Source organism: Photinus pyralis, unplaced genomic scaffold, assembly GCF_008802855.1.
Source record: "Photinus pyralis isolate 1611_PpyrPB1 unplaced genomic scaffold, Ppyr1.3 Ppyr1.4_LG4, whole genome shotgun sequence".
Taxonomy (NCBI): Eukaryota; Metazoa; Arthropoda; class Insecta; order Coleoptera; family Lampyridae; genus Photinus; species Photinus pyralis.
The window spans coordinates 7,663,941-7,789,876 of NW_022170511.1; the positions used below are offsets into that span (position 1 = coordinate 7,663,941).

Here is a 125,936-nt window from a genome sequence, read left to right on the forward strand (position 1 = left end):
CTTACTTGCAGCCTTAATTCACATTTCTGAACAGTTCAAAGCATGTTTGTTACGTAAAATGTTAGTGCAATTGTTATTATCTTTTTAATTTTATATAGATCTGATGTTAATAAAAACAAATTGTTTATATTGAAGGTTAGTATCAATGATAATTTTCTGGAACAAGTTAGCATGTGGTCCAAGGAAACATGAGCTACCGATATCTTGAATTGTAATTAACTTTGTTATATAATTAAGATTATATAGAGATAGTTATTTTTTATATTGAGTATCATTCTTTTACAGGAGTTATATAAAAAAGTTTCAGATTTTGCCTCTGGGAGGCATTTTATGTAAAAGATATAAAGAGGCTGTAAAACTCCCAGTTCGATTCCTGTAATGGATCTGTTACATGTACATTAAAACTAATACCAGGTAATACGTATACCTACTTGATACCATCAAGTGCCAAAATCAGCTTGAGAATTGCAATTTGAACCAATATTGGTTAAATATAGTTTCAAAAACAATCGCAAACAGTAGACATTTTTGGTATATCAAAAAATTAGCAAATAGTCTTGTCTCGTAGCTTATTTGTAACATAACCCACTTGACCACAAACAAAAACATTACAAATTCCTCAACATTTACAAGAGTTGACAAAATATAAAGGATATGGCTACTGTCAGATTAATTGCAAATTTTGTAAGCAGGTTATTCTAAAGCCACCAGCCATTGGCTCATTTTTACAAAGGCTGATAAGTTCCTGTTAATGATCAGCTGCATATTCTCAAAAGCCTATATTACTTAAGTTGTACGTATTTCGATCTCAGTTCCTTTTACGATAAGTTGTACCTACAATATATTGAAATAAAAGCAACACACCATTGGTAGGCAGGTTCTGAACCAGATTAATTGTAAGTGCCAAAAAATGTATTATGTACAAACATTTTATAGTTTATGTAATAATATGTTTAACTCTGTTATGCGAATAATATCTAAGTGAATAAATATATACTTACTTTCTAATAAAATTGGTCCATTCTTTTCTTGGATATTTCCCTCGACTAAGTTGTGTAAGATGTCGTTTACTTCATTGAAGTTGTTGTATTTCAAAATAAACTCTAAAGGTATCTGGAAAAGTAAAAAATGTTGTCATTATTTTCATATCAAAAAGTTCTAATAGGTAATTTTTTAATTTTCTGTTTTTAACTTTTATTTTTACCAGCATTGTTACGAAAAGGTATTGGCTATGTTGATATATGGACAAACTGATAAGTAGCATAGGCATCTAATTGTAGAGTACCTACTCATGTTTTTTAATTCATTGAATTTCTCTGTAAATAACTACATTATGTAGTAAAGAAATATGTTTGTTCGTAATGGCAGTTTGGACACTATCAGACTTTAAAAACTGTCGTCATGGTTTATTCGCTAATAATTAATAAACATCGCGGTTGCGAGACTCCCACCAAGAAAGGGGTCTTTCTAAGTTACGTGGTTAGAAATTTGCGGCAAAAAACATCTTCATGCAGCAAATTTTACAATTTTGCATCTTTTTTCGCACATGACTTATACGCGCATACTACAATTTTTTTCATGTACTACCTTTTGCCGTTTACGTTTATATTTTTAGATCGTTTATAATTTATGTTGCTGTCTGTTCGTGTGAAGCAACTTTTGTATTTGCGGAATCCAATTTTTTTATTTGTTTAAATACCTACTTCAATGAAATTTTGTATGTGCGCACCTCGAATAAAAGTAAAAATGTGCACATGCGCAATCTGATTTTTTAAATTGATATTTAAATAAAATGTACTCGTATGTTGGCACCTCGAATAACGGGCAAACTAATGCCGAATCATAAAGAATTGTTTTGCACATCCCGCGAAACAATAATCCTGAAATTTTAGGGTAGGATTCTTCGTAGTCTTCGCTTATTCACTGAAATTGAATTAGCATGTCAAATATGGATTGCACATGTGCAATGGTACTTTCTTATTTGTGACCGGATTTTTACGAAATTTTAACAGAAGTTACAAATGGGAAATGAATACAAGTGAAAATCCGCTTTTTGTATAAATCTTTTATGATTAGGTATTTTTTTAACTTGTTGAAATGTTCACTTCTGTTATAGCAAAAAGTACCTATATAACGTAATACCTAATCTTTGGTTATAGTTATACCTATCCTCTTGGGGTTAATACTATGGTAACGTAAATTTTACTACGTGGTTTATTTATTTAACAATAAATTTATAACAGCCATAAAATGAATTATTTATAACAGTTAAAATATTATTTATTACTCACATATACTTACACAATTTATAACAGCGCAAACTATTTATTACTTCTGCGTTGAAATCGGAACTGACGGCAACGCAATTCGATTTGCTTATATAGCAAACTTTTTCTCGAAAGTTTTCAGACGCTTCCGCGTATTCTAGAATGTTCTCGAACAAACACGTAATATTTCCCGGAAAGATGGCGTCACATTCGCCTTCGTTCTTTATCGCCGGTCACTAATCTTTCATGGCGCCTCGATGTCTATCGGGATTTCTGGAATATTCGCAACACTATATATAGGTGCATTTACATTTGTTTGTATGTGAAACTGTTTGATTCGGGTGATTTAATTATTTGATACTTTATTTATTACAATAATGAATTGGTATTAATGAGTCACGCGAGACCGCTGTGATTCCAGCATTTTGTTGAAGGGGCGAATAATGTATTACTAACAATGCGCTTTTCTCAGGCATATGGTGATTTACAACTTGTTTTTCAATTATACCCATAAACATCCGTCCAAATTCTTCTTGTTTATTTATTTTCGCTGCATGGTTTGTGCTGCTATTCGTTCTAGTCTCTGAGGGCTGGTAAATGTCAGACTCGGAAATTTCTACAATAGTTGGCTCAGTATTCCCTATTTCACAGAATAGTTGGCTCACGGTTTTAGGCAAGGCAAATTTAATTGATGCGATGTAGATGCATCTTGTTTTTCTTACCGTACGCCAGTGCTTCATTTTTATAGAAGAAGTTCATTATCGCCAAAAATGTATAGGTATTTCTAATTTCTGGTGCCTTAAGTTAATTTGCTGTGGTTAGCACAGATACCATCCGCACATGGGTTCTGCCCAAAAGCTTTTCAACTGTTTACTCCAGTGCAATATCTCCCTTACTAACGTGGGGGTGGAAAAAAGCAGGGATGCGTCTTGTAAGTGACAACTCGCGTTGTGGAATGGAAGTTTGTGGGGGGGGGGGGGGATTGTAGAACAAAATTTATTTTGAAATTGACATTTACCTAACTAATGGAGGCACGACTATAGGCACAGTATAAATTAGTATAGGTACCTACCTCCTGGCGAAATTGTATTTATTTTGAAATTGACATTTACCTAACTAATGGAGGCACGACTATAGGCACAGTATAAATTAGTATAGGTACCTACCTCCTGGCGAAATTGATGTCTAATCTAATTGACCATTAAATGCTTCTGCTCAATTTGTAGTTTGTACTTGTACTTGTCGCATGTGACATTACATCAATTTAATGTTATCTACCATCAAATAGGTATATGCAAACAAATCGCGTAATTTCATAAAAATAACAATTTCACGGTGACACCATAAAACCGCTTTTCGTTATCGAATACAAAAAATCCCAAATAAACAGTGAAATTAATCCCATACCTACCGACGTAATTCTTGTGAACTATGCATCAATTGTAGTCAAATTATAAACATTTATTCCCGACCGATAAACACATCATAAACTATTAATAGAACTTCTAAAACAGCGTGAATTTTTCCTGAAAAACTCAATTTTCTAATCTATTAAAAACGGACATGGTAAGTATATGCGTCATTGGCTCTTGGAAAGTTAAAAAATGGTTAGAGAAAAGAGAACTACTTATTTAGTAGATAGATATAGGTACTCCCCGTGTAATTAGTATGTCGGTTGTACCTAGGTACTAGTTGTAGTCATTAAATATAGTCTGGTAGAATACGTGTAGGTACGAGGATGAGGAGTTATAGCTTTTAGCATTTTAATGTTTATTTAATGTTCATTTACTTATGCATTGCTTAAGGCGGATAGTAGTTGTTAAATGGGTAGTTATATAATCAGTAGAGTAGGTAAGTAGGCACGGTCCTATTCACACCTATAAATGCGTAGGAAAAAAACCAAAATATATTCCTGATCAGTTTGCACTTAATCTTCTACCTCAGAAGTTATTTTAGGTAGGTAACGTTTTGCATTTTAGAATAATTAAGCACGATTCTAAATCTGGGTTTTTGCACGGTGTCAATGAATATATTAGAACCTCAGTACCAGCGTATCTGATGCAGCAGAATTTTTGTAGTTCAACGAACATGGCCACAAATAATTTACTGCGCCAATAGACAATTTTATTAGAGTGTCATAAGTAGAGGCCAGCAAGCAGTCTGCTGTCTGACCGACTTTTTCTGTATAACTGCGTAGGTAGGTACTAATTAAGGCATGGAGATATATGTATCTATGTATAAAAATCAGACTAATATTCAGTATAGGTGGATCGGATATGCAGTTTATTTTACCACGAAAAATGCTGTACCTACTTTCATTTTCTTAGATCTGCATTTTGGGTCATCGCGATGTTTTGTTTTCATCTTGCGAATGCTGTACTTAAACAAGCTTCCTGCTTCTCAATTAAAACTAGTTACTATTATCAAGCAAACCCTTATCTATGGGGAATGTAATATCTTTTATTCGGAAGCGGATTTTTAGCGTATTTTCGCCCCTGTTATTGAGGTTTATTTTCAAATGCTTCAGAAACTAACGCAAAAAAACTATTCCATCCTTTATGGGATACAGCTTATAAAATGCGTGAGTTTTTCCAAACGGTGGCTCAAAGATTCCCCACAGTTTACATAAATTAGCTTCTGTGTACCGATTGTTCTTGAAGAGAATTTTTAAATAGCTTCTGTTCAAAGGCATCAAAAGAATTCGAAACCTAAGTCTTTCCACATTGAAAATGAAAAAAACGTCTTTAGAACAGACAATTGCAAACAGTTTCTAATGAATTTCTTAGAAAGATCTCTAACATGCTTCTTGTCGATTACTAGAAGTACCACACCAATAGGAATAATAGGATTTTGAAGAGAAAATTAAAAAAAAAGGATTTCAAGAATCATTCCGGAAATTCTTAGAAAAACGTACATAGTTCGCAAACATAACAACTATAGGAAATTTCCTAATAAATAACGACCCTTTCTCTGTTTTTATGTGGATGCCTCGGTGGATGCTCTCTATCAGCGAAGAAATTCAGGCAAGTTATCCCTTATTTGCTCGGAAAATATTCAATTTAGTGAAAAATAACGACCCTTTCTCTGTTTTTAGGTGGACGATTTCATGTGGAGATTCAGGAAAGTTTTCCCTTATTTGCTTAAAAAATATATTGAATTTAGGTGAACGTCCTAGTGTTGAAGTCAACGAAGAAATCCAGGCAAGTTTTCCCTTATTTGCGTAAAAAATGTATTCAATTTAGTGTAAAATAACGACCCTTTCTCTGTTTGTAGGTGGATGCCCTCGTGTTGAAGTCAGCGAAGAAATCCAGGCAAGTTTTCCCTTATTTACTTAAAAAATGTATTGAATTTAGTGTAAAATAACGACCCTTTCTCTGTTTTTAGGGGGATGGTCTCGTGTTGAAGTCAGCGAAGAAATTCAGGCAAGTTTTCCCTTATTTGCGTAAAAAATGTATTCAATTTAGTGTAAAATAACGACCCTTTCTCTGTTTGTAGGTGGATGCCCTCGTGTTGAAGTCAGCGAAGAAATCCAGGCAAGTTTTCCCTTATTTACTTAAAAAATGTATTGAATTTAGTGTAAAATAACGACCCTTTCTCTGTTTTTAGGGGGATGGTCTAGTGTTGAAGTCAACGAAGAAATTCGGAAGTTTTCCTTTATTTGCTTAAAAAATGTATTGAATTTAGTGTAAAATAACGACCCTTTCTATGTTTTTAGGGGGATGGTCTCGTGTTGAAGTTAGCGAAGAAATTCAGGCAAGTTTTCCTTTATTTGCATAAAAAATGTATTGAATTTAGTGTAAAATAACGACCCTTTCTCTGTTTGTAGGTGGATGCCCTCGTGTTGAAGTCAGCGAAGAAATCCAGGCAAGTTTTCCCTTATTTTCGACCCTTAAAAAGTCATGGAAGAAATAGGCAAGTTTTCCTTTATTTGCTTAAAAAATGTATTGAATTTAGTGTAAAATAACGACCCTTTCTATGTTTTTAGGGGGATGGTCTCGTGTTGAAGTTAGCGAAGAAATTCAGGCAAGTTTTCCTTTATTTGCATAAAAAATATATTGAATTTAGTGTAAAATATCGACCCTTTCTCTGTTTGTAGGTGGATGCCCTCGTGTTGAAGTTAGTGAAGAAATCCAGGCAAGTTTTCCCTTATTTTCTTAAAAAATGTATTGAATTTAGTGTAAAATAACGACCCTTTCTATGTTTTTAGGGGGATGGTCTCGTGTTGAAGTTAGCGAAGAAATTCAGGCAAGTTTTCCTTTATTTGCATAAAAAGTATATTGAATTTAGTGTAAAATAACGACCCTTTCTCTGTTTGTAGGTGGATGCCCTCGTGTTGAAGTCAACGAGAAATCTCGAAGAAATTCAGGCAAGTTTTCATTTATTTGCGTAAAAAATGTATTGAATTTAGTGTAAAATAACGACCCTTTCTCTGTTTTTAGGGGGATGGTCTCGTGTTGAAGTCAACGCAGAAATGCGGGCAAGTTTTCCTTTATTTGCTTAAAAAGTATTGAATTTAGAATAAAATAATGCCCCTTTCTCTGTTTTTAGGTGGATGATCTACTAGTGTTGAAATCAACGGAGAAATTCAGGCAGGTTTCCCTTATTTTCTTAAAAAATATTCAATTTAGTGTAAAATAACGACCCTTTCTCTGTTTTTAGGTGGACGATTTCGTGTGGAAATCAACAGAGATTCGGGCAAGTTTTGAGTTATTTGCTTAAAAAATATATTGAATTTAGAGGGAAATAATGCCCCATTCTCTGTTTTTACGTGGACGTCCTCGTGTTAAAGTCAACGAAGAAATCCAGGTAAGTTTTCCCTTATTTGCTTAAAAAATATATTGAATTTAGTGTAAAATAACGACCCTTTTTCTGTTTCTAGGTGGATGATCTTATGTCGAAATCAACGGAGAAGTTCGGGCAATGGACGGGAATGTCGGTGACTGGTGAGTACTTTGTTTTCTTATATTTGTTTACAAAACAAAATTGGTATATACTCTTTTGGATTTTAGAGGCCTTAGTATATTTAACACGATTAAATGCACTTAAAGTAAATGTTTTTTATCGGTGTTCAAAAGCTTTTAGAACTCGTAAAGGCCACTAGATGCCATGGATAGAGCCCATTGAAAGCTCTTGGAAGGAAATTATTTCGTAATGTATGAAAGCTCCTAAGTTAACTGGAGACCATATGTATAATATTAAAGATATCATTCAAAATATAGTGTTTTTCCTCAAGAAAAATTCCTATTCATTATAGAGATTTGCAAATGTACCAGTTTTACAGAACGCATGCATTGCTTTAGTTTAGTTAATGCGATTTTTCTTTCCCAATTCAGTTCCTATTTCACTACTTAAAAATGTATGAGATTATAACTTTCACACAGAGATAATTCGTTTGCTTCTTCAATCATATTTTTTACGAATATGTAAATTTTAGATGGTTAATTCTCGGTAGTATCTATCTATATATTTACGCGGCCTTCACTTATTAATTTATGTAACCAGATTTTTATATTATTTGCCAAAACAAGTGGAATCATCTGCGTATCAACTCTATAAACATACTGATCACGTTCTTGCAATAATTTTTTGGAGGCAAAATACCATTTGCATTGCTAATGTGTCTTCTTGAATCTTGGGTATGCTTCCCTAAGTCATGACCCATTTGTGTACCAAATTTGAACATGCATTTTTGAGTTATCGTACGAACGGCCGGACAGACGTTTAGACTTTTGGACATTATTCATAAAGTTGCGTTCGTATAATCCTTGCGTTACTTTATAATTGTTCGGTATGCTTGTTAACGTCCTTTTAGGTCATTTAGGCCACAGACGCTAAAAAGCCCATGATGGTGTAGCTATAGGAAGTCTACTACAAGTTTTTTTTCATAATTTATCCATTACTAGCAAACTCCCCCGAATTTCGTACCGCCTTTGGACAATCTCGTTTTCTTGGATGAATTATTTAAGTACCTACCTATCCCTCTGAGCTGACTCGAGAAAGTATGTCAACGTGACATTGATTATTTAAAACTCTCTTTCCTAGTCTAACATTTAAAACGTGCAAAGTGACATGAGATCTGAATTTACAGTACATGTAAATAACCTTGGAGTTTACGCAATAAATAAATATTTAGTGTCACATTCTCTTCGAGAAGTTGGCCATTGGACAGACAGACGGGCGTACGGATATTATTTTTTTGGAATATGTGGTCGATGGTTAATTAAGGCCTTTTATCACAAGTTTGTAGGTATGTTAACTGTAGTTTGCACGTAGCTAAATCTCCTTAGCCTTGAATTTGGATTGATGTAATTGCTGTATCTACAGCTATGCAATGCCGTAAGTAGATATATGAAATTGATCACGAATCAGCGCTATCAGTGTAGACAATTATTTGATTGATCTATGATTAACACAACAATGACAAGATATAGGTTCAAGAAAAAGATATTGCGGTTGCATTTTCAACAATTATCGCGTTACCTTGAGGTGAAAGGATTTCCGGATTCGCCGATGAAAAAAAGCATTTAATTTTGATGAGAGTCATGTTTGTTCTTAAAATATCACAAATTTATGAACTAAAAAATATTACAGGTAGTTCCCCAGAGTAAGCTGATCAAAATGCGCAGCGTCGTTTGTTATTATGAAGTACCTACTAATCTCTCGGTCTGTCCAAATGATAAAAACCGGAAAATTAATCACGTCCAAAAGAAATGTGTCATAAATAGACAGTGACAAATAACGCGGCAATATAGACGGAAACGGTTGTATTACCCTCAGTCGAATTTGGTGTCTGCAAACAATCTGTGCACAGGTACATAGTTAAAATACTTCGGGGTAATTAGCGGTAATGTCCACCTAAGATTTGGAGAAAGCCGGTTCTCTTGACCTGCTGAACAGTAGCCCACTACTGGTAATGGTGACAAAATGTAATATAGGTAGGATAATAGCGTAAACTCACCGAAGATAAGTTAGAGGTGCTCACTTTTTCTTCGGGGGGAAAATTATGGGAATGATGGTGGTGGTGATTGTTATGATGGTAATGATAACTGTGCCCAGGATATGGTAAATTGGGGTGATTACGATGAAATTCGGGACTATGTTGAAATGTGGACTCGTGGGGATGATGATAACGGTTGCTATGTCTGAAATCGTCCTCGGGATACATAATAAAATCGTCATCGTCACCATTTGCGCACCTACACATTAAAACGACATTTAACAATAACAATAACATGATCACGTTTACGTCGATAAAGTACATAATATCACTACGGTCAAAACTTGTTTAACGTTAATCGCTCGTGACCGTTCAAGACAGACTGACCAGGAAAAGGAAAACAGTAAATGGTCAATTCGCAGGTGGGTTTTACTTACCACGCATATCATGATGGTAACGTTTTGCCTCTTCCCTATACATATTGCAATTCGTTAATTGTCTTCAATTTTCATCAATTTATATTCATCAAAATTTATGACAGAAGTATAAGTATGTAGAAATCATTTGGGTGATGCTGAATATATTTCAATGGCTGGACCTTGATCTAAAATTATAATTTGCACTTTGTGTACGTATACCTATACCTACCGGAAGTTTTTTTTTTAACATTTGCCATCTCCACTTTGCTTCAACACGACTGTTGGACTCAAGAAACAATTTGCAATGATAAATAATTAACCTTTAGGCTATAATAAAGAAATCTAACTTTTCCATTCCCTATAGGTAAGTCACCTACAAGAAAAAGTAACTTACCTTTTTTATTAATATTTTCCATGGAATTTATTTAATCAAATAAATTATGCTGGAATTTATTGTTAATCTGTTATAGATCTCTAGAAAGTAAATATTTAATATAATTAGGTTTGTAGGTACAAAAAACTCATAAATTATAAACTTATAATCTTCGTCATTTATTGAAAATTTCACTAATGTGAAATTTGACGCTCTTTATGAATTACTTATTACATTAACTAACCCTAAATTTGTAAAAAAAGAAATCAGTCTTTATCATTAGTTAAAATTTAAAAAAGTGTTGGGCTAAGGGAAGTAATTAGTCAATTACTGGCACAATAATTAGGAAGAATGGGTGTGTGGGCATATTTCGCAAAAAGAGTGCCTGACATAATTCCTCCTCCCTTTAGGAAAGAACATCTTTGTGCGTCAAAAATTTTTTTAAACTTCTTCAAGAGAAATGGATTGTTTATGGTGTCTACGGTCTGAATTCAAAATTTGTATAACACCTTAGGTATGTCTAAATACAAGCATTAGTTAACACAAAATAAGGGTAGGTTTTTCAGGTATTGGCGAACTATAATTTCGTGGCGTCTTCAAATTGAAAGGAGTGGGTGATCTGTTTTGGGACGATTGTCTTGCGAATCAGGTCTGGTAGGTGACTAGGTGAACATTTGTCTAGTCAAAGAACGGACTAAATAATTAATTATTATTAAATTAACTATATGGTTTTACTAAGCCGGCTTTATAAGTATTTAACCATTTTTTTTACAAAGGTATAAGATTCTGGTTGGTATTGCTTTAAATCGGATGAAATTTCATTGATATCAATGTGTTCTAATAATTAATCGTTCTAATTCATTCGTCATATTCGTGGTAAGTCTCGTGATTTAATTGAAAGCAATAACTAAGTCGTTTTCTAATATGGTTTCGTTTCCACCTATCACCGAAGCGGTTTTATTTATTTATTTTATAGCATTTATGTTAAATTGCAGACATTTTAATAGGTTTGAATGAGTAGGCTATAAACCGTTCTTTAACCGTAAGAGTAGATAAAGCGATCGCGACGAAAGAACCTAAGCTTTTCACGTCTCTGTATTCAGAATTGTCAGAAGCTTTACAATAATTTATTTGACCTTTGCTATAAAATAAAGTTTTGTATTATACACATGTTGCGAATGCAGATTTTTGACATCTGCGGATGCGGAGTTTTGAGAGCTCACATCCGCGGATGCGAATGCGGATCTTAATTAAAAAAACCTCATATGGTTGCGGAAATAATCGTCAGCATCCGCATTAACAACTTCGAATGCGGATGCGAATGCCAATATCGATGCGAAAGTTCCGCAATTGCGGATGCGGATCCGAATATCCCCAACATCACACGACGATAAAGGGAAACTAACCATCTCGTGAAAGTTAAAGAAGAAGAATGAGTTAAAAAAATTGTATTAAGTTATTGGAGAGACCTTATTTTTTGTGTACAAAAATTATGCCAGGTTTTATTAAAAAACTGAGAAAAAAAATTTCGAAATTAAAAAACAAAAAATTTAAAAAAAGGGAGGTATGGGTCAGGTAATGGGGTTAAATGGGTCACTTACTATTTGTGATGTTTTAGGTGTAAAAGGGCTTATATTTTTACAGTAAAACTATTTTTATTGGATATATTGCATACAAAGTTAAAGTAAACAAAGAAATAAGAACACAACAAATTCAAATTCTGAAAACAAAAAAAAAAATATCATGTGGCCATGAATCGTTAACACATCTAGTTCAGGTTCTTAAAACTACTTAGGTCAATATCAAAGTTGCAAAATTTTTGCGTTCTGTTGGTACCAGCTATGTTATTTGGAGGACTCAAACGCAGAACTATATCGCTAAAATCAACTTCTGAAATATCCGTTTCCTCTGGGTAATAAAATGTGTTTGAATTTGTTTTCCTTCGTAAAAAATTTATAACATAAAATCCTTGTTCGTTTACGTTTTGTATATTTCCAACATAATGCAGACATGTTCGTTTTGTGGTAAATTTAACAACTACATAATCGCCAACTCTAGAACAACTTGCAGAGTGATCAAAATCTTCAGACACACGGTCATTTTCTGGATCGTATTCGGAAAGGTCCGAGTCCGGTAGTTCTTCACTAGCTGATATGTTATTTTGAAGAACAAGTTGCACAGCTTGTGATATTTGCTCAGGAGTTTTTCTTTCTCTGTCAGTTTTCTGTTTATAAGTTAGAGGCATTTTGAATCTGTAAAGAAAATTAAATAAGACGTTTCACTAAAAGAAAGTGGGGAGGTTTGGGTCGACTCAAATCTCCCGCGCGCTACTGACCCATACCTCCCTCTCTTCAATATTCACAAATGTGCACCTCTCTTATTTATGCAATATGTTTTAGGTTATAATTTGTCGTTTATATTTGTAACTTAAATGTTACTTAAATCACAGAAAAAATCACAAGCACATCGTGGTACATGCAAGCTCAAAACAATGATCTACTTATATCAGTAATTTAAGTGAAACTTACCTGGAAATTGACTTATTTTCCCAATAAACTAAACACACGCGTAGACAAACATGAGGCTCTGTTTACAATGTCACCTATTAGTACCGCAACCAGTAATGCACCTATGAGCGGGATACATGTACCATACATGAAAATAAACCCAGTGACCCAATCCTCCCACGACCCAAACCTCCCCACCTTCCCCTACTGATAACTATATATTTTTCTAATTAGAGAAAATAAGGAATTTATAAAGCAAAAACTGTTTATTGCATTTTTGGACTTTTGCGTTTTTGCACCGTTCGCGCAAGTCATAATCTCAAAATTGACATCGTCGATCTAGGTAGCTTGGAAAAGTAACTCCGAGAATAGCAAACCGCATCACTCTATCTCTTTTAGTTCTCTTCATTTCAACTTCATTGGTATATGGGAACATTTTAACTTGCTCATCAATCAGTGAATAACATTTTATTCACCATTCTTCGCCCAGTCGCACACAAAATTTATTTATTTACTTATTGTCCCTCTCTTATTCAGGGTCCTCAACAGGCTTGCATCCAATTACAGAATGCATAATGCTTTTTATAGGTGCCCCTGCAAAAGGTCTTAAGTTGTTCTATACTACTCCGGTACCTATTTACCTTACGACCTAATTCGAAGTAACCGGTCGAATGCTCGAAACTGTTATAAGGAAATTTCCAGCTCTGCCACAGATGAAAAATTCTTACCTCAGCCTAGGTTCGAACACCCGACCTTCCGGCTATCTAGCCCAAAGCTACCTACCTATCTCTTACAGTTTCCATGGTGGCCCTCAAATTTGAATCAGCCTACAACGTTTGAAAACAACTACGCAGTTCGATAAAAATCTTAACTTTAATGCATAATTATCTACAGTTACTGTACAGAGGCAGTTGCAAGATCACATAAATGTAGAATTTGGGCTGTGTTCACCTTCCATTCTATTAACCTACTAAATTCGTCGTGCTCCCTGGCAAAGAACATCTTCCCAACTGCGTTTTGATGGCCGCAATGAGCGGAACGGCTGGATCAGACGGCGACAAAGCGCCCTCGGTTAACACACGGTCGACATCGACTCGCGGTGGAGGAGGTCTTCTCTGAAGGGGACCGGCACTAAGTGGTCTCGACAAAGGCGACGGTGCGTTTGTCGCCCACGCACCTCTAGGTGGTTTACTTGCAGCCAGAGCTCGTCTGGGTTCCGTGGTTTTGGGTCTACGCTGTGTATCCGCTTGAACATCGTCTGGAGGTCTACAATTTTTTTCTGTAATCGGAAAGACTGTTCCAATTCAACATACCTAGTCATATTGGCTGAATGGCTCTTAACTTCAAAAGCAATTGGACGCCCCTCCTCCACCGGGCTGTCACGTCGGCTGCCAAACAAACTAAATGTCTCGTCGAGCAAATCGTGAAATCTCTTTCTCATTTTAGAAGAGTTGCCCTTCAACTTGCCATCGTCCATACCTTGATCCATACTTACACCTACAATACACAACCAGGTGAAATAATTCCAGACAGTGACACGCTAACCTCGCTGTAGTCTTTTACAATGCTCACTCCAAACGATAGGACCTATAACGCCCGGATCTTCCACAACGCTCAAACTACCATAGCGCGTCAGCAGACCATCCAACCTTCGATCGGAGTCGAGTGCATCAAGCCCTTCGTCGTCTATATCTAAATGTAGAACACTGATTGGTTCCAACACCTTATTCAGAGGCTCCGGGTTGTTTCCTCTGCAAAAACCATAATAGCAAACGATATTTGAGCTTAAACTCACCTAGGGAACGACTTTACGGACGGCATTGAAAGATAAGATTTCGGACTGATGACACCAGGGTCAACATTTTTATATTTAATCGCGATCTTTGAGTCTCCTCGTGACGCTTCGCTTCCGCTATCACTATCGATACTCGCCTGTGCAGGTACCGTTTTATTCAATGCCGCTTTTGGTCGGGCAGCGTTTAGAGCCTTGGGTGGGGTGGATTGCTTTTTTAAACTCATTAGAGGAGAGATGTCTAAGCTTGCGCCACTCAGAGAGCTTGAACTAGTTGAACTGGGTCTGCTTACGATTACCCCACTTCTTAAAGTCGCGTTTGACGAATGCGTTCTAAAGTTAATGTACGTAGGGGACTGTTCCAATCTTTTAGAGGTGTCGGTGTCATTTTGAATGAACGCTTCGTTCGTCTGTCCAATGGCTACGTTCTGTTGGAACATGTCGCTTTTGTTTGGCATTTGCGCCGGATTTCTTTTGTTCATCGCCAAAGTTAGGAAAGCAACCAATAGAAGAAGGACGAGAAGTATCGATAAAGCGACCCCGATGAAAATCCAAGTGTGATTCGTGCTTGACAAATACTCGGGGTCGTTTACTTTTAGATACGCTGAAAAATCGGGGAAGTGACATGAATGGTACGAATTAGTAGTGATGGGTACTTACGTTCGGCTTTTATTATGAATGGATAACCCAGTTCGTTGACCACTTCCTGGTCTGATACCAGGTGCATGTCTGCAGCTGCGGTCGTCGCTGCAACAGGTTGACCGGAAACGGACACGTGGTACAGTACTTCCATCTTTTCGTCTCCATTAATTGGGGATTTCGAAATTTTGATTATGTAGACACTCACCGGTTTGTCGGGGTTGGAAACTGCCCTTTTCAAACGAGCGTTTATACCTAAGTGGCGTTCTTGTTGCCTGTAATGTATTAAGAAAATAAACGCAGTAATGGGGAAACTAAGTTCATTCCGTCACCGTCTTTTGGTCAGACGGTATTTCCAGCCCGACATAAGCCAGGAACTTACCTCTGGAAGGCGGTTTTATAAAGATTCGCTAAACCATTTTTCAAATCGTTTACGGTCGGATTATTTCCATCTGTTTTTAGCACGGTCAGTAGCCAAAATTGTCTGTCTGCGTCCGGTACATAGTCTGTAGTCGAATCTTCATATGAGTCAAAGGTTGGCGTTGGGGAGATTTCACCATCCGGCGTCATCGTTGTATCGCAATATGGACAGTTTGTGGTGGTGTCAGAATAGGTCTGAAACAAACGCAAAGAGTTTGAAGAGTTGCAAATAGAAAGAAATCCGTAGAGACTTACTGGGTTGTAGTAAGTTGTAGTTGTTGGCACGTACATGGTAGAAAGGACGGTTTTAGTTTTATAGATAGTAGTAGGGCGTGCAGTATCTCCGCTATCTCTATTGTCATCAATGCTACCATCGCCCGAACCGGTCCAAAAGAAGTCTTCCAAACGATATGCTTTTTGTTCATTATAGCCGCTCTCGATTAATACCAACTCTGAAATTAACTATAATTAATGTGGAATGTTTTAAGTCTGCAGATCCAGTGGTACTAATTTGGAGTGTTGGTCCTTTACTTGTTATAGACGATATGGTCTATTGGCTATTGGGAACGAAACGAAAACTCCTATCAGATCCTATCTGTTGTGGCTTTGCCGCCGCCGCCGTGACGGTCAAGTTTAAAAGGAGTGGTCAAAACGAATTCCAGTAGCCAAACGTTTTGAACCACCTCTTTTCGTACAGATACCCATTGTGTGAAATAAAACCTTATGGTGAAAGATTGTTAATGTTGGAGCAACTCTGGAGGAATTTTGTCTATGATTAATGAAAGTTAGTCATATCCTGAAGCGTGGCGCATCAAAGAAATTGCGTTTAAAACTAATTTGTCTAACCACAAATAGCTATCATTATTTGCACCATATTCATCGGTAACAATGCCGAGGCAGTCAAGCATAAAACGAGGTCAACATTTTTAGGCAGAATCCGTATTAGTCAAACAAAGATAATCGAGTTTTAAAATAAACAACTTAAAACGCTATGGAATATAATATCATGCAAGCTTCCCCAATCCTATACACTTATAAGGTGCGTGAACCCAAGCAATAAATCTAATATTGGTACCTGGCACCAAAACTCTGAAGCTAAATCGTTGCGGATGAACTAATAAAGATGAATTAAATATTTTTATAGTAGCGATTCATATCAAAATATGTTCAAAAGAGATTAATTGTGCAAAGTTTTCTGTGGAGAATGTGCGAAATTGAGAAATTGCAAACGTACCAGTTCCACGTTCCAATTTTGATAACTTGGAGACATCTAAGGTTTCAAAGTTTTCTTTGGTAGCAATGAATGGAAAGCGTATTATAAGAACACCAGTTACCACTAACGTAAACGAGGGTGAATTAAATACTCCTAGCATTCCTGACCCCTTAACGTATGGGGTGGTAAATTAGACTTCCGTTGATTGGATACAAATAGCGATCTGTCGTTCGTGTAACTGTTCATTATGTTTGCTACAGCTTGCATGCTTCAACTACTACAACATGCCGAGCTTCGCATTGATCAAACATATCATTTATATGCGCAAGCGTGTGTTTACATGGTATTTTTTGTAAAGATGCTTTGTAACAAATGGATGTAACACAACTTATTGCGACCTTTGGTCTTGTAGACCTAAGGGCCCAAAAATTTGCTGAATAATTCACGAAAACCGCAGATAAATGATATTAATCAACAAATGATGGCAAAATAAGTATTTGTAGACTAATTTTACTGGGAAAAAGACTAAGGTTCACGGATCCATGCTCAAGCCAAGATTTGCATCTAGTTCCCTAAATTATTTTAGAACGAAAATGTATTCAGGTTTTTTGTAGGAAAAAATTTTTTACGTCAATCAACCGTATTAGTTTTCAATTTTTTGCATAATAAAGACGGAAAATTAGAAAAATAAACCCCCATCTTTTTCAATAATCTGTGATGCCATGGAATTTTATAATACAAAAACTACGCCAATATCCATCATGCCATGGAATGTCTGCTATAAAACAAATCAAATTCTATCAAAAAATATTATTTTTAGAACAGCGAATTCAACATAAAGAAGGACCAAATTACTAAAAACGGTTTCCTAATATAACAATTTACAAATAAATGTTCGAATAAGTCACCACTAACTGCAATACAGTAACCAAGTCGATCATAAAATCCATTTCGAACTGCTGCTAATTGATAACTGGATATATTTTTGTTTTAGAAAACTCCATGGCATCGCAGATTATTGAAAAAGATGCAGGTTTTATTTTTCCAATTTTCCCTATTTATATGCGAAAAATTGAAAAGTAATACGGTTGATTTGGCGTAAAAAAAATTTTTCTACCAAAAACTTTAATACATTTTTGCTCTAAAATAATTTTGGGAGCCAATTATCGCATGTTATGAATTTTACATTGAATCCCTATGTAGCGTTACGCAAGTCACCACCCGGTATATACGATCAGGTGAATGTTCGAAAATTATTTCAGGTGGCTATTTGCGTATTAATGTCTGTTTGAGTTTTCTACGCTGTTCACAAAAAAAAATTGCGCGCAATTGGGGTTTAAACATTGCAAAGTTCTTCTTTGCGTTTCCATTCCGAGCCCTCGATACAGGCTCTGTTCAGATATAGGCCGCATTTGGACCATTTGTCACTAGATAATAATTTCTCGATTAGTTTAGAGGTCAAAGGAAGCATTCGGATAAGGATACAGGCTATTAAAATTATTTTTGTTTGATGGGAAATTAGTGAAGCTTATTAGATTCGGTTCCAAGCAGTTATTAGGTACACTACCTACGAATTTTGTTAGAGATTCAATAATGCCTTTACAAGTCGTTTGCATCTTTCCTCTAATTCTCTCGTTGTCTCACGGTAATAAATCGGCAATCATGGTGATGAGTCCTGAAATATCTGTTGCGTATGCTTCGACGATTGTAACTGGTGTTTCACTGTTTTTGGCATTTATCGTGAAATGTTTAAAATTTTCATGGATTAGGCCACAGTTTTTGTAAAGTTACTTCTTGAGTGGCATTCCTTCTTGTTTTCTTTAGAGATCTCTTTTCCATGTAAGACGACGGTAGTATATATGCCCCTCGATCGTGATAGGCAAGGGCTGAGCACTTTTGTAAGTGAAGCTGACATGTATCGATTTTGCTTTATTCTCCACTTTTTTGTAAATGCATGGCTAACAATGTTTAAACTTCTTTTGATCTTGGCGATGGCTTATCTAATACGCGATCTCTCCCTGCGGTGTCGAAATCAAATTTCTCATCCTCTCATGGCCAATTGCACCGTCAAATCAAGTCTCGCCATTGAATAAGCATAAGGTGCTTAATCAATGATATCGCTAACTTAAATGCCATAGCAACGATTGTCTTAACAATCGTTGCCATAGATTAAGGTCGACTTATTAACTTTAAGCAAGGCTTAATTTTGTTGGTGCAACTGGGCATCAGTCACCTGAATTGAGCCCAAGGTTGAAATTAAACTATTTTGGTACAATTGGCCCTAATAACTTTACTCTACCCCTTTCGTTATCCCTTTATCAGTAAAATACGAGGTAAAATAGGTTCTAAAAATTTGAGAAAAAGAAAAATTTCAAGGATTCTAAGTAAATTCTACACGAATTCTAAAAATGCAATAAGATGATGTTAAGGTAATTCTGAAACCAGGTTTTTATCGGGGGTAAATAATACACAAGAGGTTGATTTTTAATCGGATAATTTTATTTTTACACGAAAGTTTTGTTGAAGCGGAAAAAACTAGAGATCAAAAGTGTGATAAAAACGCGACAGCTTTAGCTGGACCAATTTTATCATGTGCTTTTGATCGAGAGTTTTTTCCAGGAAGCAACAAAATTTGAGTGAATTAAAAATAAAATTATTCTGATTTAAAACCAAGATCGAGTGTATTTTAGCGAGATTAATAAAAGACAGTAAATTTTACAACCACTATATATTTTACGCATTCCTACAGGCATTTTTATCGATGATAAAAAGCTACCTAGCGTTTAATCGCTTAAAAAATCATCGGATTGGTAAGAATTTGAAACAATCACCAAACTGATTGGTCGAATTTAATGAAATTAATGAAGAAGTTAATTCATAATAATTCTTTGGAGAAAATTGCACTCAGTTGAAGCCTAAATTTGTCGTTCATAAATCCTAGTGGGTTGCATATATTGTACCACACACATTTTTTGGATATTTCTTAAGACTAATTTCCTTCTAGCTGTATTTCACACACATTCATAATATCAAATAAAAAATTGCAATTAATTGCATGTTTATGTTACACATGTGATACAGACAAAACGGTTCACCACAAACAAACAAGTTTTCGAATGAAATCTTTTTAGCGCTTCATCGCGTCGCGTCGTTGAGCTGAGTGCAGCGCAAGTGAGAATCGACCTTATTCCGCATAAGTTTTTGCATTTATATGCAAAATAAAGCGTTAATTATTTTAGTGCGTACAATTAGCATCTTGGTACAATAGGGCCTAATCAAATTCCTCCCTTCCCCTCTTAGCAAACTTGCATCTATTCACCACCAAATTAATACAGTTATTTTCTTAATGATCCTGATCTGATCCCGACCAACCATTTCACTTGTAGAGTATTTTCGCACAGACAGACAGTAAATGACATACAAACCTAATACAACAATAAATATGAAATACTTTCTGCTACTTAAACAATGCTTTTCTCAACAAACACATCACGACGGTTACTTTATTAGGAATAACTTTTTTTTATTATTTCAGAAAGATGCGGTCGCCAGTCTAAAAAGACGCAGTTTCCGTTTTCACTTTTCGCGTTCTACGTTCTCTGTTTCATACAAAGTAATGTGTGAAATTGTTTAATTAACACTTTAGAGAAAAGGAGTGAAAAACTGTAAAAAAATATTGTTATATCGCACCATAGTGTAATCTACACTATGACCTCCCTTAGTCTATCGTTATTGATTTTGCGTCACCCTGTAATTAAAAATCATTCTAAGTAGGTACGTGAGACACCGCTACGGTAAATATACATCTAACCTCAATTTTACGAAATTCATCAGTTACAGAAAATATCAAAACAATTAGAAAAATATTCCATTTTGAAATGTCGTCAGGATTTTCATTTGGTCAAAAGTAATGCCACCACCTTTCTTCTCCATTCGTTGAAATAATATTTTTCAGGCCTAACGAAACGCCACAGTTTGGTCAAACATCATTCGGATCATCATCATTTCAACTGGGTGCACCCGGATCCAATACTGTTGCTTCTCCACAGTTTTCATCGACGTTTGGTGGTAAACCAAGCGGATCGCTTCAATTCAGTACACCAACTTCAACCCCAGCGTTCGGAACAAGTTTCAATTTTAATTCGCCGTCATCTCAAGCAACCGTTACCACTGCTGCTGCACCGTCTTTTGGGTTTAGCACACCAGCACCTGCCTACAGTTTTGGAGGACCAACACCTGGATTATTTTCTCAACCAACAACGCAGAGTAGTTTGTTTCAAACACCAACAACTGCTACACCAAGTTTTGGTTTGGGCGCTGCTAAGTCACCATTTACTTCAGCACCCACAAGTGGTATGTTTACTATTCCTTCAGCGTCAGTTACATCTTCTGGTAGGTAGGAGATTTTCTGTGATGAGTATTTAGGAGTATGTTTAGGAGCTCAACCTGCAACTTTAAATTTCGGGGCCCCTACACCACCTGCTGCTTCAACATTTGGTATTTCACAACCGACAGTACCAAAAATGCCATTTGGAACTTCAACTGGATTAACCTTTGGTGCCACTCCTATTACAACTGCTGGTTTGTCTTTTGGTTTAACATCCACAGCCGCAACTCCTAAGTTGTCATTTGGGCCATCTGTCGCATCAACACCTTTGAATTTTGGAGGAAGTCCACAAATCTCAACCGCCTCGACAGCTTTAAATTTTTCCACACCTAAATCAGCACCACAAACGGGATTAAGTTTTGCACCATCTGCTTCAGCAAGTTTAACTTTTGCAACACCTACAACATCGCAGGGTGTTGGTTTGGGTTTTTCAGCTGTTCCCACGACTAGTTTATCTTTCCCGCTACCCACTGCAACAACGACATCCGCAGGACTTAACTTTGGAACGTCCACTGCGGCACCTTCAGGTTTTTCCATTCAGCCCACATCTACTGCACCACCTTCACTGGGTACAGCGTTTGCAATGCCCATCTCCACTGCTGCAACAACTAGCGCACCTCAGGCTTCTGCAACGCTTACATTTGGAACAACATCTCTACCAGCTACTACAATTGCTGTGGCGCCTACACTCTCATTTCCTTTGAGTGCACCTTCAACAACTTCATCCACATTTTCGTCCACTACACCTACAACCACAGCTTCATTGAGTTTTGGGACTCCCGTTGTGGCTTCTTCTATGCCTGCATCCACTGGTCTATCGTTCGGTTAGTATTGTGGGGTCGAGGGGTTATCCACACCCTTAAAATGTGTCTAGCTATTGTGGTACTGCTTGTTAGGAAAATGTATTCGTCGAGTACTACCTGATAGTGCACCGAATGCTGTAGTGGATAACCCTTCATTTGGGAATTTTTTACCAGTTACCAGCTTTAGTAAGTTCTAAGTTTTGTAGGTCTTGGTGGGATATCTATAGCGAAGTCAACTGCAGCAAGTGTGCCTTCAACCTTTGGAATTGGAGCACAACCTCCACAGCCACCTCCTCCTGCGCGTACAGTCGGCTTGGGGGGAATCAGCTCTACCCCACCAAAACTCACAACACCAACAACAAGCACACAGGCTCAAATTCCACCAAAAGAACAGCCTCTACCTCAGGAAATACTACAAACAGTTGAGCAGTTTAAAAAATTTGTGCAAGAACAGAAAAATTTTTCGTCCGAGATCGCCCGGTCGTCCATCAAAGAATTGAGGAAGGTGGAGGCCGACGTTGATTTAATCAACAATTGCATGAACGAGGTGGAAAACGAAATGCGAAAGAATAAGGCGATTGCGGAAAAGATTAAGCTTGACACGGCCAAAGGCTTACAAAATGCGGAAATGGCACAGAGAACTTTTCATACGCCCGCCGGCTTGCAGTACGAAAATACTGCTCCCTTCGAGTACTTCATAGAATTATCGGATAGCTTCGAAAAGGAAATGACCGAGCTAAAGTTACGAATTGAAAGTGTCAGTAAGCATGTAAAGAATACGATGAATCCATCTAAACTTACCCCTCAAGGTGAGACATATGAACAATTTTCTTAAAACTTTCCTGCTATTTCCAAAATACTCATGAAGTAGTATGTGCTATTGTATGCTATGAATTTGTTTCAGATTTGGCGCTGGGTATGCGCAGACTTCACGAAGCATTCGTATCATTGGCTGGGCAGTTACAGTCTGTGCATAACCAAGTCGAAATGCAGAAAGAGCAATATCTGAACATGCGTAAGACGTTGTTTAACGATTATTCAAACGTGTTCGAGACACGGCCTAAGCAGTCGAAAGAATGGGAAACAATTCTGGGCGATTTAACCAAACAGCAAATGCACAACAATTCGAGTCCGACGCCTTTTAATTTACTCGGAAGCTCTCAAGTTCAGACACTGGCGCAAAATTTTTCCTCGAGTCTTCCCACGACGACAACTTTAGGTAAGAGGGGGAGTGAGTTGATACGCAAATGATCTTTCAATAAGACCTACACTTGTCAAGCAATAAAGAGATATGTACAGAACAAATTATGCTCATCAATTTATTTGTTTTAGTTTCTTCCATCTGTTTTGGCTGCTTTCAGTCTTGTTTTTTGCTTTAAACTCTTATTGTAGATGTTGCTGTGTTTTCTACTTACTGACGATTTTGGACCACAGAAGTAAATATTGGCAGGCATTCTGATTTGAAGCCAAATTTTTGTATATTATGTTATTTATTATTGTTGCAACGAAACATTTAAACTCTACCTTGTCTTCTACTGAACTACTACATATTAGCCCTAGCTATACAGGGTGTCTTAAATTGAATAGGATAGCATGGCTATCTTTGGTATTTTTATACTTACAGATTCGGTTAAATTCTCCATTTTTAAGAAGTTCAAATATTTTAGTAACAAAGAAATAAAAGTTGCAAGATTCGATGGGATAAATTCAATGAGCAAAGAAAAAAATTTTTTAAAATGGAGGTTTCCGAGATATTGACATCAACTTTCTTATTTTAAATGGACGCTATATTGGAATTTTACGTCGCTCGATAAAGAATAAAATTACAAAACTAGTGATACTAAATACTTAGTATTTCATTTGGGAATCAACAGTACATTTTTGCCTCGAAGTTTACAATGTATATCTTATGGAAATAATTCCATGGCTGATTATAATTCAAACCAAATTTGTTCGTTTATTGTCTCGCATAGTCACTATCAACATGGCCCGTAATTACTCCCAACCATTTACAGAAAATAAACAAAATCATAATCTTTAACCTCGCTGTTTTATTACATATTCTTCTTGGCATTGATTGCGTCTCCTAATCAGTGACCTTTTTTAAATCACGTACGAATCATTAACTAGCCCAAACAGAGAGTCCACACCCAATAACTCATCTAAAATTTCAAGATATTTAAAACGTAATTACACCGGAAAAAAAATGTTTAAAAACTTTACTGGACACTTCAAACTCGGCAGAAATCTGAATCGACTAAAATCTTTCCATACGCACTTCTAGCCAAATATAATTTGAAATCTACAAAAACTTAAAAAATTTTACAAGCATCCGTTACATGGGTTGTCTAAAAAAATTAAGTCAAGACCACCCTTAATTAAAATTAATGTAATTAATATTTCTGTCAGCTTCTATCACATAAATTTTATTTTTTAATTAAGAGTAGTCTTTGAACTGGCCAGTCCTGACAAACGAAAAAATACTTACAAGGAATAGTGTAATGCACGCTGCGAGTTGGCATTTGCTCATTCTGTGAAATTCAAGTTAAGGTAAAGTTGTGAGACTGGAAATTGTCACACACTCAATGCACTTCTGGCTATTTGAATTCACGAAGAGCAATTTTTTCTAACAAGAATATTTCGGCTTTTTTCTTATATTTGATATTCAAAGGTATTTTTAAACTACACTCGGCATTATGTGTGATGGCTCTCAAAAAATTGTGCTTCCACTATTTATGTGCTTGGAGTAAAACAGAATTTTGTTTTTAGGGGCACCCATAACAACTGGATTTAATATAGGAACAGCACCAACCATGCCACTTTTTGGTAGCACCCTACCTACCTCGTCATCATTATTTAACACCTCTTCTTCCAATGCTTTCCAACTACAGAAACCACCGGTCGGCAATAAACGAGGGAAGCCATAGTGCCGGTTGCGAAAACTATATAGAGTGTAAAAGTGCAACTTGGTAGCATCGTTTTATTAACTTTTATAAACTAATAATATACAAAATCAATAATTTAACATGTAGTAAAAAAACTTAAATTGCTCCAACTTGAAGAACTGGAATCAACAACTGAAAAGCGTTCTTCAGATAGGACGTGCTGTTGGCCGACTGAAATTGAAATATTAAATTTAACGTTAAATAAACGACATCCTTTTACCTCGAAGTATACGTTTGTGATCAGTGTGTTTATATGATCTTTGTGTGTGGAATCTGATAACTTCTCGCTTAACTTGTTTGAAAATTTAGTTGCCATGTTGCCGATTAATGCTGTTAAAATCGTGGTCACTCTGCAAATGAAAATACGGAAATCAGTGTTGATAATAATTGAAATCCTATTTTTTTAATTTAAATAGTATCAGTGAACATTTTATTATATTAAATAACATATCTTCTTAAAGTGAGTGTTTAAATTCATTAAACAAATATTGCAAGTTTGCTTTATTATCAATTATTATGAAAATGATTACCTTTACTTGCCAATGTGACTTTTTAGTTGTTTTATAGTTTTTTATTATGCAACTTTTAAAATAGTATATTATATACCACGGGACTGAAGTAGTACTTTTAATCCCGAAGGTAAAGTTTATGGCCCGACCGAAGGGAGAGTGAGAGATTAAGACCACTACTTCAGTCGCAAGGTATATACGATATTTTTCGTACTTCCGAAACTGAAACACTTAATATGTATGGAGTTAGAGAACGCGTTCTTTCAAAAAATCGCTGCCCAACAAGTTACCATAGGAACTGTCATTGCTAGTGTCATAATTTTGGTGGTGGGTGACAAACGTGTATTTGATATTGATAAAAAGCAACCAAAGTAGGTAAAGAATTGATACCACCGAAATCCAAAAACTATATGAACAGCAGTACGATGCGTTTAAGAAGTAGTGCCGCATACAAAATGTGGAACAACCTACTGAAATTGCTTTGTTAGTAATTTCATCCTTCCGGGATTTTCGTAAAATTTAATCCCGGCGAGACAAAAAGTGACACTTCAGTACTTGTCATAATGGAGTAAAGTTGTCACTTTAGTCTCGGAAGTACGAAAAATATGTTATTTGTTCAGTCAGCTTTTAAATTCGGATTTAAATCATCTTAACCCTGACCCGAGCTGTGACAGTATACTCACTGAACAAGGCTATCAGCTTCATCTGCAGTGCTTCTGTGCTCTTTAATCAATAATAGCTCGCCGATTTTGTGATAACGTTCTACTGCCAGTGCTGTTAATTGTGCCAACGTATCAATAGCTTGCTCATGTAACTCCAATTCCGAACACACCCCTAAATGTAAATTATCCAACCACTGCTCTGCCTCTTTCCTTGTCGTTAACACTTTGTCATATGAAATATTGATCACCATCTCAGACACCGCAGTGTCTAATTTTTCTTTAATTTCGGATGCATCTTCAAGCTCGTCATCATCATCAACCAATTCGCACAACTCCACTATTTGATTCATCGTCTCTTGTAGCTCTACCAGCTCCCTTCCCGATTGAGATTCGATTAATCGTTCTAATTTAATTGAACACTGCTTCGAGAGCATCTCTAAGGCTTCTAAGTGTACTAAACCCTGATGGTCATCGAATAGGCTTTCATAGTTGGCCTTCCGCGCAAAGTGCTGCTCTTCAAGCAACCTTATTAGAAAAGACAGAATTAATTGTGGTTGCTGTCAATAACGAAAAATAAGACAAACCTGTTCTCTAATTCGGCTTTCTCCTTTGCCTCCCGCAGGATGTGGGACAACACCGGTTTCTCCCCCTCAATTTTTAGAAGTGCTCTTTTCTTTTTCAAACCGGGATCGCCTTCTTGCAAAACTTGCATAGTCTTCTTGCCAATAGTTTCTAATGTGTCTAAACCACCCAATATCACTTTATTACCCGTAGTCTCCACCAGTTTTGTAATTTGTGTAACGCCCGATACTAAATTACCGAACCCGAAGAGATTTGTGGACGAGTTGGTGGAGGGTTCTGTAATTTCGGCATCATGTGTATGTTCTTCTTGCGTTGTACGTCTGGCAAGTTCAGCTGGATCTGGTGCACCTATCCCGGTTTCAAGTACGTTTGATAGTCCTTGAGAGACTTGAGTAGTAACAGCGGTCACACCGACTGTCGCTGCATTTAGCATGGCAGAAAGATCCCAACCCCATATCCTATTTATGGTAAGTGGTGGTGATTCACTGGGTTTTATCTCTGTTTTTGTTTCTACAGGTTCCCAATCTTCATCTTCATCCCACATATTGACTTCATCCTCCTCTTGAATGTTGCTTGTGTTATTGTCGGTAATTACCTCGGGCTCATTTGTGTTACTTAATCCTATTTTTGTAGGCTTATCTTCATCGACCTGCAAATTACTGTCTAAAATATTGGTCCGTTCATTTTTGGTTTCTTCAGTTTTTAAATATGAGATGTGTTCAGTTTCACATGGAATTTCCTTCGAGGGTGGTGAACCCGCTACCTTCTTGGATTTTTTATTTTCATTTTCGGCGTAAATTTCTTCATCTGCACTTTCGAAACATTCGCTGTCGGACGTTTCCATTTTGAAAGAATAAAGAAGATAAAGAGGTATAGTACATTAAAATTCTGACGTGTCAAATTCCATTTTAAACAGCTGTTTACGTTTTTTTTGGTTAAGCTACATGTCAAAATTGAGTGAAGCCAACATAACGCGAAAAAAGACCTAATGAAATTTAGTGGTACACAGAGTGGGATTAGGGTAAGGTGTACTCGGGGGCCAGAGTCGTACTAATTATACGAAACATACAACTGTGTGCGGTGAGACTGCCAATTAATATATAATTAATATACTATACTAATTTACTAATGAACCGTGCAGCAAACCACCTATCAGTAGGATCACTACATTTATGAATAATTTAAATTTTCGAGACTCTACTGGATGATGTCTCTTTTAAGCCCGCGAGTTTTTACGTTATTTGGAACCCATTTTTTTGGTCAAAATCGTGATTATTTTAGACAATTTTGGTAAAATGGGATTTGTAATTGTTACCTTCTTTGGGCGAACATACCTATAGTGTCGGAAGAAGATTCTCACAAAGAAAAAGTTGAAATTCTGGATATCGGATACTCCGAGCAGTAGGTCTGAACAAAAACAAATGGCAAGACGTATCTAGGCGGTGGGAACTTCAATATTAATGTTTAGAGACGAAACGTCGAAGAGCCTACCATGGAAAAAATGGTCTCAACAAGTCATGATCATGTATTTATTGTTTAGAAAATATAATATAAAAATTATGCATGTAGTTTTTATTATTGTTTTTTCATTAGTTTAAAAATTATTATGTTTTGATTACGTAGGATTGTTTATCGGAATTCGTTCGTTCATACTAAGTAGAATGGTTTGAGTGGTATGCTATTGCAACTCTCTTATGCATTTATAGGGTTGTTATTTAAATTTTCGAAAGTACAAATAATGTGTAACTCATCTTGCAACATGCTCTCTAAAAGTAATATCCTTCTCGTTTTAAGCTTACCTTTTTTTAAGGAAATTTCCCCATAAATACAACAATCTAATCGATTGCGGGGCTATAACGTTTATGGTACATTAAATTACTTTTTTTCTGCAAGCAACCTTCGAATAATTAAATCTCATCATGTTTCCAAATTACATTTTTTAGATTTTGTTTTACCTCTTTTGCAAAAGTAAAACAAAAGTACCTATCCTGATTTCTTTCGCTTCTGTCAGCTTTTCAGGCAATAATAATACTTCATCATTATTCATTTCACAGAGAACATAATGGGATTGAGCGGGCGAAGATGGTTAGGTAGGGAATTATTAATTATTCGGATTGATTAGGTATAAATTTACGCGTGCCTTGTGCCTATCGTAAAGCTAAATCGATTATTGGACGTGGTACTTGTTTTTTTCATGAAATTGCGGAACTGTATTATATCAGATTTAAATATAATTTTAAATCTGTGATTATATTATAATCTTTGTCAATCCGTATCTTGTTCCCGAAAATAGATTAAATAGCCGTTTTGATCCCGTATACACTGAATGGCAATGCACCGCCGCATAAGTGGTTGCCTACAGCACACAAGCGCATTTTTTGTACGGATTATCGCAAAAATTGTCATGTAAATTTATCAACGTCTTGCAAATTTTCCCAAATTATCTCACCGACCACAGACTGATAAATCGCGATATAAAAATTTCCTTTGTTTATTGACAAATATAAAATGAGGTTGGGCGCTATTATTTGTTTTGGGAAAGGATGATAAATAAATCGGGGTGGAAGGTAAAGTAAATATTTAGAATTCGCATAGACTGACAGATGTGAGTAATCTGATAACGGGAACAACGGGTGAAAATTGAGCGATCGGTCTTCCCTCTCGCTAGAAATATGCGAACTAGCAGGCGTTGTTAAACTTTGTGGAATGTGGGATGTGGGATGGACCTTGAAGCATTCCACAGTCACATAGCAATGCTTGTGTTTGATGCGACACAGTTACATCTGCTATGTTTCGTAGTTGACTTTTTTTCCCCCTTTGTAGTAGTATTCGAATGTAAGTATAGGAATTCCGCCCCGATCCGTACGATTAGTTTCGACAGCTGGGCCACAGTCGGTATTACTATTATCACATGCTGCTGTATGTGCGTTGCATAGGCCAAGATAGGACAAGAATATAAAACGAGTTCCAAGTTATATACTTCATCGTTCGGTTATGTTAGTACTCCTAGTCGCATTCCTTTCCCGAGGTTACGTGTTACGATTGGCCGAGGCCGCCTGACGTCAACTCGCAACCGCTCATGATAATGTGGTATGCAATGCAACATGGCCGAGTAGTTCGTGGTGTGTGTGAGTGTTAGTTGCTGTGAATTTTGGATAATTAACTAGTGAAATATGCCAAGAAAAAGAAATGGGGAGATACCATTGCCTGACGGATGGGATTTTGCACGAGATTACGATGGTAAAGTGTACTTTATCGACCACAATTCAAAGAAAACTACGTGGATCGACCCGCGCGACAGGTAGGTTCAACTTTGCATTCCACAATCTATTATAAATCGACAAATAACATTCGCGAATATTTACCACCCGTGTCCGATAAATTACCCACGTCCTCAGATTACGCGCAGACCCGCTGTCTCGCCCATTTTTGCGATCATTGCAAATTCCGCGGTGACTTTTTCCGATCGCAATTGAGAAATTGATTTGTCTAATTAAGCATCAGCTAAAAGGAATTTTATGTTTAAAAAACATCGGTGAATGTGCTGCCATCCTTAGGAAAGTATGCGAGAGAACGCATAAATATTAGATTGTTGTGTCTAAAAATATTTACAACTTTTCCGTGAATGTCTCCTTCATCACTGATTAAAATTGCTGGAGAAAATCTCCTCTATAAATAAGAACGGTCTCCTGTTGGAAAACCTCGAGGAATGTCGCCAATTTAAATCGTTTTTTCTTAAAATAGGACGGGATTGATTTCGAAATTATGTAGATCACAATAAAATGTGTTGCGGTTTAGTTTCCGAGAGACGGCTTGGCGTCGGCAGCGTCGACTCGTGTAATTTAATTTATTTTTAATTTTAAATGTATCGGGGTTATTGCTACATAATATCTAGACAGATGTGAATATTCGACAAACACCATCGTGTATGTTGGCATTTAAAATCGGAACACACGCCGCATGTGGTGGGGTAAATTAACCTAGTCATTTAAAAACAATTGAAAGTTTTTTTTTTCATTTAAGTTTAGCTGGCCTACTACGCTTTCATTAATGATTCCTTAATGGTTGAGAAATTGACAGGTATTCTCCCCGTACAGGATGTTCCACCGGTTATTGCGACTACGAGAAAAACGCGCGCGAAGTCTGCACCTTTTCATTTAAAATTTGTGAAAATAAATTCGCCGTTCTAAAATTAGCCAAAAACGCAGAAGTGCGATTCCTGCAATTGATCTGTGCAGTGGAAGTTAAATTTAATGACTCTCCCTGCATTTTTCCACTGCCAACATACTGTTCTGTACTTAGTTGTGACGAATTTGTTGAGGTGTGGAGTTTCTTTAGTATCTTGGTTTCTTTTCAATTCAGAAAATTGTTTGTTTGCTAGGGTCGTATACAATCATTATACTGTGGGAAATGAGTCTTGATTCCATCACGAATCACAACCCATTTAAAAATAAAGATGTATACGCATTTTCCAACAACGCTATCGTACTTTTTTTCTGATCACCTTCGTACACTTCCACAGCTTCAGAACCTTTCAGAAGTTTCGATTTAGATCTGTGAAAACTGTTAGAGCATCGACTAGAACCGTCTAAAATGTTTTAGAGTCTTTAAAAGTATCTACGAGCCTTTAGAAGAACTTTCTAGATTCTTTTAAAGACGTTTATTAAAGATTTGACAAGCTCTTCAAACGGTTGTCTCCGTTTATGTACAAACGGAAAGTGTTAGTCTTGTTTGTATACAAGGTGTCCCAACGAAAATATGTACCTCCCTAAAACTGGACAAAAGAGTGCTTTGACCTCGGTTTTGACAAAAACCAAAAATCGGTCGATTATATGAGCCAATATTTATGCAAAAATAAGTGTTGCAACTGTGTGAACCTCTCACAAATTTTTAAATGTGGCGAGGAGTCAAATGATCCATAATTTGGAAGGGGTTTTCCGAGGGGTTTTCACTATTTACCTTTATTACACAACCGATAATCGAGCTTTAAAGTTTCAAAACTTAAAGCTTCAGTACTCGCTCCAGTAAGAGCTCTATTTCCAAAGTTTTGGGATCATAACGTAAAAGTTCACAACTTCACATATCGCGTCTGGGGGTTTATAAGACTTGAGACTTTTTTTTAGAGCGTTCAAGGAGAGTTCTACGTTCTAGATTCTTTAATACTCAAAAGAAGATAGAAAAGTTGCGTGAACCATTTGAGAGGTTTTTTTTTATTGATCTTTAAAGGTATTTCCGAGAGTATTTCAGACTTTTATGAGCCACTAAATGTTTTGTTTACATGAATTTTCAGCCCGGATTTCCGTGATTTCCAGAGCTAGCCTTTTAAAGGCTGTTGGAGCCTTTAATAAGCATCTTCTTTAAAATCATGCAATAATTTTAAGGGCATTTAATATCCGAACGATGAATGTAGGGGTCGGTCAATGTTTTGGAGAGTCGCTAACTGGTTTTTCGAGCTTCCAAAGAATTTCAAAATTATTCTTGATACGCTAAGGTCTTTAAACACCTTTAACAACCTGTAAAAATCGTAACGCTTTGACAGTATATCATAGACGCACCCTGAAAAGCGTTTGCGAGCCTTAAAGTCTTTAAGACGTAGAATTGGTTTTTAAAAGTCTCTTCAAACGCTTTCAAGAGCCTTTCTCGAATTCTTGAGACCCTTGAGGGTCTTCAAATGTTTTCTCTGTTTTCAATGATATCCTCAGCTTTTTGTTAGCTTTTGGAGCCTGCTATGCCTTTAAGCGCGTCTATATAAGTTTAAAAGCATTTAAGGGTACGTAAGTATTTAATATTCAAATCATTTAAACTCGCATTTAAAAGTCGTCAACAGCCCCCATGAGATTCCAAAGAGTCTTCTAAAGTGTTCGAGAAAGTGTTTGAACGTAACGATCGCAAACAGACCTTCCAAGAGTCCTTACAGAAGCTTTCCGAATCTTTCAAATTATCCTTCCACTTTTTTTTTCTAGATTAACCAACGTTGTATTTTCTTTTCGAAATGGGGTAGTAATTCAACCTTACTATCTCCTCTGTTTGATGGGCGAGCGTTCAAGAGCTTTTGCGACATTTGGAGAGCGTCAAAAGTCCTGAAGGGTGTTACGAAGAGTTTTTAATCATCTTCAAGAATCTTGATAGGTTGAGCATTTAAAGGTTTTAGTCTTTAAGAGTCTCTAAAGCTTTTCTTTCTGGAAGAGATCTTTAAGGCTTCCACCAGCATTTAAGAGCTCTTTAAGATCTAGATAGTGCCGTCAATTTCATTCTTCTAAGTGGGCGTTGCAAAAAATAAAGACGAATCGTAAACGTTGTAAATTTTAGGAGCGAGTTTATTTTGGATCATTGTTTGTAAAGCAATATTGCACCCGATGTTACACCTTATATAAATCTTTTAACGGCCAAATAGCAGGATAGATATAAGAATAACTTATTTTTGTTAATATTTCATCTCTGCTGTTCGGCTGCATTCTTTTACGTGACTTGATAATGTTAGTAACAATTAAATTTAATAGGATCATTTGAAGCGGGCTTGCAAAACTTTCGCCGGTATCCCACCTGTCACTTCCGGTCCTGCAGACACTTTCTTTGTAGTCCGTTTATCAGAGGCTTATACAGTTTTGGAAATATTCTTTCGTTTTTTTTTCATTCGATGTTTAATAGCTCTAAGACTTGAACCAATAAAATCTTGGGGGGTGCTTGAAGAATTTTGTTACTATTTGATGAAATAGGTTGAAATCATTTATTTTTCACCATTTCCGTTGAGATAAAGTCCAAACGCATCATATGAGAATTGTGTGCGTTTTTGATGACCTTGTGTCATTCATCATCATTATTTATGATTCGGAAAATTTCCCTACAACCATCATGACACCATTCGTATCCTCATAAATAAACTCTGCATGATGCGCATCCCCCGAGGCTTCGTTCGATGGCGTCTTAAAGAAAACTGTAATGAGAGTAGTGAGGCAGACGGTTTTGGGGGAGAATGTAACACCGGGGGGGCTGGGAGAATGGAATAGCTCCCAGCAAAAGAACATTCAATTACCCTCTCCCTATGCCCTATCTATAATCATCATCACCATGAATCTGTGTTCGGGCATGGATTTTGTAAATGTATAGTGGGTTGCGGTGGTAGAGCAGCCCCCCGCCCTTCTAAAAATAAAGGGCCAAGAATAATAATATAAGTCCTGAAATCATTAGTAATACTTTAATAATAATCTGTTGAGGGCCCAGAACAAGAGAGGGATAATAAATAAATAATAAATAATAATAATAATATGTTTATGCTTACAGGAAAAAAATTGCTTGCATTCGTCAAATTACAATGGAAATATTACATACAAAAAAACTTCCATACTAACCGAGACTTTAACAAAGCACTATCAAATGTTTGGATTTTTTGGTAGAAACATACCACCAGGGGTGGAAGGGGGATTCTTGAAATTTTTTAGATCCCGGTTAGGGATATTTTCTTGGTTCCCAATGAACAACTTCCCTTAAATACTGTTTGATCTCCTTGAATCATCTTGAATCCTCATGGCCAAGTCACGTGATGAAGTTCTTACGAGTCATCAATAAGTTCTAAAAGGCTAAATATAATGGTCTTCTGTGTTTTTTGGGTGTTAGTCAACCTTTAAGAATTTTCAAAAGTGTAAGCGTTTTATTAGGTAGATCCTTAAGAGCGGTTAAGGGCGTTTAAGAGTCGCCTACAGTCTCGAACAGTTCACAGGCCCTTATAAATGATTTTTATGAGGTTTTTAGGCTTTAGAGTTGGATCCTTAAAAGGTTTAATCTCGGGTTTAACAATCTGCAAGGGTCCCTAAGAGTCTCAATGAGTTTCCGACTGCCGTTGAAAGTGTCCAGGAATCTTTCAAATTGTATGAGAATCTTTAAGTTTCATTAGTCTTTAACGACTTAAACTTAAAACTTAAAATTTTTTGTGATATTATTGAGAATGAAGACGAAACTCAAATTTGGGGAATTTTGGGCACGTAGTGCTCTCATATGAAACGTTTATTTGGAATTATGAACAGTAGAAACCAAAAGCGAAGCGTTAGACTCTCACTATTACAATAGCGATTATAATGTTTTCGTAATACACTTTGTTCGAGATAAGGAAGGCCTCTGTGGGCATTCTAGAAACGGCAAGGGATACAAATTTGGTAAAATAGTTGGGCAATCAAGGTCTAAGAAAATAGCGTTTAGAAATCCCTGAAAAAAATGTTGGAATATATTTTGAAAAAATCGGATTTTTCGATTTTATAATCGATTTTTTTAAGGTAATGTTTCTCCAAATTAACTTTTAGTGCTCTTTAAGGTGGCGTTGTAAATGTTATAATCTGACGTTTCGTCTTTGCAGGACCATCATTACCTTCATTTTTTTAAATACTGACCGGATATTTTGATATATTGTTAAAGCCCTTTTTATTCTGAATTCAATTATACAGGGTGGTGACTTGCGTCACGCATCATAGGGATTTCAATGTAAAATTCATAACATGCCATTATTGGCTCCCCAAATTCCTTTAGAGCAAAAATGTATTAAGGTTTTTTGTAGAAAAAATTTTTACGTCAATCAACTGTATCAGTTTTCAATTTTTTGCATAATAAAGACTGAAAATTGGAAAAATAAGACCCCATCTTTTTCAATAATCTGTGATGCCATGGAATTTTATAATACAAAAACTACGCCAATATCCGTCATGCCATGGAATGTCTGCTATAAAACAAATCAAATTCTATCAAAAAGTATTATATTTAGAACAGCGAATTCAACAGAAAGAAGACCAAATTACTAAAAACGGTTTCCTAATATAACAATTTACAATAAATGTTCGAATAAGTCACCATTAACTGCAATACAGTAACCAAGTCGATCATAAAATCCATTTCGAACTGCTGCTAATTGATAAGTGGATATCTTTTTGTTTTAGAAAATTCCATGGCATCGCAGATTATTGAAAAAGATGCGGGTTTTATTTTCCAATTTTCCGTCTTTATTATGCAAAAAATTGAAAACTAATACGGTTGATTGACGTAAAAAATTTTTACTGCAAAAAACCTTAATACATTTTTGCTCTAAAATAATTTGGGGAGCCAATAATCGCATGTTATGAATTTTACATTGAAATCCCTATGATGCGTTACGCAAGTCACCACCCTGTATAGCACTTTATGGTTTAATTGCGCTTTAGCTTATTTTCGGGCTTAATTAAAAGAAAGTTGTATTTTGGACCTGTACAAAGATTTTCTTAAAATAAAGTTGCTGTGGGGAAGTGTAATTGGTTTTACCCTGCGACAAATACTAACGCCAGAAATTTCCAAATACTTTCTTATAGACCTTTGATTGCGCAACTTTTCTCTCATTTAATAAAATTTCTAGAATGTCCTCAGTGGCCCTTCTTATCGCGGACACAGTGTATATCTCCATTATAGCACTGACTGTGTGTTCCCTCATAAGATATCAATATTTATGAATCGATTTTGATGGGGGAATTCCTCGGGAAATTCATTTTTTCGATTTTAAAAATATGATGCTTAGTTTGAAAACAAAAGTGCTGAATAGTTTTTGCGTATGCTTTTTTTAAAAATCGCGTTAAAAATCTCTTACACCGACCTCGAGTGGTTATGCATTCTCAACTTCATTCCCGTCCCCTAGGTGTGCGTCATCTTGGAGTAGGTTACCTTTTGCGATAGTTCCTGGAAGTTAAAGGATAGATTAAGGAATTGTAATTGGTCTATGCATATTTAGAGTGCGATCAGCTATTGCTCGCATTATTGCTAACTTGGCGCATCTCGACTCGATCATATTACAGTTTTTGTGAGTGAAACTCAATTAGTACACGTGCATTTTATTGTCCAAAAATTTCGGATTAGAAAAATCACCGCCCTGATTTGTCACCACTCTAACGTGCTTAAAAAAGGGGCACGACAAAGTATTGCGATTAATAAACATTTCAAAAGTGAAACTTTTGTTTATAAACAAAACAATTTGATGGTTATGAATAAATAATTTCACTTTTCTTTGGATTGCCCGTTACATATTTCATAACCGCGCGCGACTTTTTGACATCACTTGACCGCAATGCGATAAATATTTCGCAGTTACGAAACGTTGTCGCAACGTGAAGCATTCATTACTCATTAAATTCCAAAATTCTTCGCAGTTACGCAATCCACAAATTCGGAAACGACAGCCGATCTCTAATGTCCACCTTGTACAATCACACCAAAAGTATTTTACTTTTAAATTTTAACCGTGAACGGAAGTTCTTGACGTTCCGTAGAGGTGACTTAGCTTCATTACTCATTCATCGCACTAAGTTCCTAAATATTTCTAAATGAAACCTCTTATAATAATATTGTTTAAAGTAACTGCTGAATTTACATTCTCTTTCTTCAGTCTGGGAATATCTGACATTCCTTAAATGCCTGCAACTAAGTACTCTGAATTGTTTCCGATTATGATTATACATCCATTATTCATTCGCGTGGAATTTTTTTATGTTTAAAAGCAAGGAAGATCGTGATAACCAACTTTGCTCTTTGTGCGGTTATTACCAACGTAATTATTTAGAATTAATTCAATAATTATTAACTGTTCCGGTAGAAGAGATTTTATTTATTATATCTGTAAATGAGCTTCCCACACTTACTTTCTGAAACTTCGTATTACAATCCTGCATCACATGTACCATTGCGGTTCTGGAATTCTTCGGACATTGTGCACGATTTTTTTCGTATGATAAGAGGCTCTCCGGTAGATCTTTAAATTAGGGATATGCAATGTAGCAGGTCAAATGTGATGTGCTTTCACAAAATCTGTACTAGGTCTATTATCTACTGATGCCTTCCCCTGCTTAATTCATGGAGCTCTGCTTTTCGTTATAAAGTCAACCCGTTTTTGGAGTAGATTCAAAAATGTCTTCGGAAATTCGTGTACAGAGTGTAACCAAAGCATGTCCAAAAAGGGGAGATGATATAGAAATGAAGAAAAAGATGAACTTTAGGTAAAAATTATTTCGAAGGTGACGTCTAGGTGTTCAAAGGATTAGGAGGCCTTACCGTCTTAGGTATAAGATAAGATCGCAGTCAAGATCTAGGTAGCTGAATCAGAGACTGATGAATGTGGTGAAAGTTTAGGAGACGAGTGCGTTAGATTCAAAAGTTTTCTTAACGAAATAATTTTTCACTTCCTTTGTTCTGGTAGTGATAGGTACTAATTTTATTATTAAGTACCTACATCAGTTTTAAGTCCGGTAAGCCTGTTGAATCAAACTGTTCGTAAGTATGTTCTCATGATAAATTTATCGTTCTGCATTTTCTAGGGAACTACTATATCGGGAGCGAATTCCCCTTGAGCGAGAATTTTCTTGAAGGAGAATTTGCTTGCAGCACGTCGATTATCTATTTGGGGAGGACTCTTTCATTTTGCCTGTAGAGAAAAATCTTCTTAAGGGAGTTTCCTTCTTGTACGTAAGCCAATTTTTTTGTTGCTGAAGACTCGGATCAACATCAACGAGACGAGACGAGGGGATCAATCCTGACGTGAGAATTCACCTAGATATCTAGGAACATGTTCTACCAGCCGAGTAGGCATGAGCGAATTTACCGCTGAATTTCCTCGAGAGTAATTTTTCAGAAGCCATTTAAAATTTTTCTCGAGTTTTTTTTTAGGCGTACGGAATTTAGTGGTCAGAAGTTTTTGTGTGACATTTTTTTCACATTTCAAAATTAGTTGAGGGGAATATCTTCTATGAGGGCCGTCTAGCTTCATTAAGAATTTTTGTATAAGTTTGCATTTCAAAAAAAGTTAAAAAACTAATTTTAAACAGAGTTTTAAACATACAAATAACGTATGCCCAACGTCACCGCAATTACTCTCTGTAGCCCCTCGTGGGGATGTTACAGCCTGTTTGTGAGTCACACGAATTAATTAAAAAAGTCGGATTTTCTTGACTTTTTTTAAAATAAAATTCACGACTTATTCCACCTCTGTCCGTAAGCGAATTTTTCACTCTGAATTCGACATCGGCGACGAATTTTCCTTGATTCTCTGCGCATTCAGTTTTGTTATGATTTTATTTGGTTGGGGGGGGGGGGGCTTTTTTTTAATACAACTACTAGACGAATAGAACTAGGTACTTCAAGGGCGGCGAAGACGTGAATCTATCTGGGGATTATAATATTTCGCTAAATTAACCACTTTGGGGGAAAATTTTCTTTGAGAGAATCTTGTCAATGTACGAATTCATCTGGGGCGAATTTTTTTCGAGATTTTTTTATTAGCATACGAGTACATACAAAAGAATTTTCCGCTCAGAATGTTTTTTTGGTTACAACTACTTCAAAGGTGAATTTCCTTTTGAAACTTGAAACTTTGACATATGCCTGGCGTCGCCGCCTCTCCCAGGATTTAGTCAACTGTCGTGAGGATGCGTCCCTGGTAGACTATCAGGGACGTTTCTCCACTACTTTGTTGCCATCGCACTGGGCCGCGACATATGCCAAACAATGTGGTGGATTTTGTGGATTGGGGGGGTTGTGGGGGGGCGGCTATAACTGGGTGTTATCCGACCCGAACGGGTACGGTCACAGCTTCGCCACTGGTATTCAAAGGTGAATTTCCTTTTCTAGAAATATTTCTTGAGGATGGATCTACTTAGAGACTAGTTAATAGCAACCACTTTGGGGATAAATTTAAGGTACGAATTAATTTAGGGTGAGTATGGGCATATCCAGAATTTTCTTGGGAAATATAGGCGTTATGCGGTCTTTTTGGGGCAAATTTAGAATGGTAAAATTTGTTAAAAATATTTTTAGAATAATGATAAACCTGCAGGGGAGAATTCATTAGAATTGAAGGGGAGTGGCGACCCCTCGGCCCCGAGCTAGCAAGATGTATAAGACTGGTATACTTGTTATAATTGTATGTGTCCCTAGTATGGAAGAACACCTCCCTGTACGAATTCATCTTGCCAAAACCGCAAGATGCTCACGAACCTGGCAAGTTCGCAGACTTTAGTCACCCACCCTTAGGGTTAGCTCCGAGGTTAGCTCCCCTACTATTGTGAACGTGATTGCTCCTAAATCTATAAGGATTAATTTGGCGCGGGGGGGTTGCGAGCTGACCCTACTGGGACACGTCATGAAGTTCAGTCCGATTTGGAGACTTGGCAATGGAAGTTTTAACATGTAACTGACAATTCGCTTATTACACAACTCGAAATAAATTGACAAATCCTTCTGACAATTGTACTTGACGCTGAATTTTTTAAATCGCTTTTCACGCGAGAAGGACTTAACCTAAGAATTGTGGGACCTGGCCGAGTCTGTTTCTTTGCTTTCGTAGCACCATCCCAGCTCTTGAAAACAATCGCTCCCCAGGATTAGAAGTTGTTATAGGTAAAAAGCCTTTAACTATTAAATTGAGCACAAGAAATTTTTCTTCGCGATATTTATACTTATATCATTTCAAAATATCAGAAAAAGGTTTATTACAAAAGTGTAATGATTGTTGAATAATCTGCTGCTTGTACCAAATTGAGTACCAAATAAGTGTAAAAAAAGATTTGGGACCTAACTTCTTTTTTTCAAATGGAATGTTTTAAAAAATATAACACTAATTGTAATATTGATCCAAAAAAGTTAACTACAGATTTAGAAAAAAAATTCAAAAATCTTTCTTGAAATTTTGTTGTATTTTTTTTTAATCATTTCAATCTTTTTTATCATCTCTTACGTGTTATTTTTCAAAAAAGAATTTAATGTTTAATCTTTTTATATTAAATATGCAGCATGTTCCATTGGAAAAATGAGATTGGGGCCGATATTTTTTTACCTGGCCCCGTACACTTATTTTGAAATTAGCGATTGCGCTATTTGATATACGGAAGTATGCTGGAATTACGGAGATACTCTAATCCCGAAAATAGGACACCCTGTATTCGTACTGTAAAAAAAATTGGGCTGTATACACGGTGTCCATTTTTCGAGTGCCTCTATGGGGATCTCACTTATCTTAAGAGATAGAAAGTTGGTTAAATGGGGGCAAAGTTGCCAATTTTCGTGCTGAATAAGAATCTGAAGATAAATTTTTAATAGTTTTGAAGTTATCGCAAAAGAACGAAAATATCTGATTATCGTTTTCAATTTTTTTATGATAAACTAATCGTAGTACCCATTTCTAATTAACACATTATTCGGACACTTTTTAATGGAGATTTCAAATACGGCATCCTGTTTTTAATAACTTTCAAGATGACGGAAAAACACGTGGCAACTTTAGTGTTTCAATGTGCGCCATTTTGAATTTTCACATTTTGAGATTACGTCTTTTTATCTCTTTACAACGATATATCACACATGGTGGTCCAGTGTCACATTTTTCCTAAAAATACAATTTTTCATTTTTTGAGAAGAGTGCTTTGGAAAAACAAAACGTTTGTGTCAAAAGGTTGTCTTATTTCATGTAGTGTCATTTAGGTTTATGCTAGTTGTATTGCGAAAATGCCTTTTTCAAATGCAGATCAAAGAGATATGATGCAAATTTACTACACTTCTCATCGAAATGCCCACATATGGCTGCTGCAACATACTTGCAGCGTTATCCAGAGCGGCAACAACCTAGTTTGAGGTATTTTTCTTTGCTGCATAAAAGCTTGGGCGAATATGGTTCTTTTAAAAGATGTAGACAGCAATATGGTGATAGACCCAATGAATATGAGTTGGCAATTTTGCAAGCAGTAAAAATTTTACATGATTACAACTACTGATCTATTCATCATTTAATAATTGTTAATTAGGTGCAATAAAACAATCCATCTGTCTCCTCAAAAGAAGTTGCAGCCCAGCTGAATTTACAAAACATTGCCAGCCGCACAAGATTAGAAGAAAGGATGTGTCAAGAGCCATAGCAAATCTTAGGAAGAGAGTGGCACTGTGCTCAGAATTAGGAGGTGGGCAATTTGAACACATGTTGTGATGTATTTTGTTCTAATTTGAATTATAATTTTCGTGCAAAACGAAGGTTCAATTCTGTTCAGATGAAAATCGAATTTCTACTTTTCTGACAACGCTGCAACCAGACAGATGGATCAAACTGTCAAACTTTTGTTTTACAACAAAAGAACGTTTTGTTTTTCCAAAGCACTCTTCTCAAAAAATTAAAAATTGTATTTTTACGAAAAATGTGATATATCGTTGTAAAGAGAAAAAAAGACGTTATCCCAAAATGTCAAAATTCAATATGGCGCCCATAAGAAAAACTAAAGTTGCCACGTGTTTTTCCGTCATCTTGAAAGTTATTAAAAACAGAATGCCATATTTGAAATCTCCATTAAAAAGTGTCCGAATAATGTGTTAATTAGAAATGTGTACTACGATTAGTTTATCACAAAAAAATTAAAAACAAAAATCAGAAATGTTCGTTTTTTGCGATATCTTCAAAACTATTGAAGATATTTCAAATTTCTTTTCAGATTCTTATTCAGCACGAAAATTTGCAACTTTGCCCCCATTTATCCAACTTTCTATCTCTTAAGATAAGTGAGATCCCCATAGTGGCACTCGAAAAATGGACACCGTGTATGCCCAAACTTCGCAGTATACGTTTTAAAAAAAATTGTCCTAAGCGTCCCTAATCTGCTCGGAAACGGAACGTGATATCATGCGGGCGCTGTCAAATATGTCCCCCTCGATGATAATACGTTTATTGAAAACCGCATGACGATATCACATTATTTTGTTTTCACGTTATTAAGGGTGGATCGCTTTAGATACCTACGTTACTCTGTATGGAAAGGTTCGTCAAAAAACTTCTTCCAAACTGTGAATTATCCAAGAATCCAGGGCATTCCTTTGAAATCCCCCGCATTTCCTGAAATCTCACAATTTCTACAAAAACCCTTATTTTTGCGATCTTTTCTCGGTTAACATTTTTACTTGAGATTCTGGGTATGCTCGATTTTGTAAAAATTATTCTAAAATACCCCATCCAAACGCACCCTGAACTGAGGCGACTGTACTTGCACTAAACTTGCCAATTTAGTGCCAGGCATATGTCCAAAGTATCAAGGTCGGAACGTTTGGATTGCACCGATCTGACAGTAAGTAGAGAATCTGCTTCGTTCACCCCCTGAAAGGAAAAGTAACCGTACGTGGTTAGCAAGAGGAAAGAGTATGAAATAGCCGGACGCATAAACATTCCGGAAAAATGTAAAACTAAATAATTTCGGCTACTTATGGTACAGAAAAGTTGTTAATCGTAATCAGAATTAACAAGTTTCGTATAAATTTGGGAAATCCTACATGAAAATGCGGAACTGCAGCGTGACATGGAACTGGGCAAGTTCAAGCGCAAAAAAATTAAAAAAAGAAATGCAATTTTAGGCACTTTTTAAGGGTAGCGTCAAAACGAGACATCATCAATGAATCTTATATTTTGTTGGCTACTTAAATTCAGTAATAGAACTTGACCAGCTGCTGTTAGGTTAACATTTTGATGATTTCCTGTATACTGGTTCAGATTACACCTGCCCAATGAACATTTTTAAATAATTGATGAGCACGTTTGGGAGCTTGCATTTCACAACGGGGGTGATACAGTCAGGAAGGCTTCGGTTGTAAATCTCGCAAGCCGCGCGGCAAAAAAAATTAACCACAAACTTGAATTATTATTACGCGGTTTGAAGCTGCTACCTACTCCTGCATTGTACAGTTGAAATTAATACATTTTATTAAGATGCATCGTACTGGAACAGAATTTATGCTACAGCGAAATGTCAAAAGATATTCTTTTGTTTTCTTATTTTTGTCTCCTTGCGCGACCTTTCTTTTGTTATTGTAATCCAGGAAAGTCGAATGCGGTTATAATAACAAAATGGTCTGTGAAGGAATTTGAGGAACGTAAAATGGTGCGAACCTCTCACAAAGAGCTCCATTTGCATGAAAATGGGCCGATGGAATGTAATCTTAATTAGCTCTTTATACGCACCATGTCATGAAAACTCGAAAATAGAACACATGTTCTCGAATAAAACACGTGTCCTTCTCATATTGCAGCTGTTCTCATTGTTGTATTTCATTTGGCTTAAATATCGCTTCACTTTCAGTCGGTGGCGGATGGCACCGAGAGTAATGGAGTGGCGCGCACACCCCCTTCGAGCGAGCGGTGCGTGCACTTTTTAAAATCCGCATTAAATAATGTGGCATTGACTTTACGAATTGTCATAAATCTTGCAAGGACAAAAAACCGGCTCGATGAGCGTAGATAAAAATAAACTGGAATTCCACTATTTTATGATAATTGCCTTAAAGAAAATCTCGAATAAGGAATTTTAATTATGTTTAGACATTTAAACGCACAATATCATAACATGCAATCGTAGACCAAACGGGTAGGTAACCGGTTAGTGGCGGCAAAAAAAATTACACTTTTTAAGTGTAATTGACTGCGGTCGCTCTGTGACGCAATAAACGTGGTGTGTTGCGCTCGAAATACTTGAAAACTGCACCCCAATTCTCTGACTCGATGATTTAAGGCGATTTAAAAAATGTAACAGATGTGAGACCTGTCCCATTCCTGGCATGTTTTGAGAGATATCTTTAGAACCAAAGTTTCAAATTTCACAAACATAATTAAACGTGCCGCAGGAATGCCAGCCATTGTCTTTTTTCGGGCGAAGCTGACAGCCGGATGCAGGCGTTAACCACCCCTTCTGAATACGTAATTTCGACCACTATATTGAAAATGTAAAAAATCATTCTAATGAGAATAACTGGCGAAATAGTTTGGCATAAGTTCAACAATGTTCATGAGGCGCACAACGTTTCAGTTTCAGCTTGTAAATTAATAGTTTTTTTACCTGGCTTTCGGAGGAAATTTTCGATTTGAGGACTTTCACTACGCCTACCTACCATTTGGCAAAAACTGTCGGAATCTTAAAAATCCACATCCTGTAATACGAGGAAAAAATGTAAATATTCTAATTGCGTATCCGGTTGATAAATTTATTTATTTTTACGTAACAGCCACTATCCGAAACCCTCGGTTGATGTTTGTAAATTATAAAAATAATTTATTTTTTAATAACTATTTTTATAGCCTTGCTTTCCCATTGAAATGATATGGAAAGTGGGTGTGTTAATAGGAATTTTGTCTCGCGTTTGAAATTAATAGATGTCCATACGTTGTCGGAGGATTTCTTCACATTTTAGGTAAAAATCGACAGCCTCTGAAGGCGAGGCGGTTGAAAGTGTGCCCAAATAGTACAACTACACGTGTTCCATGTGCGAGAATTATTTACGCGATGAACTTTACTATATTTCTTCATTACGCAAAAGCAGAAACTTTGGGACAGATTTAATTATGCATAGGTAGGTAAATAGGTTTTTGGGTATTCATTAATTATGTTCTTAAGTTAAATAATGTCCGACGAAGTAGGTACTTAATACATTCCATAAACGCGAAATGTAATAAGATTAATTTATTGTAGTATTTTAAATTAAAACGACTCTATCTGAAATTTTGCAGGATTTTTAAATAAATTATATGAACATTTTTCGCTGGCATATGTAAGTATCTTTTTATAAAACCAGGTGCCAAATTGTTACGTTCACTTTGAGAAAACGTAACAAAATTACCACGAGATAAAGCACACGGTCAGTTGAGGCAAAGTACAGGTGCGTTTATATTATGGAGTCATCGAAAATAAATGATTACCTTTGAACTCTGGTTGTAACGGCTTTTTGAGCTCAGAAGGGCGTTTCTCTATCTTATCTGTAACAGAACGCTAAAAGAAAAAAGAGGGACAGTGAATATCGCGGCAAATAAATATTGCAGTACAGTAGCAATGTCTAAAGTCTGACACCAGGGTAAATCATATACTAAAACCGTAATTAATACAATAAGAATCAATAATTCCAATGATTTCACGCTAGCAAATTTTGATTGACAACGAATTGTCCGTACAAATCGGTATATAAAAGCATGAACGTGACGTTAACTTCAAGAAAACTACTTTACGATGCACAAATAACTAAATTTCTATAAAACAAATGTAATCAAATTGATTCAAAATTTCAATAACCTAGCACTAACTGGTTTCTGGTTGTTTTGGGGGATTCAAGAACGGATATGCCTAGAGCTCTACATGGGTCGATTTCCTCTTATCAGCAAGCCTAATACTAACAGGACTAATGTTTCAATGTTGGCCAAATAAGAAACTTGATTTTGTGAATGTGAAACTACCAACCATGGACGAACGAACAGAAAGGGTCGAATTATATGCCAACTGTATATTATCAATGGATTGATTATAAGTGGGAGAACAAGCAGTCTAGGAAGCTAAGATTAAAATTTCGAAGACACGTGGACTGAGTGGTTCGAGTACTTTTTTTTAAAAAAACTACATTAGATAAAGCCGAATTTTTTAAATACCTTTACTGATAGTCAAGTTCGATCTCTTATCGTAAAAGTAATCTCATGCGCATGAGGTAACGTTTATAATTTTTGATCGCCGAAAAATGAAACCTTAATTTTTAAGCACAGGAGTAAGTGGATGACAAAAAAACGTAAGACATTAATTGGAATCACGCTCTAAAATATGCACGTTTTTCCTCAAATTCCCAGCATAGTTCCACGTAAACGAGCAAGAATTTCATAAACACTTTCACAAAATCGACGCATTTCACTTCCATTTGAGATTCTATTAAATGATTTGATGAACTTGTTAATCTCCCAATTAATAGTTTGCATTCTGCGTTCTTTTTTCGATTGCTTTTTTTTACAGAAAACTAAAAAAATTAGGATGTTGCACTTTTTGCATCGCTTCTGACTTTCGACGATTTCTTCAACAGCATTTGAGCATCGGGAGTTGCTCGGGGTGCGGATCTTGGACCTCAATTATTACGTTTAGTTAATTAGCTTGCTGTGCAAAGCGTATAAAGGCATATTATATTCTCTACAGCAAACTTAAAGACGAAACAATGCACATTAATATTGCATGAATCAGTTGGTAATGTACTTAAATAACGTGTCGCTTGCTGGATGTTATTCTACCATAATTATCAATAGCAAAGTACACACTGCAAATGGCAAGGCATGCCAAAATGAAGTTAATTGCCATCCAAATCGATTAAATTAATTGAAAATGGCAAAACAAACGTCTGTAATCGCATAATGCCCCGATTTAATTAGTTTTAGCGCGCGCCGTGGGCATAAAACGTCATTACGTGGGGTAATCTCGATTAAAAAAAGCAACCGATGGCGCCATTATTAAACGCGCCCACAAGAAAATCGATCGCGATTACTTTACTAAAATTCGTAATGACGTTACCGACAGTACCGCGATAAAAAGTCGCCCGATTTTGGTTCATTGTACGATTACGGATTAGGAAATGTTGACCGATACTTCCGGACGGGAGACGGACGAAAACAATGGAAATCCTGTAAGTCAGCGCAATGGAACTTCGGCCCCAAAAGACCAGATCGCCTACATCATGATGACGAACTAGAAAATAATTTCACCTCTACGCTTACCATTTCAGGTAAACGTATTAATACCTTTCATGCATTTTATTTGGTGAATCACTGTATAGATTAAGGTGGTTCTGGCAGTAAAAAGTTGCTCGAAGATGGACGAAAACTATATCAGAAAGTCGCACTATAATTTAGTTTAAAAATCTGTTGTGTTTAGTTTTACTGGTCCGAGAAAGTTCAGAATGATTCCTTCCGCAAGGAAGCTGACAATTTTCTTTTGATTCTCTTGAATGGTGATTGTGTTATTCACTCAAAAGAGGCAGTGTGTAACTGTATTCAGAATAAAAATCTATAACGTTATGCTAAATCAATAGAACTTATAATTAAACTGTACAGTTCTGGATTTTTATTCTGAATAGGGGCATTGATAAACCATCGGCGAGGAAAGTAAAATACGGTGGTTTGAAACATTAAAGCTCTTCATAAACTACATTTGGCAATTCAAGTTTCTCTATCAAATTAAATATTTTATTAACAATAAATCTATAAGCTGCGCCCCCTCACCTGTGATCCATACGTGATAATGATAACTTAACATTAAACTACTCTCATTTGACTAGGTGGTATTCCATACATTCAAACCGCCCTCTTCTGGGAATGGAATACCCCCAGCCAGAAGAGGGTGGTTTGAAACACAACTAAATTTAGAAAAGATATCAGTTTCATGGGATGGATTTATTGGTGTGTAACTGCACCTGCATAAACGAGACAACTTCGGGGGTAGTCGAGGGTGTAGCGGTAATTTCTTTTGTGAGTTGCGACTACGTTCCTTAATCATATATTTGAATGTCACTTAATTAATGTATATACACATTTATCGTGAGGCAGTCGATTATTGCGGAAACTAGCGAGGATATAAAAAAATGATTTATATTATGCTCGCCCGGAGAGAATGCCGCTCACGATTGTGTACCGGTACTAGGTGTTCTGTGGCCGGCATTCTCTCCTGGCGAGCATAATATATAATCCTCTTCATATGGAGGGGCCATTTAATCATGCTACGTACATTTTCACATAACTATCCTTTAAGGGCATTTAATTTTTAGCGTAACACAACGAAGTTGAGGTAATGCTCGATTTTCCGTCGTCTGTCTGTCTGTATGTCTTTTGATTCAGTATCATAACTTGCATATTATCTCGCAACTTAAACAAAATTGAAATGTCCAAGATCTTAATTTTTTTTTAAATGGCCGATATGCCGATATTTTAACGGTATCGGCCTTCAGGCATAGCAATATCGGCCGATATCTGTATCGACCAAAAACGCCGGATCGGTGGATGATTGACATTCAATTTACGGTTGACGTAAAAATCCAATATGGCGTCCATCAGAAATCAGAAAATTGATGTGATTAATTCGATACTCATTTTAGCACCACCAGAAAGCTAAGGAAAAAATCACTAGGGTTCTGTTAAAATTATTTTTTGACATTTTTGAAAATAAAATAACCCCAGCGCATTGTCCAAAATGACTCGGTTTTTTCGCAATAACTTAACTGTTTGTAGGGTATATAAAAGCCGTTGAACGAGAAATGTAATCTTCTGCATAACATTGCGTTATTAAATTTCCACTTATCATCCCTTAAATAACGCCAATAAAATTCATTAAAAAATTTTTTTTTTTATTTAGCCGTTTTTCTGAAATGAAGGTAATGCAGCAGGCAAGTTCAATTTGGGGATGTTCGTACTCTAATTATATGAACATTTATGTTTGTTGTTAGTAGTAACAACTTTAATTGATTTAGATATTACCTTCGGTTTTTTAGCTTAAAAATTGTGGTCACTTTTTTTAGCGCAGAAGCTGTTTCTGTCAGACATGACGTTGCTCTGTAATAACAATCGGGAGAATCGTCGTACCGTGCTGCAAATGTCAGTCTGGCAAGAGTGGTTGATAGCGATGGCTTACATTCAAAACGAAAATGAACGCTACGGTTTAGAAGTATGCTCTTTGTACGGTCGTTGACAAAAGTAATGATTGCCTAATAGTTACTTTGCAGCGTAAGCAACCAACATGCCTATCACAACACAACGGGTTCCGTCGGTTTCTTTACGGAGAAGATACCTTAATTTGTTGGTTCGCATTTCCAAGTTGCACAATAGATTCAAATGTTGGTTGCATATGTTGCAGTATTTACATATTCGGCGATCATTACCTTTGTCAGAGTCTGTACATTCCGTGCATTTAAGATTTTTTTTCACTGATGGATCTATTGCTAGACCATGGGATAACTTGGGGATGCATGGAATTTTTTACTTGGTGACTCCTGTTACTTATTTATTTGTTTTTTTAAATTGCCGATGTTTAGGTTTAGATACGAATATCTGCCAGTTAATAGAAAAATGTGAAATTATCTCCTGCAATCATTCCAAAGGTGGAGTGATATCTTGCTTGCGTTCCCTCTCGTAATATACACAATTATAAACAAGATAATTATATTTGTGCACATCATACGTCCTTGCAGGTCACATACCACAATTTATCTTTACGATACCGCCTTATCACCGCTTTATGGAATTTAATTTTAGCACAGGAGAGTTTAAGTGCCTGGAACCTCCATTGCGCGCTCTACGTCGGCGACGGACACGACACAGTTCGGCCCTCTCGCTCTCTCTCCCGTTTATATTTGTTCGAAAACGAGTTTTTTTTAAATAAATGGTTACGTTTTTACTCGACCACTTTATTGATTCGCATAAACTGAAAACATTCGAAAAAAGTTCCGTTACATTCTATAAATAAAATGACAAGAGGTTAACAACATCCGAAAAAGGCGCACAATTCTATTCGTGGTTATTTAAATTCAATTTCTTCTCCGCTCCCGTCAATGCAAATGCAAATAATAATTTTGCAATTAGCTTTTTGATTTAGACTGTAACTGTATTCGCGAATTAGTCTACTTATTGAAAAATTATAGGAATGAAGGAAATGATTATCTAGCTCAAGCCCAAGTACCTAGTCGATAGATAGATCATTATAGATAATTACCGATAAATATCCACTTTAGTCTTATAACTGTTAATAACAAAGTGTTATCAACTTTTTGGATTAAATGGCTTTAAAAGCATACTCTTGTTACGAAACCAGTTTTGAGATCTTTAATTGCTTTTTCAGATTTACGAAACCACAGACATTCGCCGATTGCGTCGGCAACGAACTACCCATCGGATGGGAAGAAGCATATGATGGACAAATAGGGCCCTACTTCATAAATCACATGGGTCGTAAGTATTTTGAATTTTTTTCTCTTTTTTCATCCCGCGTCGTCGTCTGGCGAAGAGGTTCGTTCAACTTTCAATTGTGTTTAAAGAGTTAAAGCGCTCCCGTGTCTCCGGTCCTTACGGTTTCGAAATAATTCTCTTAATCGCCACTGTAAAAGTGATAATTTAAAAATAGTTTAAAGTTATTACTTTTATATGGTCCGTAATTGAGACGTCATTACTCTTAAACATCTGGCGTTTATTGATCGCGTGATAGTAGGAAGATTTTTCTTCGGACTCTCTTGAATACATTATTTTTGTTTGTAATTTTTATTGTTATCGCGAAATAATAGCAGTTTTGCACGAGGGGCGAGACCATAAAGTACCTACAGTCAAAATAATAATTAGTAAAGTTCAGTTGAGAGAGTTTGCACCCTGTAACATTTTAAAGTTTCTAAAATTGTCATTTTCTGGTAACCAGTTCTGCTTCATCCTATTTACGGAACCATAACAAAACCTTATATTAGCTTTAGGAGACCAACATTCTTTTAAATGAATTTTAATTTTTTGTCTTACTATGCATTTGTGGCGGAGACCATATCTGCAGCGTGTCCGGTCTTCGAATGCCACTATTGGGATCTGGCTTATCTTAAGAGATAGAAAGTTGGTTAAATGAGAGCAAAGTTGCGAATTTTCTTACTGAATTGTAATCTGAAAAGAAATTTAAAATATCTTCAATAGTTTTAAAAATACCGCAAAAAAACGAAAATTGAATTTTTTTCATGATTAGTTAATAGTAGGAAGTATACAAGACATTTCTAACCAAAACATTATTCAGACAATTTTTGTTTTTGGAGAATTCGAATATGGCATTAATAATTTATGACGACGAAACACGTGGCAATTTTGTTTTTTCTTATGGACGCCATTTTGGTTTTTAGCAGTTTGAGAATATGTTCTTTTTAGCGCATTTTCCAACTTGGAAGGCGGTATATGGACACTATCCGTCCGTCGTTTCATTTTGCATTTGGTAGCTCTGCCCCCTCAACCAAGAAAAATCTTTACGTTTGATGTGCTCATGCGCATACTGCGCAATGTCAACTTTCTTAAGCTAGTTTAACATCAACAATTTCTTCATCAATTACTTCATGAAGTTACGAGGGTTGTCCAGAAAGTAGCAGACGTTTTGAAATAAAAAATTTTAAACTTGTAGGTAAAGAAAATTTATTATTAATTATTATATACATTCGGGGCCTACACTCTTGGGCTATTTATCAACACAAGCGCCATTCAAATTGAGACACTTTACAAAATCTTCACAAACGACCCTCTCAAACCAATCAGAAAATATTTCTGCTGCACGACAGTGCAACTGTGCATATGACTTCCCAAAATCAAGCCAATTCTGCAATAATGCGACCCTCCTGTCTACAGTTCGGATTTGGCGCCATCTGATTTTTAACTTTTTCGGAGCTGCCGTTTTGACTCGGTTGATTGCTTACAAGTTGCTGTTGACGACTTTTTTAGCAGATAAGGCAGTAATTTTTTTTCCACCGTTATTTGTTAGTTAAAAGACAAATGGCTTAAGTACATCGATGTTAGGGGAGACTACGAGTACTTTGAAAAATAAAATAATCAGGCGGCTACGCCAGGCATATCCCAAAGTATCAAGTATCAACATCGTATGTCTTTTGTTTTATGCCGAGGTGTGTCAAGTACTTTTCTAGTGTCCCGCGTAATTTTAGTTTCAAATGAGCCTTGTAACTTTTTTTCTTTATAAAATCGGCAATAACCATTTTTATTTTTAGATGCACCGTGAAAGGATTTTGCAAATTTGGTTTTGTTTACCCCTTAAACATTGACAAGAAATAGAATCTTTTGCAATTAATGCCATTTTTTGTGGCATAATTGACCCGGGCGATAGGTGTGGCACTTGATGTATTAAATTACGATGCAAATTTTTGTCTCTTCCGCCTGATCTTCAACTTCGCTTATGGGCCTGCGTAACTTTCATTACTTTTGCGGAAATACATTTTTTCCCATTTCTTTTATTTTTTTGGCGGAAGAATTTCCCGTCACCCTTCCCAATTCCGATTTATTTTAGAAAATAATTACCAGTCAAAATCGTCAAAAGGTCAACGAAAGCGCCTATTTTGTGAACGCAAAAAAGAACCTAAAGATGTGGATATTCAAATTTTCCATGCAAATTGGGAAAAGTGTGTCAAACTAACAAATCTCCAGCAAACTTCCCGTACGACCGGAAACGTCTGCAGCAGTTTTGTTATTAATAACCCCAATTCGCAACAATGATGCAAATTCGTCGTGCACTTCCTTTCGTCGAGGGGGAAGATCAAAAATGCCGCTAGCCTGATTAGACTGAAACTCGATCGTTACGCGCTAATTGATTTTAAATACTTTGGATCACATTTTACGAGGCAAAAAAATGTCCCACTACAGTTTACTTAATTATGTCATTACTAGTCAGTCATATGCATTAACGTATCCTTAATTAACTGAACTGAGTAATAATTATATTCAGTTATTTCTTTATTTAAAAAAGTACGTATTACGCTTTTGGTTCAGAAAAAAAACCATGTAAATTATATACGTCAAGACAGAATATTTTTTGTAGTTTTTTTTTACCGCTACAGGCGAATTGACCTGTTCTGATTACATGTAACTAGACAGCAGTCGGAGGCAGGACAACTACCATTAGAGCTATAGCATTCCATCTTAGAATGTTTGTACTCCAATTTTCCCAGCGGTGTTCAACCACAGATTTTAATTTTCTTTAGGAAAATTGAAAATTAGTATTGTACTGAAATGTGGTGACCGAAATATTTGAAATTTAAAAAAAAATGTTGTTTTACATAATATTTGATTCGCCCTTTATGACACCGTCGAGAATTAATACACGAGTTCCGATGACCTCGTAATACAAGATCAAGTGATCATGAACCCTTGAGATCACGATACCTTGGAATGTGGAAACTTGCAAGCCTTTGCAACGAAAATAATTAAAAGTGCAGCATATGACTCTTTTTATTAACGAGCTCCTAGCGAGTTTATAATTTTGCGGTGTCTGTCCGTCCGTCCGTCCGTTAGCACGATATCTCAATAACGAATGGACCGATTACGATGAAATTTTCTAGGTGGATTCTTTATAAAATTTGTGGATCGGAGTTCGTGAATTGGCAATGTAGGTCAAAAAATAAGGAAGACCCTTTTGACATCTCTGAATTGCATGAAATTGAATACTGGCATAGCTATATAGCCTATATAATACGCAATTCCAAAAGTTAGGTCTAATCGATTCAACATTCAGTAACTTTTTTGCATTTCGACCATTATGGACTGGAATAATTTTATCTATTATGTTTTCTAATGAAGAAAAGCTTCACATGACTGAAACCCTTCTACAATAGGAATTTTCTTAATTAAATCCAGAAAACGAGCTACCGCAATTAAATGATACATCATTAAATTAGGAATAAAAAGGGCTTTAATAATATGATTTCGGGTTATCAGGGACGTGTATAAAATAATGAAGTTAATGATGATTCCGCAGACGAAACGTGGAATTAAAACATTAACAGCTCCACCATAAATAGCATTAAAAGTTGCTGCGGAGAAATGTCGAATTGGTTTTGCTCTAGGTGAAATTAATGCCAGAAAAAAATTGTTCGTAAAATCGAAAGATTTTTTCTAAATATTTCAAATAACAAGGGATTTTGCTAAACGCTATTTTCTTAGACCTTTAGGTAATTGCTCAATTTTTCTCCCATTTAGCCCAGCTTGTATCTCTTCCCATAGTGTCCCCTTATCGCGGACATAGGAACTACAAAGTGCACATCGAAACATAAGATGGTCTTCCTTGTTTTTACGGTCCCTCATTTTAGGGTTAGGAGTAAAAGATCAGTGAGGGAGAACAAAAAATTAACGTGATTCCGAGTACGTTTAGAATATTGTAAGTTTATGGAAAAAAACTGAATCCAGAGCGTGTTCCATCATCGTTGACATACTGAAAATGAAAAGGAACTCCCATTTTCACTTTAACATACCGGAAACCACTAAAATGCCATAATTATTCGCGAAATTTACGACGGTCAATTATTACGTAAACCGCAATTACTGCATAAGCAAACATTTACGAAGAATTTTGGTTTCAGAATCGACGCAATTAGAAGATCCGAGGCAAGAGTGGCGGACCGAACAGGAGGCTATGCTTAGGGAATATTTACAAACTGCACAAGATTTATTAGAGGTAAGTTAACTTTCTAATGCGCGTATTATATCTACTTATCAAAAAATTTCATAAACTGGTTTTCGAATGTGTGTGTGTGTGTAATTTATATTCGTCGGGAGGTTCTGACAGCCGCATTCCGCTGTGGTTAGATTTACTTGAAATAATAAATATTTGTTATTTAATGTTACGTTAACAAGCTGTAATCTTGATTTGCGTCAGAAATTGCGCAAAAGGGCGCATTCCACGCGACTATCTAGTCTGGTTCATCAGTTATGTAGGTATCGTACGATAAAGTATGAATTGCTCACTCGTTAATCCAAATAGGTCATGCAGCTCGAATAAAATGCTATTAACTCGTCCAATTTCTCAGTTGAAATTGAATCGTTCCAAATTATAATACAATGATTAAAACAGATCGGCTTGTCCAAAACTGCTGTGTATCATTAATTGATTGTCCTCATTACAAGTCACGCCAGAAACTCGATTAAGCCTCAGATTGCGTAATGCCACTTACTGATGTGGCTTACACCTCGAAAACAAATGCCGTATTTTACAAATCAAAAATGTTCTATGAGTAATTAATATTGCTATAGCACGCGTAAAACATGATATCGCACGAGCATGACTTTCTGCATAAGAGAAATTCCACGTGTTGTAAAAACATCGTTATTTCGCATTCATGATCGTTGCTTTAAAATTGTTTCGTGCTCAGGTCATCCTGGCAAATGAAGTGAAGCGGGAAAATGACATTGAAAACTATTTGAATAATCATAACACACAATAGGAGTAATTTGAGTAGTACTAACGATGTAGTTCATATAATCAAGTAAGTAAAATTTGCAAATTAACTAAAGAAATTACATGCAAAAGAGGAGACTAATGGAAGCATATCATATGGACGACACCTCCCCCTCAAATTCGGTGTAGTGCAGCCTCATTTATATACTCAACAAACATTCTTGGTTTAAACAATAAAAGTGACCGAGGGCTAAATCACACACATTATCATTTTCCGAGGTATGTTGGAAATCTCTCGTCTTAACGTTTTCAAAACCTTCTATTTCCGAAATATTTCCCAAACATTTTCATCAGTACCTTATGACACGAGAGTTTATGTAATTGCCGAAAATTGTGTCGAGCAGGGTTAACAAACGGTTTTTGATGCCACGAGTGCTTGCACGGGTCTGTTGGTTACTGGCAAAGAATAATTAAATAATCAGATTAAATATAATCCAATATCCGCAAAAACCCAGCGAGGGGGTAGCCGTCAGACTCTGATTCCGATCCATTTCTGATTCCCAATTTGAACACTCCGAAAATGCGTCCTGTAAGGTCGTGCTTCCTAAATTACTGCTTTCTTTTTTATAGGTTGTTGAGAAAGTGAATGGAAACACGGCCACAGCATATTAAATTCGAAAGATTATTTCTTGCAGAAAACCAAGCCTGGCCAGAGCAAAGTAGTGCAAACATTTTCCAAGATATTATTTGGCGGATATATTCCACCCTTGGAATATTGAATTTTTTACGACGCAACCCTTGTCGTTTTCGAAAAAGCACGACCTCTCCAGCCTATCTATCACTTTACGAGCATTTTTTGAAATGAAATGGAGTAGGTAGTGCATTATTTTAATCAAAAACAAATTGAGAGAAAAGAACAGTTGTAAAAAAATGATCAAAGTCCTCGTGTGAGATCGAAGGGACTTCAGCGCATTTTTGTGTGGCAGATCAGTGTTTTATTAGCCAATATTGACTCCACCATCAATAAGATCTTGCCGAAAGCTTCCACGTTCACTTTGTCGGTACCATTTTCTCACTTACCGTGCACTCGCAATTCGCGTTTGAAGTTTTGACTCCACCATCAGTAAGATCTCGTCGGGGGTTACCATATTCCCTTTGTCGACACCCACTTCTGATCACCCGCAACAATTCGGATTTGAAGTTTCGACTCCACCATCAGTAAGATCTCGTCGGGGGTTATCACATTCCCTTTGTCGATACACAGTTCCGACGTCCCGTTCATTCGTAATTCACATTTTGGTAGATTTCGCTAAAATCCCGGCATAAAATCGTATTCAACTTTTGGGTACTTCACATAGCTCGACCTTCTATTAGTGACACGAGAAAGAGAGACCGCGATTCGCGCTGTAAGAAACTTTTGGGCGCCCAAAGTCGACTACCCCTCGAAGCGCGCCGCGCAAAAGGGGGTTTATTTCGCCCCTAGGAAAAAAAAACAAAATTCCGCCACGCAGGAGTTGTGCGCGTTGACAAGATCTTCCCGACGACACCAATTTGAAAACAATCGGAGAAAAACTGTAGAAGAAGATAGATAAAAACTGAAAAATCTCCAGGTTAGTATAATACGCTCGGGGATGGCGTCCAGATGTCGTCGATTCCAAATCTTGTAACCCCATCCCTAACGTTCTTAATTACACGGCCCCGATAGTTACATGTACACTCCTTGTCTTTTTACAAGCGTTTTTCTACGGGCGCGCATTTACTGCCAGCCAGCCAGCCGACCAGCCAGCCAGCCAGCCAGCCAAAGTGAGATTAAAAGCTACTTTTTACAAAAAAAAATTTTTGCAAAAATGCGCTAAAAACGGATATAGGTACTCCTTTGGTGCATAAATAATGAAAACTATAGGTTTACTTCTCCATACAAGGTGGGTCGATACGATTAAGCCCAAAGGAGGCGAGCAATGGAAGTGTATGTAAGTAATGGGTTATTCGATTTTTTTATGGGATTCGAAATTCACTTATGAATTGTGAGTAAGGAAAGTTCTGGTTGACGTTTACTGCAAGTAAAAAATAGGTAGCAACTGGATATTGGTAAATTTAGCCTTTTTTAAACAATACTGGTGGCGTATTTAAAATTACGCCTCAATATCGTTTGCAGGAAAGTACCCGAAATTCTTCCTAGAAATGAAGGCACTTAGCCAGGATTCAAATTAGCTGCATCGTTACAGTGCGTTTACTACATTTTTAGTGAATATTTTCGGTCTGTAAAATGTAAAATAGTTACCGCAAATTTGTTTACAATGAAAACCACATTGCATGACACTCGGGAACACGCTATATAACCTCATTAGTAGAGCAGGGAAAAGAATAAGCAAATTTTGTGCAACAATTTCATACTTAATTCAGTGCATTGTAACACTAGTTTAAAACAACTGGACTTATATTTAGCTGCTAACATGACGTCCATCGTTTTTATTTACATTTTCGCTCGAAAATCGTTGGATTTTTTAATTGCGTCAGCGGTGACCTTTGCACTATTTTTTGTTTGATGATTTACAATTTAATGCTCAAATATCTTTTCTATGTCTAATGAGATGTCTCCTTGTCAAAATGTTGACGACGTTTCGCAAATTTTAATTAAGTTTTATAAAACGCCTTCCTTATAAATTGAGAATTTTTTTGATCTTCAAAAATTAATGGTATTTTTTTTCTATAATATAATATAGTTGATTAACTACCTACAAGTTTGTATTTTAATAATTAGTTTCTAAAGAAAAATTTTAATTTGCCGCAATTTGAATAAAAAACTTTCTAAACTTTTTACTTTATTAAAAACGAGTTAATTTCAGATGTTTAAAAAAAAAAATAAAAAAAGACACTACCTACCAGTTCATCAGTCGTGTCCAAAAAAAAAACAATGGGGGGATTCGTGCATTAGAAGGATAATAACTTTTAAAGGTGTAGCTACCTGTGTTACGCAGAGTAGCCGCAACATTCCTTCTGGGTTACACCGGTTGTAACCGACCGTCTCCGAAAACGCATTCTTTCCTTTGATGATAATGATGATGATGATTATTCAAGACGACCAGATTTTCTATTCCAGAGGCGTAGATGTGCATTCCGACAATAAAGTAGTTATTAAGATCAAGTTTTTTTTACGTTGACGTTCGCCCCGAGGCGAATGCCTGAAATTATTCTAATATTTTATTTTAAAGCGCCTTAAATGGCTTACTTTTTTCCTGCTCTGGGAGAGGAAATTCGGCAACCCCCATTCCCCTTAGGTAGGTAGAATTTCATTAATTAAAAAGGTAGGATGCGGTGAGGCTCTCTTCGAGGAATCCGTTGGAACAATGCGTGCTTAAGGCGGTTTAACCTAAGAGGTTCGCGTGACCCCTGGAATGTACACGGAAATTAAAGTGGCCCGGACCGCAGGGTGCGAAGGACGACCCAAGGTCGCTTTGGTACAGTGTTATTCGACCCTTCTTGTGCGTAAGATGTGGCCCTCGTATTATGTGCGTGTTCCGAATGAGTTTTTTCATAACCGACATCTTGCATTGTTTCAACAAAATACTCTGCCGGCGCAGTATTCGCTACCGACTCATCAAATACCAACATTTTTGACGCTACCAGCTTCTTATGTTTACCATTCGACCATTTTTCCAACGAAAATTGTGAGTACTTGCGAACCTAAATTTTTTTCAGTAGCTATCTCCTCTTTGCTATCGATTATTATGTATTATAGTTTGAATGCTTTTGTTTTGTAAAGTAAATTTGAGGTATTTGGGTCACAGTAGATCTACATAAAACAATTCCACAAAGTATTATCCTGAAATTTTGGACTCCAGCGACCTTCGATCTCTGTTTTGTTGCTCTAATTAAATTTAGAAACTTCTCAATATTTTGGAAATACGCATACTCGTAGTTTAACAAAAAAATACAATTTTCTTCTCACGGATCAAAGGCACACTTAAATTGCACGCATGGCGTTAGATCAGCGTTAGATTATTTTCTAATTTAACCCTTTTTAATCGTTTTGAGATCCCCTAGAAAAATATTTTAATAAAATATCTAACCATTCAAAATTACTTAACAAAGAAGTGGTTGGTGTAAAAATATAGTTAGCAAATTATTTTTTCTAGTTCAGTTCAGATCTATACATCATCCACATCTTTTTAAATTTAAATCCTTGGTGGAGATTTTACGTTGTTTTTGGACCAGTGGAGATTTTGTATGGACGTAACGACGCACTTATATTTGAAAAAAAACGCGCCGTGCCTTTAAAAACTCGCTGCGCGTGCTTTAAGTCTTGATTATATACTTGTTTCTTAATCTAACTACTACTCCTAGTTTTTATTTCTGGTAAATTCCCGCTCAGTAACAAGATTTATCCATGCATAATCTTAATGATTCTCATGAAGGGGCAAAGTCATCCTGAGGTTCAGCGTTTTTGTACAAAATCGAAAAATGTACAATTTTTTGGGAATTTTTCTCAGGACGCGTTTCCAACTTGGATTTATTTTGCAAAAATTTTTTGGTAGCCCAAAAGTATCGGAAGGAGAATCCACCCACGAATGTAAATGGGCCAAAATATGCAGAATTGTATGCGGATTCATTTTCCCAATCAAAATTTCTTGGTGCCCTACAAATAGCGAAGCCAAAAAAACCAAAAATGTAATTTTCCAAATGCCCTGACGTTCACTTATTTTCAAAGATATCAAAAAATAATTTTAACAAACCCTTAGTGGCTTCTCAGCTTTCTAATGGTGCTAAAATATAATTTTTATGACTTGTGGGTTTCGAGCAAATCACATCAACTATCATATATATTATGGACGCCACGTTGAATTTTTTAGTCACTCGATAAATTGAAAAAATGACATTCAGAAGCGATAAGTTCATACTGAGGCCATTGTTTAAATAAAGTATTTAAACAATACTGAGGCGATATATCGCTACGGAGATATATACACCGGTCGATATCGCGCGATGGCGAACCCACCCCCCTTTGAATTCAAGAATGTGTTCATGCGAATCACGTATCGCCTGCGATATATTGCCTATCGTATATCGCCTCGGTATGAACCCCGCTTTAGTATTTGATTTGGGAATCAATCTTGAATTTTTGCCCTGTAGTTTACATGTGGTTCTTTCTTATGGCAATAATTCCATGGTCGATTGTGATTGAAACCAAATTCATTCGTTTATTGTCTCGCATAGTAACAATCAACATGGCCATGGAATTATTGCCATATACATCTTAAGCTTTAAGGCATAAATTGAGGATTAATTCCCAAATGAAATACAAGGGTTTAGTATCACCAGTTTTGTAATTTTTGTTCTCTATCGTATAACATACAAATTCAATATGGCGTCCATAAGAAATAAAAAAGTCGGTGTGATTTACTGGAAACCCACAAAGCATAATAATTTTGTTAAATCGCTACGGGTTTGTGTAGTGAACGCAAGGTTTACGAGATGCCCATAGCGAAAGTGAAAAAAGACTACCCTTGTATATTCCATGGAAATAGCCTACAGCCATTAAATCTGTGCCAACATACGGTGACAGAGATATAGACAACAGTAGAATGCCGATCATGCGCACTGAGTTGACGTTCCCGGCATTTCACTGGCGTGTGACGTCGTATTTCCTTAGAAAATAAAGGGGTTTACGGTGTTCATACCAAGCGCATTTGACATTAATGTTTCGTAATTAACAAATGTGTTTTAAAATTGGACTTATACTTGGTGACCAAATCACACCGGTCACATTTTAAATCCTTGGTGATTTTGTATGTTAATAAATGTATTTTATAATTAGATTTATCGTTCGTCGCACACACACATTTTAAATTCTTGGTAATCTTGTGTGCTAAAATGAACATGTGCGGTGCAAAATATATCAACATTAGTCTTTTGATGAACTATGCCATTTAAATCTAAAAACTTCTCAGACACAACTGCAAAGCTCCCCCGTTATTTTGACCCTTTTTTAATTTTCTTCTAACGACTTAAACTCTTTGAACGTGTCACCATCAGTCTGATTAAATCGTCCTCAAGAGCCAACAAGTTAAAAAGTAATCGTAAACGATTTACATAAAGCGCATTTCCACTTGCATTCATTTCTCATTAATTGTAAGATGCAACTTCTGTTAAAATCGTAAAAATCCGGCCACAAATATGAAAGATAGCGTTGCACATGGGCAATCCATTTTTGACGTGTTACTTCAATTTCAGTTTATGAGAAGAATTTCATTTCAATGCTTTTCTAAATAAGAAAGTTGGAACTGCGCATGCGCAAACCTAAATTTTTAAACTAATGTTAGATTTTCCTTTGTTCCAAGCGCCTAAGTATCAAATTTCACTTAAATGGTGCCATAGATAAAAAAGTTGGCACTGCGCATGCGCAAAAGAAAATTTTGAGACTGGCGCTCGATGATTCTCTATTCCAAGTGCCTATGTATCACATTTCATTTAAATTCTTCCATAAATAAAAAAGTTGGCACTGCGCATGCGCAAAACCAAATTTTGAAATTGGCGTTTGATTTTCCTTTATTCAAAGTGCCTATGTATCAAATTTCATTCAAATACTTTTATAAGTAAAAAAGTTTGCAATTCGGTTTATAAATGGTCGAGATGCGAAAAGGGCACTGTGAATTTTGAATCGATTCGATTCAACTTTTGGCATTGCGTATTATATGGCTAAAGCTATGTCCATATTGAATTTCATGCAATTCAGTTCATAACTAACGGAGATGTAAAAGCGATCGAACATTTCTAAACAAAGTTATCGTTCACACGGACAGATAGATGGATAGACAGACAAAGGAACAGACGGAGAGACCAACCGGCAGGCGACAGATAGCAATGCAAAATTATAAACGATCTCTAGGACCGTTAATAAACGGCAAAAGTGTAAAATTATGGAACATGTAAAAAACGGTTTTTTGTTTTTTTTACAATAACTTTTTTTGTAAGCGGTACAGAAAAAAATTCCTTCCTTGGTACAAGACTCGACACCATAACGAACCAAATAGCGAAAAAAGTAGAACAATAGCTCTTAAGATAAAAAACTAGTAGCGTCGCAAAGTTTAGCGGACGGACGGACGGACGGACAAAGTGGCCACAATAGCGCATTTTTTTTTATTTTTGTGGAAATGCGCTAAAAAGGATCTGGATCCCCTTATAGATGGAACTTCCATAAAACCGTATAAACCCCCATGCATAACTTCGGGCTGTAAGTTTTGAACTAGTGGCCCAATCTTGGAACTGTTTGAAATTATGGATTCTACAGGCCACATTCTATAAGAAAAATTTTTTTCCGGTTCGATCTGAGACAATTTTTGTTCCGCGCCTCAAAAAAAGGCAGTGTACAACCTTCCTTTTTTACCAAAAATCGACTGCACCAAAATTTCTCGGGAAAACACTTTTTCTTATTAATTTTGGTGCGTAGAATCCAAAACAATTCGTACTTTCTCGATCAGACTTCTCAATCAAAGGTTATATATTAGAAACCAATTTCGAAAGAAAATTCAAAGGGCTGTAACTTTTGAACTAGTACCCCAATCTTGGAACTGTTTGAAATTATGGATTCTACAGGCCACATTCTATAAGAAAATTTTTTTTCCGGGTCGATCTGAGACCATTTTTTTTGAGGCCCGAAAAAAAAGGCAGTGTACAACCTTCCTTTTTTACCAAAAATCGACTGCACCAAAATTTCTCGGGAAAACACTTTTTAGATTCGTAGCTCTGTTCCTATTATTTTTAAATGATAACCTCGACTGTTTACCCTTGACGAAGTTCACCTATTCTACTCCTCTACTGTACTATTCTTGATCATATTCAGGTCTTTGTTATTTACTGGGCAAAATGCCTGCGCCATAACTCACAAGAAGTCAACAAATAAGATGCAAATGCTGTCAGTGAACATTTTACATAGTCTATAAACATTGTAGGTCAATTCAGCCTTTGCCACATTCATACTATGGACATTGAAAATTCCTGTTGTTACTTAATGGACTTACAGACAATAGATTTGTAGTAAGCTCTGGAACATGGTGTACTTGCTAGATTTGCCTAGATTGTAACTAGAACAACGCATATACGCAATGGCATTTTAACACACGAGACTAACACATTTATGAACATACAAGATCACCACGGATTTGAAATGTGCTTAGTGCGCTTTCGTCAGAAAACATAAATCCAGTCTTGAAGAACATCTTAACATTTAAAATGTGACCGTTGTGATTTTGTTACCAAGTACAAATACATTTTAAAACACGTTACTACAATTCTATAAACTTAATCACTGCACTGCGCGAGTTGCAGTTTTTGCATAACATTACCGCGAGTTGCGAATTCTGTTAGTATCCTTTTTCTGGGAACAAACGCTCAATTTCGCCGGCTTCTGCGCCTCACCTCTCACACCCACCGAAGTTCATACCGATTTATTTATACACAAACCTTCGCGGGCATACAATACGTTCAATCATTTCCCAAAGTTTCATCGCAATTGATTGAACGGTTTAGGCAGCCATAAGAGACACCACATACAAACACTCATTTTTAATTTATATAGATGTAGGTACCAAGGTTACAATGCTATATAAGAATTTGTGCGTTTTGTTTTCTTCTAAACAAAATTCTTGTGGGAAACAACCGAATCAATTTTCTCTCTTTGTTACAGGCTAAGAAAGATATATACAATGTAAAATCACAGAGGCTAATTTTGGCGCAAGATGAATACAACCACCTTAACAACGCCTTGGCCGCCCTTAATACGTCAAGAACAAGTTGTAAGTATTCTGCTGATGATTTCATCCCGTACCAAGTTCACATGTTATTTTCTAATCTAATATGTAGTTATCTTCCGATTAAATTCCTTTCATTTACACGATAAGAGCGCTTGTGACTCAATAATTTCCTACAAAAATGTTCCCTTACCAGAATTGGAAACCGAAATGCACGCCACTTTTTATTTTTTCAGTATGTTCGTCTACTAGTAGTGTAAGTACAAAATACGATCCAGATCTGCTCAAATCCGATGTTGCCATGGCAAAAAATAGGGTGTCAAGGCTAAAGCGCGAATTAGAACAAATTAGAAATGAAATGAACTGTACGCAACGAGGGGTAGAAACTTTAGCAATGTAAGTCCCTTACTTGACAGACGAGATCAGATTGGTTTAATTTTTTTCTATTTCCTAGAGTTGAGCAAAAATTAAGCAATCATCAAGGAGGATGTTACAATATAGCTGAAGCGCAAGCGATAATGACTGAATTGCACAACATACAAAAATCATTAGAATCCGGGGAAAAGGAAAAAGTGGAGTTAATGCAGTCATTAGCGAAATTAAAAGATGACCTTACAAGGTTGCAGTTATGTGAGAGCTCTCCTGAAGTATCAACTTTAAGTCTTCCACAAGAGAAATTAAGTACCGCATCACAAACAGATCTATCGTATGACATTGTGCCTATTGGTACTCGGTTAGCTGAAATGGCTAAAATGAGGCTAGAATATGACGAAGCGCGGAAAAGTGTACAGACAATACAACGGAAGTTAGCAGACCTTGAGGAAAAAATGCAACCTGGACAAGTCGAGTCTGATAAGGATAGGTTATTATTATTCCAAGAAAAAGAGCAGTTATTGCGGGAATTGCGAAGTATAACGCCCAGGACGCGTTCGAAAGAGGAAATGTTCGACATTCAAATGGAGTGTCAACGTTTGGAGCAGGACCTTAACAAAGCGCTAGAAGTATCAAATCGTGCAATCGCCGATCGACTTAGGTTGCACGAGGAGAAACAGTTACTTCTACAACAATTACGAGATTCTCTAAGATTGATGACACAATTAGAGTCACAATTAAAAACTCTCTCTGCCAGCACCTTGTCTGTCAGCAGCAGTTCTAGTCTTGGTTCTTTGTCAACTACGAGTAGCAAAGGATCTTTAAGTTCAGGGTTAAGTTTCACAGATATCTACGGCAGTCCGCAGTGTGTGAGCACAGCAAGTACAGACAAACCAGTAGATATGGTAGATTTACACAGGAGGGTGGAAAGGCTTCTGAAAGAGAACGATTGTGGTACAAACACACCGTCACCTGGTCGGTCACAGCCGTCCCTTTCACCTAGAAGTTCCTTATCGTCAGTCTCCCCGCCTGTTTCTCCAATGTACGAAAACCTCTCGATACTCCCCCCACCTTCCTATAAACAAATTGAACACGAACGCCAGCAGCTCTCCGAACTCAAATTCCTAAACCAGACCGGAAGCGGCGACTACTTATCAAATTACACACAAAGAATACCTGTTCCTAACCTGTCACCGTTGAGTGACCTACTCGAGGCCCACATGAGCAATATGTCACAAGGATCTGGATTGGGAAGGCCGTCTCGCCATTCCTACGAAAGCGTCGGAGATCTACCACTATCGCCAATTTCGGAAGCGCCCATCGGCAATCACCAGGAGATCGCCCTGTCGCGAACGTCCTCGTCCGGTACGAATACGAGGTCCGTCTCGGCAGCGGTAAGCGACGAGTCGGTCGCGGGCGATTCCGGCGTTTTCGAAGCGTCGAACAGGAAAAAGGCAGCCGGTTATGCGCCGGAGGACCTATTTGACACGGCACAAGTACAAATTAAATTAAGATACGTTTTTAACGAGAATATGCTTAATATATGCTTTGAACGAGCCCGAAATTTAAACGCGCTTGTCATTCCAGATAATTCGCAAGTGTAAGTCACAATTGGGTGGTGTCGGATTGAATTTATTGCAGAATTTTGCAGGTGCATCAAGGCGGCGTTATTACCGTCTTCGCCTTCGGTCCCCACATTTTGTAGTACAAAGCTTGTTCGAGATTTAGCAAAGCCAACGTTTGGGGATATTTTCAATATGAGCGTACCCTTGAATAAGTTATATACAAAAACTTTGCAAGTCAACGTGTGGAGTGTAACTGAGGATCAACAGGAAAGATGTATTGTAAGTATTACATTTAAGCAAGCTTGCAGGGTTGGCTGAAATCGCTCACATTTCCATCGGATTCAATTTGAAATCAAAATTTTGAAATTTAAAATAGTTTTTTATTTTCCTCTTTCACATTCTTGAAGGATCTCTACTGACAATTAAACAGAAGGCTTTCACCTCCTCACTGGAGGATTGTACATAATTTTTAAACGGGAATCTGACAGAAACTCTGACTTGAGAACGAGAATTCTTTAGAGGTAAACATCATGTAGGAAAATTCATCACCTGTATTACCAAATTTGTAGATATCTCAAGAAAAAGTAGAAACACTGGAACTGTAACCGTTTTAGTAACAAAAAGTAAAGAATCACCAAGAAAACACAATAATAAGTAAAGCACACGCGTTTTAATAGTAAAGCTGTGATCATTGGAAAAAGACTAAAAGAGCCAAGCACTCTCTTGTTTTTTCTTTTAGTTGTTCGCTGATGATAGCTTTGTTGTTGAAACCTGTACGGTTTCAATTGTTATTGTAGTTTGTTGGGGTATTTTTTTGTTGTTGCGCAAAATCCCTTATTTATCTTCTTCAAACGCACTCTGCGGGAATCTGGGACTTCTTCGGAGCAATCAAATTTAAGCAAAGGTATTTCAAAGTCGTACATTTTCTATCCCATAAAGATAGTTTTCCATATACCATTATCAGCAATTTTGTAAATGAGTGGAGTCAAACCAATGAGTGCAGAACAAAAACTATATTGAAGGTAAAAGTGGGAAAGTGACTTTAGTGTAATCTTCTCAACACGATTGTTGTTTTGCATTTGCTCTAAAAGGGTTCTTTAAAAATTCTATGATGCATGTGCTTGTTGGCTTCAATCAATTAAAATCACCTTACCTTCTTCTGGAACAGTATTTAAAGAAGCACCCAATATTGACCTACTAAAAAACCTAAAAATGTAATTTCATTCCCCATAGATTTGTTTTGGTTAGTTGCAGGAATTGCTAACTAACTTGACGCAATATGCTCATTAGTATTTTTTTAAATACACATAAGCTATGGATCAAAAACAAGAATTCTCCCAGTTTATCAGATCATTATAAAGAAAGCGCCATCATAAAAAAAGTTGGCAAACCACAAGGTTGGAAAAAAAACATCGATACTCCAGCGTATTGCATTCTTAGACCAGGGTATGTTGCCAATTTCACGACGTGTCACATTTTTAATTATGAATTTTGAGAGGAAGATGAAGATGCGTATCCGGATTTCCCTTTCGTATTTAGATTTGGAGGGTAGAGTTTTCACCATTTGATTAGGTGTCTTTCCCATTCTGAAAACGATCTGAAGTATTTGCTTTATAGCTGTTTGAAAAGAACACCAGCTGCATTGCTAAGGAATTTTGATTTTCCATGCCTCGCCGGACCTTCACTAGATCACAGATTTCTAATGATCAGTGCCTTGTAAGATACTCTTCCTAATTAACCTACAAGATGCACAACCTCTACTACTGTTTTTCCTCTACAATTTTGTTATTTCTTGACATTCAGCTGACCTTGCCTGATCCATACTAAGGCATAACAAAAAGTATTAACCCCTATCGTTTTTTGTTTTAGGGTTGCGCTCAAGTAAGTTTAGCAGATTTTAACCCTCAAAGCATATCGCAAAAGTGGTACAACATCCTGAGCTTCCGCCTGATGGACTACGAAGACGGCACAAAATCAGAAGTGGTGCAAGCCGAGCTATCGGCGTCAAAACCCGCGGTCAAGGAAGAAAGCTCGGATGATTCGACGATAATTTCATCGCAAACGTCGACGCTAACGCGAAATCAAGAGACCGACCATTTAGATCCGTTGAGTAACTTAAATTTCGAACAGCTAGTGAGTTGTCTGAGAAATTCCGAGGAGTACGACAGCGACGATTCTGAAGATGAGGACGACGACGAGGATGAAGATGAAGAGGGTATAACGGTCGATTTTAGACAGGGTGATAGGTTGGAGGTCGTCTTGGAGAATTACGATCCTTGCGAGAACGACGACGACAGGTATACCGATAAGCAAACCAATACCGAGTGTACGTTTTACCCGGAGCACGCGAAACAAATGAAATTGGCGGCGGCTAACGGTACCGCCTGCTTAGATGAGCGAGGGGTTATTAAACGATCACAGACATTCTCGCCGAGTGCCGCGGTGTCGAAAAATCATTACATATGTAAATTAAATCGAAGTGATAGCGACAGTGCAATGCCTTTGTATAGGAGAGGAGGCAATCCATTCCAAAGGAATTCGGTCGAAAGGCGATCTTTAAGGTTTCGTCGACAGTCCGGTTCGATGTTAAGTTTATCTAAGAGTAAGTCTCACAGCCATGTGCCACCGACGGCGCGAACTTCGTTAGATTTAGAATTAGACTTGCAAGCTCAACATACGCGTCTGTACACGTTAAACTCCGAGTTAGACAGGCTCAGGGAGTTGAAAGAACGTTTAGAAATTGCCAAGGACCAAGGTGATGTCGAGCTCGCCTCTTGGGTCTTGGAGGATGAGCAGTTCCAACGGTTTGTGTCACAGGCAGAGTCCTATAGGCAAGGAAGAACTTCTGAGGAGAAAAAGGTCGAGAAAATGTTAAGAAAAATTTCTAGGGAAATTTATCGACTAAGAAAAAGCAAAGCGGGAAGTGGAAAGCCTGATGTTATATCATTTAGGTAAGCTCTTTGTAGTTCTTACTGTATACTGATATCCCCTTGTTTTTCAGAGAGAAAATGGCTTTCTTTACAAAAGTTAACACCATCGTTCCCATTCTTCCCACTGAAGAGTGCCATTCCAATGTTAGCGTAATTGTAACGGACGAACAGTCCCAGTGTAAAAGTAGTGAAAGTGATGCGACGTGTTGTGAGAAAGTGTCCTTATCGGAAAAGCGAGGCCCTTATGAGTACGTAGTTGACAGAGTATTGGGTGTTGAGGTTTAATAATTCTAAAGTAACGTTACTAAATTATTTAATTTTATATTTAATGAAAATGTTCGTAGGTACTCAAACATGCTTTCTTTGTTTGTAGATTTATGAATGTTAACAAAACACTCGCTAAATAATAACGTTTATGGTAAAATATATTTTTAGATAAACTATTTAAATTATTGTGATTATGTGCCTTAAGAGATCTGAATTGTCTCTGTTGTTGCTAATTCTAGTTTCAGTTGTGAATACTCAATTTTAATTATTGTACTTCTCTTTTAGAGCAGCTTAGTCAATGCTCTTCGTTAGCAGTTTTAAACTGTACGACTCTTGTGTATAAAATTTATATAAGAATAGTGATGTATGAGAATCTTAGTACAATCTTTTTTAACTTCGTTACCACACATTCTTTAAAAAAATTAATTTATCCTTTCTATACTGATTTTGTTTAATTTATAAATCTTAATGGATTTGTTGTATAAAGCCTTAATGGGAGATTTCCCCTAGCTATATTAGCTACGGACTTTAATTATGTATTAAATAGTATATTGTTTATTATATATAAAATATACATATGGTTATTAGTGATTTTTTATTTGTATTATATGTACATAATTCATGTATATTGTATTAAGTCTTGTATTAGTTAATGTTTTTAAAAAACAATACAAAGCATCATTCTAAACACCGTGGATAGAAATCTAATAAATTTATTTAAATAAAGTGTCTTCATTCTTTCACATTTATTTTCATAGGTGCTTTTCTAGGTGGTCGCTTGAAGGTTTTCAGAACCAGTCCAGTGTAATACCTATACATCGCTTCTTTGAAAGGGATCACTTTATAGAAGTATGTTCTTTTAATGCAACCGGTCTATTACACTTGAATTTGGTTTGTAGATTCCTTTGCACATCTTTTCCTTAAACTTCTTGTGACTCATTTCAAGTTACGCTGGCCTTGACATTCTTTACTCTTTCTGTATCCTTTAGTCTTGGTCTTTCTCCATATTTTTCCATTGAATATCTAAAATTGACCTCGCTTCTGGTTTTTTGCTTTTCTTGATAGTTACTTGAAATTTGCTGTTTATTGGTCTTGAATGCGTCCAAGTATCATCTCCATATAACAGTGAAAACCTTTTTTAGAAGGTTTGGTTTTTTTTGTAATTCAATGGTTTTCCACTATATTATATTAGTGGTCTAAATTCCTGGTTGATGTCTGTTTCGTGTTTATACATTTTTAAGCATAAATTCAATTACCATCTCGGAGTAATAATTTTTTTGTTATCTGCCAGGTAACAGGTTCCCGCCTCCAAAACTCCCTGTCCATTGCCTCTGCATCCCCACAGCCGATTGCCTTCTTCCCTCTACCGAACCCTCCAATACATCCCTTAACATGTGGTAGAAGGGTTGTTCTATACTACTCCTGTATTTACCTTAATACCTTACGAACTAGGAAAACTGTGATTGCATCCCTGGTTCCCAAACCCCTTTGGAATTCAAATTGATTGTCCCCCACTGCTCAACATTATCCTCAACCTCATCCAACACCCGCAACAAAATCTTAGCAACAGTACAATAACATCGACGGTTCTGTGTTCCTCGCATTTCTTTGTTCCCTTGTTTTTTTTTGAAACGGTACCATAACAGTTCTAAGAATAGTCTTTGGGCCACACCCTACTCTTTGTAAATCTTATTCCACAAATCCCTATCTGCTATCGTCATTTGAGTTTATCCCACACAATGTTTTTTTACTTGGTTGGACACGATGTCGTGCCTTCCTATTCGATCGAGTTTTTCTACCTTGTTTCATTGATGTAGCCATTGCTCCTTTATGAAAACTTGTTCTTGGAATACTGCTATGTATTGACGTCTAAATGTTGCTTTCAGGTGTGAAACCAAGAAAACTCATTTGATAAATTAGCTCCCCTAATTTTGTACCCTAAGGAAAATTCGACCTCTCCAGCCAGCATAACATCCCCAATTTTTCTTGAAGACCTTGAAATTGAATTCTTGGGAGTTGCTTGCTTAAAATATTCTCAACTTGATTTTCACTTGCAACATGTACGTACAGTTGTCCACATGAAGCGTTGGCACTGTTGCTAGTGGTGCAATTTAATAATGATGAGCAGCATAAGACCAATAACAGGGCAAAATCTTCATAAGCTATGACATGCTAACAATATACTGCTTAAGAAAAATAAAGTACATAGTAAATAGTAAATTAAATCTAATTAATTCTAAATTTCTCGCCGATTGAATCCTCTGACGACTAAACGCGCTTTAAACCGAGAAACAGTCCCGTTAGAATCGTATTTCACACGATATACCCAGCGATTGGAAATAGATTTTCGCTTTTCCGGCAGTTCAACAACTTTCTACGTCCAATTTTCTTTCAATGATGCCATTTCTTCGTTCATAGCGGTCATCCAGTTCTTCTTTTCTGGCGATTTTATGGCCTCGTTATAACTTTTTGAAAACTTCGGAAAGCATTGCATATTTAACAGCCTGTTTGGTGCTTTCAGATTGTTCCGATTTCTGAGATTTTTCCAATTCCTTTCGGTACTCTCCATTCCAATTATTCCTCTCCTTTCGCCCGTCTCTTGATCGAGAAAATCTTCTTCTTGACCTTTGTCGTTTGTTCTGATGTCCGAATTTTATCTGTACAGCTTTAGGATGAATTTTTCGGAAACTTCCAGGTTCCATGTTCAAGCTTTCTAGAAATCTTTTGGAAATTGATATTTTCGTTTGTGAAGACGCCCCTTAGTGCTTGATGGTTAGTTTCGTTGGCGTCTGCTAACTCATCTTACCTTGTTTACTTCATTAACTTATTTTATCTTAACTTCTGACTTCGTCCAAGCTTGTATTTTTAACGTGACATAGTGCTAACCGTTGTATTACGATATTTACTTTATCCTTTAAAGAATGCTGTCAAAGGGTTTAGGGTACCTTGATCAGTGATCACAGAGAAGTAAAAGGACCATTGAAATGGTACAAATTCAGATTTATAAATAGTTTTTGGTCATGTGTCTATCTTGAATTCACAAAGATCGCCTAGTGTCCCTAGGAATGTTCATTTTCATATGGGGTAGTCTAAAGAAATACAATGTTTACAAAATACTATTTTTATTTTTAAATAACCATTGCATAAGGAACAGATAAATTTGACGATAGATTTCTTGATATAAATTTATTTTCCAACATAAACAACATCCCCAACGTTAATCTTTTCACCGGAATGATAAGCCATATTAATGCCCATCAATGGAGAAGTACCGTCAACGCTGATCTTTCTTAAATCCTTCAACATGCGATACCTAGGAATATACACATAAATAATATCAACTATGAATTTTGGCACATACGTGCGCAGCGTCTTTAATGGTTCGTTCTGTTCAGATTTAATGCCTGTGGTTGGGTTAACGGTGGTAAGAACGCATCTGGTGCACCATTTCACAAAATACAGTACCACATCGCCGATTTTCACCCATTTCCATTCATCTTCAGCGAATGGAGGGGTACCTTCGATGAGAATATTTGGCCGAAAGTTAAGGGTATCGATGTTTGCTTCAGGAGCCCTGTCCTTCAGATCGTTTATAGATGACTCACCCACTAGCAGATAACTGCTAAAATCACTGTGCAGGCCCTAAAAGTAGGTTAGAACATGGAGATTGTGTGTTGGTTAATCCATACTGTCGCATCGTTACTTAATGTTGGGTAAATTCCAAAATACTTCTGGTGAGTCTTGCTCAGATTTCTACGCTGCTTTGCGTCGTGAAAGGCAATTCCTAATTCCATTTTTTGCTCAGATGCGTATTGAGATATCCATTTGGCGGCGTCATCGCCACAATCAATTGTGGGTATCTTTTCATTAAAATGTTGACTAGAATCATTGGAGTTTTATTTTTGTATTTTTATAATATTTACCTAATTGTAACAACTTTGTTCTCGATTCTGTTTGGTGCCTTAATGGTTAAAATTGGCATGTTTGGGGCAGAGAATTTGATGTGATTTTCATCCACAGCTTCAATTTTGATCAACACCAATTTTGGTATAGTTCTAGCCGTTTGGAATTTTAGGTCATTTTTATTGTAAACGACGAAACTCCTAAAAATACAAAATAATAATATCGCAGCAGTCGCTAGCAACTGACCTGTCTCTGAATTGGTGCAAATTTGGTACGTCTGGCGTTTTTACACCAAATGCTGTGCATAAAGCAGTTTGAAGTTCGATAGGTGTTCCACTTTTTAAAGGGTATATGTACAAATTTTTTACCTGTCCCACGGGCTCCCAAGTTGTTGGCGGCTTTAGCTTTTTGCGCCGTTGGTACATGCGTACAGCTAGTGCGCTTACAATACCTATTGCAGCCGCACTCAAAATTACCTTCAGAGAAATTATCCTTGAAATTGGCGCCATTTTCTGCAAATTTTTAATTGTCACTGATTAGGATGACACTAATTGCAGTCATTTACTCATTAGGAAAAAATATGATTAAGTAATTAGTTACCTACGCGTTTATCTATACAGTTTTGAGATAGTCATATCTGCTGTATTACCTACTTTTTACACTTTGATATGTGGACAATGACTATACTTTTATGTCGCATTCAAAATAGGCAGGAAAAGTTTTCCTATAGAAGTTTTGCATTCATTTTCAATTATACAGCGTGTCATTATACATATTTGTAATTGATCAAAAATGTTTGAATCTCGTTTTGATGTTGATGTCCCGGGCTGCTTGGTCTAAAAGAATTTCAAGCACAGTTTTACTTTTTAAAATCCAAGATAGCCGTGACAATTGAGAAAAAAATAATGTTATGTTGGGGTAAATTGCCATTTCGGTTAATAATACACAGCCCACTGTTATTAAGAAAAGTTGTTTAGAATATGGAATTATGCCCATCATCTGTAAAATTTCACAAATATCGAATTACTTTTGATCCATATGGCAATCACAAAAAACAAGTAAGTACTACTCTGTGTAAATAAAACAAATGAGTTTTTATTGCTCGCTATTAAAATTAAAGTGACACCTAAAACAATCTGCTTGAAATTAATTAAGTGCGAGACTAGAAAATCAAATACTTACTGCTTTAATCAAAGTGGTCCGATATTTATGAAATTTTACATATGGACATAATTTCATATTCTAAACACTGCCGAAATGATGCTTTACCTCAATATAAATGTTTTTCTCATTTGTCAGAGCCATCTTCGATTTTAAAAAGAAAAAATGTGCTTGAAATTCTTTTCAGATCAAGCAGACCGGGACCCCAAAATATCAAAACGGGATTCAAACATTTTTGATCAATTACACGTATTGTGAAGTCAATCCGGGGACACACTGTATGACACTAACAAAATTTAAACAAAATTGCTGTCTTTGTCAAAAACGGTCTTGCTACTGTTTTGCTAACTAAACATTTGCAAGCATTTACTCTATTTAAAGTATTTTAAAAGTGAAACCATATAAATTAAATTAACAAATCGTATAGGTCATATGGGTCAATCTAAATTGACGCAATTTGTTATTTTGGTAAACTCCGACTACGTTCAACACATATTCTAAGGCATATTGAATAGTAGCAAGCCAAGATTCATAATAAACGTGCATGGACCTGGGGCCAGAGCTGGGCAGTATTCGATTTTGTAAATACTTTTCAGTATTCAAATCCTTTAAAGTATTCAAATACTTTGTAATTAAATACTTTTATGGAAGCAGTATTTGTTTTTGTAACTCAAATACTTTCACAAATATTTAGTATTCGACTACTTCGCAAAGTATTTGGATACTTCGTAAAGTATTCGAATACTTCGCAAGGTATTTGAATACTTAACCTAACCTTCCTTTTTTACCAAAAATCGACTCACCAAAATTTCTCGGGAAAACACTTTTTCTTATTAATTTTGGTGCGTAGAATCCAAAACAATTCGTACTTTTTCAATCAGACTTCTCAATCAAAAGTTATAGACTAAAAACCAATTTCGAAAGAAAATTCAAAGGGCTGTAACTTTTGAACTAGTAGCTCAATCTTGGAACTGTTTGAAATTATGGATTCTATAGGCCACATTCTATAAGAAAATGTTTTTCCGGGTCGATCTGACACAATTTTTTTTTCGGGCCTCAAAAAAAGGCAGTGTATAACCTTCCTTTTTTACCAAAAATCGACTGCATCAAAATTTCTCGGGAAAACACCTTTTCTTATTAATGTTGGTGCGTAGAATCCAAAACAATTCGTACTTTTTCGATTAGATTTTTCAATCAAAAGTTATAGAGTAGAAACCAATTTCGAAAAAAAATTCAAAGGGCTGTAACTTTTGAACTAGTAGCCCAATCTTGGAACTGTTTGAAATTATGGATTCTACAGGCCGCATTCTATAAGAAAATGCGTAGAATCCAAAACAATTCGTACGTTTTCGATTAGACCTCTCAATAAACAGTTATGGACAAAAAACAAATTTCGAAAAAAAATTGAAAGTGCTGTAACTTTTGATCTAGTAGCCCAATCTTCAAACTGTTTGAAATTATGGACTCTCGATCTCAGACAATTTTTTTTTCCGGCCTCGAAAGGCAGTACTTTTTCAATTTAGAAATGTTTAGGGAAAGTTTCCATTGTCACAAAATGAAATATAAAAATCCGAGACATCTGAATACCGAACTCGACAGTCTCTACGTAACTTAAAAACAATAGGGACCTTTCTTATATCCTTAAAACTATGTGTACCAATTTTCAAAGCGATCGCACGTTTCTAAACAAGTTATCATATGCACACGGACAAATGGATGGTCAAAAATGGATCTGTTCCAAAATCGCTAGGATTAATTTCAGAAAGGCGCACGTATCATGTGCACTTTCAAAAAGTATTTGAATATACTAAATAGTAAATACTTTACACAAATCAAAGGCGCTTTGAAAATAGATACACGTATTCTTAAGGATATAACTGGTATAAGAAAGGTCCTGGTAGGTACCTCCTATATAATAATATAATAATAATACGCTTTTACTCCCCTTAAATTTGTATATAACAATAGAAATTTAGAAATATAAAAAAAGCTAACCCCATACAAAGTATAACTTGATTTTTTAAGTAGTATTAAGCCTTTTATCTAGTATACTATTTTAAATTTTTAATGTATTTGAGTGACAAGTATTTGAATACTTTTTACTGTATTCGAATACATTCTAAAGTATTTGAATACTTATTTTTTTAAGTCTTTGAATACTTTTCAATGTATCTGTATCTAGTATTTGCTTGTGCTGGACGTAAAAGTATTTAGTATTCAAATAGGTACCTTTGATTTGTGTAAAGTATTTACTATTTAGTATTCAAATACTTTTTGAAAGTATTCTGCCCAACTCTGCCTGGGGCCTATATCATAACGTAGCTAACTCTTTCACTTGCACTTTGCATTTGCATAATTTTAAAGTGCAAAGATTATTATCGGTTTCTAATATTTTGGTAAACGTATAGCATTTCATGTGTTATTCATCCCTACTTTACATTTATTTCGAGTGTCAAAATAGTTTTTATGGACCCAAATAGGTACCTATTATCTGAAAAATGCAAAGTGCAAAGATGCAAAGTAACTTATGAAATAGACCCCTGGTGCGCAGTTTTACTGTGCTCTTATGATGTGATTGGTAGAGGTCTAAGTAGTTTACTAAATTATTTGTTATAGATAATAACAATAGCAGCATACTTTGAAATATAAGTACTCACTTATGTGTGGATCTTCACTGGTACACGTTATATCTCAACTTGCATATTGTATTGTCAATGTTATTGTGCTGGTCTTTCACGCGATAGTGACCTTATCCAAGTTAAAATGGCCACTATTCAAATGAGATAAAACAGGTTCAGGCGTTGAATTTATAATAAATTCAATGGTTGAGGTTAATACAAATCAATACTTAACTTAATTATTAATGACAAATTATCTGTGTACGCAATTAACATTCGATTGTGTTTCTCTCATTTAAAAATAAACATTACCATCATGTGCAAACCGAATAAAAACATGCTAACGAACGAAGATCGAAGGTCTTCATTTACTAACTATAATTGACGTAAATTTATGGAATATTTTAGCATATGTTTTAAAAAGGGAACTGTACAAAATTTCACTGAGAAAGTGAACCAAACCTTGCGCGGATTCAATTTTTATACTAACAAAAGAAATTGAGACAAAAACCAAATGCAATTTACCCCACATAACCTTCGGCAACGATCACAAAACGTAATCCAGCCCAACCCCTAATTTACTAACTTTGGCTTTAAAAGGTATGCCTACCTATAGAAATTTTTACCTTGTGCGGTTTCCAAATCCGTTTTTGTTATCGAGAATCAAAATTTAGACAAAAATTTACATTTGTTTTATTAATTTGTTTAACTGCTGTTGATTTTTATTGTACGATTCGAGACGTTTAAGTATTTCTCTTTTGCATTTTGTTGTCGTAGTTAATGCGAGATACGAATAATGAAATGTAGACGCGCATTAAAGTTGAATTCATTTTCTATTTTCTAAAAAAAAACATTTCAGCTGCAAGGAGAACGTTATAACCCTTTTACCTTCCTCCCCACCCTAAATCTTGTGCCACACTGCGAAAGATTATATCATTCCTATTTTGCCAGCCCGTTTCGTTACATGTCTTTTTTCTTTTTTAGCTTTTGTATCATAGTAATTGAATTTTATACATTTAATTTGGCCCAGAAATCGGCCGAACGCTAGGTGACCAGAAGACGAGCCAGAAGATGTATTGGAACAATCACGTAGCTTAGTAAATAGGTGCAGTCATACAACCCCCTGTGGGCTCGGGGGAAGAATCGACCCACTCCCGCCCTGGAAATCGTAAAAGGCGATTAATGGGCAGATAAATCGGCCATGTCCAAATAAATAACTGTAGCGATAATTGTTTTTAATTTTTTCCCTGGATTTCGCGGACCATTCCGGACCACCGGATGAAAGTAATGCCAATGTTTTAACATTTAAATGTATATTTATTACTTCGCATAGGTAATACCATTGTATATACATCGGTAATAGGCTACCTCTTAATTATGTAGTACGAATTTTTCCGTAAAACCACAATTTTTAAACAAAAAACAATTTTTGCGGACTCGACTTTTAATTAATAGCGATGAACACAGCATGACGCGTTTATTGTAGAGGTACATATATTACGCAAATTTTCTACTTCCAGTTTAGCTCAGGCAAAGTAGAGGTGGGTCGGGGTGAATATCGGGGTTCTTGTACACTAGCAAAAGGGAAAAGGTACCTACTAAAAGTAAACCGGATAGGCGCCACTTAGTCTTGAGTCAAAAAGAGAATAGTTACCAAAAGGGAAAAACAAGGCAGAGATTCTTGGTCTGGTCTTGATAAGCTAAAGAAAGAAAATACTTGATAGGGGTAGAACATAAACAATAATAATTCTTGAAATATTACAAATAGGACACTGTAATATACATACGAATCTGGAATGTCAATATTTAAAGTTAATTCAATTTTTAGTAAAAATAAGACGTAGTCGGAGAAAGTATTAATATCAAAGCAGACTTCCGCAGATAACGACGGAGCTATAATCATCAATGAATAACGGGCGATGAAAAATGAGTTGCTGTCGAGTCGCCTGTGGAAATTCAACCTAAGTACCATTTACCATGTAAGCAACAGTTATTTTAGTGATGTTTATATTCTCGAGGGCGATGAGTTAAAAAGCTCGAGGGCCGAGATCCAGGGTTATATCTGCATTCGGCCTCGCCTCCAGGGCAGTTACCAGAGTTGTGTACTTCTCTGGGAGGCTGCTAAATAAAATTTCCACCAGCCGCTGGTCACCCAGAACTGCATTTTTCTGCATTTCGTTCAACCTTTCCAACAGGTCTGTCAGTGTCGCAATGTGTGCCTCCATATCACCGTCGACCATGGTATAATAACGTCGACTCAAGACGAAGACGGCAAATTTTCAGATCATCAGATCATCAGGTCATCAGAGACACTTTGGTACTCGTAGCGTGTTTTTGACGCCTTTCTGAGATTACCTCAAGTCTCAATTTTATTGCTGTTTCAAGTATCCAAATATGAATCAGCGGGTTGTCCTCAACCATTGCCAGCTCACTTGACTTCTACTCTGCCGTAACTGGTTCTGGTTTCGCATTGCTGACAGCCTTCCAACATTTATCCTTTATCAAGCAACTTCGTTTTGAAACTCCAATAAATTGTCATAGTCATTGTCAAACGACACCAGCTTTTCATTCATGACGGACTAGTCGAAAATAAAAATCCTCGACATTTATTGACAACTCCGGTGTACATTACCTTTAGGAACAGGCAGACGGACTCGATAACGTAGTAGAAACGAAGTAAAATGAAATTATTTTTCTTTTTACTTGTCATAAACCTTCATTGACAAAATTACATTAAAAACTATTAGAAAATATCAATGGTACATTGGTACCTACACTGCAAAATATTATAGCTGCTTCTAATAGTAATAATAATCCCCACAATTTTGAGTTTCTTTACAGCGAGACTTGCCTTCTGAGCACTTAATTACCTGGGAAATTTGTGTACCATCCTCATTCTTTTGCTCTTTCCAGGATTATGGTTAGGCATTAGATAAGATTAGTTCTTATTGCCTAACAAAGAGACGCAAACATTGTTGTACGTTTAAAATGGACTTCCTGGAAGTTTTAGCGAATTACTGTTCGAAACTGTAGGTCTATGTGGCTGATGTTGACAGTAGCTCCATCATTGCGCAATAAAAATATTAGCAAACCACTATGTGCTGGACTATAGGTTATCGATAAGTGCTTGATATAGTGTTGTGTCATCAATAGTAGGAGGTGGTAATCAAAACCAATCTATTTTTAATGCGTTATTGATTAAAAAATCCCATTAGACGGTGAAATTATGGACAGATTTGACCTATTAATAGAGTTCCATTCACTATGCCATTAGTGGGTACCAGTTCACCTATTAAGAATCAGTTCAAAGTTTGGCGACAATTGGATTTTATTTTCTTTCTTAAAAAACAGCTTATTATCTCTCAATTAACGATAACTGCATGTTTGCATGGACTTTCATTCGTTTTAACATCTTAACCGATCTTAACTAAATAAAAAGTGCTTACAAAGAAATGTGGGGCTTTGTATTGGGGATTATATTAATCCTTCTATTAATAGTCGGATATTACCTTTTATATTACAATTATTGGAGTGAACGAGGTGTTCCAGCCATTAGCCCGATTTATACGTTCCACAATTTTAGTGAACTTGTTTTTCGCGTTAGCCCAAAATTCACGAATCTAAAAGACCTCTATTTTAAAAATCAAGATAAGAGGTAGGTGGCTATCGTAATGGGAATTAAAATTGTAATGTCTTATTTCCAGATACGTCGGCCTATTCCAATTTTTTCGTCCCATTCTGATGGTGAATGATTTAGACCTAATCAAGAAAATTTGTGTACAAGATTTTGACACATTTACCGATCACAGTCCTTACCCAAATGTGCTATTTACGGATAAATTATTTCATAAAAACGTGTTTTCAATGACAGGTATATAAATGTAGGGTGAAAAGTTGCTATAACTGCGTCTGCACTAGCCGAAGATGGTTGGTACGAGTTAAGAGGAGCGCTAACGCCTTTCTTCTCTGGTAGTAAACTGAGGCGATGGTATCCGCTAATGCGTAGATGCTCAGAACAAGTTTTGGATTATTTAAATAGTTGCGAAAGTACCGACTGCGTGGATTTGAGAGATCTATTTGAGAGATATTCAAATGATGTGATTGGTAGTGCCAGTCTGGGGGTGTGCTGCAATTCTGTACGGGACAGAGATAATCCATTTTTTAATGGATGTAGATATTTAGCCAATTTTTCGGGCATGAAAGGAATTACTTACATTGTTTACTCTTTATACCCTCGGTTACTGCAGGTTTGCGATAATGACACTATAATTCACTACATCGAATTTTTAGATCATAGCTCCAAGCTTAATAAAATCAAAAGTGACAGACTTTTTCCTTCAACTAATCAGAGAGAATATGCATTACCGCTTAGAAAGAAATATTGTACGAGACGACATTGTTAGCTTGCTCACTAAGTACATACAGAACAAGTCTGGTATGAAAGAAACAAGTTTAAATGCATCAGGGGGAGTTTGCGATATGACTATAGCGGAAGTAACTGCTGGGGTTGCTGTGTTTTTAATCGCCGGATTCGAAACTGTTGCTTACACCCTCACCTTCGCCGCATACGAGTTGGCTATAAATCCCGAAGTCCAGAAAAAAGTTTGTAACGAAATAGAAGAAACCTTAAATAAGTACGACGGCGAACTAACCTTTGACGCCATAAACTCGATGAACTACATAGAGAACGTCATTTTTGGTAGGTGTGGATAATAAAAATTGTAATACCAACTTTTGTTTCAGAGGCGCTTCGAATCCACTTATTTTTAAGTATTATTGATAGACGGTGCACGAAAAATTACACCATTGAACCGGAACGTCCAGATGAAAAACCCGTACATCTAAGAAAAGGCGACTGTATTTGGATTCCTGCCGGTGCAATCCACCACGATCCAAAATATTACCCAAACCCTCAAAAATTCGACCCTGATCGATTTGAAAGGAAGAAGCCATTCTCGTTAATGCCATTTGGTGTCGGATCTAGGAATTGCTTAGGTAGATATCACGCATCCTTTACCTATAGGCTGGATTAATTGATTTTAGGCTCAAGGTTTGGTATGATGGAGTGCAAATTAATATTAGTTGAGATTCTGAGGTCTTTTGACATCGTGCAAACGATCAGTAGCCAACCTACAATGGCAGGAAAATTAATTGGATTAAATCGTAAGATTATACGTAATAAGGTGTAGTTTATAACTCTATATTCAAAAATCCAAGCTGTGTGTATGGCAGCCATTTTACTAATTTAAATAAAATCATTCCACAGAAGGATATGTTTGTATATGTATAACCAATCCAACCGGTATAATCCACACTCGATCCTTGAAATCCATAACCTCTTGATATCATTGATCTGCATGCGCCTCGCGATTCCCATAGAGCATTAGTGCTAGTAGCCTTGCACTCATGATAAAGTTTTAATAAATAACAGCAATTTTCTAACTGAAATTGAGGTTTAATTTGTTGCAATTGGAAAAAAGTAATCTTATGACATATTTTCTGTATTGAACGGAATCATAAGGGTAAAATGGAAGAACAGAAATTGTATGCCACATTACATTATTAAATTTCGACCTATAGACCGCATATAATTATATATGTTATGTTATTATTATGGACGTAAATTGCACAGCATTGTCATTACCTGCTTCTATTGTGGAAGTTAAAGTAGGTACCTAACTTTTAACGAAATTGCTAGCTGTTATTTTAAAATGTTTAATGAATACTTTATTAACATAAAATGCACTATAATTCAATCACAGATTAACTAAACGTAAAAAATCGTCTCTCAAATCTTTACATCATTTTTGCACCCACGCGCGATTTCCACTTCACTTTTTTCAGCCTCCTATTCCCTTTTTATATTTTAACACCCCTCCTGAATTGATTTCCTTTCGTACTTGAAATCAATTCCCATCAATCCGTTCAGTCGTGTTGTCCGTTCTTTGCTCAAAATTTTTGTGAATGAATCCGCCAAGTTCCTTTCAGTTGGTACGTACTTCAAGAAAATTTTTCCTTCCTTGATGTCATCTCTTATCTTTAACGTTTTTATGTCCATGTGCTTGCTTCTCTCCGATGTTGTCTCGTTCTCTGCCAGTTTCTGTGCAGCCATGTTATCCATGTATATTTTCCAAGGTCGGCTCACATCATAGATTATTTGCAGTTCTTCGAATAGCTGCCTAAACCAAATCGTCTCTTTGACACATTCACATAAAGCAAGTAATTCAGCTTCCGCACTACTGAGTGCTACAGTTCGTTGTTTCCTGCTCGTCCATGACACAGGTCCTCCACTCATTATTGATACATATCCGCTATATGATTTGCGGTCGTTTAAATCACATCCCCAATCTGAGTCAGTGTAAATTTTAACGTTTGTTTCCTTATCATCTTTCGTATATACTATTCCCACGTCTAAGGTTCCCTTTAAATACCTTAGTATTCGTTTTAGTCCTTGTAGGTGTTGTTGACTTGGATTTATCGTGAATTGGCTCATATAGGACGTTGCGAAAGCAATATCTGGCCTCGTGTTGGTGGCTAAGTATAATAAGCTTCCAACTATTTTTTCATACATGCCTTTTACTTGGTTATTTATTTCAGCCATGTTTTTCATGTATTTTGCTCCAAGTTCTAACGGTGTTGCCGCTGGTTTACAATCCGTCATTCCAAAATTTTTAAGGATGTTTAGAATGTAATCTCGTTGATCTATCTTCAGTGATCCGTTGAATCGTTTAATGTTGATTGATAAAACCCTGCTTGCTTCGCCTAGATCTTTGATCTTGAAATTTTTACTTAACGCGTTCTTCAATTTTTCTATTTCTGTCTTCAATCCGTGTAAGACCATGTCGTCTACATATAGAGTCACGATCAGAGTTCTTTCCGTGTTGTAGTAAAGACAAGGGTCCATTCTTGATCGTTGCATCCCCATCTTTTTCAAAAATTCGTTAATCTCTTGATTCCATAAATATCCCGATTGATGTAGACCGTACAGGCTTTTTTTCAGTTCGCAAACATACTTCTTCTTGTTTAAATTTTCGTGGAATCCGTCTGGTATCTCCATGTAGGTTTCTTCATCCAGTCTCGCATTTAAGTATGCACAGTTTACGTCGATGTGGTTTATTTCCCAATTTTTTCTTACGCTTATGGCTAATAATATTCGCATCGTTTTTCTCATGATTACTGGTGAAAAACTTTTCTCGTAATCTACATATTTAGTTTGATGATTACCTAGAGTGACAAGTCGTGCTTTGTATTTCATTATTCGTCCGCAGTCATCGTACTTTCGTTTAAATATCCACATACTTCTTAGAATCTTTGCGTCTCTGGGTCGTTCAACTATATTCCACGTATCGTTACTTATCAAATTTTCGTACTCCTCTTGTATTGCTTCGTGCCAATCGTACTTTTCTTTACTTTTCATGGCCTCGTTGTAACTTTTTGGTTCGGTTTCTGATATGTATTCGGCAATGACGTATGACGTCTGTCCTGTGGTATCGTAATTTTCTAGCCATACAGGTCGTTTGCTGATTCTCCCACTCCTAGTCGTAGTTACTTCTTCACGTTGCAGTTCATTTCTTTCTTCGTCGTTGTCCTCATCATTTTCTTGATTACTCACTTCTTGCTCGTGTTCGTTTTTCGTTTCATCACTGTCATCGTCTTGTTCGTTTTCGTTTTTCGTTTCGCTTCGTTTGTCTTCATTATTATTTTCCTTATTTTCATCGTTCGACTCGTTCATACTATGCTCTTCGTCATCTATGAATGGATCGATAAAACGATTCCATATTACTTCATTTTCGTTTTTATCGTTATTGTTATCTTCCTTCATTGGGAATCTTGTTTCATCAAACTTCACGTCTCTGCTTATAATTAGACATTCTTGTATTGGATCCCATATCAGATAAGCTTTGGAATAGGGTTCGTATCCAATAAAAATCCCTTCCTTTCCTTGAGGCTTGTATTTCTGTCTGGGCTGATTGTTTTTGTACCAACATTTGCATCCAAAACTTCTCATATGAGTTACTCCTGTTACTCTATTACTCCATATTTCGTATGGCGTCTTTCCTTCGTTACTCGTAGTTGTTCTTCGGTTTCGAATGTAATTTGCAGTCAATATTGCTTCACCCCAGAAATCGTCGTAGGCTCCCGATTGGTTCATGAGGCATCTTGTTATATTTAAAAGTGTTTGATTTAAACGTTCCGCCACTCCATTCTGCTGCGGCGTATATGGCGTGGTCAGCTCCCTTCGGATACCTTGTGTTCGTAGATAAGTTTCAAAATCCCTGTTTAAATATTCGCCTCCGTTATCGCTTCTCAATTCTTTAATTTTCCTGTCATGCATCCGTTCGACCTTCTTTTGGTAATCAATAAATTTGTTTAAAACTTCGCTCTTGTGTCTGATGGTATAGATCTCGGCATATCGGCTGTAGTCATCGATAAATGTCACGACGTATCTCCTTCCTCCTCTTGAATATGGAGTTATTGGCCCGATTACGTCACTATGTATCAGGTCTAAACAATTTCTTCTTCTATTTGCCGTCATTCGAGGGAATTTCTTTCTTTTAATATTGCATACATTACATGTGTCGCAGGATTTTTGCATTGCATTAATCTTGAGATTGTATAAATTTGCCAATTCTCTTGTTTCATTTTTACTTGGATGACCTAGTCTTGCGTGCCATTCGTTCCATTCACTGCATGTTGCTACGTCTGCTCGAGAAATGTCCTCCGTTATTTTGTATATGTCGTTGTCTCTTTTTCCAAACATTATCGTTTTATTCGTTTTGTCTTTAACAGTTACTGCGTTACCGTCAAAATTAACAGAATTTCCGTCGTCGCACAGTTTTGACACAGATATTAGATTGTTTGTCGATTTAGGAACATAAAGCGCGTCTTTTAAGATTATCTCTCGTTTTTCTCGATTCTGGACCAATGTTACGTTTACGTCTCCTATGCCTTCTCCTTTTAATATTTCTTCTCCCGCGCATCTTATGCTTCGATTCTCCATCTTCATTTTTGTGAATTTCTTCTTGTCGTTTGAAATGTGATCTGTGGATCCGCTGTCTTACTATCCATTCTTCTTTCTTTTCGTTTGCGACATAATTGGTTTGACACACGGTGATTCGAGAATTTTCCTTTTTATTCTTTTGGCCTTGAGCTTCGATTTTATTTCTATTTCCGTTCGTATCATCTCCGTATCGTGGACAAAAACGTCCGATGTGTCCGTAACGGTTGCATCGAAAACATTTAATGCTTTCCGATTGATATGACGTTTCGCATCTAGAATTTTCTTCCCCATATGTACGTTCCTGGGTTCGTTCGTTTCTCCAATTTTTCTGTTGACTTTCACGTTCGCGAGGTTCAGTTTTTGCTTCGTTATTTCGTTTTGCTATATTAATCGTTGCGTGTTCGTTTGAGGAATTTTTGTTCTTGATCAACTTTTCTTCTTCACGTAACTTCGTTTTAATCTGGTCTAATGTTAAATCTTCTTTGCTTAAGTCTATGGTCCGGATAGTTTGCTCGTACGTTTCCGGTAATCCGATTAGAATAATACCGATTTTGATTTTTTCGTCGAATTTTAATCCGCGCTCATTTAATTTCTTCTGAATCTCACATTTGCGATAGACGTATTCATCGATTGATTCCGTTGTTTTCTTCTCTGAATTCACGAATTCTTTTAATAATATCGCGTGAAAATTATCAATTTTGGCATGAGCGTTTTCCAGAATTTTCCACATTTCGTATGCGGTGCTGCATTCGTCGATTTGAGATAGATTGCGGTCGTCCACATTCAAAACAATTAGGGCTCTGCATTTATCGTCTGCTTGTTTGTTTTCTGGTTTCGTTGCGAAATTTCCGTCCGTTAAAGCCGTATCTAGATTTTTCATTGTCGCATAACTTTTTATTCTAATGCTCCACGATGAATAATTGTCGTCGTTCAGTTTCGAGATATGGTGCGATAAATCGTTCATTTTATATGCGTTTACTAATTTACGTACGTTTCAAAATTTCGCGATTGTAAAACGCTCGGTAAAACGCGTTCGTCTAATTCGTTACCTATCGGTGCAATGTTTATTTCGTTTTCGTAATATCGTATTTCATTTAGCATTAACGCGATCCGTACACTAATTTTATGTCGATTTCAGTCCGTTTTAAAATATAAGGGAAACTTACGATTTGTTGGCGAATCATTTTCCACTTACGTCACTGTCAAACTTTTTTTTTTACTAAACGTTCTGGGCTGCCATAACCTGTTATTTTAAAATGTTTAATGAATACTTTATTAACATAAAATGCACTATAATTCAATCACAGATTAACTAAACGTAAAAAATCGTCTCTCAAATCTTTACATCATTTTTGCACCCACGCGCGATTTCCACTTCACTTTTTTCAGCCTCCTATTCCCTTTTTATATTTTAACACTAGCGACCTTTCTTATATCCTTAAGAACATATGTACTAATTTTCAAAGCGATCCCACGTTTCTAAACAAAGTGACCGTGCACACGGATAGACAGACAAACGGACAGGCAGCAGATAGACCAACAGACAATACAACATTATAAACTATATTGAGGATCGTTAATAAACGGCAAAGGTACTACATGAAAAACTTTATTTTTTACTAATAAACGCAGAAAATCCTTGGTGCATAAGCCTCGACGCCATAACGAACCAAATAGCGCAAAAAGTAGCACAATAGGTTTTAAGATAAAGATCTAGTATAGCGACCGGACGGACGGACAGACGGATAGACGGACGGACAAAGGGACCACAATAGCGCATTATTTTTATTTTTATGGAAATGCGCTAAAAAGCGCAAATAAAAACTAATTTCTTCTACACGGGTGCTAACGTGTAACGTCATTGAAAATAGAAAAAAAATTTCTATCAAAAGAGCCTAGTGAAAGGGTGCTTTGCTATTTAAAAAAATTCAATTGTTTTTCGTTATTCATTTGTTTTCTGAAATACAAACAAAAGAATGCTGCCTTATTATGGGAAATAACATGTTAAACAACTTATATACAGAAAAATATTGTATACAGTCGATATTTGTCGAGATATGCATATTCCATACATAATGGGCACCCTGTATATCCGTTTAAGGTTGTGGCCTATGCGGTTTAAATTCAAAAGTGTACCGCCCGATCATCCTTTAGTTATTTTTTATACCTAGAATAGTATGAAGCCCAAAATTAGACCAATAGTTAAATTTAATGCATAAATACTTGCATCCCAAATATCACTAAGCCGGGTTAAGTTTTTTGATTTCATTAAACATAAAAACAAAATTCCATTGATACCTACCGAGGTAATAACGATCGAACGGTGTATATATACAACCTTGCAGTTGTGCAAGATCTATTTTTTAAAGTCAAAGGCTACTACTGTGTTTTAAAATACACCTTTCAAAGGTTGTTTGATATCCTTAGTCTCCTTGCAAGGACGAATTGTTTTTGTATTATGTGGATTAAATCAACGTGTTTTCGGAATCCATTATATTATCGTCGCGTTGGCTATAAATCCCGAAGTCCAGAAAAAAGTTTGTAACGAAATAGAAGAAACATTAAATAAGTTCGATGGTGAACTTACCTTTGAAGTCATAAACTCGATGAACTATATAGAGAACGTCATTTTTGGTAGGTGTGGATAATAGGAATTACGATAAATCCCTTTTTTTGTAGAAACTCTTCGAATCCATCTGTTTGTAAGTATTATCGATAGAAGATGCACAAGAAATTACACCATTGATCCGCAACATCCAGGCGAAAAACCTGTACATCTAAAGGAGGGCGACTGCGTCTGGATTCCTGCAGGTGCAATCCATCACGATCCAAAACATTATCGAAACCCGCAAACATTTGATCCAGATCGATTTGGGAAGAAGAAACCATTTTCGTTAATGCCGTTTGGTATAGGACCTAAGAACTGCGTAGGCAAGTATAAATAAATCTTTTGCTGGTGGTTTCGATTAGTGAGTTTTAGGATCAAGATTCGCTATATTGGAGTGTAAGTTAATGTTGGTAGAGATTTTGAGATACTTTGACATCGTGCCGGTTAAGAAAACGATCAGTCGTCAACCTACATTTAAAGACACATCAATTGGATTGAACCGTAAAACTTTAAGGAATTAACTGTAATTTCTGTGGTTCTTTCCGTATGGTACTAAGTGAGCTAATTTTAAATAAAAATCCAGCCAGATGTACCTATGTGTAATTGTGTATATTGCGAACAATACGTCCCCTTACCCAATCCTATCAATCCACACTTCACATGGGAATAGGAATACAAGGTTTAAATGGCCCTTTGCACCGACAAATTTAAGCGGAGCTTAGCTTAAACGTAGCTTAAAATCCATGGACGATGAGTATTGAGACAATGGTTACCATGGATTCTTTGCTTAAATTTTTCGGTGCAAAACAAGATTAGTCATCTGGACCATCTTGGTAAATATTGACTGTATAGGTACATAATTTTTCTATATAAATTTGATTAATATTTTATTTCCCGTAATAAGGCAGCATTCCACTGTTTTATTTCAGAAAACAAATGAATGTCGAAAAACAATTGAATTTTTTGAAATAGCAAATGCGCACTTTCATTAGGCTCTTTTGATCGAGATTTTTTTTCTCTTGCCAGATTTCATTACAAAAAAACTGAGGAAAACTAAACAATTTTTCGCCAAAACGGTGACTACGATTTCGTTAAAATTTTACGAATGTACATTAGACATTGGCCCGTATGAATAAAAGTAAGCAAATGCTTATACTTGCAAAATTCAAAGTAAATACTCGTAAGTGCTCCTTCGCACTGGGCGACTTAGCAGCGCTTCTAAGCAGAAGGACATGAGGCAATGCAGCGCTGCTAAACCATGCTAAACAGACCAGTATGAAGGGGCAATTACGAGTATTTACTTTGAGTTTTGCAAGTATGTATAAGCATTTGCTTACTTTTATTCATACGGGCCATTATGAATGATGTAAAACTGTCTTTTTTTAATATCTAAGTTTTTAGGGCCGTGAGGAACTTTTTTTTAAATAGAAAGGCAATACTTTTATTAAATTATTCGAAAAACTTTCTTTTTTGCGTACAACAAAATTATGCTACGTTTTATTATAAAAAACCGGAGAAAACATGTTAAAGTTAGAAAACTATCTAGCAGCTTAGTGCGCGTTTATTATTTAGGATGAGCGATTGCAGTTCGGCCGTTGCATTCTTTTTGATTTTAATGCAAAGAACCTAAAATAAAATATCAATACCTATGTTAAAATCGAGGTTAAAATATCAATTTAGGTACATGTGTATTCCGCAGTTTTTATAATGGTTAATTAATATCACAAATTTAAAGACTAAAACCTGTGTTAATAGTAATACTGTAAAGAGAAGTAGAACCTAACAACTACAGTCGATAAATAAAGTCATTGGCAACTTTATGAGGGTGTCTTACCCTCTTAAGGGTTAAGTTGTAAAATGTCGTTCTTATTGTGCCGATTGAATTGAATAAGGAGCTTTGTGTTTACGAACTTTAGATAATAAATGAATAAGTATTAGTAATAAACACAAACAAATGTAAGAAAAAGCGTTAGACGGTGAAGAGCACTTTTGGGTCTGAGCTAGAAAACTTTTCTGTCAAGAATTTGGCACATTTTTTTATTCTGATCCCTAATGGGCTCGTCGAATTGCAATTTATTAGAATTTTGGTGAGACTAATAGGTATAACATTTCTTCCAACATTTTTCTTACACTCTGCAAGCAGAGTTTGGCGGGGAACCCAGTTGTGTGATCTTATGTAATGACGGTCTATATTTTTTAGCGCATTTTCCAAAAGTCCGCAAAATTTTGCTGTCTCAAGGGGAGGCTAACTGGTCTCATAATTTGCATTTAGTGGTGCCAAGTAACATTTTTGAAAATGGGTGGGGGAGGGGCACACGTTCTACCCTTTATGGTATTTTAATGAAAGGTTCAGTAGGTGGCCGGAGGGTAGAGGGAGGCGGTAGAAATTAATTTTATCTTTCATGGTTTTTACCAACTACCGTCCTACTTCCTGACTCCTTATTATCAAAAGAGAGCTTTGGAGGGAGGGGGGATGGACTGGACATGGTACTCTAACAAAAGGTGTCAACGAAAGGAATCAATTTCTAACGATCATAGCCTCCTACTCCTTATCGTGATCGGATATAAATACTTCCATATCTTAAGAACAGATTGTCGGAGGATGGTACTCACAAAGAGCGATTGGGACGCTTGGAAGAAATGTATCTATGCATAGTCTGGTCGAGGTATCTCTATTGGTTGGTTAATGCCCATCACTAATCCTAATTCCATAAGATTGTCTGGCATGACGTCGTGTCGCTTATTGTGTTTTATTTTGAATTTGAAATTTAATTCCACAAAGTGGAGGAACTGATTCGATTGTACATTAATGGAATTTTCTTCACGATTGCACTGAAGCGTTATGCTATTGACAGAGTACTAGGTCACATAATGTGAAAGTTCAACGTGTTTGTGTAATACCAGTTATCGGCACTGTGAATAACTTATATCCCAATTATAGATAAGTTATATGTTTGTTTGAACCAAAGGGTTACTCTTTGCTTCAACTTTCATTTTTCAACTTAATCAAATCACAAAGAAATGTGGAGCTTTGTATTATTGGGGATTTTATTAATCCTATTAATAATCAGATATTACTTTTTATATTACAATTATTGGTGTGAACGAGGTGTTACAGCAGTTAACCCAATTTATACGTTTTACAATTTTACTGAACTTGTTTTTATGGTTACTCCAAGATTCAGTAACTTAAAGGACATTTATTTTAAACATCAAGATAAGAGGTATGCTTTTTCTAGTTCTTCTTTCTAATTCTTTTTTACATAGCTGTATAAATTATAGCTCTATTGGTTAGTGTGGTGATACCATTGTTTAAATAAGTACATTGTTCATATAAGGAGATAATTCACATGAATGCGTAATTTATACGCATGTGCCACACTGCTGTGAGATAGAAAAACAAATGTAAAGTAATAGTAGGTAATGTTTTATTTTCAGATATGTAGGTCTATTCCAATATTTTCGTCCAATTTTGATGGTACACGATTTGGATCTAATCAAGAAGATTACTATAACCGATTTTGAGTCATTTACCAACCACAATATCTACCCCAACGTTTTGTGTGCAGATAAACTATTTCAAAAAAATGTTTTTTCGATGGCAGGTATGCAAATGAAACGAAAATCGTCAATACATCTGCACTTCTAGCCAAAGACGGTTGGTATGAGCTTAGAGGAGCATTAACACCTTTCTTTACTGGTAGTAAACTTCGACGGTGGTATTCGCTAATGCAAGTGTGCTCAACACAAATTTTGGATTACTTAAACAGTTGTGAGAGGACAGATTATGTAGATGTGAGAGATCTATTTGAAAGATATTCAAACGATGTGATTGGTAGTGCAACTCTGGGGGTGTCCTGCAATTCAGTACTAGACAGAGATAATGCCTTTTTTCATGGATGTAAATCTTTAGCCGATTTTTCGGGAATGAAAGGAATTACTTACGTTGTCTACTCTTTATACCCTCGGTTACTGAAGGTTTGTGATAATGACACTATAATTGGTAACTGCATCGAATTTTTAGATCATAGCTCCAAGCTTATTAAAGTCGAAAATGACAAACTTCTTCCTTCAACTAATCAGAGAGAATATGCTTTACCGCTTAGAAAGCAATATTGTACGAGACGACATCGTTGGCTTGCTTAGTAAGTACGTACAGTCTGGCAGGAAAGAAACAAGTTTAAATGCTGGGGGGGTTTGCGATATGACTATAGAGGAAGTAACTGCTGGCGCTGGTACATTTCTAATAGCCGGATTCCAAACCGTGGCTTACACAATAACTACTGCCGCATACGAGTTGGCTCTCAATCCCGAAATCCAAGAGAAGGTTTGTACCGAAATAGAAGAGGTATTAAATGAGTACAATGGTGAACTTACCTTTGAAGCCATAAACTCGATGAACTACATAGAGAACGTCATTTTTGGTAGGTAAGTGTGGATAGTAGGGATTGTGATAAAAACCATCCTTGTAGAAGCTCTTCGAATCCATCTGGTTTTTAGTATTATCGATAGAAGATGTACGAAAAATTACACCATTGAACCGGTACATCCAGGCGAAAAACCTGTACATCTAAAGGAAGGCGACTGTGTCTGGATTCCTGCAGGTCCAATCCATCACGACCCAAAACATTATCCAAATCCGCAAAAGTTTGATCCCGATCGATTTGGGAAAAACAAACCATTTTCGTTGATGCCTTTTGGTATAGGACCTAAGAGCTGCCTAGGTAGATAGTATATATCGTTTGCTGGTAGTTTGGATTGGATTACTGGGTTTCAGGAGTAAGATTCGCTATGCTGGAGTGTAAGTTAATATTGGTAGAGATTTTGAGATCATTCGACATCGTGCCGGTTAAGAAAACGATCAGTAGCCTACCGACATTTAAAGACACGTCATTTGGATTGAGCCGTAAAACTTTAAGTAATAAAGTGTAATTTTTGTGGTTTTTCTATATGGTACTAATTATAGGTACTAATTTTAAATAAAAATGCAGCCAGAGAAAGATGTATATGTATCTCATGTTGCGAACAATATGCTCGCCAAGCCGGTCCTATCCACACCTGATATGGGAAAAGGAATTCACGGCTTTATTGGTAGAACAAGGGGAGCAGATTCACGTCGGTCGTCATTTGAACTATCAGGTTCCGTGGGTCAACTTTCTGTTGCTTATATAATTGGAACTTAAACCTAAAACGTTATACATAATTATTCGTTTTGTAAATTATAATATATTTGCTTTGTTTTCCATTTTCTATGAAGGGTAGGAATAGTAATTATTATCTTCAGGTTCTTGAGTCTTATAAGTTAAGCTACTGGACTTGTTCTTAGTGTCTATTTTAATAAAAGAAGGGATATTATGATATCCGCTTTTCCAGCTGCACTTTGCACGTGGTGAAATACCTTCTCATAAACCTATTTATGTCCTCAAAACATTTAATTTAGTAGGTTCGCGTCCTACCTATTGTTTCTTGAGGAAGGCCGCTATAACTTTGAAAATTTCATTAGAGATTTGTGTTGTGAATTCTTGTACTATATCAATTTGTTTATATGTGCCATTTTTCATTGATCGCATAACGTGGTACTTTAAACCACCGACCGCCGCGTGATGGGGCGGATTTTGGGAAAGAATAAAATAATTTTGAAATCTTTACTTTGGAGAGTACTAGGCAGCGCTTCCCTGAGTTATGAAGAATTGGTATCGGTTTTGTGTGATTGTGAAGCCATAGTTAATTCAAGACCAAGCACATATCTATCAGATGATCCAACTCTCCACTAATAGTAAATTATTTTCCACAAGAGCAACGGGATATTGGTATCCCTAACTTGGATGCAATTGATTTGTCATTTTTAAATTTTTCTAATGATGGGGGGGGGGGGCTGGAGTTGTAAATAGTACTCTCTTCAACCTCAAATTTCCGTCCACCTATAACCGAATCGGGCCCATATCCATACATATATTCAGTGTATCAGTGCGCTTGTATTATGCCTTTATCTTGCTTATCAAAGTATTCGAACGTGTATAGAGTTGCGCAACAGTTATCCATTCTGATGTAAAATTTAAGAAATCATAGGTCAAAATTCAAAGTGACAATATTATTGCGATAAACATGAATGCATTACAATAATTGATTATTGAAACATTTGGCTACATTTTGTGTTCGAAATGTTTCATACCTCGTGTTACGTTAAAAGTTCATACAAGGTGCATGACTGTTAAATGACAAATTGGTGTAGATAATTACATATTAACTTAATAGTATGGAAGTTTGTTGTGTATCTGATAAAAGATTAGTCCTTGAAATTGTATTGGAGTGGGCCCATTGACTAAAAGCAACTCCTGAGATGCCGAGTGTTCAACGTTTTCAACCTCCTGACGGTGGCTACGGATGGATGATTGTGATTTCGTCTGTGTTGATCACTGTAAGTACATTGTTGTTAATTTAAATAAATAAATGAGTGCTAATGCTAAATTCACTTGTTGATTATAAAGGTATTTGTTACGTATTATGTGTACTTACTATACTATTTCAAGTAACCCCGCTGGACTTTTCTCCCTCACTATTGTGAATCAATTTAAGAATTGTCCAATTTAGGAGCTTTTCCTATCGCAAGCATAAAATGATGCTCATTTAAATCAGTAGGAATCTAAAATTTATTATGGAGTGACCAAGTCCACTTGGATTGAGCCACCCCACTTATTGCAATTACATTTTTGAGTGCGCGGGTGCACCATCCTGTTCAAACAATCAGTTTCCAATTATTGTTTTTTTGTGTGCCATATATCGTTGTAAACAGAGCTGGGCAGTATTCGATTTTGTAAATACTTTTTAGTATTCAAATCCTTTAAAGTATTCAAATACTTTGTAATTAAATACTTTTATGGAAGCAGTATTTGTATTTGAAACTCAAATACTTTCACAAATATTTAGTACTCGAATCCTTCCTTCCTTTTTTACCAAAAATCGACTACACCAAAATTTCTCGGGAAAACACTTTTTCGTATTAATTTTAGTGCGTAGAATCCAAAACAATTCGTACTTTTTCGATTAGACTTCTCAATCAAAAGTTATGGACTAGAAACCAATTTCGAAAGAAAATTCAAAGGGCTGTAACTTTAGAACTTTTTTTTTTTGGAAATGTGAAATTATAGATTCTACAGGCCACATTCTATAAGAAAATTTTTTTCCGGGTCGATCTGAGACAATTTTTTTTTCGGGCCTCAAAAAAAAGGCAGTGTATAACCTTCCTTTTTAACCAAAAATCGACAACACCAAAATTTCTCGGGAAAACACTTTTTCTTATTAATTTTGGTGCGTAGAATCCAAAACAATTCGTACTTTTTCGATCAGACTCTCAATCAAAAGTTATAGACTAGAAACCAATTTGGAAAGAAAATTCAAAGGGCTGTAACTTTTGAACTAGTAGCCCAATCTTGGAACTGTTTGAAATTATGGATTCTACAGGCCACATTCTATAAGAAAATTTTTTTTCCGGGTCGATCTGAGACAATTTTTTTTTCGGGGCCCAAAAAAAGGCAGTGTATAACCTTCCTTTTTTACCAAAAATCGACTACACCAAAATTTCTCGGGAAAACACTTTTTCTTATTAATTTTGGTGCGTAGAATCCAAAACAATTCGTACTTTTTCGATCAGACTTCTCAATCAAAAGTTATAGACTAGAAACCAATTTCGAAAAAAAAATTCAAAGGGCTGTAACTTTTGAAATAGTAGCCCAATCTTGGAAACTGTTTGAAATTATGGATTCTACAGGCCACATTCTATAAGAAAATTTTTTCCCGGTCGATCTCAGACAATTTTTTTTTCCGGCCTCAAAAAAAGGCAGTACTTTTAAGTTATTCAAATATTTGAGAACAATTTAGAAATGTTTAGGGAAAGTTTCCATTGTCACAAAATCAAATATAAAAATCCGATACAACTGTATACCGAACGATCCTGGAGTGAAACTTTTTGACTCGATAGTCTACGTAACTTAAAAACAATAGGGACCTTTCTTATATCCTTAAGACCATGTGTACCAATTTTCAAAGCGATCGCACGTTTCTAAACAACTATCATGCACACGGACAAACGGATGGTCAAAAATGGATCTGTTCCAAAATCGCTAGGATTAATTTCAGAAAGGCGTACGTATCATGTGCACGACGCTTTGAAAACTGGTACACGTATTCTTAAGGATATAACTGGTATAAGAAAGGTCCTGGTAGGTACCTCCTATATAATAATATAATAATAATAATACGCTTTTACTCCGCTTAAATTTGTATATAACAATAGAAATATAAAAAAAGCTAACCCCATACAAAGTATAACTTGATTTTTTAAGTAATATTAAGATTTTTATCTAGTATACTATTTTAAATTTTTAATGTATTTGAGTGACAACTATTTGAATACTTTTTACTGTATTCGAATACTTTTCAAAGTAAGTTAATGAAATACTTTTCAAAGTATTCGAATACTTTTTATAGTATTCGAATACCTTTGATAGTATTAGAATACTTTTGACAGTATTCGAATACCTTTGAAAGTATTCGAATACTTTAGAAAGTATTCGAATACATTCTAAAGTATTTAAATACTTATTTTTTAAAGTATTTGAATACTTTTCAATGTATCTGTATCTAGTATTCGCTTGTGCTGGACGTAAAAGTATTTAGTATTCAAATACCTTTGATTTGTGTAAAGTATTTACTATTTAGTATTCACATACTTTTTGAAAGTATTCTGCTCAGCTCGGGTTGTAAATAATATATGCAAGGCAAAACAGCTTTAACTGCCTATAGGTCGAGTTCTGTAACGAAAGAGGTTATTCCTTCCCACTGGAATTCAGCTGATTTAACTTTTTACGATCTAAGCGTGGTCCTAATGACTTCACACTTGTAACCAAATATCTCTAATTAAAAATGAGCGAAATTTTCTCGGCATCTGGATACCATAAACAACAATCCTCCCTTGAGCTGAAATGATTTATATGTATACGACTATAATAATTGTTTTACATTACAGTCATCCATTACCCCAATAGTGCAATGCTTCGGCCTAATATACGAAAAGCCGTTCAAGGAGGCAGACATTTCTGCGACCCAAATTTCATTCCTACTGCACCTGTATAATTCCATCATGTGTACATTTTGTAAGTGGACTCGACTCAAGAACAATTAATATCGGCAAGACTGCAGGTTTTGTGGCCGGGCCTCTGCTAAAAAAATTCAGTTTCAGGCAAGTAGCGCTGGCAGGCAGTCTGGCTGTTAGTGTCGGGGTTTCCGCAACCTATTTTTCGAGTAGGTATGAATATCTGCTGGGCACCTTCTGCATCTTTATTGGTAAACCAAGTGCTATTAGCATTGAATAATATCGCTTTTTTCTAGGCATTGGGCAGGGGTTGATTATTCAATCAGTCTCGTTGGCGATAAATACGTATTTCAAAAAACGATTGACACTGGCGATGAGTTACTCGGTAACGGGAACGGGATTGCTGCCCATCGTAACTCCACAGGTCACAAATCTTCTTCTTGCCAACTATAACACGCAAGGGACAGTATTAATATTAGCCGGCATCTCGCTTCACTCTTTGGCTGGCGCTTTACTGCTTAGACCACCATATCGAAAGAGTAAACCAAATCGTGAGGTATGCCAATGTTCTATGTTCAATTTGACGTTTTAATATTGTAGCAGAATGTTGCAGCGGATGGCACAGCGGATGAGGTGCGGTGCTTAATTAAAGACGAACTAAAATTGAGCGTGACCAGTAAAATTAAGGCTTTGCTAAATTTAGAGCTACTCAAAGAAAGCAGCTTTGTCATCCTAATTGTAGGAATGTCAATTTCTTACGTGGCCGAATTAAACTTCAATTTAATCAACCCGTTCGTCCTAGCAGAACTGACGCAACTGAATCGGGACGACGTTGCCTTAGCAATGTCAATACAGGCATCGGGAGATATCACGGGAAGATTGTTAATTCCACTCATCTCTCACAGGTTACACTTGCCAGCAAAGCACATGTATCTGACCACTTTGATTGTGTCATGCATTGGAAGGCAAGGTAAATTCGAACCTTCGCGTTTATCTGTCTTAATTTTCCTCTTCCAGTGCTAATCTCTTTCTGTGATACTCGAATAGTGATATTAACCATATCGATATTGGTAGGGTTAGCGAAAGGAGCGCGAGCGGTGTTCCAATCTTTAGTTTTGCCTGAGTATATTAATATTGAGCGTCTACCCGTCGCCACAGGATTTTTGATGATTCTAAACGGAGTGCTCTCAATCGCGATTGGACCAATTATAGGTAAACAGGTTTTGCAATGGTCAACACGGTTTCTTATTAATTACTTACTTTTCTAACAGGTTTCGTTCACGATTATACAGACACGTATATCTACGCTCTTCAAACTGCCTCACTTCTGTCGATGGGCTGTGTAGTATTGTGGTTGCTAGATCAACTTGTAAGAAGAGTGTGTCGGTCGCGTTCACACGAGGAGCAACAGCAAACCACAATCTCGTGATGTGAATGATATTTCGAATAGTTTTATTTTATAGTGCAGTTCAAATTAAGTTTGGTATGACTCATGGTTGTAATTTAGGTCAGAGCAAAAGAATTACTGATCACATGTGTAAGGTATATACAGATCCGTCTTGAAAGGCTGTGATAGAACTAGTTACATGTCATGTCATCGAGTGTTGGCCAAAAAGACGGCGAATCGCTTCTGACAACTTTGGGTAGTTGCCGTGATACCGTAGGTATATATACCTAATTGTTGTCTCAAAACTTTAAAAAAATGCAGATGAAAATATATTCCACTTATACACTACATAAAATCCAAGTCAACAATCAACAAGGACTCCTATTTTCAGGGGCTCACAAACACACTTAAAATGAACCAATCCAATTCAACCAACCCAACCCTTACACTAATAAACAATCGTGAAAAACAAATTCAGGGGCCGACACAACCCTAACAAATTACCAAAAACTCATATGTCACAAAAATTTATCCACCGTTTCTGAGATTTAACCCAAACTAGGTATTTTTTAATTGCAACACCCTGTAAATCTTAACGTAAACTTTTTTGCATTATTTTTCGTGATTACAGTGATGCATCACAACCTATATTTTTCTTTAATTTTAGCAATGAACCAAAGATAAAACCTTATTTTTTACGGTTTTTAAATAGTAGGCCATGGATTTATGGAGAGATTTTGTTTTGTTTATTGTATCCATGGCAGCCGATACCAACCAATAAATGTGGCTGACGGTAAAAACACACGCCATTTCAAAATTGTGAAAAATATATTACATAATTATGCATATAAATAAATGTAGGTTCTGATACATCAATGTAATCAGGAAAACGAATGCAAAAAATTGATATTAAGATATATATATATAGTATTGCATTTAAAAAACACCAACATAGCGCCAAATCTCAGATATGGTGGCGCCGGGTCGCGAAAACCCCAAAATACGACACACGGTACACTTTCAACCTGAAATACAATTAAAGAGACTTTTGTGTAACATTCAACGCTCTATTTAAATAAAAATTAATCGTATATACGCAACTCTAACTATAACTCAAAATTTTGTTAAATTTCTTGTTTACAGTGTACTATGCGATCAAAAAGAGTTGCTGTCGCTACACCTTTGGAATTTTTGTGTACGTGGAAAATCATATTTAACTTGAACTTCCAAAGACGACTCGACGTCAATCCTTTTTTGAACGCCCCTTATTTCAAACGATGATGACTAACTAAGGTATCTCGGACTGTTACTAGTATTTACTAATCAAATACAGAAAGAACGAAGAACACAAATAAATGAATCGATGTCCAACGGATGCTTGTAGATACTTTCACATCTTCGTAATCTAGAACAAATACTCGATACACTCATTAACTGAAACATCAATTTACTTCTTCTTTCTTTGAGTTGATGTACTTCGTGTAACCGATTTCGCAGGACCACGTGGTTAGAGCCACCAACGTAATGCCATTAGTGATGAGAACGCAGTTGACGTAACTGCCACTTAAATGTTTTGCTACACCTGTTCAATTTTATAGTTATAACGTGTTCAAATAATGTGAGTGGGCACTTTCCTAAAATTGGACCTCCTATGAATAGAAATAGACCATTCAGCACCATGTGCATGCCAGTTGCTGATGGTAACATCTTTAAAGGAACATAATCCGGAAGGACCAAGGTCCAGTAGACAGTTCTAACACCTTTTGCTACACCAATTGCAAGAGCCACGCCGACAAAGAATTCATACTGGTGCAGCGGAAGAAATAGGCCTGAAATAAAAAATAATGCTAAAAATCGGTAGATTTTTCAGAAGTCACTTACAGGAACGCGAAAGTGTGAGTAGACAAAAGCTTACCATGCACATCATTTTGGACGTTACCTTAAAGTAGTTGCCGATAAAAGGCGTAATGAATCGAAATATTAAATCCGTAAGAGACAGTACCGATATAAACGTAGCGATTTGTTGAGTATTCATGTGCAAATCGGCAAGAATAAACGGAGTTAGCACCGAAAAGGCTTGTTCCGCAAACGCCGCGGCTGATAAACCCATTAACAGGTTTAAGAAAGACATGTCTTTTAAAAGGGACAGATCAAATATGTGCGCTATAGTGTAGAAAAACTCCTTTATCGCACTGTCCTTTTCTTCTGCAACTACCAAATTACGATCGGAAAATATTGCGGTTGTCGAGTCAGATACGGCCTTTCGGTTCATCTCATCTGTGTTTATTTCAGAGCAATGGCCCTCCTGAAGATTGATCGTGTAAATTGAGGATCTCTTGGTGTTGCCTAGAAGCAGATGGATTTAGATTAGGGCACAAGATCTCAAACTTACCTGCTGTGGACCTGTGAAAGTTCGATAGATCCTCTTTCATGTGCCATTCAACGGGCTGCAGTAAGGCAGCAGATACGAAGCAGTTTAGTGAGAGTCCGCCAATAATTAGACAGGTACCGCTCACGTCATACTGCGATAATAGGAAACTAATCAATTGGGGCATAGCGATCGATCCCATGCACGTTATCGTATACGCAAAGCCTGTCGCGAAACTTCTTCGCTTCAAGAAGTAGCTGTTCAGCGCGTATGAATATGAGGTCATTCCCAAACTTAAGCCAATCGCTAAAAAATATCTATTATTGCAGACGAAATTGATAAAAAAAAACGCAAAGCCTTATTTTGCATTCGAATTCTTGCAAGAAATAAGATGGCGATGGAAACAAAATGGTGAATGGAAACAAGATGTCGACGAAAAAATGTTTCGCCTCTCTTCGTTGGAAAGGGCTGTAAGAGACGGTGAGGAGGAGGCGAACGGGAATGATAGCCCAGACTGAACTAAGAATTGAAACGTATATTCATCAATGACGGTGCTTCGGTGGTGGACAAGGTCGCTCCATGACTAGGCGGATGCACTGAGTCATAGAGTAAAATATTATTTGCTCTATGACTGAGTACAGTGTTGCCAAGTTGTTCAATCACCGACTGCCTCTTACACGCATCACATCTAAACTGCACGGTGCAGAACAGTGGTGCTGGCGCCAAAAAAACTTGGAAACCCTGTAACATGTTCCTCACCACGGAACGTGCTAGGGGCTGATTGGATGAGTGGCGGGGAGGCTTTCCGAGCTAGTTCTGCTATCTTGCTCAGTACTTTCACTTTGAAATGCGAACGAGGATTGAATATTGTTTTATAGATAAGACCCAATTTTGTTAAAAATTATAGAAGAGCAATTGGCAATTGGGATGATTCTTGTGACCAAGGTTCAGTCGAAAGCGAAACTACCCGGCGATTTTGGTTGAAATTTGAAACAGAAGTTCCCTTAAAGCCTTTGAGAGCTGAAAAGCTTGTGGAGGAGATTCGAGAGATTTTAAAGAATCCGGAAGAATATGAACAGTCTAAAATGGCAACCTTTTCAAATGTTATACCAATGTTCTCTCTAATGGCAATGAGAAGATTTTGGGAACGATTGGAAAATGGGAAATGTCCTTTTGCCTATAAAACTTATATTTATATAATAAGGTATGAGCGACAAAATTTTGATTGAGAGAAGGCCGTGGAAATTTTAGGTCACGTCTAATATTTAATTTGACAGCTCCCGAAAAGAAGTGGGATTAAATAGGTACAGTTGTGGACAAAATAGTACCCGTGTAATGCATTCACCGGTGAGGTTCAAGCCGTTCCACTGGTTGCCATTTTTATACACGAGTTAAATTGTCAAAATTAAATTACAACACGGTATCGTTGCTGGCACTGCGGTAGGTGTGGAAATTTGAAGAATCGTTGCAAGTGATTGGATTTGGATTTATAGTAGGTAACCAAAGTGTTAACTTTAATTTACGTCATAGACGATTAATTGGAAATTATAATTCACGAGAGGCCTTGACGGAAGTTGATTTTAGATGACAATTTGCTGCATTTTCAACACGTCGGTTTGCGAGTAAAGAGGTAGCTTGATTTTCACGATATTTCGATTTTTATATTTTCTTGACCCGGTGGCACAATCCGAAATTGCTTGGATAAAGGTTGATACAAAATAAATAATTAGTTCATACTAACATGTAAGTAATCCGTAACTCATTAGAAAATGCACCATTTTCTCCGCATACATCATCGAAATAATCCCCACCGACGTCAAAAAAGCACTTACAGTGCACACTTTTCGATAATTGAATTTTTTTATCAACGGCCCATAAAAGAATCCTGCAAGCATTCCAATAGCCAATCCACTGGTAACCACAAAAGTTTCGTCCGTAGCCGACATTCCAAGTTCTTTAAATTTCCCTTGGAATATAAGGCCAAAATTTTGGAGTACCGGTATGACTAGGAACTGAAAGTTGTGAAATTCTGTTTTATAAACCAAGCATAATGTCTCTACTTACATTAAATAAAGCGAATGCGACTACGATAACCCATCCCCAACCACCATCGGGGGGCACCAGGCTTCTTCGTCCCATTTCTTCAGATTCACTACGTAAACTTCTTATTGCAAATGTAACCTCATCTCGTAAATTACAAACTTGAACAATACGACTGTGGGAAACGCACGATTATGTCCGTCGATTTGCGATGAAATACACAGGACGATGTATCTAATTTGTCTTCACATGGCAAGGGAAAACCAACCCAGTTCGGAAGCCTGAAAAAGAACACTAATACAATCGGTCTCATCTCATGCACAGAGCAGTTTCATTGCTCAATTATTGTTTCCTATTATGATCTAGACTGATGGTCATTACAAGTTGATCTTTGGCTTGAAAAATATAGCACTCAGTAGAAGGTTAACATCTACTATTTCCATAGTTCTTATTAAAAATAATTTCCTTTTTTTTGTAGATTTGCATTGAATGACAAGTTACATTTTTGCGGATTTAAAATCACATCAAAACATTGCTAGAACAAAGATTCCCACAATAGTGTTTTTTAGTGTAGGTATATTACATTTTTACATATTTACATTTTTAACAGCGTGCAAAATCAAGCAAGTCTTATTCATAGAACCATCACGGGTAGAGATCAAGAAAGTATCGCAAATCCGTGTATTAACCACTATAGTTTTCAGAAAAAAAAAACGTAATTACCAATTCCATTCTTCTGACGCAAAAAGAATTCGAGGTGTTACCTATGCGTCAGATACCTTCAGGTAGACAAAGTAGTGAAATTCCCCAGAAGCTATTGGGGGGTTCATCGACACGCATTCAGACGAATTGTATCGAGTGTCGCATATTGCACCGCATAGGGAGAGGTGAAATCGTCTGCAAGGTACAGTATATTTTTGTCCTACATCCTGGTTCTTCGCAATAAGTTTTTAGGGATTGTATTGATTAGGAAATAGATCGACTAATATTGGAATATGCATTACGGTAGTCGACAACGGACAACGGAGTCTTTGTCTCAAGAGATGATGTATGTATACCTAGTAAAAACATTTCCAGCTTAGTAAGTGTCTATATTATCAAGAATAAAGCGGTATGGCCGGTATTGAGACACCCATTATTTAATAATGATATTAATTGCTCTAGTTGTTGTCAGGGACGGCCAATTATGACGCACGATTTTCTAGGATTCAGACTAGGGAAATATGACTTGGCGACCGAAAGTCAGATGACCAATTTTAGGTTGTCGTTTCACTTTATGGCAGCTGTCTGTGGCCGCTGTAAACTACCCCAGAAAACACTTCTATCACTAACAATCTTCCATAGCCAGACAACTATATATGGCATGCATTGATTTTGCTATCATCATATTTCTTATCCTCCTTGAAATTTAAGGGTAGTGTACCCCGACCACAGAGGGTTGCCAGAAGTGACTTTATATTCAGTATCTATAGAAGATTTACTTTGTGAATTTTCATGGGCATACGATTAATTGACCTTTTTTGAAATTGTCGTGTACGACAATGACTTAATTTTGACGTAATTCGCCAACTGAAATGTCTTCTTCTCAAGATGCCTGAAATGACAGTCGCACGCTACATTTTCAAAACCAGATAGGTACTCTGAAAACAAAATCAACAAATATTTCGCTGTAAAACAAAAAAAAACTAATCCTGACCTGTTTCAGAGTTGGGAGAAATCTGAATCTCTAGCCGGGTTGCAGAAAAGGTTCGAATAAACACATGATTGGGAATGATGAGAATTTATTTCGAAACACATGAAATAAAAAATTAAAACAAAATTCCTGAAAGGAAGAAAAGCTTGTGTGGAGAAATCACCCCGCACGCAGAGTTCAACAAATAAAATAAGAAAATCTTAAAATTACATAGTTTTTTTTTAATAGTCCTAATAATCTGGTCGTTCAAACGTGGGCGTTCGCTGTTCGCGTCCGTCGTCGCAGTTCGGAGTGCGCGCTAATGAATTTCATATTTATAAGCGTTGAACGGCAAGCATTTTCGGTTAGTGTTTTTAGTTTACAGTTTGTTAATGAAAGTGGTAAGAATTTTTTTGTGAAATATTTATGATGGATGAGTATGCATATAAAAGACTTTGACTTTGACACTAATTTGCGCGCCATTGTTTTGCAAATGAGTACTGTTTTTTTTTATTGGGCTAGAGAGCCTAGTTTTACGTTGATTCCAATATTTGTCGTCATCTACAATAACATAATCTCCTTCCGCAAGTTCTTTAAAAAACCGCCAATCATAATTAGACTTGATAACGCCAGCTTCAAAAGAACGCGCCGAAACTAAAGGTTTTTTTAACACCTGTCGCATTAACACGTGTTATAGAAATATCTATCGCGTTATTTTAAATAACCGAAAACACGGTCTGTAGTCTCATTGTTGGGTTTTGGTTTTGAATTACACGCTAGAAATCGGTCGTATTAAGTTACTTATGCAACGTTGCAAATTAAGCGCAACTTGGAAAAAATAACCTGAGTTTACAGAATTCTGCAGTCCTGAAAGTTTCCGAACCAATGAAAATGATCGATTATTGATCTACCATTGAGTGGGTGACTTGGTTTTCAGACAGGGGATTATTTTGCACGAAATTAAGGGATTCTCGGCTAGGTGATTGTATCAGCTAATATATTACCACTTTCAAAAGAATTTTCCTGAAGAATAAAGCTATTGAGGGATGCAAGTAAAGTACTGTAGGTTACAACAAAAAGTAACACTTACCTCAAATTTAGCTACAGCTGTTGTACCTTCACAACGTTGTTGATGTTTTCTATACTTACAAAATGTGCGTTATCTAGCTATGTGCAATTGATAAAATTGAATTTACTAATCACTACTTTGTAATTACCATTTTTCTTCAAGGACTAGGTTAAATCTCAAATTATTTCATTTCACATGTACAGGACGTTTATATAATTTTTGCACCACAGAAATTATGGTTTTTTACTCCAAAAATATTAAATTTTTAGCTAAAAGATTAATTTCTTTTCGTGGTACAGTGACAAAACGTCCCGTAAATCGATTTAAAGAATATGGCCTCGGCAGATTCTAGAAAAAATGTAAAGTGCGTCATTCAGGTATTTATTTAGTAAATAAAGTTTCTCTCTCTTTTCTATCTATATAGCTATGATAATGGAGAAAAAATCCGGTGTACGGTACTAACGGACCATCTTGTTTATAAGTGAATCATTGGTTGAAACAATTTCGATAGGGTCTAGACTCGATTCAGGACGACATAAAATCGCGGGAAGATCGGTTGAGGCTGAGGAAACCATAGGACTTCTTGTAGAAGATTTACTGCCGAGTTATTGACGATTGAAAATTACTGTCTGATGGGTATGAAAAACCTGTATGCTCGATGGTTTTTCCCGAAACTTATGCCGGACCATACAACAGAAATGCATGCAGTGGGCTTCTTTCCCAAGAAAGGCAAAAACACAGTCTTTGTCTGGAAAATTAATGGCGATCAATTTTTGGGATTAGATACATAGCAAGTCTTGGATCACTGGACTGGATTGTGAGGGAAATGAACTAATGTGCCCAAGCAATATCAATGGGAAGAATTTAATTTATTCTGTGGGTACATTCAGTTAGTCGTCTCTGACATTTTTGTGCTAACAATAAATATTCACTACCAAAAATATTTCGTTTTATTCTTACCTTATTAGTCGCCTATTCACATCTCGCAAAAAGTCAATTGACCTGCAATTTTTTAACGTGCAAAGTGCAATTTTTTTTACTTATGCTCACTTGGAATTGGAAACCATTTTTTAGATATTCTTAAAGGAGAGAGTTACCATGAATCACTGCTAAAGTTAGACTTTTCTTGAGTCGACGCTTCTCATTAATGGACCTTAACAAATTTCAAATGCAAAAGTGCCTACCTTTTTATAGCAAAACCGCAACAATTAAACACGGTTTACCCATTCTCGCACAAGTAATATAATAAAAATGATTTTAATGCACCACATGCAATAAAAAAATCGTTTAGTCGCTTGTGAGCAAGAGGCGAAGAGTGCACATTCAAATTTGTTTTTGCGATTTTAAAAGCTCTTATGGACACATCATGACCCAAACATGAAATAATTTTTTATTTCTGATCGAATATGACACCAATACCAGGTCTGTAAGTGGTGTAGTTCCGGAACCTTTGTGACAGACAGACAGACGGACCGACAGACAGACATATAAGGAGCGTAAACTGCACTTTTTATTTTTTTGAAAGTGAGAGTGCACTTTACCTTTCTGCATTAATAAACGTTAAAAAATCAACAGTTGTTCTTTAAATGGTAAGGTAATACCTACATGCAGGCATGTAACGTTTTGCAAGCGTTAATTGTCAGTGGGCTTCAAAATGGCTGACGAGTTTACGGACTGATATAGTAGGAGAGTTGGTAGAAACTTTTGGGTAGGTAAGTATTCTCCAATTATGCCCAAATATAGAATTGCGGACATGGCTGAGGAATAGCGGGGCTAAATCAACCCTTATATTTTTAAAGATACGAATTTTTTTTCCAAAAAATGTTCTTGAGGCATTTCGAAATTTTTATTACCTTTAAAGAACGAAAACGTCAATAAGCCCGATCATTTAGTGGGACTTTACACTTTGCCAGGCGCCTTCAAAGTTTGAATGAATGTATTCTGGCCGCCATATAATTATGCATGAACACCCAGCGTACTTTGATCAATTTTGCTCATAATTTTGCGATATATATAAAATAAGAAAGGCCCTTTTGACATCTCCGTTAGTTATGACCCGTATTCAGTATAACTTTGGCCATATAATACGAATACCATGCTATAGCCATACTCAGGAGCTCGTTTGCTATATTTGTTTGCACATTTATTTCGAAATAATAAACGCTAAAAATTTCAACTTGATACGAATGAATGTAATACGAATAAGCCAGAAAGCGACGGTTTGGTGTTCAGTGGCATCTACCACCAATTGAACACGGGTAGGATATGATGGGTTGATGGTTAAATGATTTACCTGGAAACAGTTTAGACGATCTTCAAAGGCGTCTTTTAGAATCTTGGGAGAGTATACCAAAGCTAGCATCGATTCCTTAATTTCAAGTATGCCCCGTCGAATATCTGAATACATAAGAAATAATTGTGAGGAAGATCAACACATTATTAGTGTCGTTTGAATTTGTTGTAATTGTGTTATGTTGAAATTTTCATCGTTTCTTATTGCGAAATAAAGACAATTTATCCTGAGACTTTCATCAAAAGTGAGGCATATGACGGCCAGTATTAATTCTTTCAAACTTTGAAGGCGCCAGGCAAAGTGTAAGGCTCCACTAAATGATGTGACTTATTCATTTTTTCGCTCTTTAAATATTAAATTTAAAGGTGTAAAAATTTCGATATGCCTCAATAACATTTTTTGAAAAAAAATTCGTATATTTAAAAATATAAGGGTTGATTTAGCCCCGCTATTCCTCACCCAGGTCTGAAATTCTGTGTTAGGGTATTATTGGAGATTCAGCGTGTCTCAAATACCTACCCAAAAATTTCTACCAGCTCTCAGACATAAGCTTACGGACGGGTCAGCTGTGGGATAACGGGTGACTAAAAATGAGTGGCGGTCGAGTGGCCTTTGGAAGTTCAAGTTAAGTACGATTTCCCATGTAAAAATTACAAAGGTGACTCGACAGGAGCTCATTTTTATCTCCTCTCGTCTCGTCACATTAAATCATCCATTTTTGTCTTCAGACTTCAGAGACCTGGCGCCTTGCTAATGTTTTCCTGAGAGACGATAAGGTTCGTGGCGCTTTGGGGTCCTCATCTCGTGTTTAGCCGCTCAAAAAACGTGAACACTGCGGATGCGTAAAATCGTCGAATGATTCAATGGTAAAATACCTACATGATAAAATTTCCCTTATAGTTCAGTGCACTCTCATGTGTCTAACTTTGAAGTCGAGGTGAAAACTCCACTTCCTTCTCTAGTTGTACAAATTACGAATTACCTAGATGGGTGTATGGCATTATTGCGACCCAACCAAGAATTGTAGTTGGAGCATTCAATCAATTCATCTGCCGTTTTAACCCCAGTGTTTTTATCGTAAAAAAATTCTAGTGAAAAAGAAGAGTAGAACATAACGAAAACCTTTACTGAAGTGATTAATATGTACAATCTTTGAAACAATAAGGTACTTTCGCGAAAATTACTGATTTTCTTCACTTTGCAATTTGTTTAACTGCATCCGCAACAGTTCAGTTTGCAGCTGCTCCTGTTTGAGTTTTTCCTCCTCTTGTAACTTCCGCAACTTGTCCACTTCCAACTTTTCATCCTCCCTGTACTTCTTCACCTTTAAAATTTCCAATTTAAGTTGCCACCTCTTACTCAAACGAACTCTCTCCGCGTTTCTATACGTCTCGCACAATTTTCTCCTCTTCGAAAACGCGGCGTTCTGCGTCGAATTGGATTCGCTCAATGCCTGACTACCCTCGTTCACGCTTGCCTGTTGCACATTGTATGATGAACTGCCGATCGGAAGAAATGGATCCAAGATGAGTACAGATTGGTTTTCCAACTCTTTCGCGTCGGAGGGCTCCACCACAAAGTCCATTACCGTGGAATCTACAATTTAAGCGATTAGGATTTAATATTCCATAAAGCTTAAAGTAGACCTTTGAAGGTGTTGTAGGAAAATTCGTTTTTCACGGATATTTCCGGGTTCAGATAAAGCATGTTGATGAATTTGCCTTTTATATTACTCACTCTAGAGAGATTTGATATGTAACGGTTCTAAAATTGAAAATTAAACATTAGAAAGGGCATTTTTTGAAAATTTTAAAGTATACTTGTCCTTGCATTTGTGGCATAAATAAAATGTTTGATTGTAGATGAATAGTGAAAAGTCATTGTAGGTATAATTTGTACATAATGAGAATAATTTCTGGAATTAAGCTTTTTGAAATTATAACTAAGTGTACCTATACCTACTTTAACAAATTTTAATATGTAATGCATATGTCTTTGTCTGGTAAGTTGTAGGTAATTGAAAAATTTGAATTAAATTCAAGCGCTTGCTCTTTTGAAGCGCGAAATTAAGAGTTTAAATTTTGTGCAGGATCTGATCTCACCTTATCGTCCTCAGTTACAAATTCCTTCTTCAACCTCTTTTTCATGTTATGATAGGCATTTCGAAGCTGCAGAACATTTCGGGGTACAATACAGTGCTTCGATTCGTTAAACATTTGAGAAACCGAATACCACGCTTCATTTTTCTCCTTGATCGTCGCCCCGTCCGTCTTTTTCGATTCAATTATATCGAAAAAATTCTCGATGACAATTTTAATTAACCAATCCTTTTCGTTCTCGGTAAAGTTGTTCGCGCGCTCTCTTCTGGTGTCGCTACTCATTATTACGTCACGTATAATAGTTAATTTCGTAACCAATGAGATTATCGCAATTATCTGCAATGGTAAGATTAAACGGCGGCGGCGGCGTCTCAAACTCGACCCAAATATTTACTTTGCTTAAACTTCAAATGAATAGTTCGAGTAAATGCACTTAATCCATCATTTAACTACAAGTTTACGTAAACCGACGGTTTCCTGTCACTTCACTAAATATGGTTGCCGTGAACGCGTTGACTATACGCTTGCGCTTGAACCGGGATTAATATAAAAAGAGGTGGTTTACGATCAGAAAGTCAGCAGCGTAGTTCCATTTTTTTTTCTATAAAAATCTCTCTACGACCTACACGTTGACATTGAATTTTACTTGAAATATCCGTCTTATCAAGTGTTATCTTGTCAACTTGGCAGTTTCGGATAATTCTCTCATTACTTATATTTACTGATCAACTTATTAGTGAATGTTTAGTGCACTTTCACTTAAAAAAAATAAAAAGTGCAATTTTTCACCTTTGATGTCCGTCTGTCTGTATGTCTGTCTGTCTGAGTCACAAAGGCTCCGGAACTACACCACTTACAGACTTGGTACTGGTGTCATTCGATCAGAAATTAAAAATTATTTCATGTTTGTATTCACGTTAAGGCATGAAATGTCCATAAGGGCTATTAATATCGAACAAACAAATTTGAAAGTGCACTCTTCGCCTCTTGCTCACAAGCGGCTTAACGAATTGTGGTAACTATTTTTCCTATGTAGAAATATACTGTAGGTGCCTGAAGCACGCCCTCGGAGTAACAAGCTTCCTACTGACACTTGTAACTTTTTCGGAATCGGACGAGTAGTTGCAACTTTAAGTACATTAGTACATAGAAAACCTACACCAAGGCTCTTCTTAATATACGTCCAAGTGAATAGCTATTATCTGTACTGTAGGTATCTGATTATTAACATTTTCTCACTTGTGAAGAGGGAAAGGGAATTAGAATTAGCGAAAAGCACATAGACAGCACTAAGTCTATATTTGTTTGTGCCGTGTAATGTTACAACCCCTGCAATTCAATATTGCTGTGTGGGTAAAAGAGAATTTTCTTAAAATTACGAAATTTCAAAACGTGAGGGGATTTTATTTTTGTGTGGCAGTTGATAGAGGTTTGCTTGTAGATCAATTAATTATGCATAATTTATTAATGTAACACGCATGTTTAATGCATAATGAACGTTACCACCCTGCACTTAAGTACTGCTATATTGCTTAGCTCAGCTTCGAAACGAGAATATAAGCAATTACAGTGCTACTTGTAAAGATCCATTACCCATCTAAAGACACAAATGTTTTATGTACAATAAAAGTTACTACCCCTACAATTGAATATGACAATGTACTTGCACATAGGTTTTCTTACTAAATTTCAAAGAGGCAAGAGATTTTATTCTCATATTTATCAATTGATTGCTTTGATATTCTATCAAAAACAAAACTGTTTGATGTGCAACAAAGTTACAACCCCCGCCATTGAATATTGCTATATGCAGTTAAAATTAGGAAACGGGAAAACGGAATATTTTGATGTGTCAATTGGAATCACGTAAAATTGTAATTCATGACGATCCTTACTCTTATGTGGTATCTTCTTAAGTAACAAAGAGAAATGAAACTCCAAATCTTCACCACATTAATTTAATAAGGTGCTGACTTATATATGAAAGTATGAAATTAATGTGGTGAAGATTTTCAAGAAGAAGTCTCATTTGTCTTTGTTACTTACGGAATCACATAATTTCAAAAAATCATTTTTTTATAAACCCCGATATTCCCCGTACACAAGTCCACCTTTTGTATAAAGCCACATTAGGGAGTCGTTTTATCCTCTCATTTTTTCTTTAACATTTTTGTATTTTGATCGTCAACCCTGTGTGGGAACGGAGAAAGAATATTTCCACTGCAGAGGCGTACTGCATGCGGTAAGAGTCCGCTAATCAAAAGCATCCCTTATTCACTTTATGCCAGCTGTGCGTGGTGCAGGTACCGATTGTGATGTAATTTAATTAAGAGTAACGTCAAAATGTCTAATGCATAACATGTATAAGTAATGGAAATGCTTACGCAAGATCTGCACAAGGCACGCGTCGGTCTTCCCTAGCTCATCAAAATATAAAAAAAGTATAAATTGTGTACAACTCTTGTACAGATAAAGCGCATGTTTTAAAACTGAAATGGCTTATAGCTTAGTGTAAAGAATAGAATAGTGAGACAACCTCCATCTTAGTGTAAAGCTTACACTATGCTTATAGTAAAAGCAAAGAGTACCCACTCTTTGGTAAAAGGTTGTGTTATACGGTAAGTTAGCATGATATATTCATCGATGTTTTCTTTCTTGTTTAATGATTAATGGGGATATTCACTCGTTAAGTTTTGACATTGCCAATACATTATATTTCTTCCAAACGTCCCTCCCAATCGTCCTTTGTGAGTACCATCCTCCGATAGTCCGATATAGACTGTTCTTGAGATATAAGGAATGATTTATAGCCGACCACGATAAGGAGTCGAGGAGGAGGCTATGGTTGTCAGAAATTAATTCCTACCGTTGAGACCTTTCATTAGAGTACTATGAAGAATAAAACCAGTTCCCCCAAATCCCCTCTTTTGATAAGGAGTGAGAAAGCAGGGAGGTAGTTGGTAGAAAACAGTTCGTTGAGACCTTTAATTCGAATCGAATACCATGAAAGATAAAATTAATTTCGACCCCCTTCCTCTTCCTCCCGGCCAGCTACTGATACCGGAAAGGAATCGCGCAAGACAGTTATAGTTTGTACAAACGAATTCATTTCAGTGAGACCTTTCTTTATAATACCATGAAGCGTAAAACGTGTGTTCACTTCCGCCTCTCTCCCTTTTCAAAATATTTATTTGGTACCACCAATTGCAGCATGCGTATGCAATTTCTTAGGTTGTCGCATGTAAAAGTTATGCGCGTTTTAGGGTCAAAAACAGCATCTCAGGAAATAATTTTGGGCCCCCCCCCGCCCCTGGAGGCTACATATAAAAAATTCCAGGACCCTATGACCATTCCCCTAAAAGTAGTTCAAAACCGCAGAAGTGGGTCCGGACGGACGGACAAAACGCAAACAATAGCATATTTTTTTTAATTCTTAAAAACACCTTCAGTGTCGCATTTTTATTAGTTAACAGTTTTTTTTATTATACCTGAATCACAATCTCCGTTTTAAACACTCAAATGCGTGCGAAAAAGGGCCTTTAAAACACACGTGCTTTAAAGTTGCTAAGTAACGATACTTCAAGTATGACTTTTGAAACTGTCATCTGGATGAAATAAAAAATCCTCTTAGGTCGCTTTCTGTAAATGCAGAACATTTCTTTGGCTTTTGTACCTATCCTTTGGTTGAAGCTTTCACAAACGCGCGTAATTTAGGGTATGCTTCCAAATCTGTTCCACTTTTTAGTCGCAGCATTGCTTTAAAGTTTTGAATGAATGCACCAAAATATAGAAGATTTAAATACCTTTGACATTTCCTTCATATATGCCAGCATTATGGATGCATTTAAGACTGTATTCGTAAGTAACTTCCTATTCATCAATGGAAACAACTTTTCATATTCTTTATAATAAGCTTTACTGGAGTTGGATTTTACACCTACCAACGTTTGTTTAGATTTTACAACAATCGATTGAATGGGCAGTGTATTATCTTTTTCAACAGAAATCGTTTAATTCACAAAGACGATGATTTTTATAAGCAAACGTCAAGTGACATTTCCATGGCAATCGTGAAATTACGAACACCCAGCCCACTTAATTAGACATGTATTCGAGTATAACGTCAATATGACTTCATTGTATTTCCTATTTTTAAATTATACTGCAGGTATAATAAAAAATACTATAAGATACACGTGTATAATTGGTCTTTAAAGCACTTGCAACGTTAAAGGCACTCCGCTTTGCGTCGTGCCCTTAAACTCGTTGCGCGTGCTTTAACGACTTGATTATACACTTGTATCTTAATATACTATTCTAGTCTAATTATTACTTATTAGGCAACAGATTTTCATTACCTAAACAACCCAACCCCAACTTTATATGGTAGGGTAACCCGGAAAGCTGTAAATTCTATCGCGAAAAGATTCCGCTTGCGTGTAAATATTGTAACGTTATTTTTATAAATTCGGGTTCGATTTATATCAATATTTATTAAACAAAACTAAAACAAAGGCGACGTCATGTCTGGAGCATTTCCGTTACAATATTAATGATGGACATACTTTTAACATTTGCCGAGATGAATTTCTTTTTTACTTGTAATTACTTCAAAGTAAAAATTTAAATGTAATATTTCGTACTTTCTTTTTGTTGTTGTTCTATTTGTGGCCCTAAAGTTTTAAGTTAAATATTATAATAGACTGAGTAATTAAGGGAACGAAAATGTTTCCCATGGCAAACTCTGTTTTTCCTACTCTTAATAATACAAACAGTTCTGTATCATGTATATTTGTGAAAGTAAGTACAACGAACCTTGTATCACTGTAAACAGAAAAAAATTGACTTTTAAAAAATGTCACAGTCAACTATGGTTGCCATTTAAAAAATCACTTAATCTGTTTTTCGCTCATATCTAGTAAACTGTGGATTTTTTTCAAAAAACAAAAGCATATTTTAAATAAGCTCTTAAAACGACAACTCTTTCCTCATTTAACCGAATCTGTATGTCTTACAGTTTCCGAGATCCTAATGTTTAAAATGAAAAAAAATTCACCAGGTATATAATATGATGCAGTGATGATACTAAAGTTCGCCTCAACGCTTCAATTTTTTTTTAAGCGTTTTTCATTCGTTCGATCAGTGAATAGTGATTCGTATTTCTAGTAACAAATGATATAGGGATTGACGGTGGGTCACAGCATATTTGTACAAGTACAAGTTTTTCCTTGCTTAGATATTGCCGCTAGAATGTTTTTGTGCACTTTTTGAACAAACTGGTCTACAGTAGAAAAGATCTTTCTACGCATTAAAACGAATTTTGACTTACTTACGATCTAGCATATCTCAATGGTATCTTATATATTGAAGCTGAGTTGTGTAATAAATTAGATTTTAAGTTAGTACTGCAAGAGTTTCAAGAAAAAAAAAGCTAGAAAAAAATTTATTGCATTGTAATGATTCAAAAGATGTTGTTTGCTAGTTAAAATTTTGAATGCATTATTTTTTTGCCAAGAAAATGTTATTTTAAAAAAGTAGATAAATAAAAATATATTTTTAGGTAGGGTAAAACAATAATATTATTTGTACTTTGTGTGAAAATACGGCAAATTCTTATTGCCCTAGTACAGCAAAAATCTCTAATTCGCCCATGTACAATCTCTTCATTAATTAACGGCCTTGAATATGTAAACTCGGTAGTAGAGGTGTTTTCAAACACAGGTATAGTGATACACCTGAAAACCTGCCCCCAATACGTTTACGTGAATTTCTTGATATGGATTACTTATTTACCACCGCTTAATTACCGCTGCCACCATGTTATGTATATTACTTACTTACAACAAAACGTCGCTATTTGACGTTTTATTAAATAACAAATTATTGACGAAATGACGACTAACCTTAAGGTATTCACCGAAAGAGTTTAAAGCTGGATTCACATAAATACGAAATCCGACGATACGGTCATCCGAAATGCTTATGATTGGTCAATAGTTTGAAATCTCAAGCACATTTCAAATTATTGACCAATCATAAGCATTTCGGATGACCGTATCGTCGGATTTCGTATTCATGTGAATCCAGCTTAAGCGGGCTTAGTTTAAATGTAGCTTAATATCCATGGTAACGTATATTGGGACAATGGTTGCCAATGATTTTAAGCTAAGCTTGAATCATGCTAAGCTCAGCCAAAGAATACTTACTAATTATTAGTTACTCTTTGGCTCAGCTTAAATTTTTACGGTGCATACAGTGGCGGATTTGCAGTCTTGGCCGCCCTAGGCCCCAGGCCACGTACCCGCCCCTGTCTTAGTACAAATCATATAGACTACAATAATGAATTTACTTTATTGCCAACTTTTAAATTGATTCAGAAATTGTAATTTAGTTAACTCTTAACTATAACAGCTGCTAACTGCTATAATAGACTCTTGCAGTGAGCAACGACTTTTCACTTTAGAATATTCAGGTACGTACTCTGAGTTTGAGTTATTTTTTGTTATCATCAGTGACGATTGGCCGCCCCTAATCCCTGGCCGCCCTAGGCCCGGGCCTACTGTGCCTTATGGAAAATCCGCCACTGGGTGCATACGGCCATATCTTTTTAACACAACAAAGAGCCGAGCCTTATGTACCTATTCCTTAGTATTTGTGAGCGTTTAAGGGTCTTCCATTTGAATAGGGTGTTCAAACCTTTAATGGAGATTTAGTTTTTAAGCCTTTGAAAGTCGATCTTTGAAAGTCAAGTCTTCGGCTCTTCGCTTTAGTACTAAGAATCCCAGTTTCACCCTACGTAAGAGCCGCCACTGACTTGACAGACAGGAATCGAGATCAATCAAAATGGCGTTTACCCTGTTCTAATTTTGGTTGTAATTTTATAAATTAAAGAATGGCTCTCGTTTTACATAGTGGGGCAAACGTTCTGAGTAAGTAATCCCATTCGTAGACGAGGCCTACACGTTTCTGTACTTGTAAAGCAATTAACTCAGACATAAGTTTGTTATTATGTAACTTAACCTCAAAACTGTATTGCAGAAAAACATACTGGAATTATTAGTATAGCGTACATCCGTACTGCCAATTACTCCGATTTCAACCCCTATAATCTAGCGTCCTTAAAGAGAGGAACAGGCGGACGTTCCAGTTTCAATGGAATCGTCGCTACAGTCTTCGGTGCCTCGGGTTTCATAGGCCGATACGTTTGTAATCGACTGGGTAAGATCGGCACACAGGTATGAGTGCAACGAAACGATGGTGGATACACAGAGAACTTTACAGCTAATCTTACCGTACCGAGGCGATTTTTATCCCATGCAAAGATTGAAGTTGGTCGGCGATCTCGGTCAGGTTTTGTTCCAGCCCTATCATTTATTTGACGAGGAAAGTTTAGACAAAGCAGTTCGCTACTCAAATGTTGTAATAAACTTGGTTGGACGAGACTGGGAGACCAGAAACTTCTCATTCGAGGACGTGCATGTGAAAGGTGCACGAAAAATAGCCGAAGCTGCTCAAAGGGCGGGAGTTAAACGGCTTATTCATGTCTCTTCATTGAATGTGAGCGAGAAGCCCAAAGCTCACGTTTTAGAGGGAGGTTCGAAATTTTTAGCTAGTAAATGGAGAGGTGAAAAGGCAGTGCTAGAAGCATTTCCCTGCGCTACAATAATTAGACCTTCGGATGTCTACGGGCAAGAGGATCGTTTCTTAAGGTGCACATTACTTTGTTCTTATTCGTGATTTGTTTGTCGTAAGAATCCGGTTTTTTAAATTGGATCCTTATTCTAGGTATTACATACATAATTGGAGACGTCAGGTTCATTATATGCCCCTTTGGGAAAATGGGGAAAAAACCATTAAGCAGCCCTTATTTGTAAGTGACCTGGCTGCCGGAATTGTAAATGCAATTAAGGACCCAGATTCGGCAGGTAAAATTTACCAAGCAGTTGGGTAAGTGGCCTACACACCACTTCACTATGATTATTGTATTCATTGGCAGCCCCAAGCGTTACCTACTGTCCGAGTTAGTCGACTGGTTCTATCGAGTCATGAGAAAGGACAAGGAGTGGGGTTATTATCGATACGACATGAAGTACGACCCCATTTTCAAATTAAAAGTCACCTTAACACAAAAACTGTGTCCCAGTTGGCCAGTCGGCCACTTGCATTGGGAAAGGGTGGAGAGAGAATGCATTACTGATACTGTAGAAAGGGGAGTTCCTACCTTAGAGGATTTATGTGTTAATCTTATGCCGATGGAAAATCAAATTCCGTGGGAGTTGAAGCCGTATATATACGGTATTTATCATGGGCGAGATTTGGAAGATTTTGCAGTTAGGCCTGAACCACCTAAGGTTGCCGCATCTATATAAACAATTGTTAATTTAATGTTTTATTTATAAAAATTGTACATTTGGAAGTATATGATTTTTGAGTAGCATTGCAGAGTTTTCTTTTAATGTACACAAAATATAATTTAATAATACATATATTCAAACCTCTGTAACTTATGTAGAATTGGCGATATGGATATAAAGTTTTGGTGGGTATCCGGTCTAACCGGAAACGATTATCTAGAAATTTCAAAATTTAAACGCTACACCTTTTTTTTAAAATTTTTTTGGGTATGGCATACAATTTTACGTCTAATTTATACACGGTTGGTCAGAAAAATAATTAATCGATAGGTAGTTAACAGAAAAACGGTATAAAACTAATTTTGATATTTTTAAGTGGGCGGGGTTTCAGCCAAGGCTTTGCCACCTTGTTTTCATTTAATCAATTAAATTATACATAAGTATTCTGAAATTAATCAAACAATGAAACATCTTTTAAATTGAATAAGCTCTAAATTCACTCATAAATAAGACTCACTACCACGACGAAAAAAGACAATAGGATACATTTATTTATTTTATATTGTTACAGATAAATAACATTAAATAACACAGATAAATATTGTATGGAAACATGAGAACAACTTATTTACTATCATGAATATTTGTGGGTTGATCATTAAGCAATGATTCTTGTAATTGTAAAACATGTTCAATCGGCTGTGGTCTACCATCTTCCCCTATTCTACATGGTTGAACAATCCCCTGACGTGTCAAATTATCCATTAGGTTAACGAGCTGCATCGCCTCGTACTCCTTCTAAAAGTTCACTAATTAATTTGTTTCATTTGAAAGATCAATAGGTACCTGTTCTTCGGTCATATTCGCTGTTGGACTGGGCCGTGGAGGATCATAACAACCGGTGACGGGATTAATCCCGTGCTTATACTCTCTGTATTCCTCAGTATCACTATCTTCACTGTCGGAACTGTAACGTCCCTCAGTTGGTTTTCCTCCTCCTAGCAGACCTCGTTGCGCAAACAACCCGGCTGCATTGCCATAGCCCGTGTACTTAATCATTCGTCCCACTAAAATTGCAGATGGTAATTGCTGCGAGAAATTTAGTTACTTACCGTTTTCCTTGCACAACACAAATAGAAAATCGGCCACAATATCGCGAACATTCGTAATTGGCGTCGTGAGTAAACGACATAAACTGTTCCTCACTGTCCCTCCTTGTTCGGGTCGATTGTGCACATCTTTCAGAGGAGGTAAAATCTTCAACCGTAAATATCTACGAATTATCCTCGAGCTCTTGACAGCCTTTAACAGGACGATCAGTACTGGGGACAGAAGCTCTTGCTGATTTTGTATGGTCTACAATTGCATCGTCAATAACGAATAAAATTCAACCCTTACACAATTACCACTTCATTTCTAAAACGCAACTCTAGAAAATTACACAGCTCCATGACCGCGTTCATATTTTGTTCTTCGTATTGCAAATCCTTCGCCACATTGTCTTCGGCTGGCATAAAAAGCGCCGAATAACATGTAGCCGGCATATTCGTTAGCAAATTCACAACCTGGCTGTGGAGCTCCAGTCGCTTATCTGCACTTTCGGTTTGGATAATTAACAACTTGTGTAGGATGCCTACGAGTTTGACGTAACGAATTTCGTCTTCTTCGTCAACGCTAGACCAAGAGTCTGCTTGGATTGATAAATTGAAGAGTACTTTTAGTGTTTCGCAAGCCAAATCAGTACCTTGATCCTATAAGAAAAATTTCGCTATTTTATAAACCTTTCACTTAAAGACCTTTTTCATAAAAAGTAGCCCTATTCAAATATAAAGCGGCCATTACAGCCACCGACAATTTAATCTAAGTGCTTATTCAATGCCTACACCGTCATTTCAAATGGAACGTGCTTAAAATCTGCACTCAATTGGAGTTCAGTTTGTGTTCAAGTCGAATGATTATTGAAACTTGTGATTCTGGATCCTTTCACAAACCAAAACGATTTGCCATATTATGAAGATATAAGAAATAATTTCAAGGTTGAAAATTTCAAAATTTGTCGATTGAAAGATGCACAAGCCGTGATTGTGTATCTCTAGGCTATCTATCAGGTAAGCTTAACTGGGACATGCCCGATTGATAGAGTAGAGCCTTACTGATAACATGTTAACATCAGAGTTGTGGGACTCGCCCTCTGCAATATCCTCCAAGATTTCGATCAAATACGTCAATCCGTGAAGGTCCTCTTTAACTGTAGGACGAGTGTTTCTGCATAACGCGGTAATCAGAAATAGCAGTTTCATGTCGAATGTTTTCACATCATTGGGTAAATGCCTAGAATTGCACTAAAGCTGTGGGTTTCTACCAAAATTTACTCACTTGTACTTTTTAGAACGGTTCATGATACCTTCGAGGCTTCCATTTGTACTGGAAATAGTGGCAGCGATACGACTTTGATAAATAATATTGCATAGACACTTCAGTGATTCTACAATTACAGAGTGGTCGTTGCAATCGTACCGATCGCTCTTTAAATTTCCACGTTCTAGCAACAAATCTAAATCTCCAGCTGTGACTAACTGATCCAATCCGTTCTTTTCACGGCTGCAAACAGATCCGTTTAGACTCTACATTACAACTTTTCCGGGACGCACCTTAAGATTCGTACTGCTGTTAGAGCTGAGATATGTAAATGTGATTTACTGTCGTCACTTATGTACGTAAATAAAGCTCTCCACAGATCCTTGCGGAGGTCTCCGTTAAGTTCTTTGAATGTGAATACAGCTGCATTCTATAAGGCAAAGTTATTATCGGTAAACCACTGAAGCTACCAAATTACATGTTCTATGAAGTTATTTAGGGACTCGCTCACAACATCCAAGTTGCCCGAAATGATTTTCTTAATTTCGGTGTCCATTTTAAAATTTTGAGGTTATAGAAGCCAAATAATAAAACGTCAAAATTAAGAGTGGGTGCATTCAGAAATGGTTATACAACGTGTTCTTTTAAGGCTAGACAAAACGGAGCATGTAAAGTTGCCTATCACAGTGCACATTTTATAACTGTATGCGCGGTAATACCGTTGAGTGAATATTACTCAATGGTAATACTATTATATCATTGAGTAACTAAATTATGTAAGATATAAAGTTACCACCAGATTGCTGATGCCATTGAAGTTGCCAGTTACGAATGATAAAGAGTAAAGACACACATAATTGATATCATAGAATAACAATGGTAATATAAAGGTAAATTGAATAGGTAAGTAGTTGCTTATTCAATGGTAATGTGCATAGCTACAGTTGTTGTCGAAAGACTTGATGCCGTATAGGACCGGGAAAGAATAACCCTACCGCAGAGAATACTGCGTGTCGTAAGAGGCGACTAACCAATTGCAAATATATGGCAACCCCTACTGATTGTAGAGTAGAACAGCTGTTGTGAAAGATTTGTTGTGTCAGTACGAGTGGGCGCGAAAGGCGTAATATTTGACATTGATAGGGCGTGAGGTTGTCCTGATACAGATTTCTGGTGGAACTGTTTGTACATTTCTAACACTCTAAATAGGATTTCTGCCAAGGAAAGACAATTGTAGAACAATTAATAACACCAAATCCTCACCATACTTGCTATATTTAGCGTATTTTTTAAGAAGTAAAGAAAAGTGCTATTGTTTGCGTTTTGCCCGTCCGTCCGTCCGGACCCAGTTCTGCGGTTTTGAACTATTTTTAAGGGAATGGTCCTCGAGTCCTGAGATGCTGTTTTTGAATGTAAAGCGTGCATAACTTTTACATGCAACAACCAACTGGTCTCAGAATTAGCATACGCCTGCCTTTAGTGGTGCCAGGTAAAATTTTTGAAGGTGAGGGGTGGCGGGGAGGTGAATACACGTTCTACCCTTCATGGTATTCTAATGAAAGGTCTCACCGAAATGAATGTACAAACTATAACCAGAGACTTGTTACTACACTACTATAACATCCCTGCGCGACTCCTTTCCAAAATCAGTAAGTGGCCGGAGGGAGGAGGGAGTGGGTAGAAATTAATTTTGTCTTTCATGGTATTTCAATTAAAGGTCTCAACAAAAGGAACTGATTTCTATCAATGACCACCCTACTTTCTGACTCCTTTTTAAAAGAGGGGTTTGGGGGTGGAGGGGAAGGAGTGGAACTGGAATTATTCGGTGATATGATATTAAAGAAATGTTTAAATTATATAGACGTATTTAAATTGAAAATTATTTAAATACGTATTAAAATAAACTACATGTTGAAAATTTAATTAAACTTGTAGACCGGATGGGCGACTAACCATATAGTCTTTTAATATTGAACTTTTCAATTTGAATACGTGAATAATTTAAACATTGTTCTCGTTTCACGAATTATACGATTGCGTCTATTTTTTCTTTCCTTCTTTAATCAGATATAGATATATCAAAGAAAGCAATTTTTACCAGACTTCAAAAGTACTGTCAGAATAATCAAAATTAATTCGTAAGTATTTCTTTAATAAAATGTTTGAATCTACTGCACTCCATTCGTAAACTTTAATCACAATCATCAGTTATTGGAACAAGCTAATTTCATTCCTTCATTCTAAAATACTACCTTTGGTATCCTCAACTTTGCTAGGTACAGATTATTGTACCCGTCTCTCAGGGTGTGTTCCATTTCAAATTCAAGTTAATGATGCTTTTTTTATGATTAACCGAGTTGGTAGAATCCATTTGGTAGTTGTTCCTTGATGCAACTCAACGTCAATGAGGCACCGCATTTTATCAAGCTGAGTTTGTTCATCTTGGATGAATTGTGCACTTCTACTGCTGCAAGATTTATTTTATTTTGTAGAAATAAAATAAAATAAAATAAAACCGATCACTTTATTTTGAAGTACTTGAAGAACTTTAATCATGTTTCTTTGATGATGAATTGTTCTAATCGCTCGAAATAAGACATTACTCTGATGAGTGATGACCCATGTAGGGGTGGGAAAGCATAACCTACTGCATATCGTAAAAGGCGATTAGTTAATGGAAGCTTGGCCTAATACAGATGTATTAGATATGGCGATTTAGAGTGGCTTATTAGGAACAATTTGATAGGTACCTATTGATTATAACTTTTTGTCACGATTTGCACTTTTATTACCTAGGTACCTATTACATATTTACATCTCATAAGTAATAAATTTTTTTATGCAAAATTAACAAAGTGTTCAAACATGTCAAGTGTAATACATCAGTGGGACTAAATTTATGAGATGTTATTTAAAATTTTTAAGGACAGTGGAAAAAATTATTTGGCCAGTTAGATATTTCATGTTTCAGCCAACAAGTGGTTGGGTGTTTTTTTTACTGGGGGCAATGCAAACAGTCATTTGCTTAAATTTCTTTTAGTCAAATAGTATAGTTAAGGGCGGATGGTAGCTACAATCCACTCAATCACGTTTGGAGTAATTCTAATACCATCTACTGGCCTATTATAGGTACATGTATCTAGACTATCCGCTGAAAAGAGTACATGTATGACTACACCATCCACGTACCATTGCCCTTTCTCCGATTTGTACATTAAAGGACTGCCTCGTTCTCCAACGCATGCGCTTACTTTGTTGCCTTCTGAGGGCATCGCACACACAAAATCGGACTTAGCAAATTCAACGTTTCCTTTCAAATGAGATTCCGCATCGAAGCATACGTCATCGGAAACTACGTTGAAAACTAGACGTTTTTTTACAACTCCTTGTGAGTTTGAAGCCCCCCATCCGGAAAAGGTTACGGAATCAGGATTCTGTCTGGTGCTACCCATCAAGCAGATGGGTTGAATGAAATCTAAAAAGTAACCGGTAAAACGACCTGGATGTTCTTTATAGTATTTTACCAGTAAACGTAACCTTATCTTCAAGTCTTAATAAGCCAAAGTCGTAGGGCCCATTCTGGGAGATACCATCACGGATATATTCCTCAACGTGCACCACTAATTTGGGAAACGTGCATGCTTGGGAATCGCAACCCACGCCCTCATTGGTCTTGTATTGACCAATTACAACAGTAATACTGTAATACGAGTCGTTAAAGCTCATGGGTATCAACGGAAATTAGTGCTTACGCCTCGGCTCCACAATAAGCGTTGGTCAACACATATCTGTCATTAATTAAAACACCCACACATCTATCGGCAAACTCGTAGTCGTAAGCCAGTTTTGATAGCTTCACATGCACAAGCCAGGGAAATTCATACACAGAAACCGTATCACTCGTGCCATCACTGACCTTTTGGTAACCGCAAGACGTCAAATTCAATATGTTTCCATCACCATCAACAACTGTAAACCAAATTAATTTCCGAACTCTAAAAAAATTACTTACTCGGATTGGCCAACGAGGATGCAATCCCCAGGAAGAGAAATACCAGCATGGCGAAGTTCTTAATTGGAAAGCAATGGAACAGTTCAGTGATTTATAACAATCACTGTAGATATTAATTCCTCTTTCTAGAAATGATAACGCTGATATGCTTGGCCTTCCCTAAGTGTTTATTTATTAGGTATACAAAGAATTATCTTACTTAGTGAGTTTACATATGCGGCGACTTTATCGTTAAGCCATACACGCGTTTCTCAAATGAGATTTCTTTACGTCAACTTTTCCAAACCTCTCGTCCGATTCATGGTGAAGATGTGGGAGATGAGTGCACAATGCTCGAATCTTATCATGTAAAAACCGATGCTTACTTGAGTTAATAAGGAACAGGTTAAAAACATTCACTATGTACACTTGACTTGGCTTTTCGAGCTTCCATTAAGAGTATTTTTGAAACTTCTGAAGTGAGTACCCTTCAGTATGCCAGAGATATTTCTATCCTATCCCTACCCGTTAATTTAAAACATGTTAGAAATCTTTTTTTAACAGGTTAATCTTTTTATCTCAGATGTAATGTTAATCTTTTTCGTTTCCCTCAGGTCAAAGTCATTATCTTCCCAGCGCACATTCGCGTTGGGTGAACTTTTTCATTTCCAGTAACGCTAGAAATTTTTGCACATTGAAAAGTTGCTTGCCATTCTTTATCTTTGTACAATTCTTTACACTTTTCACTTGCAACCAACAGAAGGAAATATCTTTAGGTATACTTTCTTTTGGCATTTTTAAAGATTTTCGCGTGGAGTTTTATGATATGCAAGGGATCGTTTGAATAGTAAAACGAAGAGAATGAAGATAGTAGGATCAAT

At 36.4% G+C, this 125,936-nt stretch overlaps 17 protein-coding genes and 1 long non-coding RNA gene across 35 annotated transcripts in view; 9 read left to right on the forward strand and 9 right to left on the reverse strand.

Moving 5' to 3' along the window:
* The window catches only part of LOC116169278, a 4,171-nt gene extending 3,525 nt beyond the window's left edge, over positions 1 to 646 (forward strand). For both annotated transcript variants that reach the window (XM_031485335.1, XM_031485336.1), the window contains exon 4: positions 1 to 646. This exon is cut by the window's left edge and continues 486 nt beyond it. The gene's annotated coding sequence lies outside the window, so the exon portion shown is untranslated.
* The window catches only part of LOC116169275, an 11,763-nt gene extending 2,156 nt beyond the window's left edge, over positions 1 to 9,607 (reverse strand). Inside the window, exons 1-2 of one of the 2 annotated variants that reach the window (XM_031485331.1) lie at positions 9,226 to 9,607; positions 1,002 to 1,113 (exon numbers count right to left, since the gene is read on the reverse strand). In XM_031485331.1, coding sequence (XP_031341191.1) covers positions 1,002 to 1,113; positions 9,226 to 9,528 — 415 coding nt within the window. In that variant the 5' untranslated portion in view covers positions 9,529 to 9,607. The remainder of the gene's footprint in view (positions 1 to 1,001; positions 1,114 to 9,225) is intronic. The other variant, XM_031485330.1, reaches the window with a different exon arrangement.
* On the forward strand, positions 6,185 to 24,921 carry LOC116169262 (nuclear pore complex protein Nup58). Of its 3 annotated transcripts, XM_031485305.1 has the most exons (9): positions 6,185 to 7,073; positions 7,147 to 7,210; positions 20,103 to 20,341; positions 20,402 to 20,474; positions 20,523 to 20,959; positions 21,005 to 21,778; positions 21,964 to 22,566; positions 22,662 to 22,976; positions 24,527 to 24,921. In XM_031485305.1, the coding sequence occupies exons 4-9, from the start codon at positions 20,446 to 20,448 to the stop codon at positions 24,682 to 24,684; spliced, it is 2,316 nt and encodes a 771-aa protein (XP_031341165.1). In that variant the 5' UTR covers positions 6,185 to 7,073; positions 7,147 to 7,210; positions 20,103 to 20,341; positions 20,402 to 20,445; the 3' UTR covers positions 24,685 to 24,921. The 3 variants fall into 3 exon arrangements, with proteins under 3 accessions (XP_031341165.1, XP_031341167.1, XP_031341166.1); XM_031485307.1 differs by lacking the exons at positions 20,103 to 20,341; positions 20,402 to 20,474 and having other exon boundaries at positions 6,945 to 6,962; positions 7,036 to 7,073; XM_031485306.1 differs by lacking the exons at positions 6,185 to 7,073; positions 7,147 to 7,210 and having other exon boundaries at positions 20,340 to 20,474.
* Positions 13,358 to 16,837, reverse strand: LOC116169264. 2 transcript variants are annotated; one of them, XM_031485308.1, is made up of 8 exons: positions 16,589 to 16,837; positions 15,610 to 15,806; positions 15,317 to 15,549; positions 14,956 to 15,209; positions 14,299 to 14,899; positions 14,049 to 14,254; positions 13,817 to 14,000; positions 13,358 to 13,769 (listed from the first exon to the last, which is right to left on the reverse strand). In XM_031485308.1, the coding sequence occupies exons 1-8, from the start codon at positions 16,725 to 16,727 to the stop codon at positions 13,466 to 13,468; spliced, it is 2,118 nt and encodes a 705-aa protein (XP_031341168.1). In that variant the 5' UTR covers positions 16,728 to 16,837; the 3' UTR covers positions 13,358 to 13,465. The 2 variants fall into 2 exon arrangements, with proteins under 2 accessions (XP_031341168.1, XP_031341169.1); XM_031485309.1 differs by lacking the exon at positions 16,589 to 16,837 and adding an exon at positions 15,862 to 16,114.
* On the reverse strand, positions 24,724 to 27,406 carry LOC116169265 (protein FAM114A2). 2 transcript variants are annotated; one of them, XM_031485312.1, is made up of 4 exons: positions 26,458 to 27,405; positions 25,895 to 26,398; positions 24,923 to 25,052; positions 24,724 to 24,873 (listed from the first exon to the last, which is right to left on the reverse strand). In XM_031485312.1, the coding sequence occupies exons 1-4, from the start codon at positions 27,297 to 27,299 to the stop codon at positions 24,799 to 24,801; spliced, it is 1,551 nt and encodes a 516-aa protein (XP_031341172.1). In that variant the 5' UTR covers positions 27,300 to 27,405; the 3' UTR covers positions 24,724 to 24,798. The 2 variants fall into 2 exon arrangements, with proteins under 2 accessions (XP_031341172.1, XP_031341171.1); XM_031485311.1 differs by having other exon boundaries at positions 24,724 to 25,052; positions 26,458 to 27,406.
* Positions 27,407 to 29,228: 1,822 nt separating this feature from the next.
* LOC116169261 (protein kibra) lies at positions 29,229 to 69,749 on the forward strand. 2 transcript variants are annotated; one of them, XM_031485303.1, is made up of 9 exons: positions 29,229 to 29,756; positions 50,092 to 50,201; positions 54,347 to 54,441; positions 63,845 to 63,953; positions 64,145 to 64,304; positions 64,363 to 65,880; positions 65,932 to 66,124; positions 67,715 to 68,796; positions 68,847 to 69,749. In XM_031485303.1, exons 1-9 carry the CDS (start codon positions 29,629 to 29,631, stop codon positions 69,058 to 69,060), a joined length of 3,609 nt encoding a protein of 1,202 aa, XP_031341163.1. In that variant the 5' UTR covers positions 29,229 to 29,628; the 3' UTR covers positions 69,061 to 69,749. The 2 variants fall into 2 exon arrangements, with proteins under 2 accessions (XP_031341163.1, XP_031341164.1); XM_031485304.1 differs by lacking the exons at positions 29,229 to 29,756; positions 50,092 to 50,201; positions 54,347 to 54,441 and adding an exon at positions 58,638 to 58,829.
* A 2,398-nt stretch (positions 69,750 to 72,147) lies between these two features.
* LOC116169274 (mitochondrial amidoxime-reducing component 1-like) lies at positions 72,148 to 77,027 on the reverse strand. Of its 4 annotated transcripts, none has more exons than XM_031485325.1 (6): positions 76,764 to 77,027; positions 73,192 to 73,457; positions 72,966 to 73,145; positions 72,732 to 72,921; positions 72,404 to 72,684; positions 72,148 to 72,355 (listed from the first exon to the last, which is right to left on the reverse strand). In XM_031485325.1, the coding sequence occupies exons 2-6, from the start codon at positions 73,452 to 73,454 to the stop codon at positions 72,229 to 72,231; spliced, it is 1,041 nt and encodes a 346-aa protein (XP_031341185.1). In that variant the 5' UTR covers positions 73,455 to 73,457; positions 76,764 to 77,027; the 3' UTR covers positions 72,148 to 72,228. The 4 variants fall into 4 exon arrangements, with proteins under 4 accessions (XP_031341185.1, XP_031341186.1, XP_031341188.1 ...); XM_031485326.1 differs by lacking the exon at positions 76,764 to 77,027 and adding an exon at positions 73,546 to 73,669; XM_031485328.1 differs by lacking the exon at positions 76,764 to 77,027 and adding an exon at positions 73,550 to 73,650.
* A 1,491-nt stretch (positions 77,028 to 78,518) lies between these two features.
* On the forward strand, positions 78,519 to 81,995 carry LOC116169268 (cytochrome P450 9e2-like). Its single transcript, XM_031485316.1, has 6 exons — positions 78,519 to 80,379; positions 80,429 to 80,595; positions 80,643 to 80,971; positions 81,015 to 81,423; positions 81,468 to 81,719; positions 81,768 to 81,995. The coding sequence occupies exons 1-6, from the start codon at positions 80,177 to 80,179 to the stop codon at positions 81,911 to 81,913; spliced, it is 1,506 nt and encodes a 501-aa protein (XP_031341176.1). The 5' UTR covers positions 78,519 to 80,176; the 3' UTR covers positions 81,914 to 81,995.
* A 3,596-nt stretch (positions 81,996 to 85,591) lies between these two features.
* Positions 85,592 to 86,689, reverse strand: LOC116168028. The gene has a single exon (XM_031483673.1). The coding sequence runs from the start codon at positions 86,687 to 86,689 to the stop codon at positions 85,592 to 85,594; it is 1,098 nt and encodes a 365-aa protein (XP_031339533.1).
* A 1,092-nt stretch (positions 86,690 to 87,781) lies between these two features.
* LOC116169281 (cytochrome P450 9e2-like) lies at positions 87,782 to 88,925 on the forward strand. Its single transcript, XM_031485337.1, has 3 exons — positions 87,782 to 88,359; positions 88,405 to 88,656; positions 88,706 to 88,925. The coding sequence occupies exons 1-3, from the start codon at positions 88,332 to 88,334 to the stop codon at positions 88,852 to 88,854; spliced, it is 429 nt and encodes a 142-aa protein (XP_031341197.1). The 5' UTR covers positions 87,782 to 88,331; the 3' UTR covers positions 88,855 to 88,925.
* Positions 88,926 to 90,926: 2,001 nt separating this feature from the next.
* Positions 90,927 to 93,571, forward strand: LOC116169267 (cytochrome P450 9e2-like). 3 transcript variants are annotated; one of them, XM_031485315.1, is made up of 8 exons: positions 91,018 to 91,557; positions 91,616 to 91,719; positions 91,772 to 91,938; positions 91,983 to 92,311; positions 92,358 to 92,757; positions 92,806 to 93,057; positions 93,111 to 93,251; positions 93,300 to 93,571. In XM_031485315.1, the coding sequence occupies exons 2-8, from the start codon at positions 91,688 to 91,690 to the stop codon at positions 93,314 to 93,316; spliced, it is 1,338 nt and encodes a 445-aa protein (XP_031341175.1). In that variant the 5' UTR covers positions 91,018 to 91,557; positions 91,616 to 91,687; the 3' UTR covers positions 93,317 to 93,571. The 3 variants fall into 3 exon arrangements, 2 of the variants coding, with proteins under 2 accessions (XP_031341175.1, XP_031341174.1); XR_004144914.1 differs by lacking the exon at positions 91,616 to 91,719 and having other exon boundaries at positions 90,927 to 91,557; positions 92,358 to 92,761; XM_031485314.1 differs by lacking the exon at positions 91,616 to 91,719 and having other exon boundaries at positions 91,020 to 91,557.
* A 1,041-nt stretch (positions 93,572 to 94,612) lies between these two features.
* On the forward strand, positions 94,613 to 100,186 carry LOC116169270 (monocarboxylate transporter 13-like). 2 transcript variants are annotated; one of them, XM_031485320.1, is made up of 7 exons: positions 94,613 to 94,751; positions 97,359 to 97,485; positions 97,532 to 97,675; positions 97,721 to 97,980; positions 98,025 to 98,394; positions 98,442 to 98,636; positions 98,696 to 100,186. In XM_031485320.1, the coding sequence occupies exons 1-7, from the start codon at positions 94,674 to 94,676 to the stop codon at positions 98,851 to 98,853; spliced, it is 1,332 nt and encodes a 443-aa protein (XP_031341180.1). In that variant the 5' UTR covers positions 94,613 to 94,673; the 3' UTR covers positions 98,854 to 100,186. The 2 variants fall into 2 exon arrangements, with proteins under 2 accessions (XP_031341180.1, XP_031341181.1); XM_031485321.1 differs by having other exon boundaries at positions 98,028 to 98,394.
* Positions 100,113 to 107,100, reverse strand: LOC116169269 (monocarboxylate transporter 1-like). Of its 2 annotated transcripts, XM_031485318.1 has the most exons (9): positions 107,011 to 107,097; positions 106,921 to 106,962; positions 103,244 to 103,500; positions 102,921 to 103,191; positions 101,204 to 101,485; positions 100,693 to 101,157; positions 100,446 to 100,640; positions 100,263 to 100,393; positions 100,113 to 100,216 (listed from the first exon to the last, which is right to left on the reverse strand). In XM_031485318.1, the coding sequence occupies exons 3-9, from the start codon at positions 103,316 to 103,318 to the stop codon at positions 100,202 to 100,204; spliced, it is 1,434 nt and encodes a 477-aa protein (XP_031341178.1). In that variant the 5' UTR covers positions 103,319 to 103,500; positions 106,921 to 106,962; positions 107,011 to 107,097; the 3' UTR covers positions 100,113 to 100,201. The 2 variants fall into 2 exon arrangements, with proteins under 2 accessions (XP_031341178.1, XP_031341177.1); XM_031485317.1 differs by having other exon boundaries at positions 106,921 to 107,100.
* Positions 103,500 to 105,121, forward strand: LOC116169283. Of its 3 annotated transcripts, none has more exons than XR_004144918.1 (3): positions 103,500 to 103,870; positions 103,924 to 104,123; positions 104,174 to 105,121. It is a non-coding gene; the product is annotated as an uncharacterized LOC116169283 (long non-coding RNA). The 3 variants fall into 3 exon arrangements; XR_004144917.1 differs by having other exon boundaries at positions 103,500 to 103,641; positions 103,698 to 104,123; XR_004144916.1 differs by having other exon boundaries at positions 103,500 to 104,123.
* A 2,289-nt stretch (positions 107,101 to 109,389) lies between the features above and the next one.
* Positions 109,390 to 110,887, reverse strand: LOC116169277. 2 transcript variants are annotated; one of them, XM_031485334.1, is made up of 4 exons: positions 110,747 to 110,881; positions 110,356 to 110,688; positions 109,900 to 110,017; positions 109,391 to 109,849 (listed from the first exon to the last, which is right to left on the reverse strand). In XM_031485334.1, the coding sequence occupies exons 2-4, from the start codon at positions 110,632 to 110,634 to the stop codon at positions 109,434 to 109,436; spliced, it is 813 nt and encodes a 270-aa protein (XP_031341194.1). In that variant the 5' UTR covers positions 110,635 to 110,688; positions 110,747 to 110,881; the 3' UTR covers positions 109,391 to 109,433. The 2 variants fall into 2 exon arrangements, with proteins under 2 accessions (XP_031341193.1, XP_031341194.1); XM_031485333.1 differs by having other exon boundaries at positions 109,390 to 109,849; positions 110,356 to 110,887.
* Positions 110,888 to 117,135: 6,248 nt separating this feature from the next.
* LOC116169272 (NADH dehydrogenase [ubiquinone] 1 alpha subcomplex subunit 9, mitochondrial-like) lies at positions 117,136 to 118,789 on the forward strand. Its single transcript, XM_031485323.1, has 5 exons — positions 117,136 to 117,281; positions 117,391 to 117,587; positions 117,634 to 118,061; positions 118,138 to 118,299; positions 118,349 to 118,789. The coding sequence occupies exons 1-5, from the start codon at positions 117,245 to 117,247 to the stop codon at positions 118,719 to 118,721; spliced, it is 1,197 nt and encodes a 398-aa protein (XP_031341183.1). The 5' UTR covers positions 117,136 to 117,244; the 3' UTR covers positions 118,722 to 118,789.
* A 450-nt stretch (positions 118,790 to 119,239) lies between these two features.
* LOC116169266 (synembryn-like) lies at positions 119,240 to 121,658 on the reverse strand. Its single transcript, XM_031485313.1, has 8 exons — positions 121,543 to 121,658; positions 121,358 to 121,494; positions 121,083 to 121,307; positions 120,860 to 121,037; positions 120,113 to 120,457; positions 119,819 to 120,062; positions 119,553 to 119,773; positions 119,240 to 119,504 (listed from the first exon to the last, which is right to left on the reverse strand). Exons 1-8 carry the CDS (start codon positions 121,618 to 121,620, stop codon positions 119,331 to 119,333), a joined length of 1,602 nt encoding a protein of 533 aa, XP_031341173.1. The 5' UTR covers positions 121,621 to 121,658; the 3' UTR covers positions 119,240 to 119,330.
* A 1,711-nt stretch (positions 121,659 to 123,369) lies between these two features.
* Positions 123,370 to 125,235, reverse strand: LOC116169276 (serine protease 7-like). The gene is made up of 4 exons (XM_031485332.1): positions 125,077 to 125,235; positions 124,817 to 125,033; positions 124,589 to 124,764; positions 123,370 to 124,539 (listed from the first exon to the last, which is right to left on the reverse strand). The coding sequence occupies exons 1-4, from the start codon at positions 125,123 to 125,125 to the stop codon at positions 124,118 to 124,120; spliced, it is 864 nt and encodes a 287-aa protein (XP_031341192.1). The 5' UTR covers positions 125,126 to 125,235; the 3' UTR covers positions 123,370 to 124,117.
* Between the last annotated feature and the right edge of the window lie 701 nt (positions 125,236 to 125,936).

Coding starts and splice junctions, on each gene's coding strand:
- LOC116169264 (XM_031485308.1), bottom strand. CDS start 16,727: ATGCTAGGAGTATTTAATTCACCCTCGTTTACGTTAGTGGTAACTGGT. Junction 15,550..15,609: donor CTACAACTTACTACAACCCA/GTAAGTCTCTAC, acceptor CGTTTGTTTCAG/ACCTATTCTGACACCACCAC. Junction 14,001..14,048: donor TTGTAAAAGACTACAGCGAG/GTTAGCGTGTCA, acceptor TGTGTATTGTAG/GTGTAAGTATGGATCAAGGT.
- LOC116169262 (XM_031485305.1), top strand. CDS start 20,446: ATGTCGTCAGGATTTTCATTTGGTCAAAA. Junction 20,475..20,522: donor GGATTTTCATTTGGTCAAAA/GTAATGCCACCA, acceptor AATATTTTTCAG/GCCTAACGAAACGCCACAGT. Junction 22,977..24,526: donor TCCCACGACGACAACTTTAG/GTAAGAGGGGGA, acceptor TTTTGTTTTTAG/GGGCACCCATAACAACTGGA.
- LOC116169265 (XM_031485311.1), bottom strand. CDS start 27,299: ATGGAAACGTCCGACAGCGAATGTTTCGAAAGTGCAGATGAAGAAATT. Junction 26,399..26,457: donor AAAGCCGAATTAGAGAACAG/GTTTGTCTTATT, acceptor TTTTCTAATAAG/GTTGCTTGAAGAGCAGCACT. Junction 25,053..25,894: donor GAAGCTGATAGCCTTGTTCA/GTGAGTATACTG, acceptor TTTCATTTGCAG/AGTGACCACGATTTTAACAG.
- LOC116169261 (XM_031485303.1), top strand. CDS start 29,629: ATGCCAAGAAAAAGAAATGGGGAGATACCATTGCCTGACGGATGGGAT. Junction 63,954..64,144: donor TAATACGTCAAGAACAAGTT/GTAAGTATTCTG, acceptor TTATTTTTTCAG/TATGTTCGTCTACTAGTAGT. Junction 66,125..67,714: donor ATCAACAGGAAAGATGTATT/GTAAGTATTACA, acceptor TTTTTGTTTTAG/GGTTGCGCTCAAGTAAGTTT.
- LOC116169274 (XM_031485325.1), bottom strand. CDS start 73,454: ATGGCGCCAATTTCAAGGATAATTTCTCTGAAGGTAATTTTGAGTGCG. Junction 72,685..72,731: donor CATTAAGTAACGATGCGACA/GTATGGATTAAC, acceptor ACCTACTTTTAG/GGCCTGCACAGTGATTTTAG. Junction 72,356..72,403: donor CCATTAAAGACGCTGCGCAC/GTATGTGCCAAA, acceptor GTATATTCCTAG/GTATCGCATGTTGAAGGATT.
- LOC116169268 (XM_031485316.1), top strand. CDS start 80,177: ATGTGGGGCTTTGTATTGGGGATTATATTAATCCTTCTATTAATAGTC. Junction 80,972..81,014: donor TATACCCTCGGTTACTGCAG/GTTTGCGATAAT, acceptor TCGAATTTTTAG/ATCATAGCTCCAAGCTTAAT. Junction 81,720..81,767: donor CGGATCTAGGAATTGCTTAG/GTAGATATCACG, acceptor AATTGATTTTAG/GCTCAAGGTTTGGTATGATG.
- LOC116168028 (XM_031483673.1), bottom strand. CDS start 86,689: ATGAACGATTTATCGCACCATATCTCGAAACTGAACGACGACAATTAT.
- LOC116169281 (XM_031485337.1), top strand. CDS start 88,332: ATGAACTATATAGAGAACGTCATTTTTG. Junction 88,360..88,404: donor TATAGAGAACGTCATTTTTG/GTAGGTGTGGAT, acceptor CTTTTTTTGTAG/AAACTCTTCGAATCCATCTG. Junction 88,657..88,705: donor AGGACCTAAGAACTGCGTAG/GCAAGTATAAAT, acceptor AGTGAGTTTTAG/GATCAAGATTCGCTATATTG.
- LOC116169267 (XM_031485314.1), top strand. CDS start 91,355: ATGTGGAGCTTTGTATTATTGGGGATTTTATTAATCCTATTAATAATC. Junction 91,558..91,771: donor TTTAAACATCAAGATAAGAG/GTATGCTTTTTC, acceptor TTTTATTTTCAG/ATATGTAGGTCTATTCCAAT. Junction 91,939..91,982: donor AAATGTTTTTTCGATGGCAG/GTATGCAAATGA, acceptor CTGCACTTCTAG/CCAAAGACGGTTGGTATGAG.
- LOC116169270 (XM_031485320.1), top strand. CDS start 94,674: ATGCCGAGTGTTCAACGTTTTCAACCTCCTGACGGTGGCTACGGATGG. Junction 97,486..97,531: donor TTCCATCATGTGTACATTTT/GTAAGTGGACTC, acceptor GCAAGACTGCAG/GTTTTGTGGCCGGGCCTCTG. Junction 97,676..97,720: donor CACCTTCTGCATCTTTATTG/GTAAACCAAGTG, acceptor GCTTTTTTCTAG/GCATTGGGCAGGGGTTGATT.
- LOC116169269 (XM_031485317.1), bottom strand. CDS start 103,318: ATGGGACGAAGAAGCCTGGTGCCCCCCGATGGTGGTTGGGGATGGGTT. Junction 101,158..101,203: donor CTTTCACAGGTCCACAGCAG/GTAAGTTTGAGA, acceptor ATCTGCTTCTAG/GCAACACCAAGAGATCCTCA. Junction 100,394..100,445: donor CATAGGAGGTCCAATTTTAG/GAAAGTGCCCAC, acceptor AAAATTGAACAG/GTGTAGCAAAACATTTAAGT.
- LOC116169277 (XM_031485333.1), bottom strand. CDS start 110,634: ATGAGTAGCGACACCAGAAGAGAGCGCGCGAACAACTTTACCGAGAAC. Junction 110,018..110,355: donor TTGTAACTGAGGACGATAAG/GTGAGATCAGAT, acceptor TTTCAATTTTAG/AACCGTTACATATCAAATCT. Junction 109,850..109,899: donor TTCCTACAACACCTTCAAAG/GTCTACTTTAAG, acceptor CTTAAATTGTAG/ATTCCACGGTAATGGACTTT.
- LOC116169272 (XM_031485323.1), top strand. CDS start 117,245: ATGGCTCTCGTTTTACATAGTGGGGCAAACGTTCTGA. Junction 117,282..117,390: donor TAGTGGGGCAAACGTTCTGA/GTAAGTAATCCC, acceptor ACTGTATTGCAG/AAAAACATACTGGAATTATT. Junction 118,300..118,348: donor AAAATTTACCAAGCAGTTGG/GTAAGTGGCCTA, acceptor ATTCATTGGCAG/CCCCAAGCGTTACCTACTGT.
- LOC116169266 (XM_031485313.1), bottom strand. CDS start 121,620: ATGGACACCGAAATTAAGAAAATCATTTCGGGCAACTTGGATGTTGTG. Junction 121,495..121,542: donor TAAATAACTTCATAGAACAT/GTAATTTGGTAG, acceptor TTTGCCTTATAG/AATGCAGCTGTATTCACATT. Junction 119,505..119,552: donor CGAATATGACCGAAGAACAG/GTACCTATTGAT, acceptor GTGAACTTTTAG/AAGGAGTACGAGGCGATGCA.
- LOC116169276 (XM_031485332.1), bottom strand. CDS start 125,125: ATGCTGGTATTTCTCTTCCTGGGGATTGCATCCTCGTTGGCCAATCCG. Junction 125,034..125,076: donor ATCCTCGTTGGCCAATCCGA/GTAAGTAATTTT, acceptor TTTGGTTTACAG/TTGTTGATGGTGATGGAAAC. Junction 124,765..124,816: donor GCTTATTGTGGAGCCGAGGC/GTAAGCACTAAT, acceptor CTCGTATTACAG/TATTACTGTTGTAATTGGTC.